The sequence below is a fragment of the Ammospiza nelsoni genome, chromosome 6 (assembly GCF_027579445.1).
Source record: "Ammospiza nelsoni isolate bAmmNel1 chromosome 6, bAmmNel1.pri, whole genome shotgun sequence".
NCBI lineage: Eukaryota > Metazoa > Chordata > Aves > Passeriformes > Passerellidae > Ammospiza > Ammospiza nelsoni.
This window is the reverse complement of record NC_080638.1, coordinates 24778902-24923080: the sequence shown is the minus strand read 5'-3', so window position 1 is coordinate 24923080 and position 144179 is coordinate 24778902. Positions and strand designations below refer to the sequence as shown.

The 144179-nt window shown below is 44.1% G+C and overlaps 3 protein-coding genes across 8 annotated transcripts; 1 reads left to right on the top strand and 2 right to left on the bottom strand.

The window, feature by feature from the left end:
• Positions 1–14565: 14565 nt before the first annotated feature.
• On the bottom strand, positions 14566–24673 carry LOC132074846 (astacin-like metalloendopeptidase). Its single transcript, XM_059474882.1, has 13 exons — positions 24605–24673; positions 23046–23133; positions 22112–22128; positions 21709–21733; positions 20807–20878; positions 19879–20013; positions 19136–19253; positions 18226–18404; positions 18016–18100; positions 17499–17626; positions 16429–16544; positions 15787–16012; positions 14566–14790 (listed from the first exon to the last, which is right to left on the bottom strand). The coding sequence occupies exons 1-13, from the start codon at positions 24671–24673 to the stop codon at positions 14756–14758; spliced, it is 1293 nt and encodes a 430-aa protein (XP_059330865.1). The 3' UTR covers positions 14566–14755.
• Positions 24674–42360: 17687 nt separating this feature from the next.
• On the top strand, positions 42361–62909 carry SYT13 (synaptotagmin 13). Of its 4 annotated transcripts, none has more exons than XR_009418601.1 (7): positions 42361–42860; positions 47852–48074; positions 50001–50141; positions 51670–51983; positions 56201–56330; positions 57049–59644; positions 60756–62909. XR_009418601.1 is itself a non-coding variant. In XM_059474062.1 (6 exons), exons 1-6 carry the CDS (start codon positions 42678–42680, stop codon positions 57351–57353), a joined length of 1290 nt encoding a protein of 429 aa, XP_059330045.1. In that variant the 5' UTR covers positions 42361–42677; the 3' UTR covers positions 57354–62909. The 4 variants fall into 4 exon arrangements, 2 of the variants coding, with proteins under 2 accessions (XP_059330045.1, XP_059330044.1); XR_009418600.1 differs by having other exon boundaries at positions 60701–62909; XM_059474062.1 differs by having other exon boundaries at positions 50007–50141; positions 57049–62909.
• Positions 62910–66871: 3962 nt separating this feature from the next.
• On the bottom strand, positions 66872–115188 carry PRDM11 (PR/SET domain 11). 3 transcript variants are annotated; one of them, XM_059473893.1, is made up of 8 exons: positions 114985–115188; positions 97830–97948; positions 97352–97455; positions 96213–96475; positions 95350–95417; positions 80696–80883; positions 76949–77599; positions 66872–76115 (listed from the first exon to the last, which is right to left on the bottom strand). In XM_059473893.1, the coding sequence occupies exons 2-8, from the start codon at positions 97943–97945 to the stop codon at positions 73951–73953; spliced, it is 3555 nt and encodes a 1184-aa protein (XP_059329876.1). In that variant the 5' UTR covers positions 97946–97948; positions 114985–115188; the 3' UTR covers positions 66872–73950. The 3 variants fall into 3 exon arrangements, with proteins under 3 accessions (XP_059329876.1, XP_059329877.1, XP_059329878.1); XM_059473895.1 differs by lacking the exons at positions 66872–76115; positions 76949–77599; positions 80696–80883 and adding exons at positions 84620–87843; positions 89439–89851; XM_059473894.1 differs by lacking the exons at positions 96213–96475; positions 97352–97455; positions 97830–97948; positions 114985–115188 and adding an exon at positions 93509–93572 and having other exon boundaries at positions 95350–95375.
• Between the last annotated feature and the right edge of the window lie 28991 nt (positions 115189–144179).

Genomic DNA, 144179 nt, shown 5'->3' with positions numbered 1-144179 from the left:
GAGATATTAGTGGGCTATGCTATTCCAACTCAGCTAGGTCACATTCTTGCTCTAAACCTAAAGGATGAAAAATACTAAAGAAAAAACCCCACCTGCAATACATGAAAGAGTGGTAGGGAATGTCTGCATTGGGAAATTGGAGTGATTCCAAAAGGCACAAAAAACATCCTCCTAATATTTGATAATTATAAAAACTGTTGTTGTTTTTTTTTTCTTAAAAGGCATCAGTAACACGCGGCTGGCTACCAGCAAAACGTCTCGCTGTAATAGTCAATGGAAATGGGAGTTTTCTTTAGGGGATGTGTCTCGGGCTGAAGTTTAAAGCTCTGCTGCCATCTGCAGGGTCTGTCCTTCCCGTCACCGCGAGCGTTCTCTGGAACCTTCCCCATCAGAATCATGCTGCAATCAGAATGTCAGACTCCATCACGACTGCTCTTTTGTTTATATGACCCCCACTTAAACCCAGGAAGGCCAAATAAATTCAAGGTTAAACCATAAAGATGTCAAAGATAAATTTGGTCTACACTTAGCAATTTATTACAATTGCCTTTTTCTAGATTATGTCATTTCTGTAATCTTATTTCTAGCATGGCAAAATATATCATTACTAATTATGAAAATTCTGCAAACTGATCAAAAAATTAATTTATTTGAACTTCTGCTCTATAAAGAGAGCGGTGATTGCTTCTTAACATGGAACAACCCTGCTCTCAGCCAGGTGACCACCTTCAACAAGTATCAGTCCAATGTAGTCTTTAGACCTCCCTCTTGCTATTAGCATACTTCAGAAAGCCCTTCATATCTGACACAAAACTGACCAGTTTCAACTCTTATTGAGCTTTGGTTTTTTATATCTTCTCCGTGTATATACAAACCACAGCTCTGAACCTCATATTCCACAGATTTGTTGCTGGAAAGAAAAATAAAGATTTCAAATATAAAGATGAGACTGATTTTCAGACTTGATTCCTCTACATGGCAGTCCTAAGAGCAAAATAAATGAGATAGAGGGAGCACACTCTTGCATTTGCAGAGACTAGGAAAATTCTTCCTTTCTTTTCACCTGAAAATGCTGGCTCTTGAGGTACCCTTTTACCAAAGGAGACAAATAGATTTAGTGCTGATTCCATCAAACTTCTGACTTACCTTTGGCATGTAAGAGATTGATTTGTTTCTAATTTGGAGAGTTCAGTTTCAGGTCATTTTCTGATTCCTCCTAATTTTTTTTTTTGGCAGGGTTTTCTGTACTACATTCAGCATGAGATCACTTTGATAACAGAAATAATTAAATATTTAGGATAGCCAGACAAGATTTTTCCTTATGTGAACTAAAGGTAAGATTAAGTAGTCCTCACCTTCAAATTTGTTTTGTTTGGAAACTGCTTTGATTCTAAAATGACCGATTTCATGAACAGCAGCAACAGCAGCTTGTAGCTGATAAATGTCAGTCTTGAAAGCATTTGAGGTTTAAAAGAGCTAGAAACTAGCACTGATATTTTATTTCCAGATTTGTTTTTTTGTGATACAATCATTAGACACCGCAGCCTTGAACCTGCTGTCAAAAAAAGAGAATCATAGTAAACCTCATAATGTCTCCAGTGTACTGGTAACATGGGCTATAGAGCTCCTGAGTGACTGAGTTGAGTCTCAAGGTGTCATTGTTTGGCTCTGAAGCCCTCAACCCTAAGAATGCACAAGTTTCTCTGTAAACTGTTACCTGGTACTCTGGTTAAAAGTGAGCATGTGTTCTGACACGTGATCACCACAACCTGCAGTTCCTTCAGGAACATCCAGCTGTTCTGCTGTGGGTCTTCCAAGCACAGCAGTGACTATTCTTCATAGAGCATCTCCTCTGATCTTGGTGTCCCGTCTTGTTCCTCACTCTTGTTGTTTCCTTCTCGTCTCTCCCTTTAACATCTTATACTCTTTCTAAAATACATTTCCACAGAGGTGCCACCAGCTTGGCTGCTGGCTCAGCTACACACAGATCCCACCAGGACACCATTTTCTCCATCTGGCTGTGCCCAGCATGGGGCAGCCCCTGACCTCTTCCCACCGGGGCCACACCTGCAGCCTCTCTCTGCACTGCTACCAAAACCTTGCCACCCACACACAGCGTAAAGTGACATTATAAATGACATAAAATTCACTCATGTACTTTTTTGTTCCTGGTCCCTTCTCTCTAGAGACAGGCTAAGGTTATGCAGTGGAGGAACGACGGCAAGAGGGGCATTGTGTGACACTTGCTACAGAAAATGGCAAACAAATAGTGCTGGAAATAGGCTGAAGAAAAAGTCTCATTATTTGTGCAATTGACATAAATTAGTGGTTTAGGTTGTTCCAAGAATCACCAGCAAAGTGTCAGCAAAAGCAGGCTTCATGTTAAAATGAAAGTACAACAAGGTTCATTGTGGCAAGGCCCACTCTACTAGTCAGTAGGTAGTTAAAGGACAGAGGAAAATTGGACTGAAATCTTAAAAAAAAAAAAAAAAAATCAATCAATCTAAAGCTAAAATCAACCAAAAGTTGTCTATGAGGAGTCAGCACATGGAAAAGTGTAAGGATAGAAATGCTGAAGGATGAAAAGGAACAAGGAGACCCTCCCATTGAGTCACAATGTTCAGGATAGACTCCTTGCTAAACCTCACCCTGAACTTGGCCAGTGGTTTAGGCCTAAAGGTTTTAACAGCACTCTCTCAATAGCTCAATTTAAACAATTTAAGAAAATACTAATATAAAAAATTACTATAGCACAACAGTAACTCTCTTACAGTTACTTACAGATCTAAAGTTGTAAAGAAGCTGAGAAAGCAACATTCACAGTACATTTGCTACAGCGTATTCACACCTGCACACAGGCAGAGACCAGTGAAACTTCCCCTCAAATTCAGCACAATACTCCCATCAGATGTCTTTGCACCTTCTCCATGGACAAAGGGTTGAGCCTCTGGGAGTGGGGGGTTTCAGCTCAGGCTCCATCACAGGTGCTCAGTGGCAGCACTCTAAGTAGAGCAAATTTGAGAGTTTGCTAGCTCTAAGAGCTGTCCCAGTGAGGGGAGGATTGCTGAGGAGAGCCCAAAGGGTCGCACCCTCAAGACCACTGCTTATAGGTCCCATTACAAACGGCTTTAGAAACAGTGATCTTCCATCCTGACCGCAATTCATGCTGGAAATATTCTTTGAAGGTTTGACAACAGAAATGTTATTCCGCTCAGGTTGTTATTCAGGCAGGAAAACTAAGTTCCCAAGGCTGTTTGTTAAGACCAAGCTCTGTAGCTCCCAAGTTCCTGGGAGCAGGTGGTGTTTCTGATAAGCACAGATGAGTTGAGCACAGGTGCTGCTCATCAAGGCTAAGGAGCATTTCTGAGCTCATGGTGTGGCCTGAGGAGAAGAGTGGGGTGTGTTACACCACCACAGCAGTAAAACTGCAGTAAAACTCTCTGGAGAAAGATTTCATCCCAATGTTTTCCATAAAATTACAAAACAGTACTTAGCAGTTCTTTAAAACAACAATGACCAAGTTCGCTAAGGCAGAGAGAGATTTTTTCCTCCAACACTGACTTGCAGCTAACAAATTAACTGAATGAGTACAAAACAGATCTTCAGACACAGAGGCAGATACCTAGAATAAGCCAGGTATTCTAGATGTAACAAGACAGAATGAGGAGCATCGCATAATCCTGAGAGGACTTAAAGAGGGTGAAATCAGACAATTGCTAGCTGAGGTCCAGCTAGAGTTTTAACCACGGACTAAAAATGTACACACTGCCAAGCTGGCCCCTCCACAGCTCTGCACCACACTGCATCAAAGATGACAGACTCCATACCTGAGCTGACCTTCCACAACCTCTGAACTAGTGTCTCTGCTTCCTCAGCATCATTAATTTGCAACCCAGATAAATCATCCATACATCATTAACAACTGCACATCCAAGGAGGCTCAATTTGTTTCCATATCCAGGTCCCTTTTCCCTGATTTTTCTACACTCTCTCTGCTGCACAAAATATATACACACTCTCCCCTCCATGCCCCAACTTGAGACTACATTTTCTACTACCATATACAAATTGGCAACTAAAAGGTACTTGTCCAACCTTATGCACATCTTCTCTTGGACAAGACTGAGCATTTAAAATTCAAGATTTAGTAGGCGAGATTTTTCTCACTCTTACTCTGGAGAATTTGCTTAAGTTTTCCATTGTGTTCTTTAAAAGCTGTAATGCTATTAAAGCATTTTCCATTTTGCAAGTCAGTAGCCAGGACATCTTCAAAATGTTAAATGATTTGTTTAAATTAAAGCACTTGTTCTATGCTTGAGTTTAATGCCTTATACCAAAATCAATAGGAGCACAATGCAAATCAGGTCAGAGAACTTAAACAACTGAAGAATTTAGTTCTGCTTTTCAAGAGTTCAGACTATTTAATAATAATTCTCTTCTAAAGAGTAAATAATATTTTTACTATCCATATATTCTACACTAGCAATCCAACAAAAAATAGATCACTCACCGATCTCTGCAACTGGAACAAACCCTGTCTATTTTAAGCAGGAGTACCTTGAGAATGTTAGGCAGATGTTGCAGTAAGGTAGAAAAATCATAAAGAAAGGCTTCATAAAATCAAGACTGCTCTCCTGGAATCAGTGACTGGCCTTGTCAAGCTAGCACTTGGCAAGTTCCCATTTGAAAGCAATTCTGGCATGAGCAGTTGGTTAACATAACAATCTATTCCTGGGTGAAAAACAACTAGCACCTGTATAAACTGTTTTTACACCGTTGGATAGAAAAATGAAAACTATCACTCAAAGAACTTTTCCTGCACATACACACTGGGGGCTTGAGTGACCAATATAGGGTGGCAACTTGCTACTAGCCAATAAAGTAGTTGGCAAGAAACCTGCTAACCAATTGGAGTTACACATGAGGTCTGTAAAACCCTATAAAAAGGAGTTACATGAATAAAGAATGGGCTTTTTCTACCCAAGAAAATGGAGTCCAGTGTGATTTATTCCCATAGGCCAATTTCCCAAATTTTCAATTTCTGAAATAGTATCACCTATCGGCTCAATAGGTGATAAAAAGTGCCGTGTTATTTAAGTTACTTTCAAACACAAATGACAATGCCTCTTGCTGAAAATTGATTCCAAATCTGAAATCACTCACCATTTTCAATCAACTAAAACAAGCATGCTTTTCAGGAAACTCAGTTGCTCATTGAAATCTAGGTCTGGATTAATGATTTCAGGACAGTTTCCCATTCCCAGATACTAACACTCAGATACTCATACATGTTGCCATTATAGTGCGAGGGTTCTACATTGCTAGTTTCCTACCTCCTTGATGTTTCTTGTAGGCAGCTCCTCTCAGCACAGGCTCTGACTCATCCTCACAGCTGCCAACTGACTCCAGTTCCCCTCAACAAATCAATCCACTCTTTTATAACACTCTTCTTATTGGCTACAGGTGTGGCCTGTTAAAATCAGGCCTGCTCCTAATCCTTAATAATTGGCTCAGCTGCAACCCTTTAGAGGGTAAGATTAATTTCTATTATACCTGTATTTACTTATGTTCTATCCTCCTTACACATACATGCTACAAGCCATAATTTTTCAGCAAGTGTCAAGCTAATTTCACCAGCCACATTCACAGCAAAACCCAAATGAACACATGGCAGCACTTTACTAATCCCTCCCTGCTGCCTGTTTTTTCCATCAGGGTGGGCCTGCTTCACAGCTTCTTGTCACTGTGTAGCTTAACTTGCTGTACATGTAGAATGTCCATTATTTGTTCTACATGCCAGGATTACTGTAAGTGTACTGCAGTAAATTCATTAAGAAACTCAATTTGTGCTCCTTTTTGTGTAGCAGGTGTGGTGTCTCAGCAACAGTCACGCCTACTTTTCCCTCTGCAGATGCTTTGCTGACTCACCTCCTCATTGATACAGCAGCTTTCTTTGGCTGTGCAGCACCAGTGCATACCTAAATATAGTATTTACTTCTCCTTCTGTGGAGCACTGAGCTATGCAACTTCCAGAGGATGAAATATGATGGGTGGGTTTGCCTTTTGCTGGGTATGTGCTGCTACGGGCCCTGGAGGTAGAATTAAGGTACAGCAAGAAAATGCATGCCAGCTGTCAAGTCAATAACCTGTGAAGAAATTTTTGGTTTTGTTTCACTTCTGTCAGTTGTTGTTCTATACTTTTCTCCATAAACAAGCAAAATTCCCATGAATTCTTTAAAGATCATGCCATGACAAGCACCAATAACCATAAGCTGTTATTTGAAAAAGAGTTATGGGCAGTAAAACACTGTAAAATAACCTACATGGATTTTAGTAAAAATGTATAGATTTTAAGCTGTAAGTTGAGAAAAAAAGAGCTGTCTCAAGCTTTTAAAAATACTACTTTTTTTGGAGTGCCTTTTTAAAGGCACATAACATCAGTCACTAAAAGAGAAATAGCTCTGCCAGACAGACCACATGAAAATGCAAGAACAGTGAAAGTTATACAATACAAACGCAAAACAGTAAGTAGAATGCATATCCTATTCTAATTTTCACTTTTTTTTTAGGTTACTTCCACTTTCACTGTATGTATTGCTTCTGCTACTTCCAATCCTTCAATGCTTCTGGTAATATCAATAATCCTTATCTTGACTTAATAATCAGTTCAACCAATAGAAAAATCAAAACAAAACAAAACGATTGAATCAACTGCAGAACATTTTTCAGACTGCAGTGAACTAAAATAAGAAATAGCAGATTTAAGAGGTTAAATATAACTAATTAAATACCTCCTTATCTTTTAGTTCTGTTCACTTGTAAATTTGACTTATTAGGTATATTGTCTTCATTCATCAGATGGCACTTACCAATTCCAATAGCATAACCATTAATATGACACATTCTAATACAGCTGTCAGCTTCTCTCTCTCTGACCTCAGTTTTTCTCTCAATATAAAGGGTGATGAAAATGTCTGGAATATTTTCTCATCCCCTGAAGAAATGTAAGAACTGCTCTCCCAAATGGCAAACTAAACTGCCCAGTGACATCACTATTTGGATGGAATTGCTCTGGACAACAAGACCCAGGAAACCACATTTGAGCCAGTGCTGGAGAACACTAACCTGGGGCCAATATTGCACCAGCTATGGTATAAAGAGGTATATCCAATGCTGAATAAATGAGTAACAGACGTAGTGAATGTACTGGATTTGTCTCTAGAACCAGGAGAATCAGTTCTTGTACGTCAGTTCTTCATACACTGTTGTTTCAATTTCATTATAGTACTCCTATAAAGAGCATGAGATTTAGGGATTTCAACAAATATCTGAGAAGAAGTTGTGTGTAAATGATTGTTACAGAATGGCTCATAATTAAAATCCTAACTCCTAAAAATGGCATTAAAAAATTGAGTGATATAATTCTCTAAATACAGCTAAATAGTTTCCTAAAAGGGCTATGGAGATCATCACCAAAAAACCCCCTTCTCTCTATGAGCACATAATTTTCTGTGGTGGCTTACCTGCTTACTATTCTGGATACAGATGGCAAACCTATGATGAATTTTGGAATTCAGTCAATATCCCAGTATTCTGCCCATTAAAGCTGGCTGTTTTGTGAAACAATTCTCAGAGTCTAGGTTTTTAGATTAAGAGAAAAAGAAAGTGCTCCCTCGAGAAAATGGGTATTGGATAGTGTCACTTTGGTTTTGCCCAACGGGAGTGTGAGATACTTGTTCTTCCTCAAAAAATTGATCCTTTTCAGACATTGTAGAACCTCTGCAGTAAGATTAGCTCTGTCTCTGGAAAAAGAAGGTGGATCTCATCAACAAAAAACCAGTGTATTTCTACGTGTTCAGGAGAAGAATACACAACTTCTGTACTTACAGAAAATGTTGCAGAGAGAAATTGCTCCCACAGTAATGGAATAAATAATAAGCCAATTAAAATAAGTGAAATTATGTATTTGTGTGGAGCTTGGCAACATGCCCATCTCTGCTGTATAGATGTGAGATTCATAAACAGCTCTTTCATCAAACTGACATTATCCCCCCAAATTACAAGAAGAGACAGTTAATATGTCAATTGAGATGTCACAAGAAGAGATTTTGATCAAGGATTAAAAAACCCCATTCATCTACTCTACAACAGTGCCAGTAGGACTCTCAGATGGTTTTGTTGCCAAAATTTCCAAAGTGAATTAATCAATAACTAAATCAAGTAATCAGTCTCTCCAAATCATATTATACAGAAAGAAAACTTATTTTCAGTTACTGGACACCATAGAAGACTAGAAAATGAAGTGAAGGGAAAAGGCTCTACTCAACTGAAACTGCTGAAACTACAGGGGAAATCTAGGTCAGCAAAATTCAATTACAAGAGTTGTGTAAGCAATTGAAAAAAACCACATTAATATTCATTAGAAGAAAATAGGGGTTACTTAAACTTTCAAAAATAAATTTAAATTTGAAAGCTTAAATAGTCACAAAATATATGTTTGAATGTGATTATTCACACTTTAAATTCTAAATGGGAAATGTGTGGGTAAGCTGCAGAAGTGACAATTACAATGCAGAAACCATACTACTTAGGCACTGAATTAATGTTATAATTTGAATCATGAATATCCACAACAAACTGTTCATAAAATATTCACGGAAAAACGTTTACCAAATAAATTTACAAACTCAGGCAATATTGTGAGGATTTTTCTGAGCATTTTATCAACAGAAGAAAGAAATTAATGTATTGAATAAATTATCCTCCAGAAATAGCCTCTTATTTTGTGATTACTGTGTAGATTGGCAAAAGTAACAAAAACTTTAATGAAACTGAGTATTTACATTATTGTACAATTTATTTAAGTGGGAGAATTTAAGGATTTTTTAATTGCTATAACTTGCAAGCCTATCTCATTTTACATAGTTGATTTGGTCATATTATTACTACACTGGGATAGCCTTGTCACAAATAATGTTCTAGGGAGAGAAGAACTGTATATCCTCTAAAAAAGGGGGTGTTTTTTATGTTTCAAAAACTACTTGAATGCTCTTATCAATATTGCAATAGATTTTCTCACATGTCAGTTGAGGTAATATATTGTGTGAAATCTAAATGTAGGTCACCCTATCAGAAACTGGTAGAAACAGAACCAGATAGCAGAGTTCAGACAAAAGCGGACTAATGCATTTCATTTTGCAAAGATATTTACTGGCAGCTCCGTTTTATTATGCAAAGCATAACTTAAAAAGTTTTGGGGTAATACCAAAAGATTTGAGGGCTGAGTATAAGTAGACTGTTACTTTTCTTTCATTTACATTATTTTATAAATATTTATTCTCAAACCAAACAATGCTAGAAATCTGTTTCCCATATATCTGGTGTAACACGCACATATCCAGCACATACAGATGGTAAAAATAAATATTACTAGCTGATAGACTCTGGAACACTTTAAACTGGAGTGCTGTCCATCAGCTGAGATATTAGTATTCCTTAGGTACAAAAACCAACTCTAGACTGCTGTTAGAAATGGTATATATTTGGTTAAAAACAATGTCTTCTTGAACCAATGCAAAGAGGAGTCTGAATCCTAGTGTATCAAACACACTTTGAGTTATAGCTGTAAAAATATCTTGCTAAATACCATGGAAAGAGGCAGGATCAAAACTAGAGCAGATTTAATGCACTATTTATTCTGTTTGTAAAAAGACCAGTGACTTTACTGTCTATAAAAATTACAACTAGGTTTCATTCAGAAATGAATATTTTAAGCTCTGTTGCACAGCTTCATTCCTGTGAACATCTGTTTTAATTCCAGGAGATTAAAAGGAGTACATTTGGGAGTTTAAGTGTAACTGCAGCATCCATTTGTTTCTCCCTTTGGGGCATTCAGTGCTGCCCTCCTGTGAGTGAGTCATGCTTCAGGTTCTAATAGTAGATCTCCAGTCTAACCAGTAGCACCTTACTTGAGTCAGGTTTTGGGGTTTCATACAGCTTTTCGTGTTCCTGTAAGCAGCTTCTCTCATCTTTTACTCCTCTCATGTGATATAACCCTGAGATTGCAGTTTAATGTGGAGTTGATGGTGGGTTTCCACAAGCCAGGTCCATCAGTTACCCCTAACTCAATACTACCCTAACTTCTACTCCACAGTCCTATGTCCTCATGCCATTTCACTTCAAGTGGTAGTTTAAAAATGTGGTAAATTACATCTAAATATATTAGGAAATCTAATTACCAACACTTATACATGAATTTGAGAGGTGGATCTATACAAGTTAGTGAAGGCAAAGTTTAAGACAATGAAGAACCATTGATGTTTAGAAGCTGAGGTCTTTCTGCCAGTTTTGGACTGCTTACTGCTAAAAATCAAATTACTTTTGAATCTTTATGTTAAAGTGATCATGCATCTTCCTAAAACCCAGAAGATTCTTAACTCCCTGTGGCTAAATCCAATAGAAATTTTTCTCCAAGTTTGCCATGGACAAGAACAACAATAAAAGATATAGCAAGTGAAAGCTTAAAAGTAAACCAAAAATAATTATAAACATATATCTCCTTGTGTGAATATTCTCTCTGAGTTTCTTTCAATTTAAATTGATTATGCACAGACAATAAAACTGAATTCAATCATTACAATCTCGTAACACTGTGAAATAAAAGGTAATAGCTATATATTAAAAACATCCACAAAGATGTTCTACAAGACAACTATGTAATGGAAGTACATATCCTGCACCAAGACAAAGGACTGGAAAGAAAAGCAAAAGAAAAGCAAGGCACTTCCATCAAGTGCCTTGAGATAAAAGTCAAAACAGATAAGATTGATTGGGACACAAACTGCCAGCAGGACAAGGCAGCAGCAAGATCATGGAAGAAACCCTTTGACCTTGGATCTCCTTTGTCACTGTGAACTTCCCCTGATGATCACTGGGCTGTATCTGCCTATTCCTTCTGATACTGGCTTTACAATTTTTCTGAAAGAGATATGAAACAGAAAAATTCAGGCAACACCTATTTTGCCCATTAATGACAAATAAAAATGCTTTCTTTTAATTTCCATTGTTTGGTCTCTCACTCTTATATCCATCACTTCGTGTAAAAGGACAAGCATTCACTGAAGATGGAGAGTGATATTACTGTTTAATGAACTTCTGATTCTGCTTTGAGTTGTAACTACTTTCTTGGATTCTCCTGGTGAAGGATGATGCCAATAGCTTTGAACCTTGAATGAGATTCAGAAGAGTTGTTATGAATGACTGTATGTGCTACAATTGAAGGGGAAAAGGGAATGTTGGGGGTTTTGGTACTTTTTTTTAACAAGTCAAAGTAGTCGAAAAGTCAGACTACAAGTTACTACTTTTCTTTAAAACAAAAAAAAATGTTATCCCTCACATAATTGCCTGAGTCTGTGCAGTGCCTAGTAATAAAGAATTCAGACCATGAGGGGGAGACATACTAAAATATGCATGGGAATTAGAGCCTTCTGCCTCCTCATAGAAAAACCTCTCAGGTTCAAACAACCTATTTGTCATTGCTGAAAGGATACATCTCTTTTCCTGCTGTGGTTATGGGAAAAAGGGAAGGCACACGCAGTAGCTGCAAACTTGCTGGCACGTGAGTGTGGGATTTTCCACTGACAGGTCTTCTGTGCTGCTGCTGAATGGGGTATAGACCCTGTGGTCGTGCCATAAACACTACATTCCTCCATGATCCTCCTGAGTGCTGTGTCATGGGAATTATGTCCTTTGTTATCAATACAGGCTGTTCTTGTAACCCTTGTTTGGCTGCTTCTTCCAGTGATTTCCCACACGTGCACATTTCCATCCCTGCGGCATTCCTGGAAATCTTTGTATTTCATTCCACAAAGACTGGCCCGGCAGGATTGCTATGGATGTAGTTTGGGGGGAAAGACAGAGTCCTAAAAGAGATGTTCTGCTGCATCCCTGGGAGGCTTTGCATACATGAAGTTTTCCACATTCCCAAAGTGGTTTTGGTTCAGAAGTCTCAGCTTCACATCTCCTGGGTAGCAGCTCAGAAGCATAAACTTGTAGAGGAGCCTCAAAATGTGCCTAGGGCCCTGTCCTGCCACGATAGCTTCCAGACCAGGACTGCCTGAGGGAGATGCCCACTTCTGTCCCAGAGCAAACTGAGCACATATCTGCGTATGGGTCCAGGACAATTCTGATCATGATTTGTGATGCTGCTCTTCCTGCTGAAACATTCTCTTGCTCAGCAGGTGTTTTCTTCAGCAAGATGGTGTCTCTGAAGATGTTGGTGCTGCACTACCTGGTATTTCTTCTGGAGATAGCCAAGGATGAGGAAGAGCATGCAGGTATAACTGTATGTTTGCGAGTGTGTGACAATGAGTGTTTGGAGTGAACTGGGCCAGTTCAGTGGTAGCCTTGTGAAACCACGCCTAGGCTGACACTCAGGTGTCCTGCAGCCCTGTCTGTGGGGTTCTGCATGTCCCTAGAGCTGGAGAGAGACCCCCACTTGTATGAGGGAAATGCTACACTTTGCTATAGGGCAGTAAGTAGAGATGTGATCCTACTGAACAGGGCGGCTTCTACCCTCGAGTTGGAATCGGGACAAGGGGCATTTATGGTCACAGCAAGGGGATGTTAAAGTCCTCAGGACAGAAATGGCTTTCAGACACAAACAGTCTGAAAAGTGACTGCCTGGGCTGCTCACCACACCCTGAGCTAATGGTATTTCAGGAGTTGTCCTGGGACAACTGAGTGGCCACATCCTTGGGTTGAACCTCGCTCTGTCCCTGTGACCACCTTTAGCCTTTTTCAGCCTGTACAATAAGGATCAGACCAACTTCACACAGACCTGGACTTTGCATCTTGGCAGGGAAGTGCCTCCTCTTCCCCCAGAATTAAAAGAAGAAACTGCAGGCTCTTAACATCAACTGGGTCTAATATTTTCTTGGCACAGATTGCTTGGTTTTCCTAAAAAAAAACTTCTTAACTATTGTAGCGATTTCAGCAATACACAGATGAACACAACTTTATTAATTTCTCAGCCATTGCCAACAATATTTCCGAACTCTTATCAAAATCATTATTCCCCCTTCAAGGGTAAGTACCTGAATCACCTGAGCCTGCCTTTTCACCGTTGTGTAGAACACATTATTCACAACCGAAATTCCTCTCAAAAGTAATGCTAGGATGTTAGTCCTCACCCTCTGGCTTTGCAGTATTATTTCCTCTATTTTGTTTTGCAGCAACTTAGGAATCAAAACTGGCAAAAAAGTTTTCTAGACCTGCATTTTTAACAGCATTTTAGAAGGACTACTCCTTTAATGATGTGTTGATAGCAGCACTTGATTGCTCAGAGTAACTCAAACAACACATCAGAAGCTGAACCCATCTTGCAGTGTCTGAAGAGCTGAAGAAATGCCTCTTCTAAAGCAGTTTCAGGATTGCTGTGTTCAGAGGCATTTGCACAGCCACTGTGGGTAAGAAAACAATCTTCAATGGAATTAAAGCTTCTCTCAAGAGCTGACTGTTTCTTCATCTTACAGTATAAACACAGACAGGCCTTTGAGCAAATTCTTTCAGATTAAGTCTTTTTGGTGCCTTCTTTAACAAAATAAAAGAATTTTTTTAAAAATTCATTTTCCATGTAAATTTCACTCTGAAATTCAAATTAATTTCCCATTTGTTTTTCTAGAAATGTATTTCTCTGAGAAGAATTTCAAGTTTTCTAGTGTTACAAAGTAAGAATAGGAAAAGTGTTTCCTTTTTTTCAGCCTTAAAAATACAAGCATTAAATACTAAGGTTAGTAATATATTTAACTATCTGTCTATACTACAAATTAAAATAGCAGTCTATTTTTTTCTCAGATCTCTTACAGGCTTGTCTTGGTCAAGAGAATATAATTTTAAAAGTGTGATTGCAGGCAAGGCTATAAAATGAACACTCCAGGAGTTGTGACACTCTTGCAGATCGCTTATGAGATCAGAAGAGAAGAGCTTGGATACTTTCTTGACAAAAGATTTCTTCTCTGAACATGTGCATGAAGTCTGGCAGCATTATCTTGTCCTGTGATAGGCTTAATCATCTCTGCGGGATCAAAAATGGCTTGTGGCTAAACGAGCACCCTTAGCTGTCCCCTGCCTGCCAGAACTGTACAAGGAAAACTGCAGTAGGAAGTACCAGTCCTTTCCTGGAAGTAGATTTGTCTTGTCCACCTTTCTTGTGATTTAGGGGTATAACAGAATTTTGAAGAGAGAAGTCATTTTGAGAAGTGGAAATATTAGGCTGGTGTGGGACTCTGTCTGTCTAAGACCTTTTCATGCTCAAGACTGTGAATACCATAAAATGATTTTTTAAAGTTTGGAGCTGGTCTCTTCAGCCAACTAACTAAACCTGTGATGATGTCAGTGGTATAATAAGAGACATCCCTATGACTGAACAAAGGGGCTAAGAAGTCAGACCACATTGATGGTGTGTTTGGCTGGAAGTGACTACTGGAAAAGAGAAGCAGAAATTTCTTTTTTAATGAAGCTTTTTATTCAATTGTTAAATAGAAAGAGTTAATAACTTAACTGTGCAGACAAAAGGAGAAGTACACCAGATGTATAGAATTTGTACATTTGTATGGCTTGGTGAATAAACGTTTTCAGGAAGATGAAAACTTTGATTCTTAATAGAATTAAATTTCATACTGAACCAAGCCAAGACAGGAACGAAGTAGGAAACACATAATTTCAATATTCACAGAATAGGTTCTTCTTCATTAAGTCAGTTGTGGATGCTAGATCTTCTTTGGGTCCTCACTGTAAAAGAAATGAGGGAACACTTAGCTTTCAGAAGTCTCTGGACAAACTGTAGCATCTCTGAAATACATATATGCTAAATCACATATTATCTGGCAGCTAAGATTGCTTTATATTTGTGGACACAGCAAAGTGGCACATGCAGTTTCTTAATTTTTCTTTCCTTCCATAGCAACAGTGGACAGATATAGATATTACAAAGAGACAATGCAAAATTTCTGGTTTGGTTTGGCTATATGGTCAAGTTAGTGCATTTCAGTGGATTCATGCAAACTCTGCATGCTTGTTCTTATCCCATGGCAGATACAAGGCTGCATGACACAGCTGAGCTTCCTTTCCCCCCAACACAAGCTGCACTGCTGTGCAGTTGCCATAGGCTGCAGTCACACACACAGGAATTCCTTTATTCCAGCTGGGACACGCTAAGTAGAAAGCCTGTGGTCACATAATTGTTTAGTTGCGCCCTTAGTTCTTAATTAAATGGGACTGAAGAAAATGTGTTCTAGCTGGAAAGGTTCCAGGAATCCTGACCATGGAAATGCTGCCTCTCTTCTTGTCAAGGGCCTGGGTGACTTCATTCACTGTAGATCTGTCTCACCACCTGAACCGTGTGATTGAAAACTGCACCTTTTCCAGGGGAATGATATATTCAAGTGCTGCACTACAATTTCTTCTCCTTCTACTCTGCTAGTAACAATTGTAGTGTCATTAAATTGATTGCCCTTAAATTGATTGCCCTTATTGACACATGCTTTGGAATGGCACATATCTGAGAGGGAAGGGGAACAGTGAATCACCTGGCTAACACCACTTAACCTGAGTGTGGCCCCATCTGCATGAATGGGGTCAGTGTAGAAGTAATCTCTTATGTAAAAAGCAAGGAAGGAAGTGATGACCCTCATGGAGAGCAGTTCTTCAATGTTTTTCCTGAGTGAATAGAAAGGTTGATTTGGCATTGACTGTTTTCCTTGCCATTCTCCTTGCTCTCAGACTTACCAGCAGTAAAGGTGGCTTGGAAACCAGAAGCTGTCTGGGCACCATCTGTGATGAACTCTACGAGCATAAGATTACTGGAAGCAACTATGCCATTGGGGATCTTTGATCCACAGGTCTTGTCCATTAGAACTGGAGAAGACTTGCTGGATCCATCATAAACCTTAACATAATCACCCTGACAGCCTTTAGTTATTTGCAGCTGAAAGGCTTGAAAGTGCAGGGAAACCTGGAAGGGAAGAGAAAATTAATTTTTAATATATAAGTATACTTCTTTCATGAAATGTCCTTTAAAACAGACAGAACCTAAACTGTAGCCAAGCACAGACTCAGAGACCAGAGCTGCTTATCCAGCTTTGTCTCTCTTTCCCTGAAGTTGCAGGGTTCAGATCTAATCACTGAATGCTCCCATGCTCAAGGAGCTTTGTCCTGACTTTTCAAACCTGAAGCCCAATTTGTGGAGATTTTTCAAAATCACAACTCTTTGAATTGTCTTTGTCTATACCTGGCTTTAGCACGTACCTCTCTAGAAGTAGAAACTATTCTGAAATTTTTCTCATCTGGTAACTGCTGTACAGAGCACAAGATGCTTAACATTGAAAGAAGCTCAGCCATCTTTCCAGACCACTATTAACCTGTGTTTACCTTTCTGGATCGGGTTCGGATGAGCCAGACACAGTTGGTGTTATCGGAGTAATTCCTTGGGTAGTTGGCTGATCTCAGTGACCCAGAAGGTCCATCAAGAATAGTGCTGCAGCGACCTGAGGGAAAAATGCTTGCTTTAGGATTGCAGAAGATTTCATAATAGTAGTTCATTCACAACTACAATCTCTTCTTTCTGGTCTATCACCATTCATTTCAGAGTACTGGTACATCTTGATTAAAAGGAGCATTCATGTTGTCCGAATTTCACATAATGCATCAAAGAGGAAAGTAAAATAGTGCTCTGAAAATCATTCAGTTTATTGATTAGCTCTGTCATTTAGCAAGAGATCTCCTTCTGCAACTCTGTAAAGAGAGGTTTCAATTCACTGCAGATGGTGCCACTGTTTTCCATTGAGAAGGAGAAGTTAAGTGATGTCAGAAGAGTCAAGCACAAATACGATGCTTCTACAATGCTTAAATTCTAAGCCTAGGAGGAGCACTTGGGGTGCGAGAGGTAATACTTTAATAATTTTTTTCCTCTGATTGAATAAATTTCTGTGATTGTATATAAAAAATTCTTCTAGCAGAGGCTACACATAAAGAGTTTAAACATACAAACTTAGAATGACAAACTTTTGAAAACTGGACAAGGTAACATGAAACTGTTCAAGTTAAAAGGAGCATAAAACTGTTTTGTTTTGGATCAGGTCTTAAATACTAGCTGACATGAGGAGTGGTGTTATCTGGCTCTTTTGGGATTTATAGTTGTCTGCTGAACTGTAAGAAATCAAATTATTCTATTTAAGTTTAAGATGTGGTATGCAGTTAGTCTAGTTGCACAGCAGCCACTCATGCTAATAGCAAATGTGTTTGATTTAATTTAGAGGCAGTTTCCATTTTCTCACTAATCACAACGTGGCTCCAGCTTTACCTTTGCATTCCCTCCCAGAGTAACCCTAGTGGGTACCAGGAATTCATGAGAATAGTCTCACAGTCTGATGAAAAACTGCTGTCTCTGCCACGTGCCCAGATCTGAGTTGAAGATAACAGGGAAGTCTGGAGATACTTACTGCAGTTGTAAAGTCTGTTGATTTTGGCCACATCCAAGTTGCTCATCCCTTGTCTCTGTCCAATATGTACTGATCTATCAGGAATTGGTACAATAGTTGCTTTCCCAGTGGTATTGCTAAATGTGTATCTGAAAAAACCCATGAGAAACAATGCTCTCTAAGCACCATAACTTCTTTCAGGATTCAGTAGGATGCTTTGGAGGGAGAACAAGAATTGTACATAAGCTATTGCTGTGACTAATAGCGCTGTTTAAACAGGCCTCACTGAGATGTCCACCAGTAAGCAGAGTCAATGTCCAGATGGCCTCCTTTGCTCCCAAGCCCAGCAGTGGAGGGCTCCCTGATGGAAAGCCAAGGGACAGTGTATCCCAGCCCTAGTGAGCAGCTGGTCTGAACTGACTCACACTGTTTTTCTCAGAAGGGCAATTGGGGAAACTGATAGGAAAGAGTTATGATAGAAACTAATTCTGATATAAGATTTGAGTTCCTGAAATAGTAATGCCATGCTACTACTTACGGGCCATAGTGCATTACTGAGGAATAGTCATACGGAAGATCCAGGTTATTGGAGTTTTCAAATTTCTTGAAGTCTGGTCTGTCAGCTGCAATATATGATAATGTATTTAGAGTGTGCTTCCTCCCTTCTCCCTTCAGGGGAAAAGGGAGAGCAGGGAGCAGTAGGATGTGTCTACACCACTTCCTACATTGAGGAGTTCAAAGTACTTACGAGGACTGATGTACTCCCACATGATCTTTACGTGTTCATCTCTGTCACTTCGAGAGTGCTCGTGCAAAAAGCCCAAAGCATGCTCCAGTTCATGCTGAATTACTCCTTTCCACATGCAGCCTCCTTTCATCACAGAGACAGTCTGTCCACCTCCTACTCTCCCATAGTTGGACCAGCAGCTGAGAGAGGCATTGAACAATAATACTTATGGGATTTTTATTGGCAAGCAGGCAAAGAAGCAGAACAGAGAACCTCACTTCACACACCTCTTGTGGGAGTGGAATGATTCCTCTCTCCACTGTGATAGCCAGAGTGCAAAAGTGACTATGGCATATAAAGGAACAAAGTGTATGATCATTGCTAAATGGAAGACTTTTGTTAGCACAGAGGCTCCTAAATTCTGACTTCACCGTGACTTTAACTCTCTTGAAATAACAATTCTTTTTTTTTTTTTTTTCAAAATACTAAAGACAGTATCAGAGCTGGAGATAAGATGGAGATAACACTTCCAAGCTAAGTTTTGAACAACTTTCTCACAAGCTCTAATTCTGAGCTTGATGATCAATAGTGTGATTCAAAGAACTGTTTATTTCATATGTTGGTTTACTTTTGTAGATAGGACCTACAGTATTCAATATACGTTGTGCTGAAGTGTGCTCTGTACCACACAGAAAACATGAGCTTAGACATTCTTTCCCCCTTAATGGTGCTTTTCCATGGTTTGTATTATTTCAGTGTCTGTAGTGAGTTCCTGATGTGCCTGATGAGCCCTTGCCCTAGTAAGGTACCCAAGGAAGATACCTTGGCACTGCGATAAAACAAAAGCTTTTTCTGAGGTCACACAGAATCAGTGTAGGGAAGGACTGAAAAATAGAGTAGAAGTAACTTGTTAATTTATCATTCAACTCACCCATCAACAGATCTAATACTGAGGTAGTCACGTTCTGCCTTGCGCTCCACAAAATTAATACAAGTCAGTGCTTCAAATTCTGCCATGGCATCATGAATCCCTTTTACATGGCTCTCCTCTGGGGAAGAAAGGGTTAATTTAGGGGTCACAAGCACAGATTAGCAGATGCCATTAAAATCTCACATAGTTTCAAAAACAGGATAAATGAGGGACAGAAACATTAGCCTAGGTTCTTAGGTTCCTTTTTTGCTCAGTACTGAATTTTGTTTAAGATTTTAACAGCCTGCCACAAGACCCTCTTTATCTGGATATTTGTCCAAATGTATTCAGGTGCCTCTTTTTTCAATGACTTGTTCTTAATTATAGTGGCCATTTTGATGTATCTCATTGGACACTTGGACACAATTAAGGGAAGCTGTTTTGCTTTTGAAAAGCATATCATTGAAGCTCTACTGTAATAGCCATGAACCTTATAAAGGAAGGCATTCTGGAAGACAACATTAGAGGGAATGGTTATTGTTGTCTCCAAGAGATCAGTCCCAAAACATGATGCAGGCAAAATGCCTCAATGAATATTTCTGGTTCAGGCCCTTGTAACTTAAAATTTATCTGTGCTTGCACAGCACAAGTAAATCCTTAGAACTGATCTATTCAGCTGTTTTTTCGTGCTCACTCAATGTAAGTTTCTCTTGGAAGAACATTGGACAAAACCCATTTAAAAAATAATTTCTATTCAAACCCACCGTAAGCAGGATCCAGTTCATAGGGAATACGAACAATCCCATCACTGGACTGGGGCCAGTGGCAATGGCGACAGTTGATGGCACTGCGACTCCTTCGTGGAACTATGTCACCTTCTTGCAGGAACTGGGAGCTGTCTGGGGACAGAGAAAGGGTGGAAACATTTCAGCCATAAATTGCTGGACACCTGCTAAGCACACTTGAAAAAACAAGCAGTCTCAATAGTAAGAATGATGTTTTATTCTGGTACTATTTAATTATCCATCATGTGACACTGAGTGAATGGTATCAAATATCTCCCCAGGAAGGTGCTGGGCAAAATCAGAAGGTGCCAATAAGGAAACCCAAAAATGGGCAAACCAAGAAGAGGAGAGTTGTCAGGAGAAAACTGTAAGAATATTTGGTGTCTCTCTCTACAGACTACTTAAAGTCACTTGAATGACTCTTGGAGGAGAAAATGTGAGGAAAACAAGCTGATAGATCAGGGAATGTTTCGAAGGATCAGGGAAGAGGAAGTTGGGAGCAGTGAGAATGGAACTGACTGCAGCTTATCTAGGAGACTGCACTGCAAAGCCATACGATGGCTGAGTGCCATTCTTCATTCCAAAAAAAGGCTGTTAAATAAGAATACAAATACCCACATTTTCTCTTTATGTCAAAGATGACAAAGATGTTGAAAGCTAAAGCTGAAGAAACTGTCTGAAGTTTTCAGTTGCCTCCACACCTGGGAGCATCAGTACTGACTCAATAGTTTGAGATTCTATAGGGCTTCAGCAGACCACACCATAATCCCAGCGGTATCTCTTACATGGTTGTGTGTAAGATGGGAAAAACATTTGCACAGATTGTGGTAAGACATGGTACCTCCCACATCACCCTAAAAAAGCAAAAAGAACAGCTCCCTTATAGACAGGAATTTGGTGGCATTACCTTTGTTAACATTCAGAATTTTGTTAAAAATATCTTCGTCCTCCTCATCAGTCTCTGTAGGTGAAGGAGATTCTGTGCAGAAACACAAGAGTATCACTTTCTCATTCCCAGAGGAAATATGAATCCTGATTTTTTACCCTGATGATGCATGATTTTTCCAGTGACGCATGTAAGGCTTACAGAGTCTATTTAGGGACTGGAGGGATGTTCACTCATGTAGATGTTTGTTCACTGACAACCTTGAGAACTTCCTAGCTGTGGTTATTTTGGCATTAATCTAGTCCCAAGAGCCATTCTCCTTCAATTATTTCATTCTCTCCTTTTTTCTTTTCCTAGCCATCATATTTTTAGGTCTGAGATGGCACAGTTTTACTTCTTTATGAACAACTCACACTCAGATCCCCAACAGAAGATACCAGAAACAAAAATGGATGGAGAGCAGTCCTGGTACTTCTTGCTGGACATGATGACCTCCTGAAAAACCCTCAAAATCAATGAAACTGGAACTGCATTCCTGTTCCATGGGTCGGACTGATGTACCCATCTAAGCCCAGCATTGGGGACTCATAGGCCTTGCTAGCAAAATCAGCCAACTCTGTGCATTATGCAGCAAGTCTTGACATCAGTAAAAAGCAGAAACACATGACCTCTGCTTCTAACCTTTAGAAGTGGCTTAATTCAGGACATGAATTAAGCAGAGCTATTTTAGCAATATAACAGCTGAGGTTTCTAGCAAGGCCAAGTGACTTTGCTTTGCATGAAACATTGTGGCAACTGCATTTATTTGAAATTCCTCATAAAGGTTAATTTGTATTAAGCCTATGTTATTTTCTGAAGTAACTGAGTGGATAACAATCAGTACATCCCCTCAAATATGTATTTGTAGATGGAGTAGTACATACCATATGTATTCTCCTGTGTAGTAACCTGCAAAGACAATACATTAATATTATCTCATAATTTATAATGTAACATTAAATTAAATAATAAAACATATAAATTATCAACAGCATCATGCTACCATTGTCATCTTTCATCAATGCAACTTTCATGTACTTTGCCATGTGCAAAGAAGTACCATGGGGTGGTAGATACTCTTCTTTGGTACCCTGGCAACTAGGGGTATCATAAAGGCAAGTGCAATATGAAGTGTGGAATAAGGTTCAGATACACTCTGATGCACGGTTGAGCAGAGAAAACTTTGCTACACAGATGTAGATGAAAGGGGAGTCCAAGAGTCCTGGCCTTACTTTCCACAATATTGAAGCCCAAAACGATCAGAAGGGCTGAGTTAGCTTTCCTTACCTCAGTAGGCTCTGTGGCTGCAAAAAGACAAAAAGACAAGCATCAGACTCTGAATGCAACTTCTCGGTGTGTAACAGCATGGATGCACCTCCTCAGCCATGGGAATGCCTTTGGCAGATCCCTTGGAGGAGTGCAGGAGAATGGAGAGCACCAGCTAATGCATAGGCACAGAAATTAAAAAGGTATTTAATCAAACAACTATGAAAATTCCTAGTAGGTTGTGCTGAGGAACAGAATCCTAAGAATTTACCATCTAAGAATCAGCAAAGCATTTTATCAGTTTCAGTGTAGAAAATTGCAAAAGAAATCAGTGACAAAAAAAATGCTTTGTCCCAAGCTTTCTCTGCAACAGGTGCAGGCTAATCAGCTCAACAATATCCCCTGGTTTCAAAGTGTCAAACAATAAGGTTATAACATGTGATGGGGGCTATAATTTAGCATGGGAAAAATAATCTCAGCTTTAGTATGCACCTGACAGCAGCTTGATACCATTCTGAATTCTAAGGTGCCTTTCTACTGTGATGTTTTCTGATTTTTACCAAATATGAGATTCTAGATACAAACCAGAAGTGAAAATCTGACCTGATGTATACATTTTTATCTTCATTTTTATAATATCAAAAAAGTTTAAAAGTTGGAAGGGCCTTCAAAGGTCATCAGTTTGTCTGCTTTCCCTAAGGCAGAAACAGTTTTATCTGTATTATTCCCGATCACAGTTTGTTTGACCTGTTCTTAAGTATGATGGATATGTTGCAAGCCTATCTGGCAATCTCTTCCAGTTTCCTAATAATTGCAGTCTTCCTTGTCAAAGTATGAAACAATTTTGTTTTTCTTAGTTAACACTGAAACAGAGAACACTCATGTAAACAGTCATTATTTCTGAGCCCATCTGTGCCCCAAATTTTACTATAATTTTTCTCAGTAACAGATATACCAAGCTCTATCACCCCTTGCAGCACCATTCCTTTTTCATAATTATTGCTCAAAGGTAATGAGGAGATGTCTTCCTTTTCAGACTCCATCTAGCACCCGCAACAGAATCGCTTTTATTGAGCCAAAAAGATTTCAAGTCTGTGTTTTCAGGCTGTTACTTCTGTTATATGGCAATGGAAGTCCACTGCAATGATGGTGGTTTTTTATAGAAAAATTTGGTCAGTTCCCACCAGCTGCATCAGAGAGATCCATGACATCTAAAAACATTCTGCAGGGAAGAACATTTTTGAGATGGGTTGACCAGATCCAGAATTTATGTACCCAAGAGGCATTAGATTAATTGAGTAGTCAAAATCAGTGGAAATTAGGCTCCAGTTTCCTAGGCACATAAAGCCTGCAACTTCTTTTTAAAACCCAAATGAGACACCACAGAAGGCGTCTGCCATCTCCTTGATGAAATGAACATCTGGTGTGATAGGGCTCTCAAAATTATACAGATCACATTTTCCCTACACTCTAAATACTGAAAGATGTCTCAAAAGGCACAAAAAGCAGTAACAATGATAAATTAAAATTCATTGCATGCATTTGTCCCAATAAACCTGCAACTTTGAGTCTGAGCAACTGACTGCCTTGAACTTGAGCAAGAGTGTCCCTTGGTCCCTTCTAAATATACTGAGCAGTAATTTTACAACATCCCTTTTTCCCCATGCCATAAATGACATTCAAAAGCAGAAATTGTCAATGTTCTTTTGTCACTGACTTGCTCTATGTCAAGCAAATTTTTCCAAGGTGTCTTCTTTTTGTACACATTACACTCAGCCTGGTCTTGCTGTAGTTGGTCTGCCTACAGTTTTCTTTCCACTGATCTCTGAAGGCCTGCAATTATCTCCTTGTATTTTGCAAGTTAACAAAAGCTGTTCAGCTAAGCCTGTTCCAAACCAGAACAAAGCAAATCTTTCTTTGATGCCTGACATCTTTGTCATACAGCTGAACCCAGGTAGAAAAGGAGGCAAATGATTAGCAGTCTTATTATAACATTCAACTTAATGAAAAGGTATCAGGATGTCTAATTAAAATTTTATTTTCAAGCCTGTGAAAGCACATCCAAATTAACCTAATAAACCATGCCCCAAAGTCTGTGTAAAGCACATCTTTGTAAAAACACATCTGTATTCAGCTCAATAACAAGTTATGAAACATAGCCTTATTCAAAAGGCCTGTCAGTGCTTTCACATGCTCTAAAAACAAGTCAAAACCAAGAATGTAATAAACAGTCAAGAAGTAACAGGTGCTTTTAAAATACAGTATAAATCCTACTTACTTGTTGTGCTGTTTTCATAGTTGTCCTGCAAAACCAACAGGTAAAAGGCATTATTCTTCCATAGCTGACAAATACAGCGACAATAGTATCAAAACCAGGATGAATGGAGGAGCCAAATCATTATATTGCCTTTATTTATTATGATATTACTAATATTTTCTGGCAGAAAATTTATCAAAGTGGGCCTCCACAGCTTCACTCCAGGAAGAACATCCCAGCGAGAGAGCTGCTCTCACCTGAATGGGGAAGGCCAGGGCGGCGGGCAGCAGGAGCGCGGCGAGGAGCAGGCAGCCCTGGAGCCGCATGGCGCAGCGGTGTGCGGGCCCTTCTCCCGGCCCGGCAGATATAGCGGCGCGGCCCGCTCGGCCCGGGCCGGGAGCCCTGCCCCAGCCAATGGGAACCCCGGCAGGAATCAAACTTCTTTTTCTGCCTCAACAGCAGGTTTAGCCCCTGGGCATCTCCCGGTGCTGCGCTATCGCCGCCGCCGTGAGCATCCCTGGGCCGCCCGGGGCCATTCATGCTGCTCTCCGGAGCTGGCTCAGCCTCATGCTTGGGCTGCCACGCATTTCCTCTGCTTCTTAGAGGATCTTTCCTGAAATGTTCGGCTTGACTGTTACTACCCTTGTTCCTGGATAACTCTCCAGAGAACTGGATTGTTAGGATTTCAGAGGGTAGGTGACTTTTTTCTTTATGTGGCTGAGATTACAGAAGGCCATGACACTATTGTGTTGCTTTGAAACATAGAACATGTCTACCCAGTGAGCTTATCAATGTGTCTTCCCTGAGACAGCTTATGGTTCTATACGTACAGATTTTTGGTTTTTCCTGTGTGTTTCTTGATGTTTCATCACACCAGGAGCATTTCCTGTGCTCCATTGTTTCTGCAGTCTGACAATTATAGGTGCACTTATGAGTTTTGTGACCAGCAATCAGAGAAGGGGAAAAGAGAACAGCAGCATAAGCAGCACTTACTCATTTTGAGAATGATTAACAGAATTTGCTTTGCTGTAGTGCACTTGTCCAGAAGCAGAGTGTCGTTGTCTAGAGGAAGCAGTGAGCAGATGTAGCAAGAAATGCTTGTAGGAGGAAAACCAGCAACCACTGAGCCTCTTATCACAGCAACCTCTTCTCACAGCAAACCTCTCTTACTGAACCATTTGCTGAAGCTGCTGTAGCTGGGAAAGCGTCTGGTCTCTGACACACTTTTGGTTTGTGTCAGAGCACATTTTCCATGCATGGAAAAGGAAACTGAATTATAAAACGCACTGATTCTGTCTCTAGACCATGTTGGTGCTCAGATTCCCTCAGAGTAAGTTTTAAACCCACTTATTCCTTATTTCTGTGCTGAATAAGAGGTTCTAGATATTCTCCATATTGGTCAATCAAGAAGCAGAAGAAGGCTTTCCATCTATTTTTCTCCAAATCATACCCAGTCAAGAGTAGGAATTAGATATAAATGAAATCTGAATTGTGTTTGAGGCGTCCATTACTCTTTAATTTAGTGATGTAAAGTTGTGGTGCACACTGCTGACTATTTTAAGAAAGTCTGGATTGGCAAAGTCCAGGGATAAACTTTGAGCACCCCCACAGGAAAGCAGCACAGGGGGATATTACTTTTCCTTTTCTGTGTCTGCACACCGGCTGAAGGAAGGGCTGCCCCAGGCACCGGTTAATAAACAGCAGGGTGGCACATGGCCCTTGTGACCATGAAAGAGCATCAACATCAGCCATTGTCAGCACGTTAATCCTGTTGTGTGTCCTTTGTGCACATAAATGTTCTCAATATGCAATGCTAAGTGTCTTTTTTTAATATTTGTCTTTCAGAGGGATGAAAATCTTCCTTTTGCTAAAGCAAAGCTGTGCAGCTCTGGTCTGCAGTGGGAGAATGTTTCTCCATGTTTCTCACTCAATGTAAGGACAAAACAAAGGTCCGTGATTCCAAATACTTTGGCATGCAAAACCATACCAAAACCACACTGCAACATGGAACTTGAATATAATCTGCTTTCATTAGAATTTAGGAGGAAAAAAAGAAAAATCAGACCACTCTCAGGTGGGAAAACCAGTCCAGGAGGAAAAGGAAGGATCAGAGGTAGTGAGGGGATTAAACAAACTTAAAAAGCAAGATAGGAAGGTTGGTAACCTCAGCATCTTTGTAGCATGTTATTGGGAAGATACTACTCCTGAATGTGTGATTACCTACCTGCTCAGGAAAGAGTGAGGCAAAAAGGATGCAGCATGTTTTATCTTGGGTGTGTTACTATGCTGACAAACTAAACAGCTCATGAAATAGATTGCTGCATGCCATGCTTTCCATAACCTAACAAATAGTGCTGAGGGGGCAGGTGGCTTTTTGGGTTTAAGAATGTGGCTGTAAATGCTGCAGCTGGCAAAAAAAAAAAAAAAAAAAAAAAAAAAACCACATAAGAGAGCGAGAGGGACGAGAGGGAGCGCTGGTACTCATGGTTCCTACCAGTTCTGAAGATCTTATCACCTTGTGCCTCTTATTTAGATTCAATATTTGGTTATTTTCCAATACTCATGGGGGAGGCATTGTCAGCAGACCTGTTTTCACTAATCAAAATACACACTAATTTATTGAGATATTGCATTAACAGGACACAGTTTTACTAGATTCAATGAAGCTGATATCTCTAGTAAAGAAAATGCCACAGAAATTGTTTCGAACCCTTAGGAGCCAAACAAGGACTTTCCAAAGAGAATCTGTCTTTGAATTTATACAAGAAAAGCCTGTGGGAAGTTTTGTCAGACCCAAGTTCTCTTCTTAGTATATCCTAGTTTCTGGTGGACAGTAGGGATTCCACAGATTTTGAACATGTGAATAATTATTAGCAGATGTCCAAAACCAACATCACAATCTCAAGAAGTACTTGAACAGTGTCATAGTCCGCAAGAAGTCTCTCAGCAAAACATAGCACTGCTCCTAAATGAACACCACAAAACTTGGAGTTATGCCTGTTAGACTTGTTTGCAGAAATCTGTAGGCATAACCAAGAAAATAATATACAGACACACCAATTTAAAAAAAATGTTTTCTCTTTTGATATGGGAATTCACTGCAAGTATATATAGTCAAAATCAAAACAGCAGATGCATGAAAGATACAACAACTCTGCAAAAATCTTTCAGATTTTGCTCAGTCATATGTCATTTAGTCATATGTGTTATTCTCTTTGGAGTCTTTCACTGTAAACAGCTCCCAAAGTATAACATAAACCATCACGATTTAATTGTGGAAAGAAATTGCACTAATTGCTACTAATTGCTGTGCCATGAAATGCAGGGAAAAAATAATTCCAGGAACTAATAGAAACCTTTATGCCAAACAGCATGTGGAAGTTATGTGATAGCTACCATAACTGATTTGTGGTAATATACTAACTAATCTTGAAAGTTTAAAATCATCTGGCTTTACTAAAACCAACCATTGAAGCAATGGTATAGACCACAACACATAACTGAAATTGCTGTGGATTGGCATCACATGAATAAACACCACACGATTACATCTGCAATCTGGGGTTAATAACAAATCTGAACCAGGAATATATTATTTTAGGTACAATTGCTCAGTATCATTTTCCAAGAATGTCTGCTTTGTGCAACATTTCAATATTTTGGCTCACTTTCATTTGGAAAAGGAATTCTTGTTTCCACTGAGCTCTTGGTTCATGGATTCTGAACTCCCATCCTCTGGCCAGTAAACCTGCTCCTGTGCAGTGCTTTCAGCTCAGTGCTTTTTGTCTTCCTCTCACTAATTCCAAGTTCCCTAATCACACAGAAATCACTTCCTTTTCTGCGCTGTCTTTATGATCTGACACTTTTCAGATATAAATCAGTCCCCACACAAGCTTTCTCTGTGCTGGCTTAAAGGACTTTCAGCCCTTTAGTCTAATGATTCCACTCTTCTTGATTCTGCAATTATATTTTCATTCCTTCCAAGTTGCCTGTGCCTTTTTGGAGTGCAGTGATTAGGAGTGGGCAATTTCAGAGGAATTAATGCCAGCCAGTACTGCACTTTGCTGGTTGAGAGTATTACTGAAGTGCTGGCAGCTCCTGAGGGTTTCACAAGTAACCAGCACAGACTTCAAGTCCCTGCGTTGGAGACTGACGTGTGTTACAAAAGACAGCTCTAGACAAGTCAAAGTGGAGTTAGAAGCTGTTTCCCAGTGCTCACAGCCATACTTGCTGCATTCATAGATTTACTTGTCCTTCGTGTCCCTCTCCACGTTTCTACTTTGGATCCTACCTCCCAGAGAAGACCTGGAGTTGCTTGGGTTCCTGTTCCACTTTCTGTTTTGCTTTCCATTTTTGGGGGTTTCCATGTCATTGCCAACACCATCTGGAGCAATGAATCCACATGATTTGCAGGTTCTTTAGCAGAACACTGACACATCCTCCATGATATTAATGACTAGCTCCAGCTGCAGTCCTAGCCCTGACTGTTTATTGAAAGAATTCAAACCTAAAATGTTGAACATTGGCTTGATATTGGTTAGTCACTTCTCTATTCAAAGAGCCAAACCTAGAAACTTTGAACTTTAGTCTGTTGTCAGAAGAAGGACAATGAAGAAAAAGATTTTTTTTTGACGGGTTCCTCTTTTCAAAAGAAAAATATGGAGATAGAAAAAAAAATTAGTAAAGAAACAAGTTGGAATAGTAAAAACATTGTAACTTCTAAAATGAAAGTTGAAAACATGTTGATTTTAATTTCAAAATCAGATTTCAAGGCCAAATTTAGCAAAGCATAATTCAGCAATTAAACTAGCATTTTTAATGATATGTAATCCAATGGCTATTTGGGCTGAGGGAAGGAGAATGGAAACTGGAACTTTAATTTGGACAATTCTAATAATGAACTTCTGATTGCCTTGAAAAAAACAAATTCCTTTCTTTTATCAGGAGAAGCCATCTGATTTGTCTGCTGCCCTTAGGTGAAGAAAGGAATGGATCAAAGGGTTTACCCTGTGTTTCCAGCCTGCAGAGCAATGTTATGCTGATTACAAAGGAATCCATGTGATGGGGTAAGGTGCAAGCTGTTTGAGCAGTGCCTGGGGTCATTTTTGGTCCCTCTGCCCTCTGAAGGGAGACACCCAGTGCTGCCCCAGCTGGGGAGATCTCCTTGTGACAGATTATGCAATGCCAGACAGCTTCCCTGCTTGGTTTGATCTCCTGGGAGCAGAAGTGTCCTTTTGCCTACCGGGAAAATTTTGCTTACAGTAACCATGCCATGAAAGTTATCCTTGTGAGTGCTTGTTTGGCAGTTTAACTAAGGCAGAGGAAATGTCTCATGTCTGCCTCTCAGATGAGTGCATGGGAGCTGCCTGTGTATGCTGCAAGTGGAAAGCACATCTCTGCCTCTACAGTACACAGATCTGCCTGATAAAGAATCCATTAGGGAATGGGCATTGTCCCTCACTCAAATATCACTGCACTGACTTCTGTTTCCTTTGTCCCTCATCAGAAAGGCTGTGCTCTCTGACTTTCCTGCTTGTCTCAGTACTTGTGTCAATACCTTTGTTTGTTATCCACATATTTGCTTCCCAACTGTCTCTAAGCAGGATTTTTAAATATTTCAGTGGGAGTATTGAGAAGGCTGTTTCACTCTTGCTGTTCTTTTCTGATGCACCAGGTTAGCTGATGGATTTGCTTCCTCTTCTGGGAGGATAATTTGTAGCTCCTCTCATGTCTCCTGAACAGGTGAGTTTGGACACTGCTACTTCTGACTTTATCTGGATCCACAGAGAAGTACTTCAGGAAAAGTTAAAGCTCAGCTCTTCCAGCCTGTCTTCTTTTAAGCGAGCTGCTATCCAGGCAGATACTAGTGGCTAAATATTAACATTGGAAAGATTCATAATAAACCTTAAAGTTATTGAAACAAAGAATCCACTTGCATGTTCCAGGAGTCTTTTGCCAAAGAGAGCATTTGCCTCCAAAGAAGCAGCCAATGATCTCTGAAGCTCTGACCAGAACAATTGATGCAGTGTGGAGGATTCCTGGGCATGCAGGGCAGCCAGCAGTGTGCTTTGTCCCATGTCTGCTGTGAGCATGTTACCAAAGCCTGGTGGGCTTCAGAGAGCCACACTGAGGGGCATGGTCTGGCCTGGGGGCCAAGGGTCCAGACTGGACCAGCAGGGTCTGCCACCCCACCAGGTGGGACAGCAGCAGAGCTGGGGACAGCAGCAGAGCTGGGGACAGCAGGGAGAGTGACTGGACAAGCAGGTTTGATGCAGGGGATGCTGGACCAGCACCAGCAGAGCTGCAGCGGGCAGGGAGGAAGGGAGGAAGGGTGGGAGGCTGAAGGCTTTCCTGCTTTGTGCTGACAAACACTCACTGGGTGGTTTGCACAGCAGAGCCTCAGCCAGGGCTAACCACCCTGCCACCTCTCATTGCTGGGCTTTAGTTTTTACAAGGAAAACAATCTACCACTGCCACTCATGCTTTAACCATTTAATCTGAAAACCACCCTTAATCCCCTCTCAGTTTCTGAGGGATACCCATTTCTGCCTCTTTCTCTGTGCCATGCTAGGGCTCCTGTTAAAAGCACATCCAAAATAAAAAAAAATGTGCTATCATGGATTTACCCTTCCACCAATTCCATCTGGAAAGGAAATAACTTTTTTTCCCTATTTTGCAGCAGGAGGAGCTGAATGTGTACATTTATGTCTGCATCTCTCTCCCCCTTCCACTAGTGATTTTATTTGGGTCTCCAGGAATTGCAGTATTTTTACCATAGCGTCTGAAAGGATCCTGGAGCATGAGAGTGCCAGTCTGTTGCTTTCACCATTCCTTCAGGGAAGAGCGGACCTAACAGGGAACAGAGGGGGCTGCTACCCAGCCCATGAATTATCTATCCGTGATGCTTCCCAAGGGAGCTGTGGCTACATTAACCTTGGCTCACAGCTGCCATTACATTAAAGAAAAAGCTTCCACAGGGGCCTTTCTTTTCCACTCATCTGCAGCGACTATCCCATTAGTTACTGAACACATTAAAGGCACATTGACACATTACCTACAATTACAATTTCTGAAGTCCTTATCAGGGTTCCCTTTGTTGCTCAGTGAACACATCCCTCTCCTCAGAGCAAGTGCAGTTGAAACAAATTAGAGAGGCTGCCTTGAGATCTTCCACTAAAGAGAAAAGCCTAACTATATTTTCATATATCATTTATTTTAAATTTATCTAACTAGCTGATAGAAACATGCATGGCCAAACTTTAATGTTAGGGCCTTCGGGCCTAGCCTTTTGGCTTTAGAGTAATCTTTTTAATTCTCCTCAGTGAACTCAGATTTGGCTCTCAGTTCACTGCTTTGTATGCAGGAAAACCATTTATTTGTACTGTAAGATTTGAACTGCAGCTCTTTTCTTATAGGGATAGTTCTGTTGTAAATCTGCACATGATGCAGTATGAGTTCAACAACAAATCAAGGTCAAGGCATTCTGAGAAATCTTCTACTTAGAGGTCTGCTTCCATCCTTTGCACATGTATTTGCCTTCTATCTCTGATAAGAATGTCATAAACAGGTTCTGTGTGGATATTTGTATTTCTCCTTTAAATAAATAAATTCTTTTTGTAGGAAATTGAAGTAGTGAATGATGTGAAATATTCAAAGTGGTTAGTCTCTGCAAATGAGAGAAGGCTGGGGTATTTATTACTTTCTTTATTCTGATAATCTCTTTTGATCTTCAAGAGAGAGAGGCCCATGTAATACTTGTTTTGGACCATCATAAAAAGGAGAAGAGAATGTAGAGCTCGTCTCTCCAAGAATTTATGAGGGCCATAGAGGCAGTCTATGTGGCCTGCCATTAAATGAATTATGGCTATAGCCTCGTACCATTGCAATTCTGATATCTTAAGATCTGTTGAAAGAAAAAGGACTAAGGTGCTGGTTTGTGCAATGACATAACTGAAAAGAACAGTAAAATGCAAATAGAAAAAGAAATACATATATCAAATAGTCAAGTCAACCTTTTAACCCAATAAATGAGAAAAACTCTCATTCTTTGCCCAGTCATTAAACTAAGTGGGCAGCTGACCTACTGGTCCTCACAGGAGCAGGACCACATGTGTCTCTCCTCATGGGTGTGTTTGATTAAAGCACTCACAAACTGAAATGAATGGGGATGTTCTTTGCTGTCACTGAAGGCACTTGTCCTAAATTACAAGCCCTTAGGAGACAATGATATTTTTTCCATACTCCAGTGTATGGTTACTGCAGCCCATGGTTATCCTAGGGTGATTTAAAGAAGCCTTTCATTAAGCAGTATTTCCTAAATTGCAATGCGTGTGTTTGTGGCACCACATTTGGCAGGGACTGGGGTCATGTGCCTTGTCTTTTCTCTGGCTGTGACATGACACAAAGTGGGTTTGGGAGCTTCCTCATGGGGCCATTAGTATGACCCAGTAGGCCCTGTGCATTCCACTGTGTCTGGAACAAAGTTACCTAGATTTTCAGGATGTTTATACCATCTACATGGTTGTTATAAAAAAAAGGTTAGATATGACTCATAGTGTGATTTCCATGCCCTCATCATTTCCTGATCTGTGCAGAGAAAGCCAGACTGGGTAAGATGTTGTAGGCAGCCATCTCTCCTACACACCTGCCATGCAACTGCTGAAGATTACACAACTGTCCCTGTTCCACAGACAGGGGCCGACCTTTCCCTCCCACGGTCTGGTACCAAGTGTGTCACAACTTTGAACAGAAATTTTGACACAAGATTCATGTATTTTGCCACAATTTAGGTGAAATGCAAAATTTAAACCTTATTGGAACAAAACCTCTTTCTCTTCTAAAGCCTCTAAAGCACAGCTTCAGCATGATTTAAGCTTTATCAACTTTATTTTTGCCTGATATTGCCATGAAGCTCCTTCAGTGGAACTTCAGAGGTACTTCAGAGGAGTTAGGCTGTACAGACAAGAGCCTGACAGTGATGAAGAAAGTGCAAACTGCTGCTGATGTGACAAGTGTGTGCCGTGTTGGGGACATCCAAGATGTACGGGCTTGAGTGATGAGGGCTTTTGATACATAGTGGTGTGAGACAAGATGTTGGATGGTAAAGGCAACTTGCGTGGGAATATCGTAATTTTTAATATGACCATGTTAGGCTTAAGCTCATTTGAAGTCTCTTGGGAAAAGACATCAGCATCAGCCTGAGATTTCAGATTGTAAGAAAATAGATCAACCAAATGTTGGTATGGGATCTGTAATCTATTTATGAAACATGACAGTGGGAATGGATCAGGAAAAGACTAAGTGGAGATAAGGTAGAGAGAAAGAAGAATCATCTATCCTCTCAATAGATAGTGGATTCTCACATGGTGAAGAAAAGGGAAGACCTACAAAATGAATAGATAAAAGGGAAAAGAGAAGGAGGGGGGAAAGGTTTATAAAAGCAGAGGGAGGATGAAACTGAGTTTTGAACGCCATAGTTGTGCTCAGGAAAAAAAGACAGTGAGCTGGCCAGTGTAAGCACGGCAGTGGAGACTGTGGAAACAGCATGGAAACAACTGAGTCAAGTAAGGGAATTTGCACTAAGAGTTTTACTTTTCATTGCTGTGTCAGGTTTCCTCCTACCGGACCCAGGGAAGAGCCTCTGACCCACTTTGCAGATTTGCAGCTTGCAGATTATTTACTCCAGAGTTTTGACAGCAGCTAGGGAACAGCTGAAGACACAGGGCTTCAAGTCAGTGAGCCCACTGGGGAGAGGACAGTCTTCTGAAGCATAATTTGGGCAGTTGAGAAAATTAAGGAAGCAATTTCCTAGAGCTACTGAAAGGAGCATATATGGGAGGGCTCCTTTCAAATTTGGATGTAACTTTTTCAGTCTTATGTTAGGGGAAGGTTTTGCCCCAATGTCTTTGAAGATTATGTGTACTAAGCAAGTACAGCCCTCTGGGGCAATCACAGGCAATGCCCCTGTGATTTCCACCATGGAACTGCCTAAATCCTGAAGGTGGTGGCTATCTCAAAATCATTTAGATTAGGCCTGACTGCAAAGCTGTCAATAAATGTGCTGGCAGTAGTGTGAAATGTGAGAGACCTATGGCTCTGTTCCTCTCTGGACAACATCAATTATGAGCAGCAAACACCTATCAAACTTGTCCAGGATGAAGTCAGATCTCATTGTGATCTCAATCTGAAAAGCTAAACATAGCATATATTTCTGCAAAAACCAAAACCAACTCCCTACCTAAACTTTTCAAAGGAAGAAGGCATGGAGGCCAGAGGGATCAGAGCAGTAGAGGAGTAAGGATACTGTAAGCACAGATCCATGCCACTCCTGCAGTTTACTGGGTGAAAGGCATCTATCCTGATAGCTGGAGGTTGTTTTCTGAAAAGGCTGTTTTTGTAGAGGGTGTTTTTCTCTGACTGGAAGGTCTGGCTTCATGATCTTTTGTGCCAACTCATTTTATCAGAGTACTGGCTGAAATTTGTATAATAGCAGTGTCATGGAAAATATTTCAAAGCCTGACAAAATCTTATGGGTCACAAGGAATGGCTAGAGGTGAACGTGAACAGAATATAATTTCTCAAGTTCAGAACTAGAAGATGTGATTCTTTCTTATCTTCACTTATTTCCTCCTCTTTGTTCTCTGTCTCTTATGTCAAGGAACAGGATCAAACAACGTCATCTTAGGGAAAAATACTCCTGTACTGTTCTTGATATTATAAGGACTAAAAGTGATTCACCATTAGATGTTAAGAATTACCACTGCAGAGGTACTTGCTGCTTCTACTGATTGAGGTAGCCAGCAAAAGACCCCAGTAAACATATGGAGTGACTACATGGAGCAGCTCAGTTCCCAGTCTGTTTGCTGTGCCCTCCTGCCTGTGCCTCTTTGGCAGATGGAGGGGATACATGAAAACTTTCACCGAGACTCAAAGGATACAGGGAAAGAAACAATAAGAGACCAACTTTACATGAGTCAGTGAGTCAAAATGCTTCCAAAAACCAAGCTGATTCTCAGAGTTTTTCCTAAAAGATGTAGGAAATAAAATTTATATGGCATGTAACATCTGCTAGAATAACCACAGGTCTCTCTGACCCTGTGGCCTCTGTCTGGCAAGGGCCAAAAGTGGCTGCCTAGAAAAGCACATAAGAAAAGGGCAAACAAGTAGGATACTTCCCCCTTGTTTTGAATGTGAGTCCTACTTTAATTTTCCCTGTAGTTCTTATACTGGAATTGGGAAGCTGATCCCCAGCCAGTTTCTCCCCTACACTCAGGATTTGAGAGACCTCTGTCCTCTTCCCTTGCAGTATCTCTTTTCCAGGCTGAGGAGCTGTAATTTGCTCTTTCATTCCTTTACACAACCAGTTCCACACCTTGAGTCATCTGTTCTGATCCATCTATAAGCTTGATTTTGTTTGATGACACTCTATTTTAGACTGGAAAGGCAAGAGATGTATGTAACTCTTAAAGGAAAAGCAATCTGCTCTAGAACTGGAATTAATTGACACAAAAGCAGATGTTGCTTTGACCATTTTGCTGCTAGCTTGATTCTTGAAGTGCAGTGAAAGATAAGACAGCATTTTTTGATGGGTCTTCCCTATCTTTCCCTGGAAGTATTTCTGCAGTGACAGTGGAATCTGCAGTCAGAGAGGCAGTGGGATGAGGAGCCAGATGTGGAAGGCAGAGCCTCCAGGCTCTGCTGCCAGTCCTGAAGGGCTGCTTGCCTGCTTGGGCTTTCTCACACAGTGGTACCTCCTAAAGAACAGTTGTAGGTGACTTTTTTTTCAGCTTAATGCCACACAGTGCTGCTCATGTTCCAATGCAACTTCCATATAATTTTGCCATGGAAATGAGCACACAGATCTTGCCACAAGTGCCAGGTTGGGTGTAAATTAAATGAGAAAACCCCCATGTAATTATGGTCCATATTGCTAGCTGCTTAAACTGTAATATCAGCCAGTAATTTGGAATAATATTTTTCTTTATCTACTCCTTCTTTGGGAGACACATATAAAACCCAGATGCACTCAGTATATAACCCTGATTCATTATCAGAGTGCATCTTATCAGCAAACTATTCTCAGTTAATTTTCAAATAAAATGGTGTTATCCTGTACTTAAAGGTTTAAAGACAAGGCTGAGATTAAAGTGGATAGAGCTAAGGCTTTACAGGTAACCATAATTCTTGAACTTTTTGGCTTTGCAGCCTTAACACAGCTGAAGATATAATTTTAACTAAAGGTACAAGATCCAAAGACTTTCTCTGCAAAGTATCCTTTACAGCATTGGTGTTGCAAAAGGTTGAAACTCTGGCACATTATAAACGCTAAACAGAAACTGTAAGAAAAATATTGTCACCTCTAGGAGGCAGCCGTATATTGCAAATACACAATGCGCACTCTGCTGTCTGGCACTTCGGAAGGCTTTGAAGTTTCTCAAATCTCCTGTGGTTATAAAAAAAAATCTAGTGGAAATAAACGTACATTTGCAGTGGAAATATCTGCCTAGAAATAAGCTCTGCCTCTCCAGTCAATCAAGAGCCAGTTCTCACATTAAAATGAGTTAGACACAAAACAAGTTCTATTTTCCTGCATTTTCAATAGCAAATTAGCAGAGTTCAATGGAGAAACAGGAAATCTATCTGTGTGTTATCTGCTCTCAGCAAGATACCCTCCCCATATAGGAAAGCATTTACTCATTTGCTTAACTTCACCTGCTAACTGGGCTCACACTTAACCTTCTGTCTGCCACTTTACCAAACAACACTCCTTTCAGTTGCATTTCCAGTGATACATTTTTCTTTCTTTCTTTCACTTGGGTCTGTCCTGAGCTGGAGCTGACATTTTCTTTCTGAATCTGCATTACTGAGGTGCTGAGACCTCACCTAAAGCAATTCACATGGTAAGGCAGAGACATTGTTTTTTTGCTGGACTATGTGGTATGATGTGACCTTCTAAAGCTACTTTTCTCTTTGCAGCTGGCCCTTTGATGCTCTCAGAAGAATTGTGATTTTTTTGAAAACTTGCCTTATACAATAATATTCTCTTCACATCCCACATGCCCCCCATATACATATGGAACAACACAGGATAGCACATCGGTGTATAACTGGTGGCTGAACTTCAGTGTAGACCACAACTGAACAAAAATAGTCCAATAAAAACAATCTGCACAACTCTAATCTTGATTTCAAAACCACCTGTGATGGACAACCCTGCGCAATCCCCTAGAGAGTGCTCCCACAGAAATTATGCTGGCCTTTGGAAATCTGCAACGTTTCCACTCTGAGTTTATCTGCATCAGCTTCTGGCCATTAGCTCCTGGTAACACAGTGTTTGCTCAGCAGGAGAGAACCTCTATCATCAAAGGTTTATTTCACAAATGGATGCTTAAGGATTTTGACCAAGACACCCCTTAGCCTTTTCATCAATAAAGAGACTCTCCTTCTTGAGGCACACTTTGATCCACTGTCTCACACCCCTTAATTCATTCGTGTGGTGCTTTCCTGAACTCCCTCTTATTTTCCTACTTTTCTTATAGTGTGGCATCTAATAGCATCCTGCTACAGCAGTCACACCAATGCCCAATTCTCATACTACAGACCCTTCCTATTCCTCCCCAGTTTTTGCTTTTTGGCCCTTTCCCTCTACTTTCTAGTACTGAGTCTTCCACCCTCTGGCAGTATTCATCCAATGTTGCTGCAAGGGATGGAAGAGACGTACAACAGTCAGGTTTACAGTGGTTGTTGGTGACAGGAGGTACATGGCAGCCTCCTGAAACAGGTAGACAGCCATATTTTTCCCACAGATCTCCTGATTCCACAGATTTTAATCTCAGGACAGTGTGGTGTCCCAGTACAGAATCATTAACCACAAACTCTACACTGCACTAGCTGGACCCTGCACGGTGCTAAATCCTTATCATCATCCTGAGGGTAGAACTGTGCCAAAAGACTACACAGACAGCTGGCAGGTGCTCCTGTAAGTCTGGAGGTTCCAGGAGTTCTACATCTCTTAACATCAGATGAAGCACCACACCCTGAAGCTCATTTTGTTGAGGCTGATTGTCTTATAGCTTCCTTTTAGAAACTGAGTCTTTGTTCTTCCCTATTTACTTAATTTACTTGATTTATATCTATAGGTCTGCTTCAGTGACAGTGATGGAGGGACCAAGCCCACATTCCTCTCACAGATCTTCTTTCTTTATTTTCTTTTTGCATATGAATATGCAGAGACAGCTGCTTTGTCTTAATAGTGCTGCAAAGGATTATTTCAGCGGTTTGTTAATACTTAACCATCTGGGGAGGAACACTTCACCACTTGGAGGAAGACAGAATCTCTTTCTTAAAGATTTTACAACCTAGGGTAATAGCACACAATAGCATAAGGAGTCAGATGCAGTCACTGCAAGCACAAGCCCTTTACCTTCACTTTTGTTTTCACAATATTTCATTTCCTTATACAAAACGCATGGCAACCTTATGTGGTCTTCTCTTACTAACTGACTATTTCAGTGCCCAAAGTGGATGATGTAAACACCTTGCTATGATCTGGAAAGTTATTTTAGAGCACCGTTCTGTTCAAACTGTTCCATTTCTGAAGCACAGAATCGCCTAACAAGTCAATACAAGTGAAAACATGAGCTTACACCTTCAGGCTAAATCTGGCTGTCACAAGGGTTTCCCCCCCCCAAAAAAAAAAAAAGCCTGAACAACTTTCCCATTTCCATCTGTTAGCTCACACTTCTGCTTGGTGAAATGCCTCAGTGAGAAACAGAGTATCTCTGGTACCAGCCCCTGATGGAGTGGAGTAGGCTGAGTCAGGGAAAGTAGTGTGCAAACATCTTTCATTCAGATGTATATCAGCTTTTCCTTCGGGATTCTGGCACTTTAATTTGTGTCTTCAGTTGTCAAAATAAAGGTTGAAAATCCCACCTGCTTATTCAAGTGGTTGGCAGTTATATTAAAGGGCTTCTTTTTTTTCCTTTTTTTTTTCTGTTAAAGCATGAACTACAGCTAGGCAATGCAAAAGCTCTTGTAATTCTTCATGTGATCTGTACTACCAAATCTTCATTCAGAGTAAGCCTCTTTTATACAGCCAATGAACAGAAAGGCCCAAAATGTCAGCAGAAGAGCTCACAGCAGGAACAAAGATTCTATAGGCACCAAAGGTTTACTGATACCTTCTGTTTTGCCATCACAGAGTATTCCTGTCTGAAATACCAGAAGCTGAAAACCATGTATATGCTTTTGTCATTCTTATACATACCTTACATCAGAATCTAGAGAAAATATGTGGATAGGATGACTGTGAAATATGTTATCAGGCCTGAACCTGTCCCTAAAACCTGGATTCCAGAAACAAGCTCTCATCTTTCTGCCTTGGCAAGTCTCTTTCTTATGGCAGATGTGACAGATAAAAAAGCTATGTGATTCTGGACAGTATCAGTGTGAATGGCCAGTGAGAAAGGTTCCAATTTTATTCTACTACTGCTTTAAAGAAAAATAAGCAATTTAATTATTAACTGTTGAAACAAGCAAAGATGACTTTGAAACACACTTCTGGCCCATTTTTTTAGAACAGAATGTGCTAAAAATAAGCAACCATGCAGTGGCAGTACATGCCAAAGCTACAGTTAAATTATGTATCTGTACATGCATCAGTGCACACACAAAAATCTGAAATCTTTGGCCTGTCACTTGTAGAAGCTGATAATACTGATAATATTCAATGTCTGGGGAGAGCTTCTTTGTTTTCCTAGCAATAACAGCAAAAGGCTGTTGGCTGTCTGTTACTATTAAAAAATGATATTTGACAATGATTCTGTATCTATTACATTTCACATCAAATACAATTTCTGGGAAGGAAAACTTAATCTGCCTATATAAGCAGGCAGAAAATATCTCAGAGATTTTGCTATTAAATTATTGTCTTGCAGAGATACTTTGCTGTGACCTTACTTCTGCAACATGTTGTAAGCAGTCTTTGCATAATTCTCAGAACAGCTTGTGGGAAACACATCAAGATTGCATTTCATGAATGGACTGAATGCCTTCTTCACTCCAAATCTCTCTCACTGTATTCTACCCTTAACAGAACCTTCTTCCTTTCCATGTGGCTTCCAAATCTCTGGGGTCTCTGACCTAGCTGTGTGAGATTTCATCGGCATTTCTAGGAAGAACCCGTCCTGTGGAGGAAATCAAAGGCATCTGAAGAGTGTGTCCATCTTTTTTGTCATCTTTCAGACTCTTCTCACTTTTGCTTCTGTTGAGTGGTGGTAGAAGTCCATAACAGCTTGGTTCAATCTCTAAACTCTAGATGAGACCTCATGGCACCATGATTACAATGTCAACTGTTCACTGTGGGCTAAATGAAACAGCTGTTAGATAAGTCAGCAAATTGTTGGAACAGTCTTCTTGTGGCAGAGAAAATTCACATCAGAAGAGGTAAGCACAAGGATGCTACTCAAGGCTATGGAATCTCCTGAGATACAAAAACAAGAAGCAAGGGGATTGTTTAGTCAGATTTCTCAGCCTCCTCTGTGTGATGTTCTTCCCACTGCTGAGCACAGGGAGAGGTGTGCCAGTGGTCCAGCCTGGTGCACACAACTTTTGTTCTTGTAGCTAGAGGACAAAGCTCAAGGTTTTCCCTCTGTGGGCTGAGCTGAGAGACCAGTTTCCACAGGCTCAGCAGTTTGCTAGGGAACTGCCTCTGCCTAAGGAGTCCATTGGGATTTGATTCTTGATGGGGGGTCAGGGGGCTTGGAAGCGAGGGGTGAGACATGCCTGACAAGCCAGGTAGGGTGAGGAGAAGGGGAATGTTCACTGCAGCCATTAGCATGCTGCAGTGCTACAGAGGAATCTAACAATTAAAGTGAGGGAAGATGTGCGAGGGAAGTTTTGTTCCAGGGAGGTGAACATGTCGTCAAGGAACAAAGGCTGCGTGAGTTGTCATGAATAAGATGCGAAGCATCAAAGAAAGAAAAAATTAAGAACAATCTATGCAAAACCTGAGCTACAGAAGGATCAAAACACCTGAATTTCTAGACAATTCTCTGTACATAGGTAATTTGTTTTCCTGATCCATGGGCATCAACTATATTCCAAAATAGAATTACAAACTCCTAGTAGAATCAGTAGAATATATTTTGGAATATTTTGGAATATTTTGCATTTTGCTGACTATTTTCACTCTGGCTGAGAGATATAGTGACCAGAATTATAATCACCTTCTGGCCACTAGATCCTCCCTGTGAAGTACCCAGAAAAGGGTAGTACATATCATGAGAAATACATCAAATGGTGGCATTTACTATCCTCCTCCCCAAGCTGGGCATTCTGAGAAATAAGGCAAAAATAAATGAGTCAGAGGAAGATAATCACTCCATCACCTCAAGAGAAAACTGGGACGGACATCTAGCTCTTAAAGTCTATTCATGCAGGTTCTTCTGTGCTCAGCAGCCCACTGCCTGACACCAGTGTGGTAAGCAACTATGACTAATATCTAGCATATGTTGTTTGCTTTCTCATTTTCTCCAGAGGAAGCAGCATATGCACTAGTGCGTCTTGTTTGGTAGGATTTTCTGCTCTCTTTTTAAACAGAGGTGCTGCTCTGCATTTATCCTGCAGAAGCAGCTCCGAAAGGTTCAGACCCTGTGCTTTGAGGTGGTGAGGCATGGGACAGTGCTTAATTCTTGCCTGTGTTTGTTCTGCAGCCTCTGAAGGATGAGAAAGTTTTGCCTGACTTGTACAGAGGCTTTACTGTGACTACAGAGTTATCGTGCAGTGCTATCATAACACAGCTTCTCAGGCCAGCAGCTTTTGGCAGTCACTATCTTTGCCTTAAGACAGAAAAATGCAACCTCTTGAGCATATCAGCAAGCCAACCCCGAGAAATATTGCTAGAGAGATGATCAAACACTTGGATGCACTTTCTGTGAGTTAGCTAGCAAGGCCAGCCCCTTCTGCTGACGTCTTTCCTTTCTATCACACATCAGACTTTTCCCAGTGGAGCTGGAGAACAGGCTTCAATGAAAACTGCCTGTTTGCAGCTATATGGAGATTGCAGGCACCACAATTACTATTTCCTCTCCCTGACCTGGAGCAGCAACTCCATCAGCAGGATAGAAAGGTAGCCTTGTTGCCTAGCAAAGGTGGGGTGATTTATCTGTGTGTCTAGATTGGTCCCTTTGCTGCAAAGAGAATTGCTTTCAGACTTCCAAGGAGAATGAAGCCAGGCTAGAATTCGGAGTGGATTTGAGAGAGCTCCTCTCCCAGGGAGTAGAAAGAGCCACAGGGGTCTCTGTGCTTTCTGTTCCTGTACAGCACAGGACAATGGTTTTGTCTGCTCCAGTTATAGCCCTGGGGGCTACCTTAGGGACTGCAACTAGCATCCTTGCCCTCTGCGGCCTCACCTGCTTCTGCAAATGCAAGCAACCTGGGAAAGGACTCTCAGAAAAGGACCAAGAGGACGAGACGGAAAATACTAAGCCCAGTGTGCTTCAGCCAGTCCAGCAAGTAAGACACAGTCTCTAATTTACTCTGTGATTTTTCTTTAAAGGCAGAGGGTGGGAGTGCAACTTCCCTGTTAGGCTACTCAGCATGTGATTTATGCTGCCTGTTTATCTGCTTACTGTGTTTGGGATATAACAACATGCCAGTGGGAGGAGGAGTGAAGGAAAAACAGAGATGAGCTGGGTACCAGAGAATTACTGGAGCAGCTGCCACGGAGCCAGAGAGAAAGCTGCTAATGGCAGAAACAGGGGATGAGGACTGGAAATGCTGCTTAGTTGTTAAAATAGATCAAAAGAGAAATAATTTCCTAAGAACAGAAGACTGGACTGTACCAGGTGGCACGCAGCATTGTGAAGAGGAGATGGCTTCTGCTGAGATCTCATATAGCAGCTATTTTATTCTATTCACAATATCTCATAGTTCCCTGTCAACAGCTGGTTTCTCGTGAAAACCTTCCCTCCTCCTCCTTCTGCCCTTCCAACTGAGGGGATTAATTATGTGTGAAGTTAAAACAAGGCATTGAAATCATAATAAAAAGCAAACGAGAATCTAGATTGTGATGAATGGACAGTCTCATCACATTGTGAATTTCTTTTTCAGTTATTGTAAAAGCAATGTGGAGTATGGATAGTGTCAGGGATCCCTGTGTGCTCTTTCATTTTTGTTAGAATCCAAACAGACTGATTTACTCCTGAGCCCAGGGCAAGAGGGAGTTAGGGGAATTATAGAACACTTTTAATATACTTATTAATGGGAATCTCTTCTTCAAAGGGAAGTGTTTGATGATTTCCTCGGTTCAATGTGGTCTTTAGAATAAGCTATAGCACTGGTCAGTGTCTCTGAAAGTATTGCCTGTTTGCTGTTGCTCCTGATATTTGTTTGTGCCTGTGTCCTTTCCACTTTGACCTAGCCATTCAACCAAGCATTGTGCCATAGTAGCCCATTCCAAAGACCCATGCTCCATTGTATAACAGTCTTTGTTTGCCTTTTAATTATTTGAGCTGACTGTTATTTTTGGATTCTTAAAGAGTGTAGCTGGAGTTCTAATTGAACTCCTCTGTAATGTTTGTAATTAAATATTCAGTCTTTCTCTGGCTTCCACTCTTACCCTCAAAGCACAAAAGAACCTTGGCATCCTCATGTTCTTGTTGCAGTTTATGCTGAGGAAAGACGACCAAATCTGTAAACAATATTGTAAGAACTGGTGCAGATTCAGAGAATGGCATTAGCAGACCTTGTGGTTGCTGGAGGGGGGAGGAGAGCTGTGAGACGATGGCTCCATTGACCATGGATTAACTTCTGCATGGAGTTTAGGACAAGAGATTGCTGCTAATTCTGAGCCTCCCTCCATGAGCATGGTGAATAACTCCTAGTACCTGTTTGCATTTTCCTAGGATGAATTTCATCTGCTATTCTGTTTGATAGCTTAGTCATGTCCCTTTCATGCTCCTTTCTTGTCTTTTCTACCCCATACAGGGCATTTGCTAACACCTGTATACAAGAATGTACAATGATGCAGAGATTTTTCCAAGTTTAATGTTAATGAAAAATGTGTAACTTTGACAGCCACATCACTTTCCAAAGCAATTTTCCTAGCTGTTGTCTGCAGCAACACAACCCACAGATAACTTTACCATCAGGCTCTTTCTATGAGAGTTTGATGTTGTAATCTCCAAGCCCAGAAACATCTCAAATCCTCCTTTTAACTCAATTCTTAAACTGGGCTTTTTTCTTTTATACAGCTTTTTGGGAAACATCTTGGGAAAGTGTTAATCCATCCTGAATCTTGTCCATGGGGGTGCTATCCTGTTTGCAGGACTGAAATAAGCACTGTGTCTCCATATTGTTCAGTTAAGCTTCCAGTACTCAGCAGCTTACAGTTATGGTCCTCAAAATATGTCTACATTCATAAATTTTGCCATGACTTAATCCAGTATTTGACCAACAGGGGATAAAATTATTCAATTTGCCCTACTATTACCTGAATGATTGCATTCTTTCAGCATTGTAGACTGTTTAATTTGAAGTATTATTTCCAATGTTACTGGCTTTATGTTTTTTTTAAAGAAATCTGGACATATTATAGCAGCCGAGTGAACATTCTCTCACAGAAAGTGCAAAATGTTCTTAGTTTGCATATTCCATATGTTTAGCAATTCTTTCCAATTAAAATAATTTTCTTGCCAGGAACATGAATTCTCCTATGCTGTCACTGAATCAGAATCAGTCTCTATATCTCCAAGAAATGAATTTCAATTTGAGTTCTGAGCTTGTGAAATTTTATTATCTCTATGTTTATAAATTGTTCTGTAGGGACTTTTTTTTTCTAACTGCATTAGTACACAGCATGTCCCAGTCAGTGTTGGACACATTTAATTATTGAAACCTGTCAGGGCCACTGATTCTGATAAACACAGATGACAAAAGAAAGATGTAGCAAGTCTGCATTTTATTCACTTGGCATGTCTCCCATGACAGTGATGCTTGTATTTGCTATAGACAGAGGCTCCCCATGGACATGCCCTGCATACATAAGGAGGAGAAGTTCAAACACAAACATCCATCTGCAAAAATCTGCAAAACAATGAGAAATTGCTGTAAATTTGCAAAGTCTCAGCAAAGCCTGCATAATGAAGATTCCTAAACACATCTAACAATGGCAACAGTCTGGTGCTTTGAGTGACACTGGGCAGGGACACAGAAGGATCATTTGCAGCCTCCTTGCTCCTTTTGGTTCACTTGCTTTCATGCATTTTTGCAGAACTCTCTGAACTCCTCTGCACTTGTCTTTATTTAAGACACAACTGCTGAGTTGCAAAGGAAGCTTCCATAGGGCACTGCTATGTAACTGGATTAGCACACAGCACTTGGGAAAAGAGCTGGCAGCAACATAATAAACAGAGGCAGATGCAGTTGGAAGAGGGGGTGGGCTAGTCCCACTGCGCTTGCATATGTCTCTCGTCTCTAATTCTGCAGAGCAGACAGACAAGAGGAATATTTAGACCCAACAGAGTTCTTAGATGCTGTGTGCTGACGGATTTACCTGGCAAGGTATTTAGCAAGAGGAAGAAGAGATTGTACTAACAATAGCTCAAATTTGTGTGGTGTTTGTCATCCCAAAGGATCTGGAAGTGCTTTGTGTGCTGTCAGCACAGAGCAATACAGACAGGAAGCTCCAGTGTGTGGCCAGTGAGTGGTAGGACAGCAACTCCACACACTGTGTGTGTGCTGGCTGTAATGCTTCTGCACAACAAAAGCAACCTGCCTTTTCTAGCTGCTGTCAGTGATTCCTCATGTGTTCTGCTTGGTTGGTTTGCTTTAATTTTAGAAGAATGGAAAACTGTATTTAAAGTTTGGATGAGTAACTTCACATTTCCTAGGTATTTTAGGACTGATGAGGCTCACATCTCTATAAGAGGGTTCTCACTTACAGCCCCACACCGTGTAATTTACATAATAGCTAAACTCAACTGCATGCTAGGTGAGGATGGCACACAATGACGTCTTTCTTTCTCAGCCCACTTCTCTTTCAAAGCCCTTAAAATTAGACAAGGCAAGATGCTATGTTGCACAGTAGACTTCCTAAACACTGGTGCACTGGCTGCCTCAAGAAGATGGAGTCACTGACCTAATTAGTTCCCTACCACTGCCGAGTGTATGCAACCAGGATCTCCATAAGCAGGATATGACTAGGCTAACGTGCCAGACAGCCCTCTTTCTTCAGCTCTGTTTCTTGAGAGGTAGGTGTGCTTCCTCTGGACATACAAGCTGGGACCAGGAAATCCCAACACAGACAAGAGATTCAGGGCACCATCTACATTCATTATTAATAGGAAACAATAAGACTAATTAAAAACTTTAATTACAGTTATGCACCTTTTCTGTCTTGCCCTCAATCTTCAGCAAAAATAGGTTAGCAGGCAGTAGGTTAGAGATAATCCCACTGCACAGTAATCAACCAAAATGGCTATTATATTTGTGGTTTTTGTCTTCCATGTTTTGGAAACATTAATAACATCTGTTGCAAGGGCTGGAGTCACTTGCTAGTCAGCTTTTGTTCTTCCCCATCAATGAATCCAACTATAAATGAATCATGAATGATTTCAATTTTAAGAAAGGCGGGATCCTTTCTTGGGACATAAGCAGAAGAGAATTGTTCTATTCCACTAACATTTTTTTGTTGTTTTGGGAGAACAGTAATGCCTTTTCTGCCAGCCTTTGCTTGGACTACCCGAGCGTCTTGCAGGTTCTTCTGCTCATCCCATGTTCATGATTCAGCAGGGAATTGAAGTGTTAAAAACAAAATCAGACATCAATCCAAATTTCAGTGCTGGTATAATAAAGGGGGAATGTGTGTCTGATGGTCAGATGGAGCTCTGGTCCACAGAACCAAGAGCCTGAGATGACCACTGAATCAATTTCTCTTGGTTTGCCTGTCCAGGGCTCATTTGTTCAACAGCTCTCCTTAGTCTTGTTGCATCATGGTCATACTTGCTCCATGTTTGATTTATATCTTTCCACTCTTAATACTTACTATATATTCACATAAAATATTCTGGATTCTGGGAGATGTCTGTAGCCTCTTGCTCTTGGATTTGAATTCAAACATCAAGTGAAAACTGCCATATCTTAATCAAAGCAAAATTAACTTTGTGGTCAATTTCTTTACTAAAATGAAAGGATTAACTTACGAAAATATTAACTGATACCAGAACAGAGGAAAAATCAAATTATAAGAAACATATCTTTTTCTTATAGTAATCAAACATCTGTAGAGGAATAAATCTGAAAAGAAACACACCAAGTACAAGGTATGAGTGTTGGCAAGAAAGTCTCCAGACATACAGGCAGTGGTTTCTACAAGCCAAGAAAAAAATGATGGTAGGACTGACCAGAGGCCCTGCTTTTTTCCTGTCTCAGCTCATCTAACGTTAAGAGAATTGGAGGAGTTAATGTAATTTGTGCAAAGTAATAAACAAAGTTTAAATTTTCAGTTCAACATTAAGAAAACTGCAGAGCCAGTCCAGCCTCGAGCACTTCTGAAGTTTCCCAACATTTATGGCCCCAAACCAGAAGTAACTTCACCTGAAATTGTTAACTACACACAGTACTCTCTGAAGACAACTGAAGAACCAGCTCCTGGGAAACATACTGCTTTGGATGAGAATAGGATGAAGATACAAGTCAATGAAGAGCTGTTTGTTCTCCCTCAAAACGGTAGGAGCTTTTGGTCTTCAAACTAACAATTGCTTTAGTGGGTATGGATCTGTAATACTTCTAAGCATAATGTGATTATTGTCAGATAAATAATGTGGAATTTATCAGATGCTTTTCACTTTCTTATCATGAGCATTTTGAGTTTTGCTTTCAACACATTTATTTAGTAGAAGGTAGTAATGGATCTCATAAGGACATTCTGATAACAAAGCTGTAGCTGTATCTTGTTGCAATTTTCGATTCTTTTTTTTTTTCTTTTTTACCTAAACATTTTTTGTTTTGAAAAATCTGTCTCCCTGGTAGCAGACATTTTGTAGAAAACACATTTAGTGTAGTTGTGCTGCGAGCAGTAGCCAGAGTATGTGTGAAATATCTGGACAAAATTAGGCAGAGTATCTCCTCCAGGTCAAATGCTAGCTGTCCAACAACTGTCCTTGTCAGGGATAGTGGAGATCAAAGCTTCTGATTTTCTCTCCTCCTTTATTTCCTTGGTTTGGTAAGATGTTCTTGGCTTATTGTAATATGCAGTGAAACTGAAGGCTGACACCTCAAAGGCTTTTGCCAAACAGAGTTCCTGTTTCCCAGCCAGCCCAAAGGGTAACACTCCCAATCCTGAAACATAAAATTTCTAGAGCCTGAAAGAAAATGCAATCTTAATTATATGCATCTGGCAACATGTTTGGGTTTCTTCCATACTGATTTTTAACTTCACAGCCATATTTTAACAGGGTAATTTACTCTTATGGTTACCACTTTAATAAAACCTTCCTGAAGATTTGCCAGAGAGACAATGCCATCTGCCATTATTTTTGCAGAGTATTGTTTTTAGTTGTTTTTAATTTTTTGAGATTACATTTTTGCCCTTCAGGAATGACAATTGCTAGCTTCAACCCTCCAACCTGAGGCTTGTGAGTACAGAAAAGAAAGTGCCATGGCAAGCAGATGCATTGGAGGAAGAGACTGTCTGAGCCACATCCTTAGGTGTCAGGGAAAAGATTATAAGGGTGGAAAGGATGAAAGATGATGGCTGCATTTAGGCTAAAGCTTTATATAAGTGTTGGTGTAAGAGCCTCTCTGCACTGCTAATGGCACAAGCAAGTTTCCTTCCTGCTCTGCCTGATTATATAGCTCAAGTGTTGCTAAAATTAAACAAGAATTGTTGCGTTCTCCTTTTGATGCCACAGTGACCTGGTCTGAACTGTGGCTGAGATTTTTAGGAGGAAGTGGGCTGGTCCCACTATTGTTTTCTGTGTGAATTGGAACTGACCTTGCAGATAACAGCTTTGGATGACAAAAATCTCTGGCTTTCTTTTAGTCTTGCAACTTGCTTTATTTCAGTATGAAATACATACTCAGCTCCAAATTTATGCATGGAGAAACTGCCTTATGGATTCCAAAGTTCATTGCCTTTAACCTGGTCAGGTGCTATGGAAATGGATGTTTTTTGCATGACAAAGACTTCATTGTTAAAATTAAAAGAGGAACAAAACAAAATGTTTAGAGAAGTCTGACCTAATGCAGAGTTGCACAGCAGTTCAAGAGCAGACTCACAGTCCCACTGCAGAGAACATAAGATTTAATTTAATAATGCCAGTTGACAGAATATAAAACAATATAACAAGTAATGGGTGTTGTTCAGACACTTTGGCCTAGTCATAAGGTAAAAGAGCAAGTGTGTGAATGTGAACCATCATAGAGCACAAGGTGGTGGAGAGCAGAAGTCTTGTCCAAATGCGGTAGAAAGAGCTGAAAGTGCAAGAAAACAGAACAAAAAGGATGCATTATGATGGACGAAGAAGGAAAATAAATTATAGTCCTGCATACAAAGTGCAGAAAAAGTGTGACATTTTGAAAAGTCAAGTCAAGAGAAAGTGGGTTTGCTGTCTTGGGAAGGGGAAGAGCTGCTCGCTAAAGGGTTTATTTCAGTTCCAGGTGTGGTGAAGGACGTGTGCGTCACGGAGCCCCTGAGGCCCGAGCGGGCAGGCGGCGGGCAGCAGGCCCCCGAGCTGCACTACTCCCTGCTCTACGAGCCCCAGCACGCACAGCTGCGCGTGGCCCTCCTCCAAGGTAAGGGCCATGGCCCAACACACACGGTGACTACACTTAGAGACACTTAGAGACACTTCCCCTCCTATCTGAAGGCCAACTGGTGCCCGCAGGACCACTGGAGGTTTCACTGGTGCTGGGCTTGCAGAACAGGAATAGCTGTCAATGTCACTGCTTGAAGAGAGGGTGTAGCTTGGGGAGAGTTGTTCGCACAGCTTTGTCAGGAAACAGGATGGGCTCCTCCAGTCCAAGACATGGTACAAAGCAACCTCCTCTTTTTATTTTTTCCTTTTGGGGGAAGAGGAACGGGGTTACTATCTCCTTCCTCTCCATACCTTTCATTCTTCAACCTGGTCCACTCCCTTCTGCCCTTTCCTCAAGTCAAGTCAAAGCCTGAGCTGGAGATACCAGACTTATTTTAAGTCCCTGTGGCAGCGCCTGGTCAGGCAGCCAGGCTCTGTGTCTCTCTCTGACAACTGCAACAGCTTCTCCACTCAGGGCTGGAGCATCATCAGTTCCTCTGGGAGGGTAAAATAAGCTGACTGAATAATTCATGCACAGTGTAGATCTCTGTGGAAACCTAATCAAATCACACCCTCTGAGGCGCGAATTGAAAGTGGCTGAATGGCAGCCACTGCTGCAGGCCTCCTGCCAGCAGCAAGCCCACAGCTGCCCCTCAGGATGGACACCCACGCTGGCTGGCTGCCACCCTGGCTGCCCCCTGTGCACAGGACCTGCTTGCCAGTGCTGCTCCCCTGAGAAGCCAGGAGAGCCCTGTGACCCACAGGTCCTGGCAGCTCAGGAGCAGCTGTCCTTGGACTGTCTGCAGCAAGGACAACACTTTTTCCCTCAAAGCCGTGATATTCAATGACCCCTTGGAGGAGGGCGCGCTCCTCTTGCTGCTGGAGAAGGCAGTGCAGCTCTGTTGCTGCAACTGAAGAGGAGTGTGAAATGCCATTCTCACTCTAGACTTTTCAAAATAAAGGGGATATAAAATTAGGGATGAATGTCTCTTGATGCAGATCTTTTGGGCTGTGGAGTAGCTTCTGATGGATTCATTTACCAGAGGTTGGACCAACAGAATGCAATAACCCTTAGACATTGGCCTGGAGGGATGGATGTGTGCCAAGGGAAGCTCTATCCCATCTCTGATATCTGTGACTGACCTTCCTGCTTTTAAAGTCATTGTAAGAAGCTTTTTTTGTGTGCCAAGGTAAAAGTAAATGCAAACTGCCAACCTCTGTTTCACGCTGCCTCGCTTCAGTGCAGTTCTGCATCTTTCAACAAAATGTGTTTCCTTGAACTCAGCTGTTGCTGTCCCAAACACTGGCAGCATCCTTCTGCACTGGCACTAGGACAGGGACATTGTGCAGCCTGAGGAAAACACCACAGCATGGACTCACAGCTTAATCTGCCCCCACGCAGGCAGGAACAGGGGTCAATGTCTATGCAGCTGTTTTATTTTATGGCTATTGTGAAACAAGCAATTTAGCCACAGATATTTCAGGACTGTCTTTTGTGACAGGTTCTTACTATCCATCTTTTCCAGCTATGCATGATGGAATGAGCGGGGACCAAGACACTGGCTGCCATTGCTACATACTGGGCACCCTGGAGAGCAAGTCTGGCATTGCTGAGGCCCAGACAGAGCTGAAGAAGAAGGTACTTCACACCCTTTGGGAGGAGGTGCTGCAATTCCCATTAACAGAGGAGGAGATGCCAGGAGGAACACTGACTCTTACCCTGAGAAACTGTGACAAGTTCTCCAGGCACAGCATTGTGGGGGAACTGAAACTGAACCTTGCTGAAATGGAGGAATCCTTTGGGAAGGCCCAGTGGGAAAGGCTGAAGAGCCCAGAGAAGGTATGGACTCCATCTGTCGGTAGCTCAGAAACCCTAATGATTAAGAGTTTAGACAAGAGAAACCCTTTTTCTAGAGAGCTGCATGCGAGTGGGTGGCTTTATTTGTTTGGAGCAGGTTTAGAGGGGTGATGTGTGACTGCAGAGATCACTCAGCACAGCTCTGTGCTGGTCTGTAGCTCATCATATCAGAAGCCCTTCTCTCTAATGCTCCCAGCTGTTAATGTGTCACAACTCCCTCAACTCCTCCCCAAGTACATGACAATCTGACATTGGCATTTGTAATGCTATGTCTAGGAAAAAGTGTGTGAGCTGCTGAGAATTACTGATACAGGACCAGAGTGGCAAGAGCTGAAGTATCAGAGTGCCTGCAGAGGAACTCTGCAAATCTGGGTGTGGTAGGGCACCTAGTGGCACCCCACGGAGCCGTAATCTAGGAGTGAAATACATTGTTGGGACTGGAATGCTGGATTGAAGGACACTTACCAGAATCAATCCAGTGCTATTTGTTCTGGGAGATATCAAAATATCATTCATTGTATTATGTTGGTTTCCTTAAACATCAAAACCTTCCTTTCTTCCCTTACCCACATTTTGCCAGTTGCACAGATGGGAAAAAATGGAGGGAAGAATTCCAACAGTTCTTGAAGCGGGTACAGGGGATGCTTCATGCGCACATTATAATTTCTTGCACGTTTCCTCAGGAGCCTTTTCCCAGCCATGAGCTAGGTTGCTCTTCTAGCAGCAGCAATTCACTTGACATGGCAGCAGGATGCTGCTACTGCTGCTGCTCACTCATCACAACAAGTGGTACCTCTTGTAGTCTGCTGTGGTGCGGCTGAGCAATGCAAAACAACACCAGCACCACCACTAAGCACGATGAAACAAATTATTGCCTGTCACCATCAGGGGTGAGTGCTCTCCACTGTGAGCTGGCCACAGACAGAGAGGACACTGTTAGCATTCCTGATTTCCAATAGGGCTGATCTCTCTGATAACCACTTGAAAATTAACAGGACTGTCCACTCTAAAAAAACATCTGTCAGGGACAGAGGCAGCAGAAACAAACGGGTGGTCTGAATGAGTTTAATAAACTTCAAGCACAGGACTCACTATTTGTCTAATAGCTGTAACCCTCCCCCTCTCCCCCCACACTGAAGTATTTGCTTATTTAGCAATACACAAGGAACAGCCTGTTCACAGCAATGATAAGTTGTTACTCCAGTGCACCTGATGGAGTCCTGGTATACAGGGAATTCTGCCTTGGTCCAGCTTCACAACCACACACAGAAACAGTACAGCATTCATTTCTTCTCCAGGCTGACAGCAGAAGGTTAACACCAGCAGTACTGCTGAACAGTGCCCCAGTTTGAGCTGAGGATGTGCAGTGAAAGCTGAATTTGCGTCATCTGGGACCTGAGAGAGCCAACCATTGCACAGATAGCTTATGTATACAGATCCTGAATCATTCGTTGAGAACCGGAGAGGGAGGGAGGGAGGGAGGAAGAGCTGATCAAAAAAGAGGAGCTATTTTTGACAGCATTCATCCAGGAACAAAGTTACTGAGCTTTGTCAAAAGTGTGACATTTCCTTGAAATGCCGGGAAGGGCAGAAATTTTGTTCTTACCTTCCCAGTAATTCTCCCACACACAAGGGAAGGAGCCCAGAGTGGAGCTTACAGCTGACCAGGTAATGCAATTAGCATTCAGGAATTCATTGAGTCCTGTGAGCAATGCAAAGAGTAGATACTGTAGACTGATATCCTTATCTCGTCTTCCTTCCCTCCCACTGCTTTGCTAATGACAGTAATGATAGTGGCTTGATGATAGTGTGTCCTTGCATAGCAACTTCCCTTTTGTGATTTCGTGGTGCCCTGCACGTAAATCATTGATGACCCCTTGTTGCTTTTTATTCATTTTGTATAGAAAGAAAGACTGAAGCTCTGATGGTTGTATGAATTTTCAGGATTTCAGCACAAAATATAGGTTATGGATTTAATAGGAAAAAAGAAAGAAAGAAAACAAAGCCCAGAAGGGGAAGTACCTCTGGTTTGGTCTGTTCAAACAAAACTCCAGCAGAGACCAACCATTGCAGGTTTTGTTTTCATGTGGATACAGGCTGGCCAAAAACTTGATCAGCACACTAGGAGCTAGAAAGTCATAGGTACAAGATGTGATCCGAGTACAATGCGTGTGTTTGTGTGTGTGTGCACGTCTACAGAGCCCCACCCCCTCCCAATCTCCACTGCATCTATCTGTGCCTGCAGCTACAGGAACCAAATTCTAGCCAACAGCTACAGAATGGGACCTGCTGAGATGTAGTGGGGGTAAATAAACAAAAGCAGCTTGTGACAAGCCTAAACGCTGGGTTTGCATTGAGCTGGTGTTTGGGTTTGTCCCTGAGTGTACAATTCTTTTGTAGTGGGCATACAGGCATTTGAAACTGCTTTTTTCTATGTGTGGGCTTTTCTAAGTTCCACTTCAGTTTAAGACAGGATTCATATAAGTGAAATGCATACAAGCCCTTCATTGCTACCTGAGTGCATGAAAAACATATTTACTTGGGCTGACTTGGGATTGAATTTCAGGCTTCCTTGCTAATGCCCTTCCAACTGATTTGTGCAGGACAAATTAGTCATTCGAACCAGACAGTGATGACAGCCATGTTTTCTGGAGAGTCAATCAGCTCATGGAGAGCATACAGGGGCCTGTCCTTGCCTGTTTCGAGAAACTGGTTGAAAACTTAATTTGAAATATTTATGGCTCACTTAGTAGCGACACTGCAGAGCACAGAAATAGCCTGGAGAGAAGGGCTGTCTGTCCTCGAGGATGTAGAACACGCTAAGGAGCCCAGAATGAGTCTGTTGAATTGGCATTGGCTTTCTGGGACTCTTCTGGGTCATTAACCTCACACTAAACCAGATTTCTGTCACAAGCTCCCACTCACTGAGAGAATAACTACTCCCTTTTTGTTCCTTGCCATGGGCTGTCAGCTCTGCACACAATGGTGTGGGATTTTTCTCCTTCCCTGCTGGCTCCTGAGAAGGAAATGGCATTACTCTCTTATAGGAGAGCAGCGGTGGTGTGACTGTGTCCCTAGGCTTTTCCCCCAAGGGCTGCTTATCCAGGGCAAATGGAAGTAAGGGGAAAGGGAAAGGGAAAGGGAAAAAGGGAGAGTCTCCCACAGGGGAAGCAGGGAGAGCTGCTCACAGTCCTGATGGAAGGCAGGTGGGAAGGAAGAGTGTGGGAATTCATAAAATCAGAGGGTTTTGGGAAAGCTGCAAAAGGCAAGCCTCAGAGACAGTAGAACTATGATTAGAGCTAAGCAATAGCCATGAGATAGGTCAGCAGAAAAATTATGTGAAACATAGAAAAGTAAGGACAAATAGAACAATGGTCTGTGTATTAACACTTGTCTAGAACAACTCCCTCAGCTACAGAAAAGTTTATCTAGCAAGATATTAGGAAGTTTTAAGCTTAATAATGGAGCTCTGTGCATTGCGTTTTAAGGCTTACAAGCAGGTATTGTATTTGAAATAAGCAAACAGTGTTTTAACTGAAGGTACGTGTGCTTATTGGTTGGATAGAACTACTGTCAATGTGCTTTTGCTTTGTGTGATTGGTCAAAAAACTTTTAAAGTAAGTTGTAGCATTAAGTTCTTGGTCTGCTGCCTGGGATGTGAGCTGATGGCATCTTCCCATTGTCATAACCATGTAATGAGACTGATGCTGAAAAATAAAACAGCTCAAGGCACGTTCTGAGCAGTTCTGTCCTGTTCGTGATTTGTACTGTGCCCAGCTTGTGGAGGATTACAGCTGGGCTAGGTTTTTTCTCATACAAAATAGGGTGTCAGGTAAGGTGCAGTCCAGCTCCAGGTCAGACATAAATACAGAGCAGTTAGGGGGTCTCTCAAAATAGGAATTTCTGACTATTTGCACTGCATGCCAGCCCCAGATCTTCTTCTGATTAAATATTGCACTAAAAGTTGATGTCCAGAAGCAGTTACTTCCGGTGCCATAAGGATTCAGTAACTCATATTATGGGAGCCTTATGAGCCGCAGGCATCTTCGCCAGGTTTATTCTCATCCAGGGTAACTGGAAAGATCTCCTGTACAGAGAGAAAACTTGGTTGGTCCATGACCTTCTACCCATCAGTTGCTTTCCTAATGTTCTGGCCAAGATTATATAAAAATTAACCCTTTCTGTGTCTCCATTTCCAGGAGCCATCCACAGGCCATGGGGAGGTTCTGCTCTCTATTAGCTACCTGCCAGCAGCTAACCGCCTGCTGGTGGTGATTATTAAGGCTAAAAACCTCCATTCCAAGCAGCTGAAAGATCTCCTTGGAAGTGGTGAGTGTTATAGCAAGGAAACAGGTACTGTTCATTCTGCTATTAGGTAAATCTAGAAAGAAAGTGGGAAGGGTGAAGTCTAGCAGGAAAAAAAAGAAGTCTGGCTTAGAAAGCCAAAGAGATCTGAATAATTTCTAAAAAGTGAAAACCAAATGCCCCCTGACCAATATTTCTACTGTGCTGTCTGATGTCACCAGTGTAAATTCTCTTGCAATTTTTTTGATTTTTGGGTGCAGATTCAGGCATCACAATATAAAAAAATATTAAGATATTAGAGTGTCCAAAGGGGGGCCATAAGGATGGTGAAGGGCCTGGAGTGGAAGCCTTATGAAGAGTGGCTGAGGTCACTTGCTCTGTTCAGTTGGGAGAAGAGGGAGGGGAGCCCCTCTTCACGGTCTTCAACATCCACAAAAGGGGAAGTGAAAGGGGAGGCACTGATCTCCTCCCTTGTGGACAGGGACAGGGCCTGAGGACATAGCATGGAGCTGAGTCAAGGGATACTTAGCTTGGTCACAGCACCAGCCTGACTGATTGAGTTCAAAAAGCATTTGGACAACACTCTTGGGCACACCACATGATTTTTGGGGTGTTCTGTGCAGGGTCTGGAGTTGAACTCCATGATCCTGATGGGTCCCTTCCAACTCAGCCTCTTCTAGTCTAGTCTAGTCTATTTGTTGCATGCTCATTAACATGAGGTCTCTCTCCCCTCCTTATACAGATGTTTCTGTCAAAGTGACACTGAGGCATCAGTCACTGAAGCTGAAGAAGAAGCAGACCAAACGTGCAAAACACAAGATCAACCCTGTGTGGAACGAGATGATCATGTTTGAGGTGCCTCATGAGCTCCTGCGTGCCTCCAGCGTGGAGCTGGAAATGCTGAGCCAGGATGGAGCTGGCCAGAGCCATGTGCTTGGCAAGTGCAGTCTGGGCTTACATGTCACAGGCACAGAGAGGAGCCACTGGGAAGAAATGCTGAGGAACCCCAGGAAACAGATAGCCATGTGGCACCAGCTCCACATGTAGGCTCATCATGATTCTGACAAGATTCCCACCAGGCCACAGAGCCTGGGAGAATAAGCTGGGTTTCCTCTTCCACCTTCACCGCCATGAAATTGCTCAGCACAGCATTCTTACTATTCCACCCTTTGCTGATCTTCCTGACCATTCTAGCCCAGGAAACTGTCTGGAAATGTATTTAAAGGACAGTGTCTCACCTAATCAAGTGGTTGTCTCAAACAATGGGCTGGCTGCCTGGATGATTTGAATTCGTTTTATCTACCTGCCCACTTTCTCTTCTGAGAGGTCGCTGTTTCTGTAGAGGAGCAGAGCGAAGGAAAGAAGAGCAAAGTTATCATGGAAATGTAAGCCCTTCATTGGCATCTAGTGCTGTCACCCAAGTCTCTTGATGAGTGTTGGCTCCATAATCACAAACACACAACTGTTTTACCAATCACTGCTTTTCATAATGCTCCACAAGACTGAGAAGATCAGAGAACTGACTGTCGTGGCAGGCACAAAGAATGAGTATGAAAAAGAGAGTGAAGCCAAAGTGCAGTAAATGAATTCCTAGAAAAATACACAGAATGAAGGGAGAGAACAGAGGAAGAAGAAAGGGAGAGACAGTCAACACCCTCATCCTGTGCAGCCTTTGAAGCAAACACTGCCGAGCAAGAAGTCAAATACCTTCCTTTACTTTAGTTTCCTGGAGAGTTTGATACCTTGTATTTAAGATTCATGAAAACTGCTGAAAATATGAGTGTTTCAGGACCCCTTATCAGGATACCTGCACCATTTATCTTTCTATGGTGTCATCCAGGAAGATCCTAAATACGGACAAAAAGTTATTGTTGATGTTACCTCCTAAAACTTGGACCAAATCTTTCTGTTTACTGCCATATTTTCTGTCTGGGTTTATCCCAAATTTCAAATATGCTATTTATATTCCAAGCAACATCTAAAATTGGGCAAAAGAAGTGGGATCATTCCATACCTTAGCAACTGATAGATGGTTTTGGTTTGACAGTTAACTATTGCACTCAAATCCTCATACCAGCATTACTCAAAGACAACCCTTATTAACTGCCATGTATTTCATCACTTCCAGACAGAAGGAATTCACCAACCAGACAGACTCTCCAGGGCTTGTTTTTTGTGTGCAGTTTAAAGATTTGATGTGGCTTAAATGTTACTTCTGACTGTCCTTTTTTTTGTGTTTCCAGATGGACTGAAAGTCTGGCATTGGCAGTGATAATGTCATGACCCTATAAGCACACTGCTTGTCTTACTACTTTTTTTCAAGTAGTAGACACAACTATAGGGGACTTCCATGGGGACAAGGCATCCAAAAATCTGGAAACAGAACCATATAATTTGTAGCCCTGAAAATCTCAGAGAGCTTCATATTTGCAGGGTCAGATTGCTTCTTGTTTAAATCAAAATATTAAGCTAACCTTTAACTAGTATCCATCCCATTCTGATGGTGCAGTCTAACAAGTCTAGCAGCTTGTCAAGGGAAGGCTGCCATCCTGTTGGCAAAGAGAAAACAACAGAACCAGTGTCTAAAACTGGCTGAAGCCCAGGCACAATGGGTTATGAACTGGGAAATGAAGTTCAGCTGGAAGTCAGTAACTAGGGGTGACTGGGACTGGTCAGGAGACTGACAGAGTTTAGCACCTTCAAAAATGACCTAGACAATGGTGCAGAGCATGGCCTCAGCAGGTTTGTACGTGATGCAAAACTTGAGTAGTGATTGATACACAAGGCAGTTGTGCTGACATTCAGCGGGATGCTGAGAGAAATGCTGGAGAAATGCTGGGCTAACAGGAACCTCCTGAAATTCAACAAGGAGAAGTGGCACCTGAGGAAGAACAACCTTACAGTGCAGGGGTGAAGGCTGACAATCTGCAAAGGAGCTTTCCAGAAAAGGACCTGGGTGTCCTGGTGGACACCAAGTTGAACATGAGCCAGCAGTGTGGTCTTGCAGCAGAGAAGGACAACAGTGCCTTGTGCTGCATTAAGCAATGCCAGCAGGTCAAAGGAGGGTGAGCACCATTGAGGGCACTTCTGGAATGCTGTGTCTGTTGCTGGACTCCCCCGGGCAAAAAGGTACGGAGATTCTGGGAAGAGTGCAGCAAATGGCCATGAAGATGTTTAAGAGACTGGATCATCTTCTATACAACAAGAGTCTGAGAGAGCTGAAACTGTTTAGATCAATGAGTACAGATACCTGATCTGGGAGAGGACAAAAGAAGACGGAGAGAGACTCTTCACTGGTGGCCAGTGACAGGACAAGAGTCAAGATCACAAGTTGCAATGTAGGTAATTCCATTTGAACACTTGAAAAATACCAAAAATAAACGCGCTTTTTTACTGTGAGTATAATCAAATACTGGAACAAGAAGAGGTTGTTGGGGGTCCCCATGCTTGGAGACAGTGAAATTTTGATGAGATACAGCGTGAACAACCTGCTTTAGTCTATCCCACTTTGAGAAGGGGTGAGTTTGGACAATATGATCTCCAGAGGCCCTTTATATCCTCAGCAATGCTATGATTCTGTGAAGAAACTGACAAGGTTGATGCACACTTAAAACTGTTGTCTTTACACTACTATTTCTTTTGTGGGTGGTGTAGCCAGGAGTTACAGGATCATTTTGAAGAGAGCAATAAAATCTTCTTTGAGCAACCAGACAGACAGAAAAGCTAAGTATGCCCATGAGTCTTGCACCCAATATTTTAATCTCTGATATTGATCTGTTGGCTAGAGGGCATGCAAATGAAAAGAAAATTGGTTTCTGGTTTTGCTCTTCTTGTATAGGGTTTTGTTTACGAACAAAAAGCTGTAGGACACTGTGAGTAAACTGGACTGTGAGTAAACAGGGGTCTAGTTGATAGTGAATTCTTAATGCTTACTGTGATCCTGATTTGTCTGTAGATGTACCTATAGGTATGGAGTAATCATTTCCATATAAGTGCAGAAATTATTGGAATGTTGGCCTAATTCACGTATAGGTTCCAGGCAGCACTGTTATTTTTGAAGGCTAATGATAAGAAGGATAACTTCACACAATGATGCTATTTGGCTGGCAAGGGAAAGCCTGAAGGGCCAAATATTTGTCTTGCTGCCAACTCCTCTAGTTCTGCATCCTGCTTGTTTCACTGAGCCTTTTATAACATCTTGATGACTGATTGTAAACAGCATTATCTGCCTGTGCCCTGGTGATTCTGGCACACCCTGTAATAGATATCAATCAATCCTATGGCATTTAAAAGAATAGCTCCTCAGAATCTGACTTAGCTGTGCAAAACAATGTCCTCTTTTACAGCAGACAAATACTGTGTATACACACTACTTAACCACGAATCTGTCTTAGGAGCCAAGCGGTGCCATCAGTGTAATGAACGGCATTGTTTCCTCCTTTGCTGCAGTGGGATTTAATGGGAAAGAGCGAAAGAGTGAAAATGCATACATCTGCCCCGGATGGATCATTCTTCTTGTCTGGCATTTTAGCCTGCAAAGAATGCTCCTGGCCATCAGCACAGCCCGAACAAAGGCTGCCAGGAGCCCCTGGGAGGAGGCGGCCGCTCGCCGGGGCTGACAGCGGGCACGTAACGGGACGGGGAATGCTGCGTACGTGTGGTACCCGAGGGGCAGGGGCGCCCAGCCCGGCCCTTTGAACTCTGCTAACGGGGGCTGTGTGTCACCCATCGCATTCCAGCGTCTGCCCGCGCCCTGCCCTCATCCCTCACAACAGCCTGAGCAGCAGTACCTGGCTGTGCCTGAGCCTCAGCACCCCAAGGGCCGAGGTGCGACGCTGTCCCAGCAGACAAAGGGCTGGAATGGTTGTGGTAGCTGACAAAGTCATGAAGATAAATCCGAGGTATTTGGAAATGCCATTGTATCAAGCAGCTTCAGCAATTTGAGCTGTCAAAGTATCACTGAAGTGCACTAAGGACAGAGCCAGATAGACCCTCTGTTTTCAGCTCCTGAAGCTGAAAATGCAGGAGCATCAGCAAGCACCACTGTGTATTAAATTAAAGGATGCTGCTTATAAATTGTGTCATAAGAGAAGAAGCAAAAAACCCCAGTTATGGCAATTAATGTTCCTAAGACATATGTGTGACCAAAAGCAGCCACAAGAGTCCCCAGTGGCTAGTTAGTGGCTGGACTGATTATTTTGCCTGTTATAAGAATTAACATGAAGCTGGAAGCCAAGAGACTATAGGGAATAGGGAAGGAGAAAACAAACAAACAAACAAACAAAAAACCATGGTGGGAGGCAGTCTACCTGGTTAGAATGAATTATCCTTTTCACTAAAGGTCAGAATTGTGAGTTTAAGGACAGGGATTCACAGTCCCTCATCCAGTGACAAAGCACAACCAGATTACTGTAAAAAAGCCTGAGAAATGCAGCTCCCAGTATATTACCCAGCTTTGCCTGGGAAAGGTGACCTCTGCTCAGAGGAGAGGGCTAAGAGGCCAGAGGAAATGACTTGTGACTACGTTGAGTTCCTTTGTTACAATATAGACTGTAGTAATCTGTTTTGCCTCAACCTGCCCTCAGAGCTAGATCTTCCTCCCTAAAAACGATCTAGTTTGATTTAAAGCAATTTGTCCTACAGTAGAAGGATTAATAAGCACAAATCATCAATAGTCACTAGAATATCTGGGATGTTTTAGACTCATTACTACCTTCAGCACCCTTCCCCAGTTGTAAGGGGAGTGGTTACAGCTGGTGCCCTGTAAGGGTAATATTTTTTCCGTGCAGGGTTTTCTCCTCAATTGTTGTCCCAAATATCCTTGCATGCTAATAAGAAACATGTTTGCTTTTCAAAGAGGTAATACATCAGAAAGCAATGGAAAATTCCTTTCAGCAGGACTGGGAAAATTTTCAGGCTCAATTATTTTCTGCCAGGTACTGATGGGCTTTCAATACCTTGAACGGCTGTACCTTGTATTTTGCTAGCATCTGTCGTCAGTATTATCTGGCAGTAGCATTCAAAACCACTCTTTTTTTTCCCCCAGAATGAAGTAGGTTGTAATTTGGGCCCTAGAATTATAGCACAAGGTTTGCCCAAATTTTCCTAATGTCTGAGGTGAGTTGACTACAATGAGATTTATTAAGAACTGGAAGCTAAGTGGCTTGGACCATGCTTCTTGAACTCTTTTGAAGGTCAGTTTGAAGTCTGATTGAATTAAAGGACAGAGCTTTGACAGCATTTTTATGTGTTTCAGAATTTAACTAGGTATTAAAATGTATTTGGTTAATTTGTTGAAAGATAAGCATGATGACTAAATAGTAACACTCAACACATAGTATTATTTCTTCTATTTTCAATATGCACAAGAAAAGTAGCAAAGTGAAATAGTGATTTGTGGCCTTCCAGCATGAGGGGGCTTTTCTGCTTACTTGTTCCTTTGGTGTCCCAGTGTGTTTATTGTACAAGGCCAGATATTGTTTGTCAAGACTTTATATTATTCTCACAATCCAATGCACAAAATCAGAGCATGATGCTGAGCCATTGTGTCTTATATTACAGCACAACATGTAAAACACTGCAAGTAAATAATTCCAAGCTGTACCAGTGCTGTGTCTGCATTGTTTACTCTACAGTAAGTCCCCTCTGCTTGCAGCTCATGTCAGGGTCACGGAGTGCTGGCATGAGTCTACAGAAGATGCTCTGAAGGGTGTCATCAAAGGATGGGTGTACGAAGAGAAGAGGAGGAGTCAGCAATAGAGTCCTGTCCTGGGCAAGCACAAGAAATCTATTGGCCTTTTCAGCAAGGTGGCAGCAAAGCAAAGCTCTAAAGGAGCTACAAGAAGATTAGAGAATGGGATCTGGGAACCAGTTTCTTCCCAGACACTGGCTCCATCTCTGAAACAAAACTAAGAAGTGAATTTAGAGGTTTTTTTTTTAAATTATTATTTTGTTTTTTGCCAGTCTCAGTACTTTCAAATTGGTATTGATGATACTCTGTAAACCATGCATTCATTAGGCGGAAAACATGCTTGGCTGACCTAATACCATCACCAGAATTAGCTGGTTCCTAACAAGACACACAGATCAAAACCTGCACATAAAAGTAAAAGAAAAGAGATTTTTGGAGCAGGAGCAGGAAGTATTTACCTCACTGACAGTTTGGGGGCACTCTCACCCATCACAGTCAGCGTTAAAGCACTAGGAGAGAAAACAAAGCCAGTATGCAGAGCCCCAGGCTGTTGCTAGCTTTGCAAAGAGGGGTGCCTGTCAGCTGCACAGCAAGGCAGATGGCACTGAAGAATTTACTGTAGAGACGAAGGCAAAAGCTGTATTTTTGCTGCACAGTGAGCTGAATACGGGTGGTGCATCTGCCAGGGACAATCCTTCCCACCTGGGGGATTTGCACAGGGTTACTCAGTAATTCCCAGCTCAGCATATTGAACAGCAGCAATAACTGCCACAGAACCATTCTTCTCTTAACCCTGCTGTTCATTGTCACTTCAGATTTATTAGAAGCGTTTTTTCCCCCTACAGTATTTAAAATGAAACTGGGATTGTCCTGTAATCCTCTGTCTGCCAAGAGAGAGTAGCACCTAATCCAGCATCTATATCACAGTATTGCCAGTGCTAGTGAAGGTCTGCAGTCGGCTCCTCCACTTCCCTGAACCCTTAGTGATCACTGAATGTGGAATGAACCCAGAGAGGACAGAGCTCCGAGATGCCCCTGAGAAAACAAGTCACACCTAAATCCAACACACTACCCAGTTCTCCAGACAGCTCTCCTGGACACCAACAAAGTGCAGTGGTGGCCTGGAGAGCAGCTCTGCCACTCCTGACACTCTGCTGCACATGGCTCCCCATCCCAGCCCTGGCACCTCTGCGAGGCACTCCCCCCCTCTGTGTCTGCAGAGGTACCACCAGTGTCCCCAGAAACAGGGTGTCTGGCAGCTCTGCAGACAGCACACTTGTTTTTCTCCTTGATCAAAACAACTTCAAATAGAGGACTTCAGAGAACCAAAAAGTCTAGCTAGCACATATACTGTGCTGTGGGAGTCTGATTATCCAGCAGATATTTTTAGAGCCCTTTGTAAATGAGCTGTGGCTCCATTTGTGTGGTGTATGGCAACAGCTCTGCCAGAAACAGCCTCTGGTCCTCTGTGCCACTGCACAGCTGGACCTGGCACTGCCCAGATATCTGCCCTATGATTTAAACATCTTGGGGGCCACCTGTTTAAACCCACCCATGTGCTCTGCTGCCTGTGCTTTTCCCTCTGCCTCAGGAGAGTAAGATAGGGAAGATAGACCCCTGGAAGTGCTGCAAACCTGCTCTTGGCATCATAGGCCCCACAACTCCTGCTTCCAGGAAGAAACATGTCCAGTTTTTTTTGCTAAATGATGTTTCTAGCACCAGCTGCTAACAACAGTCAGCTCCATGGAGCATATCCAGGACACCAACAGAGCTGGGGAAGTGCGTGGCAGGCTTTAGTGCTATGACAACCATCACTGAGGAATTTTTCAATTTCCTTTTCACTCATATTGACATGAGAATCACTGCTCCTAAAAGTGAAGGGCACCTTTAGGCCTAGATCAGATGAATTTTGTGCAAGCTTCCATTCCTGATAAAAGCTCAGATAGTGCACTTTGCTTGCAGGGATCTAGCTTTTAAGTCATTGGTTTGAAGTTACCAGCAAGGAGGCCGATCACTGCCAAGGGTGACTAACTAGAGTCCACAGCACAAAATTGCCTGTAGGAAATGAATTACAATACAGCAATGCATTTCACAAGCAGTTCTGACTCTTTGCACATGGTTGAGCTGCTGAAAGTGAAGTATTGTCCTGCCTTCATGCTGTCAATTGACTAGCAAAAGCAAAAGCCCCAGAGATGAGGTTTTCACTGCTGACTGACAGGTGCCCAGGTGCCCAACTGAAGCTAAGCCCCACCAACCACCAGGATTTTGCTGGGCTTGCTTACTGCTCAAAAATAAGCAATTTCAAATCACTACAGTGAAAGCTACCAGAAAATTACAAACTGTGTGTAATTACACTGTGTGTAACATGTGGTCTGTTCAATGAAGTGGACTTTGAGGAAATCACTAAACAGCCTTTCCTATTAGACCTATTGGATGACTAATTTGGGGCTATTTTCACTTCTCAGATGAGAAACTGCCACTCACTTCCAGCCCCAAGGTCTACTCTCCATTAAAATTTGGAGGCATTCACTCTGAACCCAAAATTTCTGCACAGCCCTTCACTTGTGGGGATTGATGGGTCTACATGCACGCTTCCCCTGTGCTAATTGGAAAACCAGAATTCCTTCAGACAGGATTAAAGAGCCAGTCCTGTTGATGCTTCCATCCCTACACACTGAAGCTCAGCAATACTATCAGTATCAACACTCACAGTATGCAGTGCCACACCCAGGATCTACACCCTCAGCTGCACAGCTTGCTCCTTGTTTTCTGCTTCCCTCCACTGCCACATGGACACATTTACAGCTGAGCCAGCAACTGTTTGTGCTGGGATGGCTTTGTTTTCTGCCTATGTTTCTCTCTAGCTATACCTGTCACCCAGGGACGGACTAAACCTTTGCAAGGTTGTCCCTGCTTGTACTGCCGTGCAAATCTGAACCATAGTCCCTGTGGTGCCTTTGCTGCAAGGTGTATCCTTTGCTGTGAGGTGTATCCACAGCAGCAGCCAGACTCAGCCCATGGAAGCAATGTTTTCAGCTGTTTGGACAGCAAACACAATCCACAGCCCAGGACTAACCCATGGACCCATGTACTCATTTCAGATATTGGCTCTCTTCCCATTTTGTACATGGAAGATCTTGGGTTCAGATCTTCCATGTACAAAAATACTCTTAATACATTGAACTGTTTTAAAAGTTGCACTTTTAAAAGCCCAGTGTCCAAAAATTCAAAGTCAGCCCTCTCTTTTAAGGATAGAAAAAGCCTAGCTTCCCCTGGATTTAGAGCATTTAGAGATCAAGAAAAGTCTCCCCATCCTTCAATCCAAACCAGGCACATACATACAGCTTTGTCAATCCACTTGACAAGCCCAGCCCACCACAGCAAAGCTAAAGGTAATACCACTGTACCTGACTAGAAAGGGTGTGAGAAACCTCAAGGGCACCCACTCTGCATCCCTACCCAAAAAGAGCATGTGCTGATGTAGCTGCCAGGGCTGACCCAGAGCAGCCCTGAGCTGCTGGGAGGTGCCAGCTCCTGGTCTGCCTGCTGCAGCCCTGGCACAGCACTGGGATAACCCAGCCCATGGGGAAACAAGGCAGCTCCATCACAGGACATGCTGGACCTGCTCACCAAGGTGAGGACTTCAAAGGGCCGCAGTGGCACTCAGCATGTCAGGAGACAGTCACTCAGGAGGGAGAACTACCAGCAGCACCCCAGGGGGCTGCAACTGACCCTTCCGGATTAATCAGCACTGGATCTGCTCTTTATAGCCCTGGGCTGAGGGAAACTGGAGTGCATCAGCTTAGATGCCCTTAATCTGTCAAAATGACATTAACCTCCAAGAACAATTCAAAGAACTGGCAACCCAACTTGATAAATTTAAATGCTTTTTTTCTTTTTATTAACAATCATTTTACATTACAAGGATAATATGACAAAAGGAAAGTTCTTGTGTACATACCATGATATATCAACATAGCTCTATTCGTATCCAGTGTCCTAGGTCCTTTCACACAGGTACTATAAAGCATAGTCTGTAAAGTAATAACATTTTAATATCTCCAAAAGAGTGATATTAACATATTAATACATATATAGTAATAGACGTCTAGATATTTTTCTCTCATTTCATATGTGTGTGTGGTGGGTGAGTGGGTGGGTGAGAGATTGCTTGAAACAGTTCAGCAGGGCTGTGCTTGGATGTGGATACGGAGAGGTTTGAGACAAAACCTCATTTTCTGGAAGTAGAAATGCATTTTTGCTAACTGTCGGGTGAGTCTATGAGGATGCCATGACTGGCAGAAAACTCCGTACCCCTCCCGTAGCATTTGGGACATTACAGCATATGAGACGTGGTTCCCCGCGTAGCCCAGCGAGCTTATTCGACATGAGGTGCAGTGCATGGGAGCCCCTCGCCGGGCGGCAGCACCACCAGCAGGGCGGCTGGGAGGCGAGGCCGCGGGCTGGGCTGGCGCGGGTGTCAGTGGCTTCGGAAGGAGGGGGCTGGAGCGAGAAAACTGTCTCTGAGGTTTATGAGGAACAGGTGCTGAGAGCTCCCCGCCGCTGAGGGGCTGCGGCAGAGCGGGGAGCCGCCGCCGGGCAGGGGCGGCTGAGGTGGATTACCAGTTGTGTGGAGGAGAGAGGCCTGGGAGAGGGCACTGAGGTGTGTGACAGGGCCTGGGGACAGCTTGCACAGCATCTGCTCATGCAAAACCAGTGTAATGAACCATTCGGATGTCGGAATTACAACTCACCCTCCTCCCAACCAAAGTCAACAAACAAAACAAACGGCAAGGAGTGCAGTGGTTGCCAGGCCTGGTGTGGAGCTGCAAAGGCAAACCTCCATGCTTTCCCTCCAACCCTTGCGGGGAAACAGCTCGCTGACTGACCACCTGCTGTTGGACCGGCCAGAGGCACCTCTCAGATCCTCTCAGGTGTCAGCCAAAGGCTTCAGGATGCAGCAGGGCCAGAGTCCCACGTGTGGCTGAGTGAAGGGAGGGATGGAGGGATGAGAGAGCTGCCCATCCCACAGGCATCAGCAGATACTCAGGGAGGGCTGATCCACCCCCACCCCAGCACAGAAATGCTGGTCATGGGAAAGCAGGTGTCTCTTTGCAGGGGCAGGGTAAGAGGGCTGCGCCCTTTGGTGCTTCAGCCTGGCAAGGTCCGAACGCTGTGTCCTGGGGCCCAAAGGCACACGTGTGACAGTGACCATGTCTTCCATACAATCACATCATTCCCCTTCCTCCAGAAAGCCTCACTGGGCCCCTGGCCAGGCAGGCTGCTCACAGGCTGAGGAGCAGCTGTGAGACCTGAGGGAGCAGAGTGGCTCCAGCAGCAGAACAGCAGCCAGCCTGACCCAACAGAGCTGGGTGTGCCTTCCCAACTGGGATCGGGCACTCTTATCCCTATTCTGCTCCGACTTCACGATTCCTTCTCGTTTGCACTGTTCCAGCTCCATACACTATCCCTGCCAGCACCACCTGTGTGGCCGTAACCTTTCCTCTGCTCAAATCCGCCTCGGCTGTCCTGCTGCCTTTATCCCAGCGCCACAGCTGTGTCGCTGGCCGTCGCCTGCAAGTGCACCCACACTCTCGCTGGGGCCGCATGAGTGCTGGCCAGCGCAGGGTCTCCCTGGCAGAGTGCTGGCAACTGCTGAAGAATGCCAGGAGGAACTGCAAAAAGCCACGTTTCCTCAGCACCAGTGCCCGCAGTTGCCAACCGTGTCCATGCAGAGAGACAAAAGTGCATGTGAGGGTGGATATGTGTCTAAGTGTGAACACACAGGCTCCCAGCAAGAGGCTTTCTTGGGAGGACACTCAAGCATTTTCCCCTACCAAGACATTCCATTATTAAAAAAACCTTATTTATCACTTGGTTAACATGCCAGCAAGGAAACCCCTTGGCCTAAACACAGCCAAGCCCCTCTCCATAGAGTACTATACATGTAAGTGTAGGCCTCAGTGTATGGCTAAAACCATTCCATAGTCCAAAGTCTTCAGTGTTACGTGCCTTGTGCTAGAACACAGGGCCAGCCTTACACAAGGGTGGTTGAGTCTATCTCTATATTATATTTTTATATCTATTGAAAACATAGAAATATATAAATATATAGGATTTCATTTATAGATATATAAGCATGTGATTTTAATCTTTTGTACTGTGTGTATATGTACTGGGATGTGCGTATATACAATATATAGACCATATGCATATGTACTGTATACATACACTAGCTTACATGCACACACATCATACGTGTCTCCAAGGGAGACAGGAATTGCATAGGCATTACTGCATTGGATACAATGGCTGGGGGATTAACGTACCATTTCTCTGCTTTTAAGACCTCTTTTAACAGGGGTGAAAGGGGAATCTGCAAAAGCAGAGGCTGTTGCTGCTTATTTGCAAGCCAGCTGTCTAGGCACTGGTCAAACAAACAGCAATCCTCATGACCTAAGAAAGGAGGGGAACTCCAAAGACCCTGGGGGCCATCTGGTTGAGTTTGTGCTGTGAGAAAGAGATGGACTGAGCCTGAATCATGTCTGAACAATCATACCAGCAAGAGCGTCACCAGTACAGGGGACATGGGTGCAGTTGGCTCAAGACCCAAGGCAAACACCACACGAGGACCCTGCCCACTGTGTCCCCTCACAGCCCCTGTAACTTCCGTGTGCTTTTGCTGGCATGGGAAGAGCTTTGGTTTCCTGTGAGGATTATCCCTGCTGAGGTCGGTCTCGTGGCTGGAGGGCCTGGATCCCTGTGGACACAAGGTAAGCCCTGCAGAAGGACACGTCTAAATGTGCTTCACAGATTTCTGCTTCACAGCAGGGTAAAAGAGGCAAGGAGCCTGAGCAAAAAGTAGGGAAGGGAAATTGGCAACCAAAAATCCCATGGGCTAGAAATACACACCTGAGGGCTTGGAGAAGTGTGCATTATTCACAGTCAGATGCCATAGCTAAGATGCAGGGAAAGGAGACAAAAAAGAGCTCATTCAAGAAAAACTGAATCCTCTGTCTTTGTAGCCTAACCAGTTCAAGACACTGTGAGCAACACATTCAAAACAGCTCCTCTCGCTCTCTCAGCACAGCAGGAAAGGCATTGATTAAACTCGAGGCATGGCAAACTTGGAGCCACGGAGGCCTCCCTCAGCACCCTGCTAAGCCCTCCCCATTCCTGCTGCTGCCTCCTGGCCTCACTGCCACCAGGCTGGGCCCAGAAATACAGGCACAGAGTTGCACCTGGGAAAGGCTTGGGAGCCCTAGGAAGCCAGGGGTGCTCTGCATTGATATTCCTCCCTCCTCCCTATCTTGTCTATGCTGGTAGTCATGTTTCCATCCACAGACTATCCATGAAAGTAAGAGCTACAGATCTGAGATAGGCAGGTTAACCTGGAGAAAAAGCTTGCAAAGCACCTGCATTACCCTAGGACAAAGGCCAGGTTTTTTTTCTGATGTGTGGGTAACAGGGAATTGTGTTGGAGGAGCTGGGCTGGGCTGGCCTGGCCTGGCTGGGCTGGGCTGGGTTGGGCCAGCTGCTCTACCAAGCTCTTGTCTATCCTCATGACCAAGGTAAAGGGTCTCTGACCTTTCCTATCATGGGTAACCACAACATCCAGTGGCAGTAAATCACTGTTTGCAAGCAGTTATTTGCTAAAGGAACAAGTGCTCTGCCTGTGTCAGCTGGATGCCAGAGAATATCACCACATGCTGCACATTTCACTGCACCATTAGAAATAAAAGCTGCCAGTGAAAGGTGTCACTGATGAAAGCAGGATTTGCAAGTGAACCAAAGGGAAGGAGTGACAAATAGGAAGAATAATTTCTGAACAGGCAACTTTCAACTTGCCATTTCCTCCCCAGTAGCAAAAGTTAGGAGGCTTGGATCGAGAGTTGTAAACAGGCCTCTTGGGCTGCTCAACACAAGCCCTGGGGGAGCATTCCTCTCTCCAAAGGTGTCTGGAGACTGGAGACTGTCCCCAAATGTTCCTTCCCTCTATGTGGGCCAGGCACTTTGATGGGCCTCTATGCCAAGGAGCTTTTGCTGCTGCAAACAGAAAGGCAGGTAATTTTTCCTCTCTACCCACGAAGAGCTATGGAGTTCTATGGATTCTGTGACCTATGCTCACCTTGCCCATCTCCAGTCAGAAACTAAAGGAGCAGCAGTTTTTCTATCTTTTTACATCTCCTCAAGTTTAAAAAGGAAGGGAACCTGCCACCTCCCTAGTAGGTAGCAGCTCCAGAGCTTTGTGGCAGCACCCTGAGCAGAGCCAATTCAAACCATGCCTGGAGAGTTACGAGCCCCTTGTGTGGAGAGATCCCTACTTCATGGTCAGGCCAACAACCACCCAAGGCTGTACAGCTAGCAGGGGGTTTCCAGTTTAATTTTCACTGCTCTGGATGAATGGATCAACTTGATCATAAAATTTGTAAGAAAATACAGGAAAACATGAAAACAAAGCCATTTTTCATGCTTCCTGGGTGTGTCATATCAATGCCCCTGTGTTGCAACTGTGGGATGCCCTGACCTAGCTTGTGCCATTTCCATGAGGACCACAAGGAAGAGCACCCAGCGCCTGCACCCCTGGCGGCAGTTTGGCAGCAGCTGGGTGGCCCTGGTGCAGCTGCCCTCTCCTGCCCGAGCCAGCCTCAGGCTGCACGTGCTGTCAGAGGTAAGGCAAGGGGTAAGTGCTACAGAGGGTGCTGACCAGCCCTCACTGCTACATTCACAGCGTCCACTCTGCTCCCCTCGGACCATCTGACTGGAAGGCCCTGTTTTACAGCGAAGGGGCAGTGTCAGGACACAAGGACAGGCCACCACTCATGTTTTGGGTGGGCTCAGTCCCTCCTCAGTCCGACAGGGACAGAGGCAAACACTTCCAAAACCCTGACCAACACCAGCCTGGCTGTTCCTGTGTGGTCTGAAAGTTGAACCAGTCCATAGTGGCTTGGCTGCACACCTCTGCCAGTGCTGGCTGTGAAGTTCTGCTGAAGGCAAAGGGGTTAGCAGGAGGTGAGTGAGACCTAGGTAGAAGTGTGTGTTTTCCTGGGGAAGACAGTGCGTGAACCCTGGCAGTGAAAGTGACTCAGAGAGAGATCAGTTCCAAACATGCTACATCTCCATTGAAAACAAACAAAAAAGTTTAAAAAATAAAATAATATTATATATATATATATATATATATATATTTATATAAATGAAAAGCTATTAACTAGCAGCAACGGTTCTAGAGATATCTTAGCACCAAGACCAAGGGCAGGGGGGTAACAGGAGAAAGGAAAGGTTCAGTGTTGCTGATACCACCATCATGTTTCCAAACAACACAGCTTGGCACAAAGCTCATCCCTCTGGGAAGTGAGAACATGTTGGCTTGGACACCTTTTGGACAACATGTCTCACTCCCACAATGGTCTGGTCAGGTTGGTGCTGTCCATGCCACATCAGCAGGGCAAGGCACTAGCATCTGTGGAGTTTTTGCACCTTTTTTGTTTGTGTGGGGTTTTTTTGGTAGGTTGGGGGTTTTTTTGTGTTTTTTGTGTTTTTTTTTCTCTTTTCTAACCTGAAGTGATATTGTGTGGATGGAGCTTGTTTACTTCAAAAAAACAAAACAAAGAAGAGCCCCAAGCCCACAGAACAATCTCTTTGTGATGGAAGGTGCAAGTCCCCCAATTCACATTTCAGCTGGACTCTGCATTCCTTCAAGAAAGGAAGAAGTATTTTGCAGGAAGAAGCAGAGCATTCCTTCCTCCTGCTGTCATCAGTCTGCTGTGCTGTGGAACATGTTACCTTGGTCACAAGAGAGTAAGTGAACCTTTGTAGGACATCACACATGATTATAATCCAAGATAATCTTGCATTGATAGCTCCTGCCACCAAACTGCAGCAGGTTTTTCTTTCAGTCATTCCAAACAAAACAAAACAAAACAAAACAAAAGCCCCACAACAATCTAGGATTATAAAGACATGGTATAAATAATGTAAATTAGAATATAATTTTTCAGCCTTTGAATCTCCGCCCAGAGATGGCTCTCGACTCATTGGCTGTCTAGCTTCCACAGCAGCCCTGGTTTTGAATGAATAGTTGTATATATATATATATATTTATCTCATACAATATAAAAATATAAATGCAAAAATTTCCCCCTGCCTTCTCTATTTTGCTATTTTATAGTCTGCACATGACATCATGTTATAACATATGTATGATAGACTGGTACTACGGTTATCATAAAAGGAGCTGAAAGCCAAGTATTACTCTACAGCCCAAAGGTAGGGAGAACTGAGAAAGGGGCATCACAGTTTAGTGGAGGCATTTGTTTCTAAATCAGAATAAAAACCCAAAATAATGCCCCCAGCCCTCCTCTCCTGTCAATAGTTTTTTGAGTGAAAAAAGCTTCCACTCAGCTGAAGAGAACTGGGGGCAACAAAACACACGGGTTGCTCTGTCAGAAATTAGAAATCTGATGGTTGCCAACAAAAGGCTCAAATGGCTCAATAACTGGGCTGAACAATGGAAAGAGAGGCAGAGATTGAAACCAAGGGGAAAACAAACAAACAAACAAACAACCCCAAAATGAAACAAAACAAAACAAAAAACAACCCAGCAAACTGGCAACACACATACAAAGGAAACTGCTGGGAGGATGAGGCTGACAAAGACCCGTTGTCTAGCTTATAGGTTGTTAGGTTTGAACATGTAGAGTATGGCCCCAGCACATGCTTCTAAAGAATGAAATGTTGCCACCTACATTGCAGCTGCCATGGTTGGAGACACCAGTAAATGTCTAAACATTGTCTCAATCTTTAAAATTCTGCTTAGCTTCTATCAGACGCACATCGTCTTAAATTTTCAGTGTGGGTTTTTCCTTAATATAGATAATATATATATTTTATATAATATATCAAAGTTTAGAGTATAGATTAAAAAAATTATCTGATCTGAGGCATTCCTTCCTAAATATCAGGGTAAAACTCAGAGCCGTGGTCCATGCTCTGCAACATCGGCTTCTGGTCAAGAGATGACATCCTGCTCAGCATTTCGGCCGAGAGCGCGTAACTGTTGCCTGACTTCTCCTCGAACCAGCTATCGAGAGCCCTTTTGCAATCGAAGTTGGCAATGGGCGGCCCGTTAACAGCAATCGTCAACAGGTCACTGAGCTGCTCCAGCGTCAGCCGGGAGCGGTTGTTCTTGCGCACTCTCTGCAGGGCGGTGCGCCCCTTCTCACAGCAGGCTGAAGAGGTGGGAAGGACTTTGAGGATCTGAACTATTTTATTTAGGAGGGGAAATCTCTGTTTGTATTTACAAATGTGACTGAGCAAATCTTTAAAACCATTTTTGGTATAATAATCCACCTTGAGTTCCCGCCACTCCATCAGCAGACTCCCTCGAGTGTCCATCCCTTCTCGGCAAACTTCTCTGGAAAATGATGGGACTGTCTCCAGGTGTTCAAATATTTGTACCATATCCTCCTTCCCATAGCTCATGAGCTCATCAGTGCTTCTGGGCCAAGCTGCAAGGTCAAATACCTGACAGGCCTTCACAAATGTCCGGCTGCGGGAATCAAACCTTTGGGCTAGGATCACCTGGGTCTTCTGGCAGATCTTTTCTCTGATCGACTGGAATTTGGCTTCAGCCACCCGTAGATTTTTCACAGCAATGCCATTAAAGCTTTCACGGAAGTTTTCCTCAAACTCCTGCAAGTACTCCCCAGGGGAGTCTGCTAGCCGGCTGATCTCCTGGATGGCCTCCTCTATTTTATCATCCACCTGTGACACAAGAAGGTACTCCCCTTGGAAGACATAGGCAAGGCGTGAAAGCACAGCGATCACATCCAGCAGGAAGTAGATGAGCTTAATCGACTGGTAGTCCATCAGGAACTGCAGGAGGGCCAAGGCAATGGCAGAAGCATCTGCCCTTTGGGTTTGGCCACTGACATCTTTGAGATGGGCCACAACCTCAAGGTAATCCTTAATGAGAGCGTTGAGCACGTTCTGCTCCCCAATGATCCACTTCACTGCTCGAATGTCCCCCAGGAACTCAGTCTCCTCACACAGAGTGGCAGCAGTGACCCTTAACTCGCACATGAGTCGGGGAGAATAACGATAGAAACTGAGCAGTTGCTTCAAATTGTTTTCTAGCTCCTCCAGACATGGTAGTTCCTTCCCACTAATGGCATCCAAAATTTCCAAGTGGGGCCTATGCACCATAAAGGGAAGACAGAGAAGCCAGGGCAAGGTCTTTCTGATTGTCATGAACAAGTTGGCTCTCAGGCTGGCGGTAATGTTAGCACCATCAACTCCCAAGCCGATAGTTGGCTTCTCATCCTGCAATCGTATTCCCAGGCTGGAAAAAGCCCGATCTAATGCTTGAAGGTAACTGTCTGTTGTAGAAAAGCCGAGCTCCTGAAGAGACAGGAATTCAGTTGCTGGAGGCCCATCGCTGCTGGTGTACTGCACATAGACTGCAACTGTATCTGCAAGCAAGTCATCGCTCTGCCCATCCAGAATGATGCTGAGGAAGGGAGACTGCCGAATGCGCTCAACCAGGTCCTCTCGGAGAGCGCGGGCAATATGGTGAATTAAGATCTGGCAGTCTCCCTCATTCATGTACTGATCCACCACCTTGAGTTCACACTTTCTCAGTAGTTCTGCCAGAGGCCGAAAGTCGTAGTAGGGCCTGCCCTCCAGGGCCAGGTGGTAGGCTGTGTTGAAGAGCAGGGTCATATTTCGGCACATCTCTTCTGTCTTCTCTGGGTGCATCCTGAGCTTGTAAAGCTGCAGGCACTTCTTGTGGAGGTTGCTCTGGCTGTGAAGCTTTATCGTGTGTATCTTGAACTGCTTAGAGCCAATGATGAAGGCTGAAGTCCGAGAAGATTGCACTGTGTACTGCCTACAGACATGGCACCACATCTCATTCAGTGTCGGGGAGTACCGCAGAAACCAAAACTTTTTAAGCCACTCTTGCTTGAACCGCCGTATCCTCCGTCCTGTTGCAGAAGACATCTTAGAAGGCTCATCTGTAGCAGCAATCATATCATTGGAAACTGATTCATCAGCAGAATCCACCTCTTGGTCATCATCCTCCATGATGGTGGGAACTGAGATGATACTTTCTGAAGCTGTAACAAAAAAAGGAAAAAAAGGAAAAAATATGGTATTTACAAAGTTGCTGAGCTAGAGAAGCATCCTATTGGTGACAGTAAGAGCACTGCCCAAAGAGCTGGCCACAACGTCTCTTCTCCTTCCCACAATACATTATAGATAGAATTTTAATAATGACTTTGAAAGGAAAAGAAATCAATATCTCTGCATAAGAACTTTGTCTCCAACATGCCACAATGAACAGCAAAAAAGGACACTAGATCCTGGCCACTTGAACAATACACTGTGTGACCCAAATATTCCTTTTACTGAAGGCTCCTGGCTGCTTGACAGCATGTTCCTGGAGGAAATTAAATGTATCTTCAAAAAGGCAAACGTGGTTGTGTTAAGGCAGTGGAGGAAACAAAGAATGATTTCCAACAAGGGACACAGCAGGACATAATTTCATACACAAAGAGAGCACATTTCAGCAATACAACAGAGTCATTCATACTTTCTTGGTAGCATATGAGGCATTGTGGAAGGTCTTCCGCTGAAAGAGAATGCATCAAAAATACAAACAAACTGTCTGCAATGGAATGTCTTTTTTATTGGCAGTGCATTATCAATTACAATGGCAACAAATAGAGCAAATTGTCATACAGAGTCTTTCCCAAACAGTTTTCCACTGTACCCACAGCATCAGCTCCTGGCCCACCCAGTCACAAAACCTGACAAAGAACCTTCCATAGAACCACAGGTTCACCTGAATACTCAGAGCAAAATGATTTAGATGGGTACACAGCACACAGGCATCTCACTACTCTCCTTAGGCAGGGTTTGGAGAATGCTCTAACTCGGCAAGGCTTACCTGTGGGGTCTGAGAACTCTTGGAGCTCGGGTACCTGGGGCGGTAACACGGGTGCCTCGGGTAACTTCCCAGATCTCAGCATGTCTAACTCAGCCTGCAGCTCCCGGATTTTCTTCTTCAGCCGGATGCAGTTGGGGCAGAAGGACGTGGTGGGGATTTCATGGGAATTGCCTTGTGCAGAGGCCAGTGACAGCTCAGTGGGGCTGTCTGCTTTAAGTGACAGGGGCTCTTCTTCCTCGTCTTCAAGGATGCTCATCTCCTTGGCTGAGATAAAAGAGGAACTGTGAGGGACCCTCCATTCGCTCTCCCTTTTGTTTCTGCTGAGGCTCAGGGAGCCGTGCTGCATGGCACTGCCACACTGCTCAAAGATGTCTTCAGCCTGGTATTTAGATGCTCTTCTGAGGGGAAGTGGTGTACTTGTTGTTAACTGGTTGTCTTCAAACTTGGCAGACTCCAAAGAAGCCTCCAAGACATCTTTGAAGATGAGGTCAATTTTTTTTTTCTTTGTTTGGGAGTGGGATTCCCCTTCGTCACAGCTGCGCTTGTAGGGGCTCTTCCCCTGCTTTAAGGTAGTGAACTGGAGTGCTCCTCTTGTATCCTCTTGGTTTTCTACATTCTTTTCTGAGTTTTCATTCTGTAACATTTTGTCTCCTAGAATGGAAAATGAGGGGTGGGGATTATCACTGGGAACAGAGCAACATCCCTCAAGCTAAAACTCAAGCAAAAAAGAACAAAAAGGCAGACTGAATCCCTGCAGGTCTGCATATTATGTTACAAGCCAGGGAACTGACACAACTCAGTGGAAATTGAGGCTTGCAAGAGGAGAAGCCCCACTAATGGGCATGTCTGCAAAAACAGAGACAGTCCTGGGTAACCACAGCAGAGTAGAACCCACACACTTCAGAGAAGAGAAACTACAGGCAGCTTGTTTAACCTAAAGGTATAACCAACCTGCGTTGGAAGAGGACTATGAGGTGAATGACTGATCATAGTGGAAACTATACCCAGAGCCTAAGTGCTATTTTGGCTGGCTGGAAGTCCTGTGCCTGTTTTGACTTGGTAAAAGGTATCAAGCGTACAGCAGTGCAGCGAGAGATTTACACCATTTCATGACAACCCCAGTGTCTGTGCACGCCATGGCACAAAGTTTGCAAGCCCCTTTACTCTTGTTCAGTTTGGAGGCTGCTCCAGAAATGCAAAAGTAAAGGAGTAAAAACAACTTGCACACTTAAAACCTAAGGTACACATTGCCAACTGAGCTACAACAGGTGAATGCCCTCCAAGGATGGGACATCTAGCTTGTCCTGGTGGAGTCTGAGAGCATGACCATTCAGTAATTGAAAAAAAAAAATCAAAAGTAACCTCATATAAATTATTAATTGCTTATAATAAAGGGAATAGCCAGATTTCCTTACCTGGAAATTCAAAAGACGATACGTTTGGCTCAATTTCCATCACTCTTCTATCTTGTAAATAACTTCAAGCATTGATGGCTTCCCAAACAAGACGCTGCTTTATGCTGATTTTTGATTTTGTTTGCTTAAAGTGTATTCATGCTTTCATAAGAGTTATGGAGCAAAAGCTACCATTCCCTCTCTAAGGAGAGCAATGCTAAGAATGCAGAAAAGATGCAAGACTCGAAACAGAGTAAGGCACTGTAAAAAGGGCTGGCCTGAATGGATGGGATTTTGCACTGGGTTTGGATGCTGGCTGGGAAACCCAGACACTTCTTTAGGGAATCCATAACAACAGATCTCATTTTCAACACATTGATGAGAATTTCTATGGACAAAGCTTTTACTCTCTCTCTTAGTATTTCCCCTGTTATGGACCACAGCAACTATTGTGAGAGGTAGTGATTTAGAGAACCGGTTCTTCTTTCTTGGTGATTTTGTCCCCCAGCCAGGTGAGTGCTCCAGCCCTATTGAAAAGCTAGAAATCACAAGATGATCCCTCATATTACTGGTCTCAACTCCAATGATGAGGCAGCTCAGAAACAATCAGCAGAAGCAAAACCCAGGAACCATGTTATTTTTCTGTGAGTTCGTAAAGTGTGCCACTTCCTTTGACAGACTCATCTGCAGGGATTTGAAATCTTTTAAATAGAAAGTGACTCAGCAGATTTTTGTGCTGCTTTCTGACCACTTCCCAGTGCCCTCCCAGTGGAGGCTTTGATGTCTCTTGCAAGTCTAGCAATGGCCCAGGTGATGCTCCATTTTAACATCTCTGTGCCCCTTCTGTGAATGCAGGCTGAGCCCAGCTTGCAGCAGGATGAGCTCACCAAGATGTCAGGGGGTTTCTGGAATGGTCTCTGTAGCCACATGAGTCTCTACCTGAAGGTGCATTAGGCTGTGGCAGGTTCTGGAGAGTCCTGAGGCAGATCTTCACCACACTTGTAGCACAGAGCAGGCTGTGAGTTACTGTTTCAGCTCCCACAAACCATGACACCATGACAATCCAGGACTAAAGGCATGTCTGCATGACAGGGCAATAGCTCGTAGCCTTGGTGGCCCTGTAGAGCAGCTGCTTCAAGGGCACAGACTGTCTCTTGCTGTACTTTCAGAAAGCACTAGGCCATCTGGATACTAATGTGTGCATGTTACAGCAGCAAAATCACTGCAGCCTGTACCTAATCACTCACTGGTGTTCATTAACATAAAAAAGCAAATTCATACCAATGTTAATTCAGAAGTGGGAATTACCCAAGTACAGCCACCACGATGTAACACTGCAAGTGCATAACAACCCTAAGGTGATAGAGATAACCAGCTTTTTCAGGACAACTTGTCCACCCCATGACTGAAGAGGAGACACCTTTTACCAAGTCAAGGCAGCAACAGCAGCTGTGTAATAATATACTCAGGAATGATAATTACAAATTATATTTAGTGTGGCTGCCCCTCTGAGGCCCTGCCATTCTGCATCTAGCCTGGAAAGAAATGTTCCTAATTAACTTCAGGTATCAGCACTGTACAGATGAACAGATGCATTAAGAATTTTTGCTTTCCTCTAAAGCTTCCTGTATTGCTGACAATACATGGGCCCAAAGAATTGCTGGGTTTGATTCAACATTGCTACTTTTTAGACAAGATAACAATTTTTATCCAAGGAAGAATCAGTCTGACAAGTACAAAGCCTCCTGTACGTTGTACACACATTCTAAGGTTGTGAGACTAAGGAGCTGATGTCGCGCTGATCCCAAATTATCTTTCTGAAGAAAGAGGAGATAAATTAAACGAGGAAAATGGACATACAAACACACCAAGGAAATCTCATTCATATGGACAGAAAACCAGCCACAGCTCCCTCAAACAGGGGCTGCTCACAGGAGCCAGAGAGAGCAGCATGTTCAGAGGAAAAACCTAACTCTGTCTTGTAGGATCATCAGCTTGGCAATCTTCGGGCCAAAAAGTCTTGTGACAGGGGTGCTCTGTGATCCCTGGGCATTGCATCAGGCCCTTCCAGCACACACACACACAGCATGGCACAACACAACACACGACGTGACACATCACAGCACAAATCTTTCTTTCATGATCTCCATGACTGTGGGTATCTTACTCTTCTTGTACACCCATCCATCTGTGCCAGACAGAGCTGGGGGCTCTCACCCGGAGGTGCTCTGCTTCTAGAAATGCAGTTCTCCTCACACAGCCTCTGCAAAACCTACTTCACCCACCACACTTGGCCCAGCTGTGGGGCAGCCTGAGGAGACCAGGAGAGAGGATGGAAAGGGAAGGGACTCACCACTTGTGCAATTTCTGTTCATGGTTTCCTGGGACATACTGTGCAACCGCTTCATGTAATCCTCACTGTACCAGACCCGCAGCTTCTCCCCAGGGTGGATGTCACGACAGGCACGGAAGTAAATCCTCTCGCTGTGCTGGAAGGCCATCAGGTTCTGCTCCCTCTCCTCCCGGGAGATGATGACATACCTGAGGGCAAGGGGACAAGGCAGGTGTGAAGCACAAACTTCTCTCCTGTGCCCCCCCTTGCATCAGAATGACAACCATGAAGAAGCCAGAATGACCTCTGGAGAGAGAACATCAACACAGCCAGGCTGGAAAGCATGGAGTTATAAGCAATGGTGTGCAAACGAGCATGGACACCCAGGGAACACTAAGCCAGTGGGGCTGTTTTTTGCTGGGGAAGGGATGACACAAATGCACATCCAGTCTGAAGGGATGTCTGCCAGCAAGGGTGACAGACTACCAGTCAGAAATATCTTTGCCTAGTGATGGAAACAAGGACTTCTGGACTCCTATCATCACTTCACGTCCCAGGGCTCCCTCCCTCGTTCTCAGGAATACCTGGAATACAGAAAGGTTCCTCTGCCTGCCTGCTTCCCAAAAACACTGCCTTCCTTTTTTGGTTGGTAACAGATTTGCTTGCTTCTGTCCTTTCAGGCAAGCAGAATTAAGATTCTAAGGACAGAAACATGGATACCTAATGGGCATGGGAGTATGTGCTGGTTGTCCAAGGACATACCAGTATTTGAAGGTTTTGCACTTCAGAGTTCAGCCGGGTGCGACAAAAAATACCAATTCAGCTCTGCAAGTGGAAACCCCAACACCACATTGTGGGGATCTCCTGGCAGTGCTAACAAAAAGATCACTTCCAGGGCATGGGATTTATTTTCCTGATTTAAAACAGCTTCATGTCAGCTCAGCAGAAATGTATTTATTCCTACTCCAAGCAACTGGCCCTCTGTGCAATTTGCTAAGACAACGATCTATCACTAAGGTCATATTACTTGCTCTCACACTCCTCATATTCCTGCTAGAGGACATGAAAAAGGCTTGGTAATACGGGTTCCAGTTGCCACCAGCATGAGCTCACAACAGCTACCCAGGAAAGAGGCCCCATCACAGCATGTGTAGACCCCAAATCAGACATGAACAGCTCATAGCTAAAACTTATTTTTCTCTTATGCTATTTGCCTCTGTTGCTCAGCACACCCTGCTGCAGCAACCTCACCAAAGGCAAGGAGCCTGCAGGGGAGCATATGGCTCCTCTGACATCTGCTGCAATTAGTCCTTGCCTAAGTTCCCTAATGTATATACAGGTATTTCTTTGGCTTAAGAAATCTGTCAAATGTTTTGAATATTCTACCTTCTCTAGCCATGTCAATGCATAGATAAAGACACAAGTCCACCTGCACGTGATCCCACTAACCCACACATATAAGGTCACAAACTTGGTGAAACTTCCCACAAAACACAGAAAAGAAGTCTGCAGTGGCAGTGTCTCAGACTGCCCGAGGCTCTGGTTTTAATGTTAAGAAACTGTGCATGTGCCTGCAAGCAGTTGTATTTTTCCTAATGTCTGCTACCCAGGATTCTTTGCCATCTTCAGTAATTATTTAAACAGCAGACTGGTACTGCCAACATTGGCTTTTCTTAACCTTTATTTACTTCTGATCACAAAACAAAGGAACTTGTTTGTGTATTTGAGAAGGAAGAGAGACCTGGACCAGTGGGGTGGGAAGGAGGTCCTGCAACAGCACACAGCTGTCAGGCTATTGCTTTTGTGTGTTAGCTATCACTATTCAAAAGGTGTATGCATGCCTTCAGCCAGCCATGAGATCCACAACCCTTGAGACTGACCAGTGTGCTGATGCCTTGCAGCACAGGAGATCCTAGAGGATGCTCTCTCCAGTCCAAGCAAAATGTTAGGATGCTTCCTAGCACCAGCTAAGGAGAGACCCTGCTTTGCATCCCACCATCCACAACACATCAGGCTGCCCCTGTGAAGATTTACTAACCTGAAGTCACTCAGAGATCCTTAATATAACATACATGACCTTTACATCCACAGCCAGTGGCACCAAGGAATTCAAGCAGCAGTGGCAGTATGGTATAGTGCATTTTCAGTAAACTGTATTTGACAGTGAGATGTAGAAAATACTTTGAATGGGAAGTTAACTATTCCCACCAGGGCTCATTTTTATTATGAAGTATTTTGTTAAGCATGAGCTTTTCTGTTCACTGTTCTCCTTCTGCTTCTACAGCCCTCCATGTTTCTGCCGGAGTATCCTTCAGTTCTGCTGCCCGCATCCTGTGACTCTGGCCACCTGCTGGAGCAACAAGGGGCTGGGAGGAGAGTGCAGGCAGGAGGGCATGAGCTGCAGCGCTGCTGCAACACTGCAGCAAGTGCTGCCTGGCTGCTCATCCAGCCTCCTGCAGCCACTGGCACAGCCACTCTCATCAGAAGCCCCCAACAGAGATTTCTGGGATAATCCAGTCACAAACACGTCTTTTCTCAACTGCACCCAGCTAGCAAGTGGTTTACACTCCTAGTGAGGAAGCTTTCCATCTGTGATACTTCCCTGAGGTAAGGTAAATGGGATGAGATCATTCACACAGAAGACACAGTTTTGAATCAGTGCTGCCCAGCCCCAGGCTCCAGTTTCTCCAGAGGCACAAAAGACACAGGTTACAAAGGACTGCATAAACCCTACATTCCAGCTGTTGGTCTGAGACACTTAGTGCCACCACCGCACACCACAGCTAAGAGGCAGATACTTTCCATGGATGGAGAAAATCATTCCACAAAAGTGCAGCCAGCTTGGTGACCCAGGGGCACAAACCACCTGCTGAGGAGAGACTGCATGATCAGCCTTCACTGACATACATCCCAAGGCCAAAGTGCTCACACCCTGAAAAACCCAGCCCTTCCTGCAAAGGCTGCACAGTGTCCAGTCCCCTTCCCAATGCCAAATACTCCATTTGGATTGAAGCAAGGAGGCTACCTTGGTTTGGACAGCCAGGACAGGCATGGTTAGGCTGACCCAAGCACTGCATACTGATGGGCAAGGCCCTGCTTGCAGAGCAGGTTTCCCAAGGGAGAATCCTGTGATCCTGAGAGGAGGAGCAGTCATACTGCTCCTTCAGCAGACCCAGACATCCTCAGCTGCACCTGGTCCTGCAGAGAGGCATTGCCACCAGTCACAAATCCATCATTTCATGTCCTGGCTAGTCCTTGGGACAGGCCAGCCTCCAGAATACCACAGTTCCTGACCAGGCTACTCAGGACCAAACATAGCACCAATGGAGACTACTTCTGACCCACCTGCAGCTATTGGGGCTGGCATCACCCCCACAGCTGTCAGAGGCACAGCTCCTTGCTCTGTAGGACCACCTTTCCCACAGGCTCTCTAGATAGCAGCAAATAAAAATCATTGTTTCATTTTTACTAAGGCCCAGCCCACTCAGGACACCAAATTCCCAAGTTCTGGGATGGGAAGTAAGCACACCCAGAAAAAAAGTCAAGTTATTTTTCTGCAGCTGGGATCATTCCTCCCCAGGAGGGAACAGAGCCTCTGGTGAGGATCCAAAGAGACGGTGAGGATGGAGGAGACCTCTGCAGCTGGAGGAAGGCTCAGGCTTCTCCCCTTTTCCTCACCACTATTGCCCTGGACTTGCCTCATGGCTTTCTGCTGCCACTCCATAGCCACTGGCCTTTCCCAAACCGACTCTGGGCACAGAGCCGGGGCAGGAGATCCCATGCAAGACAGCAGCCACCAGCCCAGCTGATGCCATGGGATGCCATACCTGTAAACCCTGCCTCCGTGCTCTGATGCCAAGTGTCTCCAGGAGAGCCACACCTGTGACAGGCTAGTTACCAGCTCAGGCAAAAATTGTGGAGAGAAACAAACGACTCAACAGCAGCTGTGTTAAAAGTGTTATATATTTATTGCATTCTTAATAAAAATACTTTTAAAGAGAGAATTTTTTCAGCATGTACAAGACATGGAGATACGAGGGTTGAGCACAGTAGTTTGCTTTGACACAGACACTTACTTCAATAGCCAGTTAACATGACAGGTGCAGGAAGAAGTATCCTTTGCGAGCCAGTACAGAAAAGCCACTCCACCGAGGGGTGTACACAGGGCAGGAGACATGTCCCCAGATCTGGCCAATCTGTAATAGTCCACAGAGGAAACTAGGGGAGACATCAGGCAGTTTATAGTAAAAAGTCCTTTCTCCTGACCAGTACCCAGCCTTTGGGGATTTGCGTTAAGGGCTGTGCATCCTGCACCAGGATGCTCTCTGTAAATACATCTGTGTGGTCAAACTGATGGCAGTAATAATGTTAACTCCCTCCAGTGCCCAGCACCTGCAGAAGTCTCCTTTGCAGACCTGAGGGTTCCCACAAGTGATCCCCCTGGATAACATCAAAGGAGCTAATCTTACCGCTATACCCATGGGAGAGCATCAGTAGGGACCAAATATTATAAAAATATAAAATACTAATATTAATATATAGCAGCAGCACTATATTGACTCAGAAAGCCTTTAAAACATATCACCCTTTCAGCTCTCACTGATTCATAAATTAGATCCACTTCTGTCAGATTTCCCAACCTGCCCTTCATCGGAAGAGAGGCCGTGACTTTTGCAAAATACGAATGTTTCAAAAGAAGTAAAAGGACATCCTCAGTGGAAGGTGAGCAAGTTCTGCCCTGGTCTGGCACCAGCACTAAAGGGAATGTCATCTGCATGAAACCAGTTGGGTCATTCCTCAGGAATGAGGTTTTTTTCCTTGCCAGACCACTACTTCCTTGAGCAATCTTTTATTGCACCACTAAAAATAAATTACTTGAATTAGAATTATGGAACATCTTAAAAAAACCCCAAAAAACAAAAAAGGAAAAGCATACAATGGACATTTCAGGAAAGAAGCTAGTGCACTATACTTTGAAAGGAGGCCAGACAGGCTAAAGATGGCCCTTGAAGATCACACAAAACGAGCCATCCTTCTGCTACACCGCGCTGCCTATGTTGAATTCCACAGAAGTTTCCGTAACTTTTTTGCCAAGTCTGTAGCCCACCCATGGCATGATGATGCACACTCATTTTAACTGAAATAGTGTCCTGCAACCAACCTCCAAATACAGTAGAAGAGCCTGGAGAGCACGGTGTGCTGTGTGTTTAACACCTTGACCCTTTTCCCTGCTGAAGCTTATCAGGATAATGGTCTGGGTTTTTCCAGACATCGGGGCAGCATGCTAGATGCAGAGGTGAAAATTAAGGAGAAAACGGACATATTATAAAAGAGCTGCCACATACATGATCACCACCTGAAGTGACACTATTAAAGCCTAGTTCCAGAATCAGTGTTTTACATGGGAACCTCACACAACTCTAGAGCAATTCAAATAACATAGTTCTTTCTTGCATGCATATGGGAAAAAAAGCAGTATAAAATCAAGATGTTTAAGATTTTAACCTATGTAGCTGTGAATTTAGACTGTAAACTCTTCATGACTGGAAAACACAGTACAGACCCCACCCTAAATAAAACTAATTGCAAAGTAGCTGTACTGAATCTGACAGAATTACAGTAAAACAAAATCAAACTGCATTGATGTAAGTAGCAGGCCCTACATATTTTCTGGTTTCTGTTCAGTCTCCCACATTTTGAAGAGGTGAGGTCATTCAAAACTGAAGATTTGACAACATTCAAGAAAATAAGATGATACAATTATATTTAAAATATATTTAAATGTTGTCATATGATGAAATAATTGTATTTTAACTGCAATTGTGAAAGGTAGGGGTTTCAGACTGGAAAAAACAAAAGTTGAACTCTTTAACACGAGTGCATGTGGCACTGCAGGATCCTTGCAAAGGCCTACGCCTTTGCAACCCTTTTCAGCAGTCTAAAACCCCATGGTGCTCAGATCTGTCCTCAGAATCATGCCTTCTTCCCTTCCCTGCACAAGCTCTGCTTTTACACTCCTCTTCCCAAAGCTGTGTATTAGTCACAGTAAGCCCCAGACAGCCCACTATTGCTGAATGAAAGACAAAAGCAATGATCAATAAGAGCTTTTATCGCCATAAGTCTGTATTTCTGCACATACTGCATATATTAATATTGAGGAAGATAATGGAAATGCAGTAGTAGGATAAATTTGTGAGTTGATTACAAAGGGATCTCTGTAGCATGCTGTTTCAGTAAAAAATATTTCACAGGCATGGGAAGATATCCAGATAATGACTTCTATTGCATCTCTTAGTTTATACAGCATTTAAAGCATGGGGAAGACAGTGAAAACTCTTAATCTCTATGAACCCAAAGATGTCCTACATTCCAAGCTCTATAGTACCTGAGATTCCTCTTTGCCATTGCAGAGGGCCAGTCCTACAATTAGCTGCCATATTCATACTGCTCTGTTAGCCAGCAGGGGGGATGGATGGCTCGGGTCAGCTGTTGACCCTCTCCACAGAATACTGATACACATGGGAAGCCATGTGAACATGCGGCAGCTCAGGAAGGGGCATCCTTCTTTACTTTACGTGAAACAGACTAAAAATGATGTTTTCTTTTTCGTGACCTGGTGGCCCGTGCAGGAGTGAGTTTTAGAGTGTTTTGGTTAGACTCTGCACTGGGCCTGGAGGGCTGTTTAGAGCAAGCTGCTTGCAGAGAGGACCCTGGCATGGCACTAGGATCTCGTATCCTCTGGAAAGCACGGACCCCATCACGTATTTCTGTCAGTGTCTGACACATCTGGCCGACCTGGCTGGTGAGGTCAGCCACACTCTGGCTGACAGCATGCATGCTATGTGCCATGTCCCTGTGAATGGCCACCAGCTCCTGGCAGAACTGCCTGAACAGGTCTGTTTGCTGTGCATGGGAATGGAGAAGCTGGCGGTCGAAGCTGGCGAGGGGCGGGCTCCTTGTGCGGGGGTGTGGGGGTCTGCAGGCCGAGGTGGCGCGTGGGGATGGACAGCGCAGGTCCTGCCTTTGGCTGGCAGCTTCCGAGGGCTCTGATGAGGAAGAGGAGCGAAGGAAGGAGGGCCTGGAGAACAGACTGACACCTGCACCAGCCCTCGGCAGCGAAGAGAAGCGGTGTTCCTGAGAAGTGCCTGGCATCCCTTCATCTTCATCAGCTTAAACAGAAGAGGAATCATGAATTATTAATGTGAAATCCCTCTCAACACAGGCTTCTGTTTCAAGATATCTCAATGAACATGGAAAAAGGGCTTTCCCCTCCCCCCAGCCTGCCAGTTCAGACAAGCCTGTAGCTTCTGATGCATAACTCAACATGCCATGTTAGCATCTGACAAGCTTAGCCATGAGAAACCTGAGAGCAGGTGAACCCAAGCTATTGTGGTATTCTGTACAGCGCACTGTTCATTACTAGAATATGAATCCATTTCAGACAGTAGCAATGATTTCTCTTCCCCAAACCCATAGGTAGCTAGCACAAATATTCTGGAGGGACACAGACTTCACATGTAAAAATCCTGCTCCCTCATCACTTCTTACATCCTATGCACTAAGAAGACTGTAGATGTTGTATTTGCTTCTCTCAAAGCGTGTTCTGCAAAGCCACTACGTGACTTGGCATCACTAAGACAATGAGGTAACCAGACAAAGCACTTTCTATGTTTATCAGGCAAATACACTTGATACAAAATCAAAACTAAAGCAAAATGCCACAGGAAAACTATAATCAGTCTGATAAATATCTAGTGATGTGCCAGTTCACAGGTACAGGCATGTGAAGAGTAAGAAGAGACAAGGTTTCACCTGGTGCAGCTGCCCACTATTTCCTTGTATAACCTGTATTCTTTTTACCCCTGAAATAGTGCAACTGGCTTCCAAGATAGATGCAAAGAATGACCAAGTCCCACCTTGTCAGTTCTGGAAGATTTTGTTCTTGCTTTCCCACTAACAATTTCAGATATAGGATCAGACCTAGTGTGGTAGGACAGCGCCAACCATGAGGTGTCAGTGGACTCACTTCCAAAGAAGCTATCATCTCCTTCTCTTCTTTGTATCCCTAAAAGCTCACAAAGAAGAAGCCGCACCGCCACAAAAGCAAACTGTGTACAAAACTATGGAAAGGACCTGCACAAAGCAGCTTGTGGTTTAGCACTGGAAGGTGTCTGAGAATTGTGGTGTAAGAAGATTAACTTCAAAAGCAGGGCCAGCAGTTTCTTTAGAACCAGTGAAGAAGGAGTCATTATTGTCTACCTTTTTCACAGTGTTCATGCTGATCCTTCAGACCACTACTGAGAAATCATTAGTGGCCCAGCCTCAGCAATGAACACCAGTGATCACTGAGACCCCCAAAGCTCTCTTGGAAGTGATCCATTGGGAACAGGCAGATGTCTTTCAGTTTGGTAGCATTGCTGTTTTATCAGGGTGAAGATATTCCAATCCTTTACAAGTACTTTTTCCGCAGACTGGAGGCAGTCATACTCCAACTACAGATTCTCCCTCACTTGCAGGATTAATTAATACTTATAATCTATTATGTACTCTTAGATGACAGTATGGAAAAGAACTAGACAAACACATAAAGATGACTTTAACTTGGAAACAATCCATCTCAACACTCCACAATCACCAGAGCAGAAAACAACCACAGCAGAAGGACAGGCAACCCAGCCATCTCACACAACACACAGTGCTCTTCTGGTGTCAAACTGAGATATGCAAGCATGAGACAAAGAGGTGTTAAGGCAGTGATACTTACAGCTCGTTGTCAGGCTGTCAACCACATCCAGATCCACTTTCCTGCGGCCGTGCCTCTGGTGGGAGGAATGCAGCGCCGACTGGATGGCTCTGTCATGCGCGGTCAGGACGATGGCTGAGGGCTGCCCCGCACTGCTGGGGCTGGAGAGGGACCTCTGCATGAGTGCCAGTTTGTCCTTGGTCCTTCTCTTCATGTCGTCCCATCTGTGTTTAATGTCTTTTACAGACCTGGGGACCTGGCTGACTGATGTGATCTGCCTGGCTATGCCTTCCCAGATCTTGTCCCTGTCAGCATGGGATAGACGCATTGTCTCTCTCCCAAACAGCATGGCTTCATTTCGGGTCACCTCAGTGACCAGAATGTCCAGTTCTTCCTTGGAAAACTTGGGCTTCCTCTTTCGCTCAGCCATGTTCCTTGGGTTGAACATCCCGCAAAGCACAATTGGGTAAAAGGAAATCAGCGCAAAGCAACCCCCTGCATCCAACCACTTGGCCAGTGCAGTACTGGGGCAGAGGAGTTTGGTGGGATCCAGCTCCCCCAACCCACAACAACCTCTCACCAGGAAAAGGCAGCTGTTTTGTTTTTAGAAAGCAATTTTCAAGCTTAAGAAAAAAAATACCAAGCAACACTAGTGTAAAGGAGCCTTCTCAGCTTTAAAGGTAAAATCAAATTTTATACATCATCTGATGCCCTGACTTATGCATAAGATTTTCAGTTCAGCCTCACATCACTTGCCACATTTTGTGCACAGAAAAAAAATGTGAGAACTTGCAATCAGAGCAGTGAATTAGCTTCTAATGTGACACTGCTTGAAACTTAGAGAAAATTTAGAGGCCTGAAACATATCTTATTGTTCTAACTGGCATAACATGCAATAGAAATTTTTACACCATCTTCTCTGTTACAACTTGCAGGATATCATGAAAAGGCTATAGCAAATTTGGATTTTTTTTACAGTACATAGGACTTTTGACTAGACTGGTGGGCAATTTCTGCAACTTGCTTTCCCTAAGGAGAAACCTGTTTTTTCAGCACTGGGGTACTCTACATCCAGCATTTATCTGTTTCACAGCAAGCTTTTGTTTCACCCAGAAATGGCTGCCATTTCCCATTGTTCTCAAAAGGAATGAGGCCACCCACTTGATTTTCCTGGCTAGGCTTTCTGTCACTGCCACCAACATGAGCCTGCATCCAGTTTCTGATGCTTCAGAGGAACAACTTGTAGCCTCAGCCCATTGAGAAAAAGAGGTAGCTATCCTGAGAACAAGCAGTTTTATCCAAAGGAGATTTGTGTTAATTTCTCCAGCCACAGTCAAAGAAAACTACAAAATAAACAAAACATATGTTTTGTTATTGGGAAAAAAAAAAAGAAGGCAGTAGATCTATTCAATAAGGAAACAGAAAACAGACTGTCTGAACCTACAGAAAGGTGCTGACCCACGGCATTCTAGTTCCTTCCTAGTGTCGTTAATTCCCGTAATTGTTGTTTAATCAATCTCACTGACACTGCAGCCTGCCATCAGGGCAAGTGTCAGTTTGGTTTAAGCTGGAAAACCAGTGGGAGAAGCTGCTCAAATCCAGGCCACATCAGGGAGAGAGTCGGGACCTAAGTGCACAGAGGCATTTCACAGTAACAAACGTAAATGAATGCATGAGATACTCTCTTGGTGAAGTTTCGTTTATAGAGAGAAAGAAAGAGCGTTTAGAGAAGATGGTAATGAAACGATGGAGAGCCAGCAAAGCACTTGTTAACCCTGAATCTCAAAAAACCCCAACAGAAATCTTGCCAAACTTAAAAGGAAAAAGGAGTTCTCCCAGCTGAACACAAGAAAAAAGGAAAAGGCTACATGAAACATTGAATAAGGGGATATTTACAGTTTGACTTTTATGGCAACATTGAATAAGGGGATATTTACAGTTTGACTTTTATGGCATTCAGCAAAACTGGGCTTGGTGTATGCCCTCATCAGGTAAGCATGACTGCACAGTATCATCAGTGCCTCCATGAGGTGGCAACAAACCTCCACTGACAAGCTGCTCTGGTGAAAAAGTGTAAGAGTATTCTACAAAGTGCTCTGGGTAGGGGTGAGCTTGCAGAACAGAACAGCACTCTTTGGAGACCGAGGGTCACAAAACCTGAAGCCCCTCTTCTCTGCCAAACTCACAGCTGCTGTCACCAGCAAAGCTGCCTCAATGGGGAATTAGAGCCCTGTCTGCTCTCCCCAGACAGGATATCTCACCAAGTGCACTTAGCACAGCTTATGGTAGGCCTGGATATTCAGAATTTAGTGTTTCCACTCATATGCTCTGGCACAACTTGGGTCAAAACAATCTTACTTACATATTCCAATAGCAAACTTGCCACACATCGAGTAATGAGCTCTGGCCAGTTTTAATCACAAATTCAATTAACCTTAGGTTCCTAAGAGGCACATCAACTTCCTCCTAATAAAAATGCAGACAGAGTTACTGTCAGAGGGATCCTTTTCTCCTCTAGCATGCCATATGTCCCTAGAGGCAGTCACTGATATCTACAAGTACCTCTCTGGTGATGCCATGAGGGTTTCAGCAAGCTCCAGAGCAGCCCCAGCTGCGAGGTTGTGAATTCACACCTCAGCCCAGGTTAATCTGAAAGTGCAAGACACACTGAACAGTAGGCACTTAATGATAACCCCACAAATATATCAATCAACTCCACTTTTCTTGGCCTCTAAGAAACAAGCACGTAATTTTTCCCAGGGCTTTGTGAGGATCACAGCCCCACAGTAATTTAGGATTCCTTCACTCTGCATAAATTTGACTCTGTAATAGGTAAGAATATTTGCTCCACTTGCTGCAAGGTAGCAGAAATCAGTTTATGATGTTCAACAAAATGATGTTCATAGGCTGGTGGCTTTTACTCACCCTGAACACAAGGGCAGTCACAGTAACCCTGCCTGTTTTTTAAATGCTTATGTTTAAAAGGTCCTGCAAAGTTGAAACAGGAGCTTCGTACTAAATAGATCTACTAGTCAAAGCTGGTCCTGCTTTGGGCAGGTTTACTGGAGCACATGACCAGAGCTCCCTTCCAAGCTATATTATTATATGAAAATCAAATCAGAGATGCCTCCATTATAAGGAAATACAGGAAGATTTACAGGACAGTCTGGCTCCCCATGATCTCTGTCACTATGTTTGGAGAGGAAAGGGGGCAGAAAAGAAGGCAAAGGAGAAAGCAGCGAGAAAGTCTTGCTTCAGCCTTTTCACATTGGCTAAGGCAAGCGATGAATTTATATTGTGTCAAAAGCCAAAGACCTCACAAACTCACATGCAAGAAGGGTTACAGACTATAAATATTCAAAATATCCTGGAAACCTCAAACATGAGGTCCTACACTTCAACAGTTCAGTCAGGCACTGCCAGTTTCTATCCTACATCTGGCTCTGGGCCAAGTGATACATACACTGAATTACTTCTGGTTTTTTGTCAGATCCATTATTTTTAGAGGACACTGGCAACTAAGAGAATTTCCTCAGAAGCTACCAGGAAAATGGATGGTCCTCTGGAGAGGACCTTCAGAATCCCCAAGAACTGCCATCAGCAGCAATTTACAGTTTGTGTCCAAGACAGCATTTATTTTGTTTGCTGCAATCCACAGTCAACAGCCACCAGAAAAAAAAAAGAGGAAGATGTTTGCATATGTTGGAGGTTCCTGAAGTATTGCAAACAGCAGGGATTTACTCTGGACAGATGAAGGGTGCATTAGCCATGTGCCAGCAGCCAGCTTAGGAGAACACACTCCCAGCGTCAGGAGTTTCTCTTGACTAACTAACTGATGAGGGAAAGGGCAAGAGGATGTTACCATTGCCATGCCATCTGCTGCACTTGTTACTCCTTCCTACCTGTCATCCATTGCCTTGGGTAAACAGGCACTTGAAATTAAACCAGCAAGTGCTGCAGTGTATATATTGTCCTCAGGCAACACGAAAATGGACTCAGGTGTGGTATTCAAACAACAGAAACAATAGCCAGATCTACAAGAAGAGAGAGGAGTCAGCCCAAGCTGCCCTCCCAATGCCATACCCACCTACCCAGCAGGTGAGTAGATCAGCTTTGCAAAGCACTCCATCTGTGAGTGATAGCAAAGAGCACCATCTGAAAAACAAAAAGAGCGCTGTCTACAGCGTCCTGGAAGTCAAGTGTGGTTTCTGTATGTGATCTCAGTGTCAGGTGATGTTCTAGCACAGAATATTGAGCACACCTTAGTCTAAAAGGTGCTAACAAACAAAATCAAGGCTTTTTGAGGACTCCCATTGCCACTTAACTGTCAGACACTATATAATACTACTGGTTATATGCACCTTTCAAGAGTAAAATTAGAAGGTCAGTAAGACTGGTATAGCCTGCAGAGACCCTTTGATACACTCTTCCCATGAGGGGTCACAAACATCCCCTTTCCACAAAGCCATAACCTCCATGTCTTTCAAGGCCGTACACAATGGCCCAGACCACACTCATACTGAGACTGAACCATAGCAAATACAAGTTTAGGCAAGAATAACCTGCTCTTTGGTGTTAGCATCACAAGTAATGCCTATTTAAATCCAGACATGAAACTAATGTTCATGGCAGTAGGAAGAAGAATAATAGAATAATAGAATTTTTGCTTTCCAAGACTGTTTTTCCCCAGCTTCACCCTCATGCAGATCACAAAGATCCAAATCTATGCAGATTTTTGAACTTTGCATACTTTACTTCGAGATATATGTCTGCATACCTGTATCTCTTCAGTGTATCACTGCTTCTTTTTGAAGTGATGACTCCACCCTCAGCCCTGGTCTAGTATTTTATCTCACCCAGCAGTGAACAACTGTAACAGCTAGAACCCTTACAGAAAAATTAAATCCTTTGCTGAACTTTATGAAGATAAATATCAGAAAAGCTGCTATCCATGTGAAGACTGAAATGGCCAAAAGTGGTGCAACCAGATAGGACCAGACAGGTCAATCTTGCATTTACCTATACTTCACACTTTTTATTCCCAAAACGAGGGACAACTGAACATCCTAGACACCCAGGCCAACAAACCAGGTAATCCCACGCTGCCTTACTCTTGCAGGAAATGCCTTCCTGATAATAACCGCTTCCAAAGCTCCCAACAGAAGCAGCACAGGTCTGACGGGCCTCACCGTACAGCAATGCCCCGTTCTGGTGACTCGCCACACGTACGAGGCCTCAGTGACCGACGTTGTGCAGATTTGTGCCGACCCCAGAAACGCTGCCCCACGGCCACACACGGTCCCTCCCTGCTGCAGCTGCCGGCTGCTCTGCCGAGGCGCGGGGCCAGCAGAGGGAGCGCAAGCACACGCCTCAGCTCTGCCTCCAGTCGCCCGGCTCGCCCTTCTCCTTGCACAGGACAGCTGGCACTGCCAACCCACAGCCAGCACCGACAGCTGCTGCAAATGAGGCCCAGAAAGAAAGCAAAAAAAAAAAGCACCTCTTTTAGTATCTGTCAAATGAGTAGGGACAAAAAGAAAAAAAACCCAAACAGAATCAAATGTTACCTCGGGGGCAATGCAAAGCATTTTGCAAATACTTGAACATAACAGAAAAAAATGAGTAAAAAAAATGGAGTGAGACCTATCAGTGCTTGTAAGAGTGGATAAATAGGATCATCTTTAACATTTATTCTCATTCCAGAAAATAGCAATCCTCCATATACACATTCTTGTCTTTTTTCACACCCTTTCTTTGAATCTGATGTCAAAGATACTAATTACAATAAATATTGAAACAGTACAAGCATACCATTTGCAAAATGAGGTGACATTTTGGTTTGGTATTCCAACACACAAAACAGTAAGGAGTATTTGATGACCTCTCTCTGGAAGACAGAGTCCCAAAAGGGAACGCAGAAGAGAACTGGACTCACCTCATCCAGTTTGCTTTGGTTTCATCTGTCCCATCAATGGATTTGTAGTGGTTGTTCTTATCAACGATCTGTGGAACAAGAGAATGGATGCAGCACATCAATGAGCTGGTCCAGGCAGGAGAAGGTCTATGAATCTCAAATCACTGCTTCAGTTCTAGCCTTGCGTCATGGTGTGAAACTCTATTATGTGAATCTCCACTATCCCAGTACTACAGGCTGCTGACCTGAGTGCATAGAGGCTACTCTGAACTGACAGAGCTATTTTTCTATGTACAAATATCTGTAACTATGGATGTGGCTGACAAAATCATTAACAATCCTGGGATAAAAAATACTAACTTCCCTTTTGGGACAGGGCTGAGACACACATTTATTTTACAGACAGAAAATTGTGAGGAGCATTTCACATCAGCAGGTCTCAATTTTTCCCATTAATAACTTAAGTCCTACATTGCAAGTCTCGTATTTAACATGAGTTGATCCAGTGATCTCTCTATCTCATATGCTAATCAAGTCATGTAGTATGAGGGGAAAAGAGTTTTGGTGCTCGAATCTGCATGTAGATCAGTTCCTGATGGACTGGATCTTTTTTCTGGCTTCTTGGACACCTCCTCAGCTCAGGCAGGCTGGGAGGGAGTGCCAGGGGCCCATGAGAGAACTCTGCCATCTCTAGATCATCTATCTATACCCTTAAGCTGCTAATATTTATGGCAGGCCGATGCTGATGTAGTGCCCATGTGGCCAGCGAAAGACCTTCAGAGAAGGGGGAAGATAGCTAAGGTTTGGCTCCACAAGCCCGTGACTCCCCTAGCTCTGAACTGCATGGCTGAGGTGTCACTTAGTTGGGGAAACTTGTCACTCACCAGCCACGAGAAGAATCCTGCAGACCTGTCCTGGCTAGAGATCTGTCCCTCATAGGGCCCAAAGATGTGACCTTTGGGGATCACCTCGTTCATACAGCGCACGTCGTTCTCCCCACTGGGCTCTTTAACCACCTCCATTCCAGGCGGGATGGTCAGTGCTGCCCGGTCCGGAATGCCAACGGGCACTGGCGTGTCAGACACGAACACCGGGGGGCCATGGTTTGGACATTCATCCACAAAGTACTCCTGGCAGGACTCACAGACTGCAGATGTGAAGGAAACAGGGGTTAGGTATGGCAGACATGATGCACAGCACTCAGGACAGCTCCCTGTCCTCTCCTGGGCCCAGCTGAGCCCCCTCCCCAGACTGCAGCCTACACACACACAGATGTTTCACTGCTGCTCCCTTGTTCTGCCATACCTCTCAACATAGGCTCTGCCCCAACCCACACCTCCCATACCAACACCTGCACCTGCCTGAGCCCTGGTGCCCTGCATGCATTTGCCACTGATGGCTGAACACACGTGGAAAGGCCCATCACCACCTGCAGAGACAGAGGCTGAGGGCTCCCTGCACATCCCTGCTTAGCAGCAAGTCCTCTAGCCAAAAGGTTTGATTCCCCACACACCAGAGGGCAGCTAAAACAAGCATCCCTGAAAACAAATACCCTCATCATATAGCGTTCATTCTGCGCTTGGGAGAGAGACAGCATCCCAGGCACTGTCCCGTCCCCAGACAGAGACGCAGGTCTGCCAGTTGATAATCTGTAGGTATGCCAACATAAATGGTACCAGTTTTCTTTCCAGAATAGGAGGGAAACAGTTGTCATCTGCCCAATGCTCCCTCTGAAGTTTCTGAATTCAAGTCATTGTGTTTTCCAGACTCTCAGGGTTTTCCAATGTGCATTTTCATTTGCAACTTTCATGTTTCCTCCTACCTCCCTACTTCTGCCTAGCCCCTTCAGGGATAAGCTGCTTCTGTGCAACAATTTACCTACCAACCATGCCAGTCTTTTCAGAAAAGAATGCAAATTTGCCCTTGGCTTTTTCCCCCCCCTGCTTCCTGCCCCTAACTGACGGGAAGACCAAAGTCTACACAAGCAGCAGTGGTTCTTTTCCCTCACTCATAAGACACTTACACCAGAAATCCACTTGCTGAAAGCTCTTGGTCATGATTACATCCCGTTTCCCTTTCAGTTTCTTGGGCTCCATCTCCATGGACTGTGGGTCAGGCCTTCCAGAGCTGAGGAGGGAATGACAGATGATGTTAACCTAGCAAGATACTGGGACTGCAAACAGAGAGAAGCTGAAGCAATGGGGCCTGACCAACTCCTTCAGTCCCACCACTGTAGCAGAGAAATAACTAAACTTGCCACCCAATCTGCCAAAAGCTGCTGTATCAGATCCTTAAGGCTAAAGCCCACAGCAGGAAATGGCTTCAGCTACAGTAGGTGCACATGAGTAGGCAACCACCCCTGTCAAACACCCAAAGGCAGACGTCATAAGGAAGAGCTTTAATAACTTCAAGCAGCTCAAGTCTATTACTCAAAACCACCTTTAAGCTGGAAGGTGGAGAGAAGGGGTTAGAGCACATCAGACCAAAGCTCGGCCACATACCAAGGCTGTCCATACTCCTGGTCCCGGTGTGGAGAGCAGGCCTCTGTTTTTATCGTCACCATCTCCCCTAAGGAAGCCTGGGTCTGGATCAAACAGTCCTTCAAGTTCTCACTCATGTTCTGAAAAGGAATGAAGGAAGGGAGTAGAAATATGAGCAGCTGAGAAATGACAACCTTGCTCCCCCAGGAACCACGGCCTTCTCCCCCAGGCCGGGATGCAGCCAGTAGATCAGGCTCCCTCCTGGCACCAAGAGTTGCCATCACACACCACAGCACCCACACATGCACATGGAAACCTCTTCCTGCACTGGGGAGGGAAGAGCAGTTCACCTGCAGGTCAGGTGAAGAGCATGAGCCATGGAGAATCTGAAGTATGCTTCACAGAGCCCATTAAAAACACACATGGGATTTCCAATACACATGGAATTTATGAGTGACGGGTGTGATATGTTATGGGAACACGGAGCACCACTACCTCAGAGCAAGTCTTTGGGGGCAGAAGGACAAGAAAGAGGAATGCAGATTGGGGCACTGAACCAGGATCTGCTTACAGACCTGACATATGCCAGTCTCCCTCTGAGAACAGAATGTACTGTACTACACACCTGCAGACAGAGCTTTCTATGTGCTTGGGACACCTCTGAGGAACAGGTAGAGTGCCTACAGCACCCTTCAGGACTCCACCAAGACTACACAAATCATGCTTGTGATGTTCCTTTACAACAGCCAGAGCTGAGCCACCACTACCCTTCTGGCATGCAAGGCTGCCATAGTGAAAATGCCTCTCCCTCTGCTCAACACAAGAGCCAGGAGACACTTCACAGAATCATCAATCACTTAACAATGTTTAAGGACAGCAAGCTCCAAAACAATAACACTTCCCTCCCCCTCCCCCTCCCATTGTGGGGTGGTGCTGAAGAGAAAATATACATATGCCAAGTGATAATAATTTGAAATAGATTTAGATTTTTGGAAGGGCCACTAAGCATAAGAGCATCTCAGTTTGAGAAAAGGAATAAATTAGCGTGCTGCTCATCTCTTCATTTGCATTCATCTTAAGACTTCCTCTAAGGCACACAAACTGTCTGCTCTCAGGTACCACTCCAGATTGGACAGATTTCACAGTTGCTCCCCAAAAATCCCCTGCGATGGCCCCTTCCATGTCCACTGCCCAATGACATGCTCTGTTATGCTGCATACTTGCAGTGCTGACAGAGGGGCCTCCACAGCTCATCAGATCACTTCCGTCAGGGAATCTGGTGGAAGAGCCCACCCCCATCATGGCTTGGTTCAGGGAATTTCTAAATTCATGTTCACAAACCCCTGAAGACAGGAATTTTTCTTATTCCACACATGCTTGTATGGGCCTGAACACCATAGAAGTCTGGTCTGCATTTCTGCCCTATTTACCACAAGAAGGAATGCCATTCCCAACCTCTCTGGCTCTGCTTTGCGCCAAGGGACAAACGATTCATTTTTCCAATCAAACTTCTCACATGCCAATGTGCAGCCTGAAAGACATTTATCAAGCCTTTATCAAGGAGTGTTACTTAATACTCATACAGTGGTCTGAAAGCAAAGCCCCAGCATAAGTACAACTAGACACAGGCAAACACATGCACTTTTAAGCCTTTACAGGACGTCCAAAACAAGACAGATTTTCTTTCAGAATTACCACAGCCATTCAGAAGGAAAGCGATAGTAACGCCAAAGAAGGGCTCATTATTTTGGCAGGCTGAGTCCCTTGTCTGCGCTCTCTGGAGCAAGAGGAAAGCTCTGCAATCCTGTACCCATTTACCAGCAAGTGCTGCAATCAGGGCCTACCTGGCCTTCTCAGAGAAGAAAAAGTCTTTTCTGCAAAGTCTGCAGTAAAGCAGCTGAAGAGGAAGAAATCTTGGGGAGCAGGAAAACGTTAAAAGACAAGAAGAGATAGGTGTTGCCTCAGAGCTGGTTAGCTGTGGGGCTGGCACTGTCACAGGAAAGGTGGATGCTGCCTGTGGGGCAGATGCTCTCAGTCAGAACAACCACCTGTGTTGGAAGCCTGGCAGACAGGACACCTCAAGTTGAAACACCCATATCCCCCAATCATTCCGTAGGAAGAGATGTGTATATTTGTTTCTGAAGATAAAATGACTTTTCCTTTCCCACTCTTGCCCCATGGAGTCTTACAGAGTGAGAAAAACCCTGTGATGATACAGTCTGACCTCCTGCCAAGAAGGTCACCTTGCTTCCTTCAGCTCTGGTTAAAATACTGCATAGCTCCAAATAAAGGGGAAAAAAGAAGAAAGAAACACTGTGTTTACTTCACACATGAAGCTCTGTGTTTTACTGTATAGCACATTATGCAGCCTGCCCCTCTCCTGGTCCTCCCTGGACTCCCTCCTACTTATCAGCAACATTCCTGCGCAGCACACTGGCAGGAGCAGCACCTTGCACTGAGATAACGCCCTCCCTGCCCCTGCTCAGGATTGCCGTGTTCTTGTCCAAGTGCTGCATTTACTTTCTGGTCACCATGCCCAGCTGGGGTTCTGTTTTCAGCGAACCACCATGCTGCTGCAAGAGCCCTTGCTCCTGCAGGAGCTCCCAGGCCACCATGCATCCTGCCAGCCCCCCCACATGCTCTGAGTGTAGGTGACTGCTTTAAGAGTGTCACACCACACCTTGTTGTCCCACCCAGCACATATGCACAACCGAAGTTCACTACTAACTCACCTCTTTTCATTACTTGAAACTTGCTCAGATTTTATGTTGCCCACAAACACAATCCAAATTAACTTTGTGCTTTTTTTCCCAGGACACCAACGATCTTAGAATCAAGAGAATCATTTAGGCTGCAAGTGACCTTTAAGATCATCATGTCCAACATAAATCTAGCTCTGCCAAGTCCACCACTAAATCACAGAATCATTTAGGCTGAAAATGACCTTTAAAATCATAAAGTCCAACCATAAACTTAGCACTGCCAAGTCCACCACTAAACCATATCTCTAAGTGCCATAGCTACATGTCTTTTAAATAACTCCAAGAGTTGGGGACTCAACTACTTCTCTGGGTAATTTGTTTTAACACTTGATAACTCTTTTGTAATTTCCAATCTAAACTTACCCTGGTGCAACCTGGAGGCATCTCCTCTCTTCCTATCACTTGTTAATAGGGAGAAGAGACTGATTGCTGCCTCTTGATTAGCATTGAGCCAAAAACCCAAAAATTCTCAGCTGAGACTACCACACTACAGCAATGGGGCTCCTTTTGTTGTCACACTGTGACCCTTTATTTAGTCAGGTTTCCTTTTACGTATTGAATCACAGAATGGCTTGGGTTGAAGGGGACCTTAAAGACCATCTAGTTCCAATACCACTGCAGAGGCAGCCTCCATTAGACCAAGCTGCTCAAAGTATCATCCAATTTGGCCTTGAACATTTCCAGGGATGGGCCAGCCACAGCTCCTCTGCGTTCCAGTGCCACAACACCCTGACAGTAAATAAATTTTTTCTAATATCTAATCTAAATCTACCCTCTTTCAGTTTAAAGCCATTCCATTCCCCCTTGTACTACTGCCACAAACCCAGTTAGTCTGTCCCTAGCTTTCTTAAAAGTTTCCTTCAAGTACTGAAAGGCAGCAATCAGGTCTCCCTGGAGCCTTCTCTGCTCCAGGCTGAACAATCCTACGTCTCTAAGCCTGTCTTCACAGGAGAGGTGCTCCAGCCCTCTGATCATCTTCATGGCCCTCCCTCCTCTGGACTCACTCCAGTGCGTGTGTGACACAATGAATCATCCCACCTATTTATTCCCGTGACTTGTTGCACAATTCAGTGCATTAAACATGCCAGACTTACTAACAGTTTTACCTTTAGTAAAATTATAGCAACACCAGAAGATCATATTACATTAGAAAAGAACTACTAAAAAAAAAAAAAACCTGTACAGACTGACTATTATAATTAATGCCCCTTAACTCACGACCAATCTGATCTATATCAGCTGTTATGTTATTTTCTGGAAGCAAACATCAGACTGCAGGTAGCCTAGTTTAATTTGCCCAGTTAAACTTAACATTGGCCTACTTGCTTATGAGTAACACACAACATTTTTTTTAAGTCTAACTCATTATACATGCTTTTATTTATTTTTTTAATTTATTTTTAAATTAGCATTCATGGCTCAGAGAGCACTGCTCAGCCAGGCCTTTTAAAACCCCTGGACGCAAGCAAGCCAGAATAGCAAACTTTAAAATGTACTGCTGTAGTAGCTGCTATTTGCTAATTTCCCAAGCTACTGCTACAACACAGAGCATTACACTGCTGCTGTAACTGGTAACACCTTCTAGCTTTTCTTCCAGGAAAAAAAATATGACATTTCTCCAGTTCCAGACCTCAGCAAATGACCGTGCTTTTAGGACTCTTAGCTTCTGATGTATTCAAAGTGGTGTTTAATTTTTCTCAATTTCACTGCTCATTAGTTTCTCTTTATTGTCATTTCTCCACCTCCTTTAGCTTTCTACAGCTATAAGAGTCTAGTACACATTCTGCAGTTTTCACTCCCTCCACTTCATTGTTTTGCGGTTTTCTTGGCATTTTTTACAACTGTGTTTGTTCTAGCACCTAAATATGAAGAGCCTCTGAAGATTTCAGATGATGAGGAGAAGCGCCATGTAAGCATAAGAACAGCAGCTCCTTGGTTACGGCTGAGGGTATTCCCAGGGCGTACTTGGCCTCACCTGTGCATGTCTCTGTGCCTACCAGGACATTTAGCCTTGCCAATGTTCAGTGGGCACACAGCCTACTGCAACGTCCTAGCAGCACGTCAGCAAGGCCAATCCCTGGTCAGAGAGATGCTGTGATGATCCAGGTGCTGTCTGCACACAACATCAAGTGCTTTGGATAGCAAAGGCAGTTGTGCACAGTGGTTCTTGGCAAATTCAGGACACCATTGTGACTGCTACAAATCCCAAGAGGCATCCCTGGATCATCCCTGGGTTCACAGGCAGTGCCACATAACCCCTCCTGTTTTCTTTACAAAGCAGGCACGTTTCTGGATGACACACATTAAGATCTCCAGTGGCTCTGCCATATTGCTCAAAATCAGGGAAGTAGAAAACACAAGAACATCTGAGCTATTAATCTCCAATGCAGGACAAAACCTCTAAATGGGGTTAAGCATGAACAAATCTGTGAATTCCTGTCCTCAAGTAGGATGCCTTTATCACTGCCACTCTTGTAGTTATTAGTTAACAGTCACAGGCTCTTATCTGCATGGATCAGCCTCCAAAACAGAGCTTTAATTTTACATTTTACTGGCAGGTTTCCCAGACTGGGACATTCTTTCATGTGAAACAGCCATATAGGAATCCATCCCCTCCTCAGCACACAGCTCCTTCACTCAGCTTCTCACTGCTGACCTTCTGGAGGTCATCCCCTCTTCTTTTAAGGCAGATCTTGCATAGCTCATACCACATTTTAAAGGCCCACGGTGAAAAATGGACATGAGTTTGTATGCTTTTTCTACAGCTGCATATTATTACCAGAAATAGTAAACCAGAACAGTCAGCTACTGACAAGCTGAGAACAGGGAATAAAGCGCAGCATTCAAGGCTCTGAGCTGCCCCCCGCACAGCCACAGAAGACCCAGGCTGACCGTTCTCCTGGAGGTGAATGCCCTTACCAAGGTCCTCGGCCATGCCAACCACTTCAGGTCACTTTATGAAGTACCAGTTGGCCATGCAGTTCATGCTTACAGCCAGCACAAACTGAAAGATCAAAGATCCCACAAAGCAAGAGGGACAACCAGCTTGCTCAGAGGATGACCACTGTCCACAGACAGATAAAAGCCAATGCTCTATTGGGAAAATTGGTTTTGCCTAGATGGTTGCCACAGCACTTTCCCCACAAAAGTATAACATTTATGTGGGTGAGGCTGTCCTCCACCCGGGGGTGCAGGGGAGCAGTGCCCCGGCACAGCAAAGGTTTGTGGCAGCACGGCAAGACCCCATGACCTGTCCGCCAGCCTGCTGCAAGGCCAGGGCTCTTCTCTGATGGCCACAGAGCAAGACTGAATGCAGCCAGCACATCTGACAACAAGCTGAAGCAGTCACAAATTCACACCCAATTAGTGAAAGTTATAGGTCACACATGATGTAGGATTTGAGCAGCCATGGACTGTGACCAGGACTTGTTTAACTCATTGTCAATTACTCCACTACACTCAGAAGCCATAAATTTACCAGAAGTATGAAATATTTTGTTTGAGTTTCAGATTCTGAAAACACTTGAAGGAGGTCAGGACTACAAGATAGATACCTGCAAACGCCACCAGTTTTTCTACAGCTTTCTGAAGAAGGTTGGAGAGTAAGCTTCAAAACAACGAAACCTAAACCTGTTATACAGCAGGGATGGCTGAGAGTTTCCGCTGGTTCTAACTTGCCCAAGACCAGCAACTGACATGACAAACAGAATGGGGTGCCACAACACCAAATTCCCACAGCCCTCCTCGCTGCAGATAAGTTGGGAAGAGGGAAATTCTGGTTTGCCAACCTGGAACTCCTCCTGTAGTCTCTAATGGATGTGAGATGAGTTCACACTGTCACTCTTACATGATTCATTGGCAAAACGTTATCAAAACCTTCCATGATCTGCTTCATGACAGACGTATTTCAGAGGGGGAAAAAGACAGAAAAGCTCTGAAATAACCTCTGAACCAATCTTAAGTTTGTTTTATGATGGCTTCTAGTGAAGATGGAACATACTGATAAATACTTTACAAGATTTGTCACAAAATTCTGTGTTGTGGTCTCAGAGCATTTGCCCTTTGTTGATCTCAGAGAGAGTAAGAAAAGGATTCATGTGCTGGTCCATGCACTGCCATGGATCAGCACAGCCGATGCAAAGCAGGTATAACTTGATGCAACTTCTCCATGTTAAGTATTGAGTAAAGACTCAAACAAGCAGGATGCTGACAATGTAAAGCCCCCATGAAGCCTAAAAGCCTCTGAAACAGTGCAACACGCCACAGAACCAAGGCAGGTAGTCACTGCAGTTGAAATAATACATAAGTGACTTGCATTTTTAAAATACATGGAAACACCTCATTTTTCCTGTACTCAGGATCTCACAGAATCACAGTTTCAGGATAGAAATGAGAATTACGACAATCTGACTGACACCCCTTATGTCCCACTCCTTTCCTTTTAGCCCTCAAAAAGGACAAAATCTCCATCTGAGACTAGCAAGAGGAAGAGAAGCCAACGTTCCATGAGTTTATCTCAGTTTTTAATCCTCATCACAGACAAGTCATATGTGATTCTTGTTAGTTCTGGGCACCAGGCAAGAGTTCTTCCAAAGGGCCCTGGAACCTGATGGGAAAGGGTGAAATACCCAGCATGCTGGGACACTGCTTTGAGCAACTGGAAAGAATTGCTTCCCAGGTTAATGGCTGTAATAAACTTCACCATCTTTGGTCAGAACCACCAGTCGCACTTCTTTGCCTCTGGCTTCAACATAAATATATACCTACATTTATAAAGTTAAAACAAACAGACACAAAGCCCCAGTACTAAAAGTAGATGTTATTCTACCATTTTTCTCCCTAAGGACAGAATAAGAGTACAACTAAGTGGCAGCTGTGAGCCTTCTTCCTTAAGGCACTACTGAAAGGTGTTTGGATAGCAATAGTGATAAGGACTGAATAAAACCACATACAGAGCTGAGCCCTAGATATGTAGCCATGCAGTATCTTCTCAGCTTTCCAACAATTTGTATCATTCCTCTGTGTAACTCTTCCAATTTTCTCTGTATTACTTCAAGATGCTGGCACTAGAAAGCCACGCTGATGTAATACTGATTCTGAAGTAAATATAAAGTTTACAGATGTAAAACTACCTCCTTGCCCTAATTCATTTAAACCCTGCTTGTGTCTGAAATCATGGCTGTCTTTTCCCGCTAGGACCTGGCACAGAAAGCTCCCCAGGGCTGCCTGCCCATTCTGATCCCCACGCTCTCACATGGGACTGCTCAGGACACAGCCTCCCTTCACAGATCACGTTCAGGACATGCCTTTTCAGGTTCATAAATCTCCACTTGTCTGTGTGAAAATGACTTGGTTTCAATAATCTCATTTACCAAACAAACTGTGTTACACTGTCCTGCCCCTATCAACAGCTACAATTCACCAAACATGTTTCATCTACCCAGTTTGCCAGTGATGAGTCATGTCTTCTGCATCACTGAGTAAGTGTCAGGCAGAACTGGCTTCTCCCTTCCCCTTATCTGAAGAGAACGGTCATCAACTCTACTTCTTTGAAAACACAGCCTCCTCATATCATATTGCAGAGACTCTTCTGTAAAATGATCAAGCTCTAGCTTAAAATAGCTGGATTATTTGCTCCCCTCATCTAAGCTGGCAATGCCAGAACCACGATCTTTTGATGTTGAGAAGGTATTTTCTACATTCATCTTAAAGTCAATTCTCAAACAGTTGATTTATTAGTGCGCTAGTACTGTCCTTCAGCTTATAGTATCCTTCATCCCCCTTACTCTTTATACTGCCACTTTAGCTTATTTATTGTATGCTGGTTCTCTGTCAGTCACTAACTTCACTTCCTAAGCCACATATATTTTATTGATATTCTCTGGCATTGGATATTAATTGGGTTCTCACACACTGAATTAGCTGCCTTTTACATGTAATTATATATATCACATATAGAGACATGTCTTTAAACCAACAGTAAACTTCTCCAAGAACAAAATCAAGCCGTTTTAAGAAGTACAAAACACTTTCCCTGACAACAATTTTCAGGCATGAATAACTTTATATTTTCCCAGGATTGGTGTCATGCTACCCAGCTTTTATTTTCCCAGGCCATCCACTTGGCAATTTTCAAAACTGTCCCAACACAATCACTCATTCAGTCTCCTGTATTTGCTGCGATCCACCAAGACTGATTAGAAGTGAACATGAGCAAGCTAGAAACCTCCTCTCACTCATCTAGTACTCACTATACTTCAAGGGAATGTGCTTTTATCCTTAGCACAGCTGCCAGCAAAACTGCTCACCAACAGGACCCCATGCTACGCAACTCCCATGAGGGTCCCTGGATTCTGACTTGTAGCCCTCAACTTCTGAATAATGAACTTATCCTTCCCTTGCTGCTGGCCCAGCTGTCACTCAAGGGCACACAGTTCAACAAAGGGAAGCAGAGATGTGAATTTACTGCCCATTCACGGACAGACAGAAAAGCTGGAGAGAGGAAGTGTTTGGTAGGGACATAACAGGCTGGGCCACTCTCACACTCCTGCTCTTCTGCTGGGCTGGGAGAAGGAAAAGACACTGGAGTGTCTTTAATGTTTTATAAAGCACATGTAGGAAATTCAAAATGCCCTGGTGAGGACCAGCCAGCATCACTGTGCACCTGGGACCCTGCCACATAGCACTGAGCCTGCCACCCCATCGCCCACAGGGAGGTTACATGCACCCAGAAGACCCCTGCACCTGTGCAGGCTGGTCAGCCTAAAAATTGTTGTAGATGAGCAACAGTAGTGATTCATGTATTTCAACAATGATGGAGGTAAAAAGGGAAAGGGAAGGTGTGGGGGTGGGCAGGAAACAAACCCCAGACATTTGTTTCTAAATAGCAGATGTGGCTATTCTGGCTAGCAAACTTCCACTTTAATTTCTAACCCACAGAGATGGGAAATGATTCATGAAAAATCAACAGGATAAAATTAGCTGGAAGGCAGAGGGATAATTCATGCAACCCAACCGTCATGGGCTGAAGTGCCAGCACTACCTGGCATTTCAGCCTCTGTTGCCCTTCAGTCACTGGCACCTGGCCAGCAATCAGCTCTACATCTATTTCCTTAGTGTCAAAATTAGCCCCTCTGAAAGCACATCCATCTTCTAACAAGATGGCCTTTCACTCAACACTTTTCCAGAAGTTCCAGCTTTTCCTTTCTTTTAGAAAGAAAGATTGCCTGCAGTATGCTGTCTCTTTCTTCCACTGGTGAATGTTTAGTGGTGTCAGAAGACCAAATGGATGAACAGGCTTGTGCACACGTCTATGAGCCATGGCCAAGCTATCCACTAAAATCGAACTGCCCCAGCAACTCAGAAAATTCAGCGCATTTTGCCAGAGCTCCTTTTTCCTGCACAAAACCAACAACCCACTCAGCAACAACAACCAAGTGCTGGTCTGCCTTTACATACACCAGTGTTTTTTTATAAGACTGCTGCTAAACTCTGTCAGGAATCACAAAACACGATTTCACTCTTGATACAGTCACATGACAGAAAGTTTCTTGAGCATACTGTTACTTACAAATCACAACACAAAGCTCTTTACCCCAAAGGCTGATGAGAAACTTCCACTCCTACAAGAGACATCTGGACTTCCAGAAGGCAGCTGGTTATTGGACAATGCCCCCTCTCACCACCCAACTCAAAAGCTTCAGGAATCAAAGGTGAAATTGTAAAGCTTCTGGAGCACCAATACCTCTAGGCAGGCAGCTTCAGGTGCAGGGGAATCCCCATTCCATTGGGACCTATGAGTACAGATGTAAAATAAAGCTAAAATGCTGCTTTGGCACCATTTGTCTAGTTGGTGCCTGTTTCTGTGAAAGGATGTTACAGGACAGTTCCTCTCTGCTTGTTACAGTGGTTTCACTCTATTTAGACTTCAGGACACAACAGGCAGCTCCTTTCTTTTTACTTGTTCAGCAAACAGGGAAAGAGTATGTGGGAGAAAATGAAAAGGTAGGAGGAGATCTTACTTTCACTCGTTCCCAAAATTCTGACCAACTAGCTCAGTCCTTTAAAAGCACTAACAAACACAGCAGGCAAAATGAGAACACATCAACTGTTCCACAAAATGCAGAGGAAGCAAAAGCAAGAGCAGTATTTATTTCTCCTCATTTGTACCCTCTTGCAGGCCATTAGGAAGATAAGATCTCACAGCACAACAGACATTATTCAGAGCTGGTAAATCTGTCTACAGGTTAGGGACTCATGTTACATGGCTTGGATGAGCAGTGGTTGAGCATGGGTCACACCGACCCCCTTTTCCTTGGGGCAGGCAGCAGGCCAGATACTCCCAGTGTCAGATCTGCCAAGAAACCAGATATCCGTGTGCTGAATTCACCACCACCACAATTTGATCTGCACATTCCCTTCCATACAGAGAGAGGGGTGTTCAGACCGTGTATATCCTAACACAGCTAACCAGAAAAACATTTCAGCAGGGGCCAAGCACTTCTGGTCTATACGTGCAGTCTTCTACATAAAGGTACTGGGTTGCACAGAAATATCTGGTCCTTTACACTACAGACATTTTTAAAACACTGATCAGCAGAAGCACAGAAAGAGCCCAAGAACTCATTCAAATCCAGTCCAAAAAGCAGAGGGAGCATGTCAGAATGACTTCCCATGTGCAAGTCACTAAGGGACTACAAACATTCACCAACTATCCTAGAAGAATTCAAAAGAAACATCTCAACACCTGACTAGTAATGAGAGCTGGATAATAAAAACACCCAGCCAATCACTAGTTAACTCCACCACAGCTAGAGAGGACACACTGGCATCTGTCTCTGTTCTGGAGCTACCACCTTTAGAAAGCAATGCAGCATTAGCTGCTGGGACTTTGCGGTGAGGGTCAGGCACCTCTACACCCACACAGCAGCCGGCCCCGCTGGTGACATGTGGTAGAATTTTCTAGGAAAAAAGCAACTTACAAACATACCATTCATAATAATGTTGTCTTTACAATCACAAAGGGAAGAGAAAAGTAGTAATTTAAAAGCTTCTAGTCTTCAAAAGCTGATTGAACTAATTTGATCTTGGAAAAGATAATCGGCAAGCCTAGGTGTGAAACATGACAACTACAGAATATATTTTATTGCTCATAAAAGCATGCTTCTGTGTCATCAGTATGGATTTTTTCCTCAGTCAGTTTTCCAAGTGTTTTCAATAATTTCCCCTGAATTGATAAGAGGACTGTACTCTGCAAACTGTGGTGTATTTAGCGTTCTCATTAGCATTTCCAAACAAGGAATCTCCAAGTCAAAGAAAGAGCAGACCACATGAAGTACTCCAGCAGCATCAGAAGAAAACAAATTAAAAAAACCCAAACAGCAAATCCCCTTGATATACACAGACATGAGGAAATCAAGGTTTATACAAATGAAAGGTGTAAAGAGGAACATACTGGGTCAAACTTAGGATGTCTTTCAAGGAAGATGCTGTGAACACTTAGTTTCAAGTCTGCAGTTGAAGGTACACATTTAACTCCACCCAGAATACTATGATGCAGTTTATATGATACATTTTCAAAATAAAGCTTCATTGTACTAAAAGAGGAAAGCACTAGAAAATATTTCATATTGATTATCAGCCTGCAAATGACTGATCGTCCTGACCAATACCAGCTCCAATCAGCAGCCTTCAACACTCTGAAACACTCTGAAAGGGTGTTAGTGGAGGACCACTGGAGTTGTGTGTCCTAGACGCCCTGATCCATAGTCAGGAGCCTGGAACCAGTGCCTGTAGCCCACAGAGATGACCTGGCTGGGGGACCAGCACAGGATGCTCAGTGCTTCAGCTCCCACTGCGCAAGGCAGGAGCACTTCTGGCTCTCAGGGAAGCTAATTACAGCAACCCTAGAGCTGCTCCGTGAGTTAATCCCCCACATCACCTCCCGTGAACTTTTACCACTCTGTCCTTATACATCTCGCCCACTACCCACAGCCAGGTTTCCACGGGCAGAAACCAGCCCCAGTTGACAGCAGCACAGGCAGCAAGGCAAGTGCTGGGAGTGGCAGCCCCAGCAGGGCTTGATGCCAAGGCTTTGGAACAGCAGCCGCTCCTCTGGGACAAGTCACTACAGGCGAAGGAAAACCAGCCTTGCTGAAAAGCCAAAGTCTGAGGAAGGGAGAAGAAAGGGGCTAGAGAAAGGAATCCATTTATCAGAGCATGCTCAATTTGGACAACGTGGCTTATGACAGACCCTTCTGATGGGCCCCTTACTGATGGCTGTCCATGAGCGAGGGACTGCATTGAACAGTTCTGCAGTACACATTACTGATTGACTGCTGGAGGCTGCCAGTTTCTGCAGCTTAAACCCTAAATTATATCTATAATGCTTTTACCTTCTGACTGCAGAGGAACTGTCCTGAGCCTGAGTACTGCCTCCCAGTCTTGCAGAGAGAAGTGCCCTTTCAGCAACAGCTCTGAAGGATACAATTATCCTGCCCCCACAAATGGAGCCATGACCAAGAAACACAACAGCAAAGCTTTAAGTGTCAATATTTTGAATTGTTTGACTGTCTCTGCAAAAACATATGTTCTTGCAATTATGTGAAGAGCTTGGGATGGAAGTTGGAAAAATGCCTGTGCTAGTACCACCACTTTCAATTCTAGCTGAACTTCAAAGCCTAGGTGCAGAGGACAGTGACCAGACATCTAAAAAACCAAATGGAAAATGTCTTTCTAGTTGCCAAGTCAAAATGTTCCCCTTCATCTCTGCTTTTTTACTCTCAATTCTCCCCGACTTTTCGATCAGTATTGTCCCTCATGTGGTGGGCATTAAAAAGAAAAACTTCTCCAGAATGGGATACTTGTCCTGTTCCCCTCACCAGGTTTCCTTTCCATCCACCTTGGTTACCTCTACTTTTCAAATATGCCACATGATTGCTCTATTTTCCATTGCTCTTTGGCCTCCTGTACCTGCAAAAGTCTTCCCCTTCCAAAGCACTTTTTCCTCATCTTCTTTCCTAAGATGCCATACAGGACTGCATGAACCTCTCACCTTGTCCTCTGCTTTTCTTAGGGTGGTCGGACTTGCTACTGGAATCCACTTGCACAGACAAGTTTAACTAGCAGGAATTCCTGAAAAGCCACATTTTACTGTGTAGGTTTAGAAGGAACATTTCTCTAGAGACTTTATTTAAAAACACCTTTGGTAGCAGAGAAGAGGTCATAGGGAGAACAGAAAACCCTGTGAAATTAAAGCCTCAGCTCCAAGAAACTTCACCCGCTGCGAGCAAGCCTCAGGCAGGAGCACTGTACAGCCACACTTACAATGGGAAACGCCACGAGCATGACAAGGGGTGAACGTGAAGCAGTAAAGCCAGCATCCCACAGCAGGGCTGCCCACTTGCAGGCCAGCAGGAAATCAATGCCAGAGGACACTGCATGTGCTGACTGCCCTTCACTGGCTATGCCTGTGCCTCAAGCTCCCAGCCCCGGGGCCTGAAGGCTCTGTGCTCAGGTGAGAGAACAGATCAGACAACTCAGCACTGATGCAATCAAGCAAACCCTGATGCATATCCAGCTGACTCCAGATTTATTAAAATGCCAGAAAGCTGCAATGCAAACTGAAGAATAAAAGTGGTATTTTCTTGTTTTTGCTTTACTTAGGAAACTCACAGATCTCAGTTACACATATTCCCAGTGCAGAGGAAGCATCAGAAGTTCCCACCTGCACTCACTCTACTGGAAACAACAGTCACTACTTCTCACTGGTCCAGTCTTCAGATCAAGTTTTAGCACCTTATCTCTTTGTTCTGAAAGTCCCCAAGTTAACCTATACCATTACTATTTCATTATCAAATAAAAAAACAAACGCAAACCATTCTTTCTTTGGGATGTTCTCCATGCAAATCTTCACACCCAACACCACTGGATTGGCAGTAATGATTTTAAATATGCTACCCCAAAATGTCACAAATATTAGGCAGCATTTTAAGAACTCTGGGAATGGTTTAGTAGCACCAAGGGACAGGCCCTGCTAACAGCAACTTTAAAAATAGAGAGTTAGGTAAAAGCATATACTTCTCTTGCATAAATGGACATGGGAAAAAAAAATCAACCTTAAAACCCCACACTCCATTTGGGAATTAACCAGCATGAGAAACAAAAAAGAATATTTAAAAAAAAACACTTAAAGTGTACATGGCGCTATCCATAAAACGACCAAACACCTCTCTTGCCTGGGCTTGTTGTATTTCTCATTGATATAGACACTTTGATTCCTGACTCAGAGTGGCAACTTCACTCCCCACAATGCCTGTATCCCCCTGATCACAAAGCCAGCCAGCTGCAGAGCAGGAGCCCTCCTGCTTCAGGCTCCTCATGCAGTGTTCACAACCTTTACATCGCTCCTACCAATTTCAAGCAGTCCCATCACTTTCCAGCAAGCAATAGGAGAAGAAAGCTGCCCCCAGCCCATCCCAGTAAGATGGACCTTGCATCAGTTCATAAAACACCAGGTTTTAAAGAAGTCCTTGCTTTTGCCCTCATTATTTAAAATCAGGTACTATCCTCACAATAACCTTTACTTGTTAAAAAAATGGAAGTAATTGCTATCAGTGAGCAATAAGGCTCACAATAAGAATCCCCCACAAACTGCACTAGAATGCACCATGCTTCATGCATGGTCCACAAATATGCCAGAGGAACAACAGCCCAGTATCCCAAGACCCAAGTCTGCACCAAAGCCAGCACTGAGTCAGGAGCCTCAGGACCTCCTTCATGCTCCACAAACAGCTGGAAGGAGCAGCAGCCTTTGACATGACTCCTGGGCAGGAGAGAAAAACAACGTGTCCTAGTACTGCTGCTCCATGCCACAGTGAGATCAGTCAATCCAGCATCTAGCCAAGAGCCAAACTTTGGCATCTCCCATGGCTACCTCAAATCGCCCCTCATGAGTGGTTCCAGCAGCCAACCCCTCCTTTGCCAAGGCAGTCCTTGGCCATATCAACATTTGAGCTCTTTGCAGGTTGCATGTATTTCAAGAGCTCCATGCCACTCAGCTCTGTGCTAAACTATTCCTTCCTTGGTCCAAAAGCACCCCTTGCAAAAAGCAAACACCGATCATCTCAATACTTTTGTTTCTGACTGCAGCTTGCACTTGAAAAGCAAAAGCAGTTTATACACAATTCATTAGAAAGTCAGGAGACTTATTTCCCTTTCCACTTTCACTGCTTATAATCTGGGTCATTACACAAACGGAAATTTAGGGGGTGTGAAGCCCAACCCAGGCAGTGACCCTATGCTCTGCCAGTCTCACAGGGAGTTAAACCAGGCTGGCAGGACTGGATCCAAGGGGCTGCTGGATATTTCGGGCTGGGGCTCCTCTGCTGCTCAACAAACTGCTGCACACACCTGCAGAGCTGGAAAACAATCCTATCTTACAGTTAGGCTGGAGTTTTTTTAAGCTGGTTCTGCCAGTTCTCCTCCCACTAATGAGAGGCATTAATCACAGGAAAAAGAGGAAGCAACAGTGAGCCAACAGTTTTGCCCACAGGCCAGATTTTCTTTTTTTTTTAATGATCCGAAAAAGGGACTCTGGAGGCATCTTCCATTTCCCTCTGAAATATAAGCGCTATAGCACCATTTGCAAAGAAACTTGAGAAATTCTGTAACTTTAAAAAAAAACTCAAACCCACAGAGGGAAGAAGGCCCAAGAAGGTGCATCTGGAGTTTTTCAGCGCGAGTTAAGAGAGCATCCCGGCTGAGAGGTGCAAGGGCAGCTCTGCCCGAGCTCTGCGCAAGGGGCGCGAGCAATGCCACAAGGGCCGTGCCAGTGTCCCACGGGGTGTGCCCGCGTCCCGCAGGGGGGGTGCCCGTGTCCCCGGGGTTGGGGTGCCCGTGTCCCCGGGGGTGGGGGTGCCCGTGTCCCCGGGGGTGGGGGTGCCCGTGTCCCCGGGGGTGGGGTGCCCGTGTCCCCGGGGTTGGGGTGCCCGTGTCCCGCGGCCGCCGCCGCCGCCCGGGAGCGCCCCGCCCCCGCGTTCCAATGTGGCGCGCGCCCGCCCGCCCCCGCCGCCCATTGGCCGCCGGCTGCGTCAGTCGCGGCCCCGCTGGCGGCCGCGGGCGGGGCGGGGGGGCCGGGCGGGGCGGGGGGGGCCGGGCGGGCGCAGCCGCGGCGCGGGCGGGAGCGGCGCGGCGGGAGCGGCGGGGACGGGCCGGGCCCCGCGCAGCCCGCCCCGAGGGGGGAAAAGCGGGGCGGGCGGGGAAGGGGGGGGGCGATACCTGTGCCCGCGGGTCTTCGCCGCCGCCCCACCTCGGCCGGACCTCCCCCCCCCCCCCCCCCCGGGCTGGGACGGGTTTCCCCCCGCGCTCCGCAGCCATTTTCGTGGCCACCTTGGCTACCAGCGAGGCTGACTCACCTCGGCACTGCGGGCGCGGGGAGCCCGCCTCGGCGTCGGGGGGCCCGCTCCGCCCGGGAGGGGCGGGGGGAGCCCGGCTGGCTGCGCCCTCCCACCCCGCCGGCCCCGCTGGCTAGTCCCAGGCGAGGACGGGTCCCGGGGCCGGGCCGGGCTCGGCGGAGGCGGCAGCGGCGGCTCCCTCCCTCCCGGCCGTGACCACCATCTTATTAGCACAGGAAATGACATGGAGAACGGAAGAGAGGGGCGTTCGGGGGCCGAGCCCGGGGACCCCCCGAACCGGGGGGAGGCGCCGCCGGCCCGCCCGGCCCGGCCCGGCCCGGCCCGCCGAGGCTCTCCCGGGGCCGCGGCATTCCCGCTTTCCTTCCAAATACCCGCGGTGGGAAAAGAGGAGGGGAAAAAATAACAAAAAACAAACCCCCAAAGCCGCATGCAGCTTGGGGGGGAAAAAGCACCAAAAAACAAACGCAGAAGAAGCCGAGCAAGCCCAAACCGCCCGCGGTTCCCACCTCCTGCTCTGGAGCCTGCGAGTTCCGCGCGGAGCCGCCGGCGATCAGCGCCCGCGGCCGGCCGGGGGCTCGGGGGGGCTCTGGAGGACAAAACCCGCCCGGTCGGCCCGCGGGCACCGCGCGGGGGGAGTCGCCGACCGAGGGGGCCCGTCCCGGCGGAGCCGCCGGGCTACCCCCGGGCGCTGCCGCGGCCACCACCTGCCGCCGCCCGGCAGCCGCCGCGGCGCCCCGCGGAGGGGGACCCGGCCGCCCGCCCGCGCCCTCGGGGCCGCCCACCTCCGGGGCACGGCGGCCAGACGTGACCCCCGCCCGCGGCCGTGCCCCGGGGCTCCCCCGCCGGCCGCGGCCGGAGGCGGAGGTGCCCCGGGGCGGGCGCCCGTTCCCCCGGCAGCACCCCGCGCCCCTGCCCGCCCGGCGGGAGCCTCATGCGCCTCCGCGGGAAAAAGTGAATGAGAAGACGCGCTGTTTCCCCGGCGCTCGGAGCTCGATCATATTTCAGATTACCCCCCCAAAAAAGTAACCCACCCAACAGCAGCAGTAACAACAAACCCTATCCTCGAGCTCTGCGCAGAAATTGCGGGCAACATGACGGATGACAAAAAGTAGGCACAATTTAATAAACAGAGGAAGCGTGTCTCACCAATAAAACAAAATCTAAATAAAAACCATCTGCAAGCATTAAATTTGAAACAATGCAAACTCTTCAGCTGCTTTGCCAAAAGAGGCACAACGGGGGGTAAAAAGAGGAATGGATAAATAGCCATAATTTTCCAGTTCCTTCAGTTGACAATGGACTCGTATGCAAACAGGGTTGTGGTGACAATGTGCCCGATTGGATTCTTGGAACTACTTCCCATTTTCTGTAGCCCTGAGAAACACCGTTTTCTGCGGTCCTGAGAAATAAATTCTCTCTTGATACTCTCCACTCTGAAGTGCCTACTATACTAAGTTGCTGTAAAGAAGAGAAAAATTGAGTGAGGACAAAACCCAAAAACGTTTATAGCACAAGCAAAATAGAGGCCTGCTTCTGCCATCCTGGAGCTGCTTCCACTGCTCTCACTGGGTGTTGCGGGGTGGCAGAGCTTCAGGGTTAGGTCTTGACGTACCACTTAATTTAAATTGGCAAAACAACAAGGAAGGTAATCAACTCAGCTTCAAAATAAGCTCTTTGCAAAAGCAGCCAGTGTGGCACAGATGATTATTCAGGAGTTCAAATGAGCATCAGTCCTCAGATATCCAACTCTAATTTGCTTTTTGTTCCCCATTTCTAACCTCTGGGGAGAGGATTCATTCTCAGAGGAAAAGCGTGCGGTGTCATTTTACCCCTTCCAGTAACTGCAGATAGATGGACTTTGAGGCACTTGCACTTGCCTTGGAAAGACCATAAGCTGTCAGCACCTTCAGACTCCTCAGAAATATTAGAGATCCTAATAGAGCTGCCCTAGTTTGCAGTTTCTGTCTGTGTGCTGAAATGTGTGAGAACACTCAACTGGCATTAAGTGCAACAATGGGTTTGTAAATATGATTGATGAATGAACCAAGAGGAAAAATAATTACTAAAAAAACCAATAAAAATCATGTGAGTAATACAAATGCACACTGAATGCCAGGCTAATTTGGAGTAATAGTTTAGTTATAGCTATTGTAGTGAAAGGCTGAAGGGGAGGCTCAAAGGGAGGCATAAAGCTTTTATTTGTAAAGAAAATTAAATATGCAAGTGCAATATAAATAACAGCTATTATGTCTTCCTGTTAACACAGGCATGCTAATTTATTGAGAAGGAGTTGCCTTGTTTTAATGTGTGCAGTCGCCTTTATATGTTTAATAGTCAGGTGTGTTGGGTTTGTGTGGCAAGGTGTGGATAGTGGGGAGGCTACAGGGGTGTCTTCTGTGAGAGGCTACCAGAAATGTCCCCTGTGTCTGACAGGGCCAACTCCAGCCAGATCCAAGCTAAACTCACTGCTGGCCAAGGCCAAGCCCATCAGAGACTGTGGAAGCACCACTGTGATAACACATTTAAAAGGGAAGGAGAAACAGCTCTCCAGACACCATAGTCAGTGGAAGAAGGAGGGGAGGAGGTGCTCCAGGTGCCAGAGCAGAGATTCCCTGGCAGCCTGAGGAGAACACTATGGTGAGACAAAGGTGTGTCCCTTCAGCCCATGGTGGTCCATGGTGTAGCAGATGTCTACTTTTGCCCTCTGAAGGACCCCACACCAGAGTTGGTGGATGCTCAAATCAGGCTGTGACCCTTTGGGAAGCCCATGCTGGAAACAGGCTCCTGGCAAGACCTGTGGACCTGTGGAGAGAAGAATCCACACTGAAGCAGGCATGCTGGCAGGACTTGAGACCCTGCAGGAGACCTGCATGACAGCAGTTTGTGAAGAACTGGAGCCTGTGGGAGGGACCCCACACAGCAGCAGGAGAAGAAAGTGGGGAGTACTCCCCCTAAGAAGGAGGAGCAGAAGAGAAAATGTGTGATGAACTGACTGCAGCCCCCCTTCCCTGTCCCCCTGAACTGCTGGAGGGGAGAAGTTAGAGAACTCAGGAGTAAAATTCAGCCCAGAAGGGAGGGGTGAGGCAAGGTGTTTTAATATTTAGTTTTAATTTCCCATTATCCTTCTCTGATTTGATTGGTAATAAGCTCATTTTATCAAGTTGGGTCAGTTTTTCCCAGGATGGTAATTGGTGAGTCATCCTTCCTTGTCTTATTTCAACCTATGAGCTTTTAGTTGTTTTATTTTCTTTCCATTTTGTGGTTGAGGAGGGGAGTGATGGGACCGCTCTGGTGGACAACTGGTGTCCAGCCAAGGTCAGCCCATCCCATCAGGAGGTAAAATCCCCATAAAGAAGATTTTGTATCTTTTCTATATAACAACAAATTATGGAATTAAGAGAGTGCAATTTGTGCTCTCTGCAAAAATATTACCTTTGGGGCTTGAAAAGGCTTCCCTTCTTCAACAAGCTGCCTCCTCACTTATTAAGAAGACGTAGGATTAATTTTTTTTTCTAATAAGTACATTCAGCCCCCACTCCACCACCCACAGCAATTCTCCTCTGTCTAACAGGCTCTCAGAATAAAACTTTACAAATGGCAACATCAGTTCAGAAGGACTGTCTGATTAGGTGTTGACAGAATGACTGTCTAATTAGGTGTTGACTTTCCAGTATTATACTGTCAAATCCATTCCTCCATGAAATGCTGGATATTCTCCTGCAGAGACAAAAAGTTTCTTCTGCTGACACTGAACTTTTAGCCAGTGGTATAAAAAATAATGCTTGCAAAAGTGGGTAAAACTGAATCAAGCTTCAGTTAAATGGTCTTCAAAGCTCCAGGTGCTGGGGGTTGGCAGGTACATCTGTCAACTGCAAAATCTGATCCCTGCACCAGAGAGTCTGGATGTATTTTGTGGAAATGAGCTTACCTAAAAACACCCAGTGTCTTAGGCACAACACTGCAAAGAGGGTGGAAGTCAGGACCTGTGCTGGAGGTGGAGTGGTGGGGGATGCCTGGCTGTCTTCAACAGGGTGCCTAAGGAAAGGTAGGAAAGTGTTTGGGTTCTTCTGCAAGCTGTAGCACACAGCAGCCTTGACATTACTGTGTTCTCTCATTGTCAACATCATATGTAACCACATCAGTACCAAGAGGCAACTGCTTCCCAAGCTCTGAGAAACTAGTTGCTTGGGGCCAAACTTCATCTTCCTCCAGGAAAGGCCGCTCAGTTGCCAGCAGAAAGGAAAATCCTACTGCTATTACCCAGGCCACATTTCTCCAGCACACAGAAATTTTAGGACCACAAATTTACAGGACCACAGTGCTGATGCTCTCAGTCAGCGTGTCGCTAGCTGATAAACATCTTTTAGCATTAAAAATTCTGTTAATAAGCCACACCAAAATCAGGGACATTTCCACATTCCTAGGTTATTGGATAGTGAAGCAGAACACAAACTTTTCCCTTTGAAAATCTGGGAATGGCCCACAAAAGAAAAGGAAATTACATGACTGAGAAGGAAACTCGGCCAGGAGCCCATAGTTACAAATGACTGTAGCAGGGTGGGACAGGCCCTGAATGAGGGGCGGGGGAAGAGCTCTTTGAAGAGCATATAACTGTGCAGAGCTGCAGCTTGTGTTTTTATTTCTGCTGTACAACAGAAGTGGTGATGACCTTCACCCTGTAGTGCTGGGTGTTTTTCCTCATCATGCTATATGGGTCTTCCACTGTTATTGGCAGAAGAATATGAATCCTTTAGCAATGCAGTGCTCTCCTTGAAGTTATGGGTTTCACTGGGTTAAGCCTCATGAACAACTCTCCAGGGAGGCTGATGAATAGTGCTGAGTTCAACTGGTAAGCAAGAAACTTCTGGGTGCAACCTTCTACCCTTTACTCTCTTCTCCAGGCTTGGTAGTTGTGCCACTGCCTGGAGGGCTGAGCCTGCCCATCTGTATCCACAGCAGCTCTGGTGCTAACAAGAGAGCAGGCAAAAACACTGTCAGGGACAGTGAGAAGGGAGGGATGATCCTGTCTGGGGTTTAGAATAGTGTATGGAGCCCTTCCTGGGAATGCTGTAGAGCTGTACAGGCAATTAAGGGTATGGTCTGATGGTAGAGATGCCATGATTCTGCAGGTAGCTAGAGCCGCTCCAGCAGTCACAGTCCCTTGTGCTTACCTAACCCTGCAATTGCCAACATCAGCAAAAGGAGGTGGTGGTAGGACCATGCTGTCAGAGGAGAGGAGGAAAGCCAGGCCTTTCCCTTGGCAGCAATGAGCCAGGGAATCAGCCTTGGCAATCTCCACCTCCAAGGCAGTGGTGTCTTTAGGATTTCCTGTTCTGTGGTGAGTGGGTGCTGCCATGGCCACCCAGTCCTAGCTGTGCTGACAAGGCTGTTCATAGGCCATGAGCTGAAGAAGAAAGCTGAACTGGGTTAAAAATAATCCACCAAAAAAAAGAAGAAAGATGCTTAGTTATTGTAGTATTAGTCCATGCATGTGGATAGCCTTCTACCCAGATTGGTGCCCATGCCTCGGGCTGCAGGGATGGCAGCAGGAATGAGCAGTCAAACTGCAGCCAGAAACACAGAAATTAAATCACTTGCCCAAGACCAATCCTGAAATATTTTGGACTATAGGAGGCACATACAAAGCCCTTTTCAAACACTAGGGTCTGAGAATTTGCACTGGTATGTTTTTAATGAATAACCAGAACTGCTTTTCCATATGAAATGGTCTCTCTGTAGTTGGCCCAAAGACTGGAAAGCAAGGAATGTCTCTGCTCACAAGCACTTCAAAACTCAGTGGTTTGTTTCTAGGCACCCGTCACATGTTTTGGCAGTCCATAGGAATGTGCACTTCTATATATCACAAGCAGCTACCCTGGCTTGAGCCAAATAACTTTTACTTAACTCTAAAGTTGTCTTTAAGAAAGACACTGAGTTCTGATCTTCAGAAATCAAGAGATAAAGACTTTATCTTTCCCTTTGTCCTCTCCACATTATAAACATGAGCTTGAATTCTCTGTAGCATCTACCTTCTAGCCACTGGTTCTTTTTATGCTTTTCTTTTTGTTTAGATACATTCTTGATATTTTCTTCCTGGGAAGATATTATCTATGCTGTTATCTAGTCAATTCAAAATATTTCCTTCTGAGTTAGTTAATGACATTTCTCTTTAAGTCTCTGAATAAAATATATTTTTTCAGTTCCTATATTATTTTCCTGTTTTTCCTGTGAACTCCACTCAATTTTTCAATGCAGTTGTCTGAACTGCCCCTGGCAATATAGGATTCACTTAACCAAAAAATACACGTATGTATTTATACACAACTGTCTTTACAGCTGTTCTTTCAGGACCACCACGGTATGTCATTGTGTCAGGACACTACAGGTTGCCCATGAAACTGCCCTTTTACCCTTTCCAGAGCTGCTGTTACCCAGAGGGTGTTCCATCCCTCCTTGAGAATGGCCTGTGCCCGCAGTGCCATGCATGGCACGGCCTGCAAAATCCCTTTCTGGGAATGGACCCATGTTTCTGACATCAAGCACTCTCAGATCAGATAGAATAACACCTTCTCTTCCCTAATTTTCTAGTCTTGATGTCACCTGTGAATTTTATCATCTGTAGTTTTATATTTAACCTTCTGGTTTAATACTGCATTGGTGAGATGTAAATACTTAGAAAGCCCATTTATTGCCAGTTGTTTATCTATTGCAGTACCTGGAGGCCGAGTTCCTGAGCAGGGGACATTATTTGAGAGAGGTTGTTGTCACTTCAGCCCAAGCCTTGCAGCTGGCTCTGACTCTACATTGTCTCTCCACCCACTCTTCTTACCAGGGAGCTGCTCCCTGCTGCTCTTGGGAAGGCCGCGGTAGGCTCTCATGATGCTTGCTGCATTGCAAGAGGGTGGCCCTTGTCAAGCAGCTCTTCCAGTTCAACTTTAGGACAGCCATATGGAATGCCTCCTGCACACATCATTTGTTACTATTTCATTTCATTGGAAGGGCAAGAGTGTTGCTCTTCCAGAAACACTAACACGGTATGCTACAGACAATCTGTACAACAGTTCCCCACTAGCTGATGTTATCCTTAGCAGGCTATTTTGTAAAATAAGTCAACACAAATGCTCAGCCAGAGCAGAGAAGCTCCAAAGCACGTAGTTCCAGCAGATTTTCGCAGGCAGAGCCTCCGCCATTCACTGCTGCACTGGCATATTATGTTACGGGCTCTGCATCATGAGGAGATGATCTATAAATCTCAGGATTCTCTCTTCCAAATTAGAGACATGTAGATCAAATTTAACTCTGAATCAAAATTTTAATTAAAGTAACTGATTAATCTACATCAAATAAATGCTTCCATGTGGTTTTGAAGACTTGAAGGGCAAAAAAAGAGATTTTTATACCAAGTAACTTGTTGCTTGTTCTGTTGCAGTCCAAATTATTTCATGTTGTTCTAACACATCAGAGTCTAAAAATTATCATGAATGGGAGCTAATAATAAACAAAAAGTAAAACGACTATCCAGACTTTCTGGTGTGTTAGGAGAAGAAAACTGGATATAGTTGTATATCTTTGATTTTTTTTCCTTAATCTCAGCTGTTGATAACAGCATAATTGAAGATAATCAAATTGCTTTATAAAAAGACCATTCACTTAAAGGGCAACATACTGCACTTAACCATAGCATTGAAGAATGTAAAGGGGAAGAGCCTTAAGTTTTACATCAAAAACAGATTCAGAAGGAAAACTGTGGTAGGAAACTACAGTGTTGCCTACTCTCATGACATTTAGTATTTTCTTTAAAGCTTCTGATTACATGGGTTTCTCGACTTTCATTTAAAAAATAGTGCTTTCTTGTCCTCTGGCTAAGAGGCTGCAGAAAGCCTGGGCTTCTGGACAAAATATTTGAAGATACCTAAGACAGAAGTAAATAAAAGGCAGCCACATTTTTATTATTGCTTTGAATGTCATGATTGTAAAGCTAATTCTGGCTGTTCAGTGGCTAGCTATCTTTTTTTTTTAATGTTGTTGTTGTTGTTCCTGAACTTTGCAGTCTGCCAGATCTCCTGCCTAATCACAGTGTTTTTAAGTCAAGAATGACTTTTTTTTTTAAACTTCTGCATTTGATTAGCACTTGGGTAATCTAACAGTCTCTACATCTTCCATTAATACCAAGGACTAATACAAGTGACAACAATGACTATGATGCAGGGTAGTTTCAAAGCAGACAAATTACTTTATGAAAAGCATGAACACCAAAAGTGTTCAAAGTGAAGAAAAGCATCAAAAAAGCCCCACTGTGCTGAAAACAATGTTTTTGTGGGTATAACTTGCATTGGTAAGAGATTTTAAAACTAATTTTTTGTTTGTTTGTTAATGAGAAAAGTTTATTTTCTCATTTTCTTTGACTTTTTCTTTTTATGATGAAAGCTTTATCTTTTAGGAAAGGTAAAATATCATGTGTTTGCCCAGTGGAAGCTTTAGTTTCCCCCAAAGGTTGTATGTGATTTTGCTTTAGTAACATCGTTAATGACTTAAGCTAATCAAAGAAAAGGCTGTTTGGTTAATACAAAGTGTCAAAATTGTTTTAGAGAATAATTTCAATAAAATACATACAAGCTGAAAAGGAAACTGTAAGAGCTCTGGATTTTTCTTTTCTACTGTCTGAAGAATAAAACAGATCCAACACAAAAGTTTTACCAGAATGGATTTTCCCATCTTGATCAGTTGTAAGAACTTTTGGGGCAAAGGAATACCTTAAAACATGGAATAGATTCCATGTATTTTCCTACTAAGAATGTTTTATTTTAAACTTTCACTAACAGTCTCCTCCAGACTTGTCCGAATATCATTTGTGTCATGATCTCTTCCAGTAGGAGGAAAAAGTAAATCGGAGGATGTTTTTTCCCCTCAATTTCCTTTGTGACTGAGTTGGTGTATTGTGTGTATTCCCTTTGCTTGGGTGGCTTTTATGGGCACCTTCACCTGTTAGTGCGGGGCTTTAGAGGCGAACTGAGAGAATGCCCAAGCCGCCCCGCAAACCCAGCAGGTTTGAAGTCTCTGTTGGCATCAGATCAGGTTTTCCCGCTGTCCGGTGGGAAGGAATGGGAGCACTCTCCTCGGGCCGTGCGGCGTCGCAGGAGCCGCTTTGGGCCGGCTCCGCCCGGGCCGCTCTCTCGGCGGGGCAGCCCCGGTGCGGCTCCAGCTCCGGCTCCAGCTCTGGCTCCGGCTCCGACTCCAGCTCCGGCTCCGGCTCCGACTCCAGCTCCGGCTCCGGCTCCGACTCCAGCTCCGGCTCCGGCTCCGGCTCCGGCTCCAGCTCCAGCTCCAGCTCCAGCTCCAGCTCCGGCTCCAGCTCCGGCTCCAGCTCCGGCTCCGGCTCCGACTCCAGCTCCGGCTCCAGCTCCAGCTCCAGCTCCGGCTCCAGCTCCAGCTCCAGCTCCGACTCCGACTCCAGCTCCAGCTCCGGCTCCAGCTCCGGCTCCGACTCCGACTCCAGCTCCGGCTCCAGCTCCAGCTCCAGCTCCAGCTCCAGCTCCAGCTCCAGCTCCAGCTCCAGCTCCGGCTCCAGCTCCGGCTCCAGCTCCGCCGCAGCCCGCCCCGGCTGCCCGGGCCCTTGCCCCTGGTGCCTGTTCCCCAGCCCAGCCTGCCTTTCCCGGTGGGATGGATGTCCTGCCGCCCCCCGCCCTCTGCCGGGCGGCCCCGCGCTGTGCGGGGACACCGCCACCCGGCCGCCCTCGGGCCGCGAGAGACGCTCCCCGCCCCATCGCCACCTCCGGATGTCTGGGGGCAAGGACATGGACTGCTCAGAAGGACCCGCAGTGGAAGAGGGAGGGGGCATGACTTTAAACTGAAAAGAGAACAGCTTTAGATTAGTTCTTAGGAAGAAATTCTTCATTGTGAGGTAGATGAGACACTGGAACAGGTTGCTCAGACAAGCTGTGGATGGCCCATCCCTGGAAGTGTTCAAAGGCAGATTAGATATAACTCTAAGCAACCTGGTCTAGGGGAAAGTGTCCCACCCATGGCCATGGTATTGGAACTAAATGATCTTTAAGGTCTCTTCCAACCCAAGCCATTCTATGATTCCGTGTTTCTATGAAAATCAGCAATTCATTTGCACACGACCGAGATTAAAACCAATTTTGTTTTGGGCTGCTACAGAAATTTAAATGCCAATTCCCTCTAGGCCACTCAGTTGCCATCACTACCAATAAACAAAGCATAAAGGAGGTAATGAAGTGTTAGAAGATGAGTCCACTCACTTTATGCTCCATTAGAAACACATTAAATGTTTGCCAAATAATTTAAAAACTCCAATATTTTTTTAAAAAACTATTTTCTTCAGGTTTTCTGAAACTGATCTTCAGCTTTCATGGAAACTATGCAGGCAGAACAGAAGCTTAAGAGAGGGAATGTTACAAGTCTTTCCATGAAGCTCCTTCTTCATCTGTAAGTAAAGCAAGCAAATTGTAGTATTCTGCCCAAAAAGAACAGCATTGTTTCTTTTACCTTTGATGAATCAGTAAGTGCAAATTGATTTCTGAATAAAGCTGTGCCTCTAAATGTGGAATTTTCCATATTTTTCATATCAAAGATAATTTTTAAGGAAGATAGCTCCCTGAGGATCAAAACCAAGCCAGAGGGACATGGAATTGTTGGGAAGGTATTTTGGGATGGCACAGCCTGTATCAGAAAGAGAGCAATGTGGAGTGAAGGGGAGGGGAAAGCAAAGTCCGGACAGGAAGCTGTGGGGTGAGGAAATACCGATACCACATCTCACAGTAATGTTGAATGCTGTGAAACCCCTGTGCACCCAGCACTGCCAATCTCTCAAACAACCTCAAAGTCTTCTGGGTGGCAGTCTCAGGGCTTTAACTGCCTAGATGGGCATACAGCTCTTGTTAATACAGCATTAACCTTTTCTACATAATTGAAGCAATTCAAAATCACTTCTCTTTTTAAGTCCAGAGGATCATAGAATCATACAAGATAATCTGGCAAAAGCATGACCTAGACAAGACAGTCCAGAATCCTGCTCTACCAGAATTTTAAGTTGTTCAATATTGGGGAATGCAACACTTCCCTGGGGAGATTATTCCAATGGCTGACTGTTTTCATTGTTAAAAATTTGTCCTCTTGTGTCCAGTCAGAACTTTCTCAGGAGTTACTTGTGCACATTACCCCATATCTTTGCAATGTGACTCCTCATAAAAAGGCAGTCTCCATCCTTTTTGTACCCACCCTTTAAATATTGGAATGTGGTGATAAACTCTCCCCTAAGCCTTATATTCTCAGGGCTGACCAAACCCAATTCTCTCAGCCTTTCCTCTCATGGCAGGCTTCCCAGTCCTTTGATCATCCTCATGGCCCTTTTCTGGACCTTCTCCAGCATCTCCACATATTTTTTTTTATTGTAGCGGGGACCAAAACTGAAGCCATTTTTCCAGGTGTGGCCTCACAAGGACTGAGTAGAGTGGGATGATTTCTTTATCTCTGCTTGCGATGCCCTTGTTGATGCAGCCCAGCATCCCATTGGATCCTGTGTTACATCATCACACTGTTCACCCATACTGAGCTTGTCCACCAGGACCCAGGTCCCTTCCCACAGACCTCAGGCGGACGTCAGTCTGTGCTGCCCTTCAGAATGATCTCTTCCCAGGTGCAAGACCTTACACTTGTCTTTGTTCCATTTGATTTGTTCTCTGCTCTTCGTCTGCTTTTAATTGGATGTGTGCAAGAACTGCCCAGAAGGTTTGGGGCTCTCCACAATGCAGTCATAGCACTACAGATGCTGCCAAGTGGAGGCTCCTGAGCTGTTCTGAAGCTGGTTAACTTGAGCAATGGAAACAGCCCATGGCAATGCTGATCCCAGAGTGGAACACTACATGGCGGTCCACCACTGTCAGGACTAACACTTGCTAACTATTTTAGTTATTTCCAGTACCTTTGTTCTACAACATAGTCACTTCTATGCCATCTTCCTCTATGCCATATGAAAATTTGTTATGTTTTCTCACATACCACAGCCTCTGAAGTGGTCATTCTGGTTTTAGAAACATGCACTGTACTACATCAGACAAATAGTGCCAGTATATGCCAGGCCTGTGCTATTTTGCAGTTTGAGTTGCATGGTTTATTTGTTAACTTTTTACTACTGGAAATGAGTTTTAGGAAACTTCTTTATCCATGGAAATAGAGATTCATGATGTACTTGGCTTTAATTCTCCACTTTACCAGTTTCAATCTTTGTTGTCCCAAGCTCTGTTATGGCACTGTTTCTCCAGCAAGGGGCATGGAAGATCTTTAGCTGAAGCCTGAAGCTACTTCAATGGGGCTTGCTAGGTTCTTGGCAAAACTATTTCTTCAAGTCCAGAGATGGCATGTTTCTGTGTATCCCTGAGCCACCTAGAAAGACTGAATGAAATGAATACTCAAGGTCTGCTGGCAGGCTGCTCTCTGATGCTATCCCCATGATTCTTGGGTCAAAGAACATCAGATTTGGAGGATGTGTGAAAATAAAATATTCTTCTTTTGATGTTTGTTGATGCATTTAGAGGCTTCCTCAATACTTGTGGGGATACAACACATTCCATTTTGTGAGTGTGTATCTGAAAGCACAATTTCACAGACAGTGGAACTGAAAGATGGCATCTTTCCTCTCACATTCGAGCAGCAAACTTGTAGCCTCAAAGCAGCCTCAGTCTTTCTCAGGGTGATGTCAGTGAATACAGCAAAAGCCCTGAATGTTTCTGCTCTGATCAACATGTCATGGGAGGTTTGTTTCAGATTTTCCTTTCTTTGTGTCCTTCCAGTGCTCCAGTGACACACATATGCTGGGAAAAATCATCACCAAATCCAAGGATGCAGGCATGCTTACTGGAGGCACCCTCAACAACAGATTTTATGGTGTATAGTTCAAACCTGGATGCTGGTGCAGTGGTGATGGGTGACAAGGGGACTGTGAAAGGGTGAGGCATGTTTCTGCTGAGCAGTTAGAAGCACCAGGATGTGTGGCAGGGAAGGTACAGCCTCAAGCCATATAGTGAGTTGCTGGTGCAGTGTTGCTGAGTGAGGGCTGACCCAGAACCTGATGAGTAAGGCAGAACCAGGCTGTTAAACTTCTGCATTTCTACTCCCAGCTATGGTATCCAAATCATGTTTGTAAACATGTAAACAAATTCTGATCCACGCTACCCTGTAAGTCTGCGCAGTGGAAAGCAGAAGGATTGAGCCAATGGCAGAGCTGACATGTCTGTGGTTGTGACTGTGTTATCACTTCACACCATCCCTTTTCCAGTATGGGGAGAAATTTTCTGTTATGATGCTTTTTCATCAAAACTATTCAAACTTGGATGGAGAAGCTGAACCTGCCCTTTGCAAGATGTAAATTTGTGGAGGGATAGAACGTAAGAAAATAGTGCAGAAGGCAGTCTCACACCTGAGGAGTTGCAGCTGTACCAATCACCAAAGATTAGGAACAGGCCTGCCCTTAATAGGCCACAGCTGTGTCCAATAAGAAGATGAGTGCTACAAAAGAGTGGGTTAGCTGGGTGAGGGGAGAGTTGGAGTTTGTTGGCTGTGCAGAAGGAGTCAGTGCTGTGAGGAGTTGCTATAAGAAATCACTGAGAAGGCATGGAACTTTTGTAATGACAGCATAAATCCTCTCTGAATTCGTACTGCTCTTCCCCATGGGGTGAGATAGCTTTGACCAACTGTTTGCTTTTCTGTAGCCCCAAAAAGGGGGAGGTGCTGCTCAACTGCTGAGAGAGGAGGAACTGTGCAAACAGTACTGCTGGCAATAGTAAGAAGTGCTGGGACTGACTGAGCTTTGGGATCACACCGATTGCCACAGCTAAGTGGGACACATTTCTCACGCTGCTGGTGCCTCTGAAATGGAGAGATTTGTGTTGTTTACTGAGATTCATATGTTGGGCAATGGCACCATCTTTAGTTCGGCAACATCTTGCAATTAATCTTTCTGTCAAAAGCTGACAAAGCTTTTTCCCTAGGCTCATGTTTATGTCTCCACCTGGAGAAGCTGATGTAACAGGTAGATAAGTCATTCCTCTTAGGATGGAGCAGGGAAACTGCATTCAAGGGAAAAAACTATATTTGGAGCTTGACAAGAGCAAGTATCAAAAGAAACAGTAAGTGTACACATACATGAAAGAGAGCAATGCCTCTTCTTTTTGCAGTCACACACACACACACATGATTTGCTTGCACCATTCCCAATGCTTAGGAGATTTAAGGTTTTCTCTTTTCTGTGCAAGTGTTTTAATGTACCTCTATATGTAGCCATTCCTGTTATCATGGAAAAATGAGGAGAGGACTATCTTCTTTTTCATGTCTAAGTCTACAACTCTGCCTTTTCTGTGGCATATGCTACCTCAGAAACTTTGAGCAAGAAGAGGAGGTGGTCGGTGCAGATTCAACTCAAGCAGTGGAGTAGAGGTAGGCAAGGGTTAATCTCACCTGTCTGAAGCTGCAGGCTAGGCAGTGAAACTGAAGGTGATAGGTTCAGCTGTATTTATCTTCGGTTTAATCACTTGACCCAGGTCCAGACATTCCACTTTATGAGGGAATCTGCTAAGTCAGATACGTGTGATAAAGGTAACTGGAAGAAAAAGATCATAGGGAAGCACGAGGACCCCTAAGTGGCTTGAGAGACTGCCAGCCTCAATAACCAGAGCAAGTCTTAATACTGAAGGAAGATGAGACACCAAATTTCTGGCAGATCCCAGAGGTGCTTGTGCACAAACTGCTCTCCCAGCAGGGACTGTGCACATTGACATGGACCACTTAGGCTTTACTTGGTAATGGAAACCCAAAATCCCAAGCTGCCACCATGCCTATATCCTTGCATGGGCACAGACTGCTTCTTCTGCTGGCTCATATCATAAAATGCTTAAAGAAATCTGCCTTCTTCAAATTCACTTCAGCAACATCTCGAAACAGTGAGAGCCTTTTGAAGAGTGGCTCAGGCACAAAAAAATTCCATCTTTTCAGCAGCCCACATTTTCCAGTAATTGCAGGTCTGGCTGTTATCTTGCACAAACACGTGCAGGATGACCCAGCAAGGGCACCCTCTTGGCAGGATCATTCCTGTATATCAAAGCCTTTCTGCTGGTCATAGCAGTGCTCTGGCAGCCCATTGCTGTGTCTGTACATGCTCTCACCATGATGTCCACAAATGCTGTTTTCCAGAGTACAGTCTTTTCTCTGCCAATTTAACCAGAACTTATGTGTGTAAATCATTATTTACCATCCTTTCAGGCAGTGAGAGCTGAGAACTTTGTAGATGCTAAATTACTTTCTGGATTGCTGCTGGGGCATGGGAGAGCAGCAGGTCAGGGGCACACCTCCCTTGAAGCACCTTGAGAAAGTGGATGTCATATTGGTCATTCCTGGTTGGTGAAAAGGCTTTGAAGTCTATCAGTTAGTTGGGCTGCAATGCGAGAAGTGATGGGTATAATTTAGCCAGTTTAGTGACAGGCACTGTCCCAGGAAAAAAGCACATTTGTGATTCTCCTTTATCCAAGTGTCTCCAGACACAAAGTACCCTGCTCTGTGCAATAACAACCCAGCCTCACATGCCTCTTCCTTGTACCCCTCTCCCCAACAGTGGGCCAGGGGCCATGGGGCTCAGCTGGAGACAGCTTTCCTCTGCCTCTCTCTCCTCCATCTCCCTCTCTTCTTTGTGTCCCTTTTATAATTTAAAAGTGCTAATGGAATTATGCCTCCCTTACATTTTGCAGACAAATCTCAGTTTTCCCAAAATTTATTAAAAATTGACATTAACTGTTTAGAGAGGTCTTCAGAGAGTTTTTTTTTTTTTAACCCTTTTGAATACTATTTAGGTGTCTTGATATAAAAATATTTCTCTTTAGTAAAGCATATTCAATAATTATTGTTGTTCATGTAGAACAGAGTAGAGTAATGCATTAATCAGATGGAATACTGCTCTTTGCAGGTGGGGGAATGAGTCACACACAGACAAAGTGATGTGGCCAAAACCACAGAGGAAATCTGAAGCAAGTTTTTTCCCCATCAAACTGAGTCCCCAGCCTTGGGCTGCACAAATATCCTTCCTAATGGGTGAGCACATATCTGCACGTGTGGGCACCTGCCACTGCCCATCCTCCAAGGCAGCCAGAAATGCACAACTGCATCACAAGCCTCAGGTTCCAGCAATTAAATAAAATTCTCTTTTCACTCCAATGGCAAGAGGATCTGTGCTTTTTCCTCCTGTCAGTACCAAGCCTAGAGAATACAATAAAGTCCTGGGTGGCTGATTTTGTTGTAAGGCAAAAATGTCAGATGATTATTACCTTGGGAAGAGATGAAGAGGCCTAAAGAAGATGTTGGAATAATTCAGCTTTCTCTAATGTAAAGCAAGTCATTCTGTTCTGCTCCACAGTTTTCTACTGGAAATATTCTGGGATTAAAATGGACACAAATTTTTGTCTTTACAGTTCCCTGTAAAGGGAAGCTTGGATATACTGTGAGAAGGAGCTTGCTAATATATGACACAAAAGAGCATTTTTTATGCCCTGGAATGACTTCTGTCTGCAGGCATATGGAAAACCATGGTCTGCTCCTGTAGGACTCTTGCAAGAAAGCAAAGGTAAACTCTGCCAAGGAAGTGCCTAAATTCTCTATGTAACTCTCCACCCTAGCAACTGAAGATATTTAGGGGCCACAGATCAGGACTGCTGGAAGACTGCTGGAAAAGCGCAAAACACAGTGTGGAAAACGTTGCAAAATGGCCCATTCTTTGAGGATTTAAAGAACTGTAAGGAGAAGCCAGTCTGCAGAGTGATACCATTTCCTTCTCAGGAATGGAGGGGAAGGTTATCTTTGATCTGATCCACTTTCATGATCACTAAAGGGATTTAGAAGCACTTTCACCTGGCTCCTACTGGGGAAATTCTTACAGAAGGTAGAAGAAAGGGAAGACATCTATTGCTGACATTGGTCTGGAGACTAATAGAGGGGAATGGGGCTCTAGCAGGAAGCAACTGGTAAAAATTCCTGCAGCAAGGCACTTTACCCCCTCCTGAACAGTTTTTGGCCTGAAGAGGATCAGAGCCATTTGCTGAGCTGGGCTGAGCCTCACGGGCATCCCTGCCACAGTCAGGTGGCAGGAGGGACTTCAGTGGTCTGCTCACTGGCGGGGAAAGCATGCCAGAGCAAAGCCTTGCTGTCCCAGAGGGAAAGCAGGAGAAGCACTGGCATTGTTTCATCCTCTGTGGCTGGAGCACATCATAGAGGCTGGCTAACAATACTCGACAGAGCTTCAGAGCAGAGCAGGAGTTAGATCTTGCCTGTGGCTGATACAAGAAATGAAATTAAAACGTGGTTTCTTGATCTGGATTTCTTGTCAGGCAATCAGTTCTTGTGGGAAATATAATAAGCCCTTTGACTATTATTCAAGATCATTTTGATGATATTCGAAGTGGTCCAAGGGATTTATCCACACAGATACCATTAAACCTGCTGCATGAAACACAATTGCAATTCCCAAGCTGGTTTGAAATTTTCAGGCCTTGTTTCATCCAAAAAAGGAAAAACCCATGTGGGCAGCCCACTTGAGTAGGTGCTGTGGGAGGAGCCCTGCTAGCAGCGGTACCTGCCCCATCCCCTTTGCTGTGCTTGGGGCCAACTCATCAAAGATGCATTTTCACCTCCCTCCCTGTGCCGGTGAGTCACATCCAGTCTGTGCCCAGCAGCATCTGACAGCGAGGCCAGTGGTGGGGAGGTGTGCCAGGTGACAGCCTGGCTGTCGGTGTGCCCCGCCTGGCCCTGCAGGGCTGACAGGACTGAAGGTGCTGTGCCCTCAGAGGGGTGCTGGACCCTGCCTGCAGTGGTGGCTGTGTGCCCACAGTCGGTGCCCTCTCTGCATCCCAGCTGCCTCTGGGGGCTCTGTCTCCTTGTCGTCTTCTCTGCCTTCCAGGCAGGTATGTGCCATCTCTTCTTGCTGCTGTCTTAATATTTCTCTGACCACATCTGCATCGCTGCATCCTTAGGAGCTTCTTGACTCTACAAGCTGCAGAGCTCATTTCAGTCATTTTTACAGAGGTAATTAAGAGGCAATGTCCCATGGGGAGAAACACACACTTTCCTCAAAGTGCAGGGAGGCTCTGGGCTCCTGCCCAAAACAGCAACTGCATATGTGTGCTGTGAGCATTAGGTGATGAGCAAGAAGTGGTGTGCCTGCAGGATCCCATGGTACTGAGCAGATCACACAGGCTAAGAGAGAAGCCTCTGGTCCACAAAGCATTTCTTTCCCAGCTTTCCCTCTTACAGACATATGAGGTGAGATGAAGAGAAGCCAAGTCACAATGCTTGTGTGAGCTATGTCTGAGCACCAGTATAGCATCCATCAGCTTATGGGACGGTTGAGGAGGAGGGAGAGCATCCAGCTGAATGGAATGGGAACCTCCATCTGGGAATGACAGCATTAAAGCAGGGGAATACAGGGAAGATTTAGGGAGGAACATATGGATGCTGGATGTGTGGTTGTGAGATGGTATCACAGGGATAAAGTGGGAAGTCAGACTTCAAGTATAACTGAAAGAGTGTCAGAAAAAATGAGCTGGAAGAAAGAATCTCCCTCTGTCTTTTGAGGGAAATCGCCCAGAAGGAGCCTCCTAGGGCTGTTTCATTTTCATCCCCTGACATAAGGAGATTCTATGCCAATGCAATAGGTTTCCTCTGGGGAATATAGATGGAGGTTTTCCCATTCCCAGTCGACACATAAAATATAATGGATCTAAATATAATATGTATAATGGACTCTAAACCTCAGGGGTCCTACCCTGCCCTACCATCAAGAGCTGAATGCAGAGGAGGGCCTCACACAGGCTAGGACTTTGAGGAAAAAATGTGTCATCCAACCCACGCTGACAACCCCATTGGCCCAGGGTACATGTAGGGGACTGCCTGCCAGTGCCCTTATGTCCCTTGCCTCCCACTGCAGTTTAGAGGGAGGGAGTTTGTGAGACACAGTCTCTGCTCTGCCTTGAGTTTCTTTTTTGAAGTCAATCCGTTTTCCCGTAAGATCAGAGGTAAATGCAATCACATCTTACCATGTGGAGATTTCAGGCACAGATGTATATGTTTTTAGCATTGGGCACATAACCAAAATAAATCAAGCCCTGACAGCCTTGTGATTATATATTCATCTAAGAGCTCTTAAAGCCACCACAAGAAGCTTCTTTGTGTCTAACAACACCTCCCTGCACGAGGCTCCCTCTTGTTTGTGTGGTCTTGCATCCACTCTGGCATTTTCAGTGTCGGTACAATGTTTCCCTGGGGAAAAGGAAGTGGACATGTGAGGGGGTGGCAGATGGAGGTTGGGGCAATTGTCCTTCTTACAGGTTGCCATTTGTCCTCCCTCGGCAAGTGCCATCACCTCTTGGCAGAGACAATAAAACTTGCCTTCATAAATGTTGTGTGGCAGTGATGGTGCAGTAGGGCTGCTCCTCTTCATTGCTGCAGAAGGTCACTGCAATAGGCTCTCCTCACTGCTGGGGCTGCACAAGGTCACTGTGACAGGCTCTCCTCACTGCTGGGGCTGCACAAGGTCGCTGTGAGAGGCTCTCCTCACTGCTGGGGCTGCACAAGGTCACTATGAGAGGCTCTCCTCACTGCTGGGGCTGCACAAGGTCGCTGTGAGAGGCTCTCCTCACTGCTGGGGCTGCACAAGGTCACTGTGAGAGGCTCTCCTCACTGCTGGGGCTGCAGAAGATCACTGTGAGAGGCTCTCCTCACTGCTGGGGCTGCAGAAGTTCACTGTGAGAGGCTCTCCTCACTGCTGGGGCTGCACAAGGTCGCTGTGAGAGGCTCTCCTCACTGCTGGGGCTGCACAAGGTCACTATGAGAGGCTCTCCTCACTGCTGGGGCTGCAGAAGATCACTGTGAGAGGCTCTCCTCACTGCTGGGGCTGCAGAAGTTCACTGTGAGAGGCTCTCCTCACTGCTGGGGCTGCACAAGGTCGCTGTGAGAGGCTCTCCTCACTCCCCCCGCAGCAGCACTGACAGAGTGTGGTGTAAGGGGATGCAATGAGAGCTGGGACAAGAGACAGAACTGAGCCATGGTTGTTGTGAGAACACAAGTAAGTTACAGGGGACGTTGGTGAAATGTGAAGACTTCCTGCAATGTGACCTACTTTTGGTGTCTTTAGGGGCAGCTGATGCTCTTTTTGCTTGTTATTAAAAAAGGTTGCTGTGGGAAATCCTGTAGCTTCTCCTTAAAGGCAAAGCTGCAGAAGCAAAGCTGGGAGCCAGTGCCATGAGGGAGGAAGCCCCATTCTGCTCCAGGGTGCACCTCCCCCTGCCCCTGTCAGGGCCCAGTTTCCCATGGGCTGCTGATGTTCTCCAGAGGCAGACTACCCCTCTCCTTGGCTACCCCCTCCCTGTAGCTGACACTGAATCCTGAAAACCCCTGTCCACCAGGAATGACCCTTGATGTGCAGCAAACTGATCTCCCTTGCCCTCCCATGTCTGCTTTCCTGCATGGTTACACACGGACCATGGCGTGCAGACATGGGCCACAGCTCTGCCTGCTGGCCTCTGCCCTGCCTCTTTGCACACAAGCATGCATACACATGGAGAACAGCTCTTAAATGTGTTTTTTAAATGCCATGAAAGAAATTTATTTTCATCCAGAAACTTTCTATATTTAGTTTGTGGAAGGTGCATTCAACCTTGTGGATGGATGCACCTTCCATTAGATGTGCATCCATTAGATGTGGTGAGGAAAACTCCAAACCCATTTTCCACTCCAAATCCTAATGAATGAAATATGGACCCTTCAGAATAAAACCCAACAAACCAACAACTAAAACACTGCATCAAAATCCCCAAAGCCCAAGCAATACTATCTTTGAGCAAAATGTGGTGAAAATATTCAAAAACTCTGGGAATATATCTAGCAGGAGTTAATTCTTGCCTGAAAGATGATACCAGAGGCAAGAGATTTAATATTCATCTTCTGTTTGTCATTATTATTTAGTTTAAACATTTCAAGCCCACAATTAGTGAGAGGAAAAAAATGCCTATTGACCAGTTACATATCTGCAGTCACAAACAGCAGTGTGTGGAAGAAAAACAAAATGAAAAGAAAAGATGGGCTGAAAATTATTCAGCCAAACACTTACATATAGTGCTGTTAGTGTCAGAAATGAGAATAGGTCTGAACTGGAGCTGCATTCCAGTATTCACATGTTCTAGCCATCTGCCTTTGGGTTAAAGCACAGGAGCACAGACCTGCATCAGATACTAGGGGGCTTGCCTACTCAGATGGATGACATGCTTGTGCTTATCTGTTTGCAGTTTATTACAGGCCATGTGCTCTGTGACTGGGTAGGAGCTGGCTCCATCACATTGATTACGGCATTCTGGGTTCCAAGGGGATGTCTGAGTAGATGGAGATATCACACTGATCAAGAGAGAAACTGAGTTTGCAGATGTGAAAGAAGGCATGGATATAGAGGGGTGGGGAGGAGGTGGGTGGGAGGGGAAGGAGCTTCATCAGAGAGTCAGAGATTTTGCTACAGAGGCAGATATGGGGAGACTGCTGAGATGAGGAGACATAAGGTGCAGCACTCAGACCTGGAGGAAGTCACCTTTTCTTCAAAACGGAAGGGAGATCATGTGGAGTTTGCTGCTACTTGATGGTACCTTTCAGGAAGGGAAATGGAATCTTGCAAATTCAATGGGGAATAGGGGAATTTTTGGTGCATGTCCGTGCACTTGATGGCATGCCACGCCTTTGGATGGCGTTGACGTTGGGAAAGATTTTTTCTTTTATTTCTTTTATTAAGTATCCTTCAATGTCCCTCATATCATCCCCTCCAAGTTGTGTCTACCTCCTTGACTTTTTCCCTTGCTTTTGCAACATCTGTGTTAGTTTTGGCCTCTTGTCGTCCTTTCCACTGCACCTGATATAATCCTTGTACATTCTCTTGCACTCACTGAATTTCCCAAATTTTTTTTTTTTCCGCCAATTCAAATTCCTTTGATGGTATCTCCATTCCAGCATGTTTGTAAGTCCTCCTTTTCTGTTTTGGCCTTCAGCGGGCATCAGTTTTGGCAAGCTTTGCTGCAAGTGCCTGCACTTGATGGCATATGGCCTGCCTTTTGATGGCCTTGATTTTGGGACAGATTTTTTTCTTTTTTTTCTCTTTTTTTTTTTTAAGTATCCATGCTGTGTCCCTCATATCTTCCCCTCCAAGTTTTGTCTCCCTCCTTGACTTTTTCCCCTACTTTTGCAACATCTGTGAGCTTTTTCCCTAAGGCAAAGCCATCAAAAGGCATGGCATGCCACCAACGGCAGGGACATGCACCAAAGATTCCTCTATTGGTCCTATTTGAAATCGCAAGATTCTTTTTCCCTTCCCAAAAGGAAATTACATTTTTTCTTTTTCTTTTTTTTTTTTAAATCCTTGCCATGTCCCTCATATCTTCCCCTCCAAGTTGTGTCTTCCTCCTTGACTTTTCCCCCTGCTTTTGCAACATCTGTGAGCTTCGTTTTGGCATGTTTTGGTCCTTTGCAATGCAGCTCATTTCCTCAGAGACTATTTCTAGAAGACATGAAACCTCCTGATTTTCTTGGTTTTTTTGGGGTTTTTAATTGCATTTCATTTGATCCTATCTCCTTTCCAGGGTGTTTGTAAGTCTTTCTTTTCAGATTCGCAAGTCCTAGATTTTGGGAGATTATTTTCTTTTTTTTTTTTTTTTTGTCTATTCATGGCATGTCCCTCATATCCTCCCCTCCAAGTTTTGTCTTTCTCCTTGACTTTTTCCCTTGCTTTTGCAGCATCTGTGAGCTTAGTTTTGGCCTGTTTTGGTCATTTGGAGTGCACCTGATACAATCTCGGTCTATCTTCTTATAGTCCCTAAATTTCCCAATTTTTTTTTCTCCTGCAATTGCCATTCCTTTGATGGTGTCTCCATTCCAGAGTGTTTGTAAGTCCTTCTTTTCTGTTTTGGCCTTCCATGGGGATCAATTTGGGCAAAGTTTCTTGCATGTCCTTGCACTTGATGGCATGCCATGCCTTTGGATATTTTTGAGTTTGGAAACTCAATACTTTTTTTTTTACGTATCTCTGCCATGTCCCTCATATCTTCCCCTCCAAGTTGTGTCTTCCTCCTTGATATTTGCCCTTGCTTTTTCAGCATCTGTAAGCTTAGTTTTGGCCTGTTTTGTCCTTTGCACTGCACCTGATATAATCACGGTCCATTTTCTTGTAGTCACCTAATTTCCCATTTTTTTTTTTCTCCTGCAATTGCAATTCCTTTGATGGTATCTCCATTCCAGAGTGTTTGTAAGTTTATGTTTCCTTTTTCCAGCGGTGCAATGCTGGTTTTTTTTTTGCAACCTTTCGTGCATGTCCCATTACCTGATGGCATATGGCCTGCCTTTTGACTGCTTTCAGTTTGCTGGAGAATTTTTTCTGGTTTTGGTTTTTTTTTTTGGTTGGGTTTTTTTGGGGGTTTTTTTGGTTTTATTTTTTGTGCTTCAGCATCCATGCTATCTCAGTCATATCTTCCCCATCAAAGTTGTGTCTTCCTCCTTGATTTTTTTCCAGTGATTTTACAGCACGTTTGAGGTGAGTTTTGGCTTGTTTTTGTCCTTTGCACTGCACTTCATTTCCTCCAAGAGACTTTTCCTGTTGTCAGTAAAAGGGCCAATTTTTCTGGGTTTTTGCTTTTTTTTCCATTGTATTTCATTTTAATCCTATCTCCTTTTGTGAGTGTTTGTAAGCCTTTTGTTTCTGTTCCGCAAGATTCCATTTCCCTTTCCAAAAGCCTTTGTTTCTCTTTGCATTTCTCTTTCCATTTCCCGTCCGCATTTGTACCTCCAGCCCTGCAGTGTTCGGACCAATTCACTGGGGGAAGGTTTGTGGGACGCTTTGCATCCTTTCTAAGAAGACTCATCAGAGGTGATGCCCAAGCTGCCAGGTTGCTTTCTGGGGGGTAGCTGCTCTCTCCACTGTCCCCTGCTGTAGGAATGTGTTTCTTTCTTTTTCTTCTAGCATGGAGACACATTGAGCTTATTGATGGAGCAGTTGGTGGGGCTTGGTGTCAATGAACATTGCAGGACATTGCAGGGAGAGGAGAGAGAGGAGCTGGCTTTGTCAGCAGCACAGTGAGAGAGAGACTTTCTTGTCTTCTCTCTTATGAGCTGCAAGAACAAAATGCAACATCTTCAAAAGCAAAGGATTCTGGATAGAAACCTCATATTTATTTCCTCAGTATGGGAACCCCCATGAAGAAGAAACTAACTTAATCCCAGAAGCTGCTAGAAAGAGCCCATGGGGCAGTATTTATGCAGCAGCAATATCTAGACCTTCACAGGAAGGGAAACAAGTGCACTTAAATAAAATCTATGCTCTAAATTTTTCCCTCCTGAACAAAAAAAAAGAGTATATGTGATGCTGAGCTGAAATGCCAGATGATGTTTCAGAAATGATTTGGAGGAAAGAGATGAAAGTTATTTACATTGATGTCTGCAACCTCATAATTCCCAGAAGGCCAGCAGCCTGCAGCTGGGTATTCTGACTCACAAATAAACCAAGTTACACTCAGGCAGATACAGGTTTCCTTACTCTTCCTGCATTGGTGGGTAACACTAAGCAGTACAAGAATACAACTTACTCATATCCCAGGAAATGTCTGTGGATCTCAAGTGTCTAAATTATCAAACATTCATATGTTCCATCTGAACATCCCACCTGAGTGCTTGGCAGGTGTTATTTTATTTTCTGTGCTTGGAACAGTCCCTGAAGCCCTGCCTCAGAAGCAGCCATTTCTTCTGTTCAGTGCAAGGGGCACGGCAGAGGCTCTTTCTGCAGGAGCCCTGAGCTCACAGAGGTGTCACACAGTGCAAGTTCCCTGTCCCACCTGAGCTCTTTCTCTGTGGCTGTTCTCTGCAGCACAGAGCAGGCTTGTTTTCCCAGCCCCAGCCTTGCCTCCCTGCAGTGGCTGTAGGACACACAGCAGCCTGCTGCAGATGATGTGAGGGACAGCACAAAAGGGAAGGTTATGGGCTGCTGCTTGTTTGGGTTATCAAGTAACTGGAAGCACAGGAGAGGCAGAATATGCTGGGAAGACACAAGACTGTCACTGATTCGCACAGATGCATCCTCCAAACCTTGGCAAACGAACAGGCTTCGAGGTGAACTGTCATGATGGAAGAGGATCTTCTATAGCATCTTCCAAATTAGTAAATCACTGCAGTGAAAGATTTTCTTTGACTGGCAGAATCTCTGTAGCTTTGGTGTTTGTTGTTCTAAATTCAGTCTCTTCCATCCTTAACTTAAAAAAAAAAAAGGATCTGCAGGAAACTAAGTTAATATTTCATTTTATCTGTCAGCTTGTTCTACAAAGCAGTGTGTGAGAAGAGTAAATGTGACTGGGCCCTGACCTGCCTCACAAAAAGTCGGACACTCTCCCTCCACAAACACACAGTTTCTGACATGTTTATTTGGGAAAGAACATATACAAAGCCAGATGAGCCCAGGCAAAAGAATTCATTCATGAGGAAGGAAAATAGCTGATATTCCCATTTCACCTGAGCTTTTGAATAAATAAATAGATAAATTCATAATTAATAGACTTAAACTGGAACTCCTTACTCTAGGCAAAATTCCCCTTCCATGAGCTCTTTGCTCAAGCACAATATAGGTCAGAAATCCATGATCTCATGTGAGGAAAATTTAAAAAAACAATAAATGTGGGTTGATTTTCCCTCCTCCCAAAAGAAACATTATTCAAAGAGCCATGTGGAAAGTAGAAGTCTATATTGTTCTCTGGATCTTGTCCAATGCTGGGGAAAGGAGGAAGCAGAAGTATGGTCTGTGTCTTTCTTACATGTCTTTGGTTCAATAGGCAGCAATAAAGGCATCCAGGGGTGGGCATCACCAGGCCTCCTGAGCCCTACTTTTTATAGGGAGGGAGACAATCTGTAGGAGAGCTTCCTGAATGGGGAAACCACAATGTAACTGGACTCATCACTAATTCCATGCACAAACACCATCTTCAAATTATCCACAGCTATTCCTGTGCTCACTGCCTAAAATGATGGCTAACAGCTTCAGACTAACAATTGGGCAGACTTGGAGCATTCTTGTGAGAAATCAAAGCCACAACACATGAATGTCATGATTCAGTAGATTTTGAGGGCCCCTTGCTCATTGCTACCTCCTTCTTATGTGGTTTTCTTCAACTTTTACTCTGGAGAGAAAACACTACAGTCTTAGGAGAAAAAATATGCAAAACTGAGTCAGTAAAGGAGTTTGAATCATCAATACTTGGATTTTTACTGGGTTTTTTGAGTTTTGGGTGTTTTTTCCCTCTGTTGTTAATTTTTCCTAGTTCTGGATTTTCTTCTGCTTGTCAGCTAAATTGCTATCCAAGCAACCTCTCCTGGCTGTATTTCATTCTTGGGTTTGCTAATGTCTTCTCCATCCACACTTACTCTCCATCCTTGTCCTGTTTGCTGTCTGCTCCCTGTTTTGTTTCTCCAGGACTTTTGATGCTTCTGTTTATCCCACTTGGGCTGTCTGTCCTTTTTCTGCCCAAACACTGTGCTTGTCTGCTTATTGCAGGTTTCCAGCTCTCTTGAGGTATGTACACAACTGTTTTCCTGAGCTAAGCCAGGAGCCTTCATCTCCCCAAATATGCCCCCAACAAACCACATTTCTTTCTGTTTGGAGAAACAGCAAGTGAACAAGAAGACCAAACAACACACTGATGGCAAAGCTTTAGCTTTAGTCAGTAGAGATGAAAGGAGACTCAAAGCAACTTCTTGTAGAATCAGACAGGTAAATGGCAACAAAAAAAAAATCAGTGCTATTTTCTTTATAAAACTCATTGCAGGAAGGCACTTCAAGTATTTGTACACTGTAAAGGTTTCCACATTAGCTCTGTCAGATAGGAGAGATAACAACATATCATGGCAGAGAGAGTTCAGAAAGGCCTTTTTGACCTTGGTCAGTAAAGCTAAATCTTGTGGACTGTGAAAGGAATGGAAAGGAAGCATGTTCTAAAACATTTCTTGGACATACATACTGAAAAGTTGACATATATGTTTAAAAAAATGACCTAGAAATTGCCCCAGGGATGTCTCAGTTTGTTTTCTATGAAGAAGGCTGTAAAACTGCTTTCATTTCATAATGTTTGGGGCATGAAGTAGCTCTCTGAACTTCATAAACTCCATTAGGGAAGTCAAATGGGCTAATATTTTATAGAAGGCACCTTCTGCATCTATTTCTTGGGAAGGAGTGAGCTTCATCAGTGTTTTCTCACGAGTCATGGCTGAGGCAGAGGTGATGGTCAGGATGAGCAGGGAGATGGGACTGAGTCCTGTGAACATGCAGACCTGGCAGATTTGGAGGGCTGCTGCAGCTCCATCGTGGGAGTGACAGACAAGGTCCCTCAGACCAAGGCAGCAAGTGGCAAATGACTGCACAGGGGGACAATATGCACCGGCAATATCTTTTTCTCCAGCAGAGTGACTCATTCAGCCACGGCTGGCAGCTGGGGCTCATTAGTTGCTTTACCTATCGAGGAGGCAGAGACATCTGTGATTTGCTGAGGAAATATTAATTTCATAAAAAGATAATTACGGAAAGGCAATTCACTTGATGAAATTACTGTTTTGAGAAGATGGCAGCTCTAGTGCTGGGGCAAGTGGATAATGCAGGGAGCAGAGGGTGTTTCAGTACATTGAGCAATTAAACACAGCTCCTGGCTGAGCTGCAGTCACAAACTGAGCAGCCTGGGAATGGCTTGCCCCAAGCATGCTGGAGATGTCATCTCCATGACAGACTCACTGCCACACAAACACAGCCTCTGACACTGGCCTGCATCAGTGGGTAATTTGGCTTTCCAGCAGTCAGGGCTCTCCAGGGCAGCTCTGGGGACCTGCTGCTTTGAGGTGGGCTCGGCCCCAGGCTGGGCCATGCCCTCTGCCGCAGAGGCACAGCCAGTGTCTGGCCGTGCAGCAGCTGCAGCCACACGGGAGGTCGCAGGTGGCTCTGGGCTGGTGTCCCCTCTCCTGCAGACTCAGTCTCTTGCCATGGCTGTTTGCAGGCAAGCCCCACTGCTGGGATGTGACTGGCCAGGAGGCTGGGATGGTCTCTCGAGGAGGGAGTGGGGCTCAGTGCCTGCAGATGGGCTCCCACTCTGGCAGGAGGGTTTGGGCCCCATGGCTGATGTGATGCTCTGGTGACCATGGGGAGGGGATAAGTAACACTGACTGCCGTGCAGCCAGGCTTTCTGCCTGCTTTCTGCGCCCTAGGCACAATCTTCAGAGAAAAAAACAAAGCAATTTTACCCACTGAGGCCTTGCAGAGAGCAGCAATGCTCTCATGTGCAACGAGACTGCTCATGGCAGTAACAACCCTATTCCAGAGGCCTTTGTACTGGGGACTCAGGAGTGACAAAGGGGCAGAATTACAGGGAACTGAAGTGAAGTCAGGGTGGCACAGCAGTTGGCTGGCTGCAAAAGCCCAAATCCTATTGTATTGCTTCAGCCTTTGTGTCATATATGATACACTTGGGTTTCATTAGTAAAAATATTCTCCTTGTACATGGAAGACAGGCTGCAAAGCTGCAGAGGAGCTGATTCAGATGAGAATGTCCCAGCAGAACAATTGGTGCTATTTATAAAAAATGCACTCTTTGCAGTGTATAATTAGAAGCTTTGCCTTCCACACACAAATTTGAGATAACAGCTCTGAAAGAAAGTGAAGGAAATCCAAACAGAACAATTTCTGTCCTGACACTCACTTGTTAAAAACTCCTTCAGCTTTTCCCCACACTCTCATCTGGATATCTCATCTTTCCATGTCCCACTAAATGACTAACGGTCTGGGGATGTGGAAGCACCACAGAATGTTTTGCAGCCAGGAAGGTAGCTCAGGCAGGTAGAAGTAAAACCTGTGGGTTTGTTACACCCTCATACTCAAAGCCCACTTTTGAAAGCCCCACCAGCTGATGACAGAGCTGCCTGGAACAGAGGAAGCTGCTCTGGCTGGAGACCTGGACTTCCAAGTTGGAGCAAAAGGTATTTTCAAAAACTATTGTGAAAAGGCAAAGCCCAGCTGTTCAATTTTCTGACTTTAACACAGAAATAGCTTTAATTGATAATTACATTTTAAAATTTAAAAATACTGTGTCTCC

Coding starts and splice junctions, on each gene's coding strand:
- LOC132074846 (XM_059474882.1), bottom strand. CDS start 24,673: ATGCGGCTCCAGGGCTGCCTGCTCCTCGCCGCGCTCCTGCTGCCCGCC. Junction 18,405..19,135: donor AGTATTAGATCTGTTGATGG/GTGAGTTGAATG, acceptor TGCCTCTCTCAG/CTGCTGGTCCAACTATGGGA. Junction 16,013..16,428: donor TCCGAACCCGATCCAGAAAG/GTAAACACAGGT, acceptor CTTCCCTTCCAG/GTTTCCCTGCACTTTCAAGC.
- SYT13 (XM_059474061.1), top strand. CDS start 42,678: ATGGTTTTGTCTGCTCCAGTTATAGCCCTGGGGGCTACCTTAGGGACT. Junction 51,984..56,200: donor GGCTGAAGAGCCCAGAGAAG/GTATGGACTCCA, acceptor CTCCATTTCCAG/GAGCCATCCACAGGCCATGG. Junction 56,331..57,048: donor GAAAGATCTCCTTGGAAGTG/GTGAGTGTTATA, acceptor CTCCTTATACAG/ATGTTTCTGTCAAAGTGACA.
- PRDM11 (XM_059473893.1), bottom strand. CDS start 97,945: ATGAGTGAGAACTTGAAGGACTGTTTGATCCAGACCCAGGCTTCCTTA. Junction 97,456..97,829: donor CAGGAGTATGGACAGCCTTG/GTATGTGGCCGA, acceptor TTCCCTCCTCAG/CTCTGGAAGGCCTGACCCAC. Junction 96,476..97,351: donor TCAGCAAGTGGATTTCTGGT/GTAAGTGTCTTA, acceptor TCACATCTGCAG/TCTGTGAGTCCTGCCAGGAG.